Source organism: Haliotis rubra, unplaced genomic scaffold, assembly GCF_003918875.1.
Source record: "Haliotis rubra isolate DU_JTF1 unplaced genomic scaffold, ASM391887v1 Scf231, whole genome shotgun sequence".
NCBI classification, from domain to species: Eukaryota; Metazoa; Mollusca; class Gastropoda; order Lepetellida; family Haliotidae; genus Haliotis; species Haliotis rubra.
The window spans coordinates 1-107130 of NW_025766348.1; the positions used below are offsets into that span (position 1 = coordinate 1).

Genomic DNA, 107130 nt, shown 5'->3' on the forward strand with positions numbered 1-107130 from the left:
GTGGAAGCGACGTTATAGGGCGTACGTGATAATGAATGTGTTGTTTTTCAGATAATGGATTTGAAACAAGAACTTTAAGTATGCAGACAATAGATACAGAATCCTCCGATAGAAAGGTATGTTGTCTGACCTCTTACCTATCCTTACCATCTCTTTATCAACCCTCGCTGGGAATATCTCGCTTGTCTGCATGAAGTCTTAGTAACCAGTGATTGGGACGATGTACCGAGATACTGTTGAACTTTTGTGCGCTGAATCTTTATCCCTAGTGAATTTTCGCCATGAGTTAGCTATAATCTCAAGGTTACGGGCAATCACTGCTCACTACTTCATTGAATTCATGTAAAATCTGTGCAAATGGTTACCATCTACCATGTATGCACATATGTTACCGAAATTGGTAACTGACAGAGGGTGTGCATAGAATATCTTAGTTTCAGATGAGATATGAAGATATCGTATGCATTTTAAAGCAAACGGAGCATTGGACGCTCAACGTTGGAGCTGAGGAAACAGTTCACTTTACAGACTTGTAACTCAGATTTGACAGTGGAATGCGCAGTCAAGAGACCGTTTTCGCTGGTACATTCCTGTTTCGGACGGTACCGCCCTGTACGTAGTATGCGCTGTACACCCCAGTATCTTGTTGATTGCACCACCCTGGTTTTATTTTGACTTTTAGCCAGCGCACTCGAAATAAAGGTCATTCCGTTTGAAAATACGATCACGTCGCTGATGATGATGTCAATTAGATTCATGGGCACTACATTGGTTTCAACAAAAACAAACTCAGTTGGGTTCTTTTCAAAAGGGCTGTGGAACTAGAATGAAAGACACAGTGTCAAACAAGCAAACTGATGACTCCGGCAGCAGCAAAAACTTGGAGTACAAAAGCGTCCAAATCCAAATTAATCTGATTGATAATGCTTTTGAGAGCTTTACTAATCACTAGCTTGGACAATGGCTCAAAACTGGAATACGATATCTATTTCAGAGTTCCTGAGCCAATGACCTTGACCCTGTGACTTCCAGACCACTTACGATCAGAAAGCCAATGCGCAACTGCCTCTTAATACTTTCCAGTATGCATTAGCGGATATAGATTAAAGGTCAAGGAGACAAATGACCTTTGCTCAGGAAGTCAGCTAATCATCCAAGTTTGTTTGCTGCCAGAGTCTTGTTTGAACATATTTTGACATTTAATACATTTTCACGACGAAGTAGCATTATTTAATAAAACCATATGTTTCTATTTACAAACCGTTATTAAATTGTATATCAAATGTTCACCGGGTTGTACAGATTGAAGAGATATTTCATGTGCCACAACCGGAAGTTGCAAGGAATATCAAGCCAAGAACGGCCGGAACATACAGACATTAAGGTGGTCACTTTTACGGCGCGTGATATACGAAGGCAGGTGTAGCCTGTCATCCCAATCAAATCTTCCACTTGAGAAACAATGGAACATTCACAACTCTACCCGACAGGAAGCAGAAATATAAATATGGGTTAGACCAGATCACACTTATTGTCAAAGCTAGATAATAATGGGATGGACTATTGGATGAAAGTATAACTCACATGGATGGACTTTCAATCAGTGTTTGAAGTACCTTTATGCTCATAACTCCATTGGTGGAGTATAACCGTTAACAAAGGAGGTAATACGGAGTATAAGCAGTTAACATGAGTATATCTTAGATATCACGGGATTAGCATAGTATATCACCAGGCGACCGTTAACATGGTATATCATGAGTATAACCGTTAACATGGTATATCTTGGTATAACCGTTAACATAGTATATCTTGAGTATAACCGTTATCATAGTATATCTTGGTATAACCGTTAACATAGTATATCTTGAGTATAACCATTTGGCAGTATATCTTGAGTATAACCGTTAACGTAGGCGCCAATAATGAGTATAACCGTTAACATGGTATATCTTGAGTTAACGGTTATACTCAAGACTCTCTATAATAACGGTTATACTCAAGATATCTATGATAACTTTCGATAACTATAATTATATCTTGAGTATAACCGTTAACATATGGTATATCGCAGGTATAACCGTTAACGAAGTGTATCTTAATTATAACGTTTAACGTATATCTTGAGTATAACCGTTAACCTTAATATATCTTGAGTATAACCGTTAGCACTTGGTTTATCATAGTATAACCATTAACATAGGTATATCTTAGACCGTTAACATGGTACTATCTTAATTATATTTAACATGGTATATCTTGAGTATGACCGTTAACAGAGTATCTTGGTATAACCGTTATCATAGTATATCTTGAGTATATTCGTTAACATAGTATATCTTGAGTGTAACGGTTAACATAGGTATATCTTGAATTATGGCTCGTTATCATGAGTATATCGCGGGTATAGCCGTTAACATAGTATATCTTGAGTATAACCGTTGTATCATGAGTATATCTTGAGGTACTAACCGTTAACATAATTATATCTTGAGTATAACCGTTAACATAGTATATCTTGAAGGTATAACCGTTAACATAGTATATCTTGAGTATGACCGTTAACATAGTATATCACCAGAAATTATAACCGTTAACATAGTATATCTTGAAGGTATAACCGTTAACATTCAGTTGGAATCCGTTACTTCTACAGCGATGTATTGTGGATCCCATGATAATCCCAGCTACGTTTAGGGCCCGAATCCATGGTAGGACTCTTATCGTGTCGGATTCCTCTCACATGTACATATTGACGTGTCTGAATGATATGGCAGATTCAACACGTAGCATCTGTGCTCGCAGATTCAAACCACGACACGTTCTGGTCGGGATATAAGTGGACTTATGACCGTATGATATAAATAATTGGCATATTCTTTAGAATATAGAACATTTTATGGATAACAACTTCTTTATTTATTTCATTGAGTTCGACGTTCCGATACAGATTCTTCTACCGTTGTCAAACGAGATGTTTCTTGCTTGACAACTGTACAAATCTGTATCAGCTTTAATCACACTCAGAAAAGAACTGTTATCCATAAAAATATTCTATATTAATACGATATCAACTTCTAAAATACCACTCAAAACAAGATATTCTTTAAGAGTTAAACCAAAACCATCCGAACTCATTATATGCTGGAAGCTGAGAAGGAGTTCATTGTGTACGATATGGCAATTGTGGGAGGAGCTTCATAGCGCATCGTCATCATCGGACAGTCAAACATACATGAATTTTTATATTCCACAAACATAAATTATCACACGATAGATGTAATAATGGTAACACTTTGTCATTTCTTTTTTGTATATGCACGACCTTCGCGTATTCTGCAGCAGCTTTCAAATTCAAAGTGCAGATAGTCTCGATTTCTTCCATTGTGCAGTCTCAGTCTGCTTTGTAAGAACAAATCTGTTTTTCTCCAACGATGCTAAACACAGCACTTCCTTTCTTCACTGCCGGACCAGGGCCTAAAACGCAACTGCTGCCACACCTCTCTTTAGAAAGCAATTCTTCTCCTGGATCAAGGTCGTCTGCCAGGATTGATCCTAGAAACTTCTTTAAAGCCTTGTCACGTGTGTGTCACCTAGGCCATGTATGTTAACGTGGCTGAAAATGGCGACTGCACAACCGTTTACAGACTAGCCGCATCCCTTACTAAAATGGCGGAAGGTATCCGGATTTAAACTGCTTTTCATCAATGTCGAATCTAGTAATAGCGTACACCTTCATGGATCCACAGGTGACGTCATTTTATCATATTCACCAAGACATTTCCAGCGGACTTATTTGTAGCATGCATGAGTATATTATTATGGTATTATTATATTATTGCCTATGATTTACCAAATATTATATTTGCAACCAAATCTATCCGACGTAACTGTATGTATTTATTTGGTAATTCATTTACAGTACATGTTACAGGTGTATCAGAGCCAAACCCACTTTGAACACGGGAATTCAATTACTATTGACGTCTATCATGTTCAGCATTCGCCGCTGATTCATACTATCATGCGTGCCATTATAATTATAATCCTCTACTTTGATAAAATATGCCACGCAGAGGGTACAAAAACAACGAATTACGCAATATATACATCCCTGTACGTCTGTGTCGCATTTTCTACATCTCAGGATCGTCCTGATACCCGTGTCTATTCGATGCTTTTTTACAACAGTTCGATTTTGATTTGCTCACGAAGGCGTGTTTTGCAAACGCGACGTCAACGAACAATAGAGAAACTGTCCGGTTGTTGGAGTCATCCGCACGTATGATTTATCATTGTAAACGCCCATAATACTCAAAGTTGGTCCATTAATCATGTGGGGTCCAACACGATGTTTTGATTCAGCCCTGGTTTAAGCCTCAGTCCACAGATTCCAGGATTATTTGCCGACATTGTGATAGGACCAATCCAATTTAACATTTTTCAAAGGAAGTCACAGTCAAAAGGATCCTGTTAATTCCGAGGCGGGGGAGGGAATTCCGCAAATTTATTTAAAAAACCCCATTTTATTTAATCACGACAGTAATCGAAGATATTGTTCAGAGAGCGTTCCGATTCTCCACGTTCTCAATCCAGATATGATCCGATTTGTACATCTTCCGCATGGTAAAAACGACCGAAATCTGTCCCCGACAGCGTCAAGAAGACATTTGGAAAGATCACGGACCTCAATCGGCAGAAACGGCAATAAAACATTTCTCCAAATCATGCCGTTCATTATTGACAGCGTCCAGGTTCCGCGGGACGCCGTTCAGACAAATCGTCAGACAACACAGGGCATTGTTAAGTTTTGATTCAGAGACAGCAGAATCTATTAAAACACAGTCACGATTTGTAATCCGACTGGACAAAGTCGGCTAGAGTTTCCCGAATGTTACAGGGACGACCCTACTGTCCGGAGTGCTTGGCCAACCTCTTTGGACCTTTCCCGATCCGTAGGTCTCTGTTACGAACATTATGCGACTGAGCCCAGACAATGATAGAACATTCCAGATAATTGAGGATAGTAATCCGACTTTTTTTCCTTTTCATGTCGTAGCGCTTTGTCGGATCTCAATCAGAACCATATTATAATCGTCACTGTGTGGACGCCGCATTACCTGTTACGGCATTCGTTGTCATCTGAACAAAATTGGCAAGAAGGTTTGAGCTACCTAGAGTTCATGTATTTATTATCAAAGTGCAACAGTGCTGTTGATAACACTAGGCTTTGCTACTTGTTTCCGCGATCGTATGTCACTAGCTGATTATCTGTGGAACATTAACTCTAAGAAACCGTCTCTCCATAAGTTGATAAGTTGATGAGTTCTTATCGCAAAAGCTAAACAAGTGAAATAATTTTCAAAAATCAGAAGGACGTGTGTTGTAATACCCAGCAACTTGGACAAACTACAGTCATATATAACAAAGGTGATTTTGTAACTTTTCTTCTCATTTTAGACGAAAAATGTATCAACATGGTCACAAAATCACCACTGTGTGTCAATACAAGAATGACGATATAAACTACCGGGCAAAAGAAAGATATTACTTTTAAAGTAATTGGCATAAAAACAAAAAAACTTGTACAGGTTTGAACCCAACCAGAAAACATTCGCCAGAACGCAACATGGTCCCCGATAACACCGCAGCTGTTCGAATCGTACGAATCGTGCACTTTTAAACCTTGAAAACGTAATTATGGGACATTGGTTCAAATGCGCGTGCATGATTGTGGCATAAATACCGATGTTGGACAGAACAAGCGTGGTAAACCATAAAACCATCACGAATATAGCAGACTACAACTGCAGCCAGGCCACCATCAGCAAACTGATAAAACCGCCACCAGCAAACAGGCCAGGTCCAAGATCAAGACCAAGAGTCACGACACAACCGAAGAGACCGCTACATCGGGCAGATTCACTCCCTTAACAGATTCGTGACGGCCACCTCAACGGCGGCGACAACACTGGGACACGCCACCAACAGATGAATAGTCCTTCGACGACATGGCTGTGTACCTGTGACTGGCAGAGTGGCTGGGAGAGAGTGCTGTGTACTGTGATTGGGAGAGAGTGCTGTGTACTGTGATTGTGAGAGAGTGCTGTGTACTGTGACTAGGAGAAAGTGCTGTGTACTGTGACTGGGAGAGAGTGCTGTGTACTGTGATTGGGGAGAGAGCGCTGTGTACTGCGACTAGGAGAGAGCGCTATGTACTGCTGTGACTGGGAGAGAGTGCCGTGTACAGTGATTGGGAGAGAGCGCTGTGTACTGTAACTGTGAGAGAGCGCTGTGTACTGTGACTGGGAGAGAGCGCTATGTACTGTAACTGGCAGAGAGTGCTGTGTACTGTGATTGGGAGAGCGCTGTGTACTGTGACTGGGGAGAGTGCTGTGTACTGTAACTGGCAGAGAGTGCTGTGTACTGTGATTGGAGAGAGTGCTGTGTACTGTGACTAGGAGAGAGTGCTGTGTACCGTGACTGGGAGAGAGTGCTGTGTACTGTGATTGGAGAGAGCGCTGTGTACTGCGACCAGGAGAGAGCGCTATGTACTGTGACTGGGAGAGAGTGCTGTGTACAGTGATTGGGAGAGAGCGCTGTGTACTGTAATTGTGAGAGAGCGCTGTGTACTGTGACTAGGAGAGAGTGCTGTGTACAGTGATTGTGAGAGAGTGCTGTGTACTGTGACTGGGAGAGAGTGCTGTGTACTGTGATTGGGAGAGCGCTGTGTACTGTAACTGGGAGAGAGCGCTGTGTACTGTGACTCAGGAGAGAGCGCTGTGTACTGTGACTGGGAGAGAGCGCTATGTACTGTGATTGTGAGAGAGTGCTGTGTACTGTGACTGGGAGAGAGTGCTGTGTACTGTGATTGGGAGAGAGTGCTGTGTACCGTGACTAGGAGAGAGTGCTGTGATTGGAGAGAGTGCTGTGTACTGTGACTGGGAGAGAGTGCTGTGTACTGTGACTGGGAGAAGTTGTTGTGTACTGTGACCACGACAAAGTGCTGTGTATTGTGACTGGGAGAGAGTGCTGTGTACTGGGACTGGGAGAGATGGTCGTGTGCAGTGATCAGGAGAGAGTGCTTTGTACTGTGACTGGGAGAGATGGTCATGCGTACTGTGACAGGGAGAAAGTGCTGTGCACTGTGACTAGGAGACGTTTTGTGTACCGTGATCACGGTAGAGACTGGGAGAGAGAGCTGTGTACTGTGACTGGGAGAGCTGTGCTGTGATTGGAGAGAGAGTGCTGTGTACTGTGACTGGGAGAGAGTGCTGTGTACTGTGATTGTGAGAGATTGCTGTGTACTGTGATTGTGAGAGAATGCTGTGTACTGTGACTGGGAGAGAGTGCTGTGATAGGAGAGAGTGCTGTGTACTGTGACTGGGAGAGAGTGCTGTGTACTGTGATTGGGAGAGAGAGTGCTGTGTACTGTTACTGGGAGAGAGTGCCGTGTACTGTGATTGGGAGAGAGGGTCGTGCACTCTGACTGGGAGAGAGTGCTGTGTACTGTGATTGTGAGAGAGCGCTGTGTACTGTGACCGGGAGAGAGTGCTGTGTACTGTGATTGTGAGAGAGTGCTGTGTACCGTGACTGGGCGAGAGTGCTGTGTACTGTGATTGTGAGAGAGTGCTGTGTACTGTGATTGTGAGAGAATGCTGTGTACTGTGACTGGGAGAGAAGGGCGTGTACTGTGACTGGGAGAGAGTGCTCTGTACTGTGACTGGGAGAAAGTGCTGTGTACTGTAACTGGAGGAGATGGTCGTGTACTGTCACCAGGAGAGAGTGCTGTGTACCTGACTGGGAGAGATGGTCGTTAATGTCACCTGAGGAGAGAGTGCTGTGCACTGTGACTAGGAGCAGTTGTTGTGTACTGTGACCACGACAAAGAGAGAGGTGCTGTGTATTGTGACTGGGAGAGAGTGCTGTGTACTGGGACTGGGAGAGATGGTCGTGTGCAGTGACCAGGAGAGAGTGCTCTGTACTGTGACTGGGAGAGAGTGCTGTGTACCGTGATTGTGAGAGAGTGCTGTGTACTGTGATTGTGAGAGAGTGCTGTGTACTGTGATTGTGAGAGAATGCTGTGTACTGTGACTGGGAGAGAGGGCCGTGTACTGTGACAAGGAGAGTGCTGTGTATTGTGACTGGGAGAGAGTGCTGTGTACTGTGACTATGAGGAGATGGTCGTGACTGTCATACCAGGAGAGAGTGCTGTGTACTGTGACTGGGAGAGATGGTCGTTAATGTCACCAGGAGAGAATGCTATGTACTGTGACTGGGAGAGAGTGCCTTGTACTGTGACTATGAGAGATAGATGTGTACTGTGACTGGGAGAGATGGTCATGTACTGTGACTGGGAGAAAGTGCTGTGCACTGTGACTAGGAGACGTTTTGTGTGTACTGTGATCACGATAGAGACTGGGAGAGAGAGCGCTGTGTACTGGGACTGGGAGAGCGTGATGTGTATTGTGACTGGGAGAGAGTGCTGTGTGCTGTGACTGGCAGAGAATGCCGTGAACTGTGACCACAGAGAGAGAGTGCTGTGTACTGTGACTGGCAGAGAGTGCTGTGTACTGTGACTGGGAGAGATGGTGTGTACTGTGACCACGAGAGAGTGCTGTGTACTGTGACTGGGAGAGAGGGTCGTGTACTGTGACTAGGAGACATTGTTGTAAGGTACTGTGACTGGGAGAGAATGCTGTGTATTGTCTGGAGAGACTGGGAGAGAGAGCGCTGTGTACTGTTACTGGGGGAGACAGGGTCGTGTACTCTGTGACCTGGAGAGAGAATGCTGTGTACTGTGACTGGGAGAGAGTGCTGTGTACTGTAACTGGCAGAGAGGGTCGTGAACTGTGACTGGGAGTGCGTCGTGAGACTTGGAGAGCCGTGTACTGTGACTGGGAGAGTGTGCCGTGGTACTGTGACTGTGACTGGAGAGCGCCGTGTACTGTGACTAGGAGAGAGTGCTGTGTACTGTGACTGGGAGAGAGTGCGTGTACTGTGTGTAGATGTACTGTGACTGGGGGAGAGACTTGGAGAGAATCGTGTACTGCAGGACTGGGAGAGTGCTGTGCACTGTGACCATGAGAGAGTGCTGATGTGCCGTGTACTGTGACTGGGAGAGAGTGCCGTGTACTGTGACTGGGAGAGAATGCTGTGTACTGTGACTGGGAGAGAGTGCCTTGACTAGGAAGAATGCTGTGTACTGTGACTATGCCGTGAGAGATAGATGTGTACTGTGACTGGGAGAGAATGCTGTGTACTGTGACTGGTAGAGGGCGTGTACTGTGACTAGGAGAGTACTGTGTACTGTGACTGTGAGAGTGCCGTACTGTGACTAGGAGAGAATGCTGTGTACTGTGACTGGACAGAGAGTGCCGTGTACTGTGACTAGGAGAGAGAATGCTGTGTACTGTGACTGGGAGAGAGTGCCGTGTACTGTGACTATGAGAGAAGGCTGTGTACTGTGACTGGGAGAGAGAATGCTGTGTACTGTGACTGGGAGAGAATGCTGTGTACTGTGACTGGGAGAGAGTGCTGTGTACTCTAACTGGCAGAGAGTGCCGTGTACTGTGACTATGAGAGATAGATGTGTACTGTGACAGGGAGAGAGAGATGCTGTGTACTGTGACTATGAGAGTGCCGTGTAGATGAGATGATGTGTACTGTGACTGGGAGAGAATGCTGTGTACTGTGACTTGGGAGAGAGTGCTGTGTACTGTGTACTGTGACTGACTGGGAGAGATAGATGTGTACTGACTTGGAGACTGGCGAGAGAATGCTGTGTACTGGGCATTGACTGGACTAGGAGAATGCTGTGTACTGTGACTGGGAGAGAGTGCCGTGTAAGTGCTGTGTACTGTGACTGGCAGAGAGTGTGTACTGTGTACTGTGACTGGGAGAGAGTGCTGTGTACTGTAACTGGCAGAGAGAGGGTCACGTGTACTGTTACTGGGAGAGAGAGTGCACTGTGTACTGTGACTGGGATAGTGTGCTGTGTACTGTGACTGGGAGAGAATGCTGTGTACTGGGACTAGGAGAAAGTGCTGTGTACTGGGACTGGGGGAAAGTGCTTTGCACTGTGACTAGGACAGAGTGCTGTGTAGTGTGACTGGTAGAGAGTACTGTGAAGCGTGACTGGGAGAGAATGCTGTATACTGTGACTGTCAGAGAGTTTTACATATGAAAGTCAGGACTGGTTACCATCCGATGAAATCTGAATGCCCAGCGATGCAGGGATGAAATATTGAGACCTTTTATGGTGCCCATTATTCAACAATAGCCAAGAGGAGTCGTTTTTCAGCACGACAACGCAACGCCTCACACCTCCAGAATTAAAAGATTCCTGTATAACGTTAACGTGTTGCCTTGATCAGTACATTCTCCAGACATCAACCGGATATAACATCTCTGGGATGAACTGGATCGTCAGCTGAGACAGCGTGTACCACCTCCAGTGAGGTTCTGGAACGTGAACTCTTGGACTAGTCTGTCATCATTACACAGACAAATATATCCAAGAAAGGCCAAGCAAGTCTAGAAAATGTGGCAAGTGTAGATTCCTCAGCTTCAGGCTGAAAATGAAGAACGTCTCAGGGCTCCTTTTCTTTATATATATTTTTTTTACTATGAACTTTTTCAGTAAAATATATTCATTTCAGAGACTAGTTGTTAGTCTACTCTTGGACTTACGGAACAGGATTCCTGTCCCGCTATTGCATGTATGGACGTGATGGCCCACTATTGATTATGGCTGACTCTTTGTGCACTTTTAAATGAACTCTGATTATGTCATTTATGATTTTGACCCCTTGACTCTATCTTAATTAATTGCGGCAAATGCAAGACCAGCATTACAATGAATTGTGAGTCAAATTATTGGAAAATGATTTCTCTTTGTAAAATAATTATCATGAATCTCACATACGCATTTGTTTCTATTTTTTTTGTCAAGTGATAACTTTATTTTGCCCGGTAGTTAAGACTCCCTGCTTTGTGTAAACCGACAGAGACTTTTAGTTTAGGTAATTTATAAATCTTTATGTATTTTAAGTCAGATGATGAAACGAAAACAACGCAATTTAGTTACTAAAGGAAAGGACTCGTTTGTCAGCCTTAGTAGTGTAACATTTTGAGACTTACAATGTAATATTCTGTCAGCAATGACCCAATGACTGCCGTTACACGATGACCACCTATCGCACTGATAAATTATATATGTGCGGAGAGAAGTGACTTTGTTTTATTTATATATTATGTTAATAAATTACATAATGAAAATATTTAGGAGATAAACATTCTGTGCTGGAAAATGAGAGGTATATAACGAAATTGTAATCACAATCCAGGATTTACTGAAGTCATGGTAGAGTCTACAGTATTTGTATTTTGCATAGGCACACATGGCAGTTCCACCGTTTGTTGAAAATTAATCTCTCTACGCCGTGGGTATGCTGCAGACAGGAATGGCTCAAAAGGAATTTGCCAGATATTCCAATATTTATGAAAAGACATTACATTATACTTAACCATATGCGGAATCGATACAAAGATGCAACGTTAACAGCTCGCCCAGTTAATTGTCGGAGACTAATTAGAGGTGAACCGTGCACAACTGGTTGAGGGAACACAACATCTGGCTCGGGGCAGCATAACATTGCTGCACTGTCATCGCCGCCTGCATTCCAAACAACATGTCTGGGAATGAGAACGACGCCAACAAATAGATCAGGAGCAGCCAGTAAGGTTTGCTGTCAGACCAATGTTTGGTTGACATTTGGAACAGCACCCCCATGATGCCTCCTGCATCAATGAAAATGGTCGTTGACATTGTTGAGTTGTTACATCAGGGCCCACTTCCACAGAACAATCTTAGTTACAATCGATCTTAGGCACCTACAATCAACTTTACAATCACCATACAATTACGCTAATCCACTTGCACACAGACGATCTCAGTGCGATTGTAAGACGGCAAGATCGCGATCTTAGCTAAGATTGAACTCTTCAACGGTGGAGGTACGAATGTCTTAAACTCGACCCCTGTCTACAGTTGTCTGCAAGTGCGCATAGCATGCTGCGCAAATAGATACTGGTCCCTGCACACAATACATACTAGTACCTCCCTCAGTTGCACCTTGCAGAATTTTCATGAAAAACATTTCCAGAAATCTTTGAAGGAAACGATTACGTGGACGATAGCATATATTTTAACTATCTTCATTTATGAATTAAGAATGTGATATTGCAACCACAGAAATACCTACCCATGTTTTAAGAAAATATTGAACTGCGAAAAAATACATTCATCAATTTGGGTCTAGTTTTAGTGACTTAATAATTATTAAAATTAAAATATCAAACATAGACAGTACTTCCTTATGATGTAACACCTAAATGTATGATTTGCCAATGGTTGTCAAAGAGACATTGTTTAATGCACAGCTGTTTGGGCTTTTTGCATTTTTGGGGGGGTTGTAAAATCCTAAATATATCCTAGAAGTATTGGTTTTCTCACAATATAATAAGAAAATGTGATATGTCTACAGACGTGTTGTAAAGATTGCATGACAGGGAAATACGAATATCAAATAATATTTCGAGAGAGCAGTTGTTAAATAATTACTCACAGTATATTAATGATATAACCCTACTGCGTTGATAAATATTTTTCTAAAAGTGAAATTAAAATTGAATCTTGATTTTGCACGTTAACTTGTATCTAAGTTTTGATTACTTTAATGATTAACTAAGACAAAATCACTCCATGACCGAAAAGAAATATATGCTGAGCTCTGCGATTGGGCATGACAGACTCTACGGCAACGGCATAGGCCAAGGGAAACCATTCCCATCTTGCGCCTAAACTAAAATTATCTGCTCTTGAGTTAATGAAAAGGTCACGGCCATTGTTAATCGCACACCATTCGCTATTCTACCATGGCTACGTAAAATGCTCGAATTTAATTGGTCAGTCAATAAAATCAGACGGTATCAAGTTTGGATCGAAATTGCGTCTGATTTCACGGCGCACGTATACATCACTGCCGCACTACTTCAGCTTGACCACCAACGTGACTACTATCAACACAACAGACGTGATGTAAATGCTTACAAAACATTTATTAAAACTCAAAAATATAATTATATGATTTTTCCTCCACAATTATTAGGGAAACTCACTATCATATTACCTTCTATTATAAAACTATTCAAACTCAATTACAATACACAGCTCCAAACATAAACAAACAATATCTACAAGCGAGTCCGGTAATTCCGTGCGTCCGGTAATTCTGCGCAGCTGCAATAGCATACTTCCGTATCGAAGGTAAACATCGTCTGCTACCACATTTACGCTTGAAATCGGGACATTTCTACAAGGGACTGGCTTTTAATCACTAAAGGTAAGTAAATAACAGTAATTGACAGATAAATGGCCAGTTTTATAAAAATTCGTTTTCTTCAGACTTTTGAACCTTTTTCTTCATTATTCATAATTGGATTTAATATGAAACACTCTTCCTTACATTGATGAGGTGATTTTTGAAAATAATCTGGCCCTAATACGCTTCCATACTTCGGATCTCCAGCTGGATGTTTTGCGCATCAGTTGATGCGCAGAGTTACCGGACAGCAAGCGATGTCGTCAGAACGCCGGTTAGGTCAACCGTATGGCATAATGCAACGTTAGAATCTTATAGTCGTCAATAAAACTTATATTTCTACGTAAACAGCATGTTTAGTCACGTAAACCACAAAAAATAAGAGACGTTAGTTGCCATGTTGCGATCGATGTGCTTAGGTGCGCGGAATTACCGGACGGCATTGTAACATATAAATCCGAAAGCCTTGTAAAAATATATCCCTATCTATACAAAATTTGCAGCAAAACGTTAGTAAACATTTGCCTACCTGGTAAATGGTATATTTGTTTCCGTTTAGAATGGGAAATTCACAAGAACGGTCAGGCGAAACACCAAATTTATGCCACTCATACTCCATCATGTCCTGTTGCATCGTTAAAAAAATAGATGTCAAAACTTGAACCACCAGAAATTTGCTCTCTGCTAGCTTCCCCGCAAGGCTGTCACTGCTGGAGATCTATGTTCGTACACTTTGAAAACAGCTTGGCCATAATCCAGTCCCAAGTGATCAAAACGATGTTCCAAGGAATCCCAAGTTAGTGGCATGTACACAAAGCAGCACTGTCACACTTTCGTCGCATGAGGGGTGCAGGCACGTACGTGAAATCATGATCGACACTCGCCGGTCATAAACATCAACAGTCTTTTCCAAAACCATTCAATTAAATGCGTATGTGCAATTATTGTGGTCACAATCATGGCATGATATGCAAGTGCATTATTATCTGGATAAAACGTTTTCCAACGGCGCCCCAAACTGTGTACAAACCCCTATTACGCTTCTTATTCAAATGACGTGCAGAGAATAATACCATGCAAACACACGTGGGTGTCGTGCACGCAGATGACATACACAGCAGCGTCTAGACATGTACTCTCACACCAGATGCCTTTTGCAACCGGTTCCTTATCCGAGTGGCAGTTTGCAACCGATTTCTTAAAGCCGTTGGAGTGACTAATCTGTCCTGGGCTTGAGTTGTTGCTCTCGGGCGTCGATCATCGTGTTTTTTGGTATCGGGCCACAATCTGCTGATGACAGACTGAAGCGACATCATTTTGACTTTGCCGTTTGCACTCACAACTCACAACCGGCCACGTTCTGTCCACGGTCATGTGCTTCATGACGGCGCACAGTGTTACCACAGGGAGCTTGATTTCTTCAGAAAGGTTCTTGTGTTTCGTATAGTATATACATAGTGGTAGCGCCACTCAGATGTCCTGTCAAAGACTATGCTATCAATATAAGTCGAAATTAACTATTTGAGAGGCATTCTAGAACTTGTAAGCAATAGGAATGACGAACCTTTATAATGGATGATGAACTTCTTTATTGTAAAATAGCGACGCTTCGGTATAGGTACTTATACTGTTTTCAAGAATGATGTAGTACTAGTGTACAGGCCGTCATCATCTGTACTGGCTGTACTAGTGTGAGGCCGCCACCATCTGTACTGACTGTACTACTGGGCAGGCCGTAACCATCTGTAATGGTTGTACTACTGGACAGGCCGTCACCATCTGTACTGGCTGTACTAGTGTTATGCCCTCACCATCTGTACTGGCTGTACTAGTGTTATGCCGTCACCGTCTGTACTGGCTGTACTAGTGGACACGCGTCATCATCTGTACTAGTGTAAGGCCGTCACCATCTGTGTACTGTCTGTACTAATGTAAGGCCGCAACCATATGTACTGGCTGTACAAGTGGACAGGCCGCCACCATATGTACTGGCTGTACTAGTGGACAGGCCGCCACCATCTGTACTGGCTGTACTAGTGGACAGGCCGCCACCATCTGTACTGGCTGTACTAGTGGACAGGCCGCCACCATCTGTACTGGCTGTACTACTGGGCAGGCCGGTACTGGCTGTACTAGTGGACAGGCCGCCACCATATGTACTGGCTGTACTAGTGGACAGGCCGCCACCATCTGTACTGGCTGTACTACTGGGCAGGCCGTCGCCATCTGTACTGGTTGTACTAGTGGACAGGCCGCCACCATATGTACTGGCTGTACTAGTGGACAGGCCGCCACCATCTGTACTGGCTGTACTACTGGGCAGGCCGTCACCATCTGTACTGGTTGTACTAGTGGGCAGACCGCAACCATATGTACTGGCTGTACTAGTGGACAGGCCGCCACCATCTGTACTGGCTGTACTAGTGGACACGCGTCATCATCTGTATTGGCTGTACTAGTGGACAGGCCACCACCATCTGTACTGGCTGTACTAGTGGGCAGGCCGTCACCATCTGTATTGGCTGTACTAGTGGACAGGCCGCCACCATATGGACTGGCTGTACTACTGGGCAGACCGTCATCATCTGGACTGGCTGTACTACTGGGCAGGCCGTCACCATCTGTACTGGCTGTACTAGTGGACAGGCCGCCACCATCTGTGCTGGTTGGACTAGTGTAAGGCCGCCACCATCTGTGCTGGCTGTACTATTGTAAGTCCCACCATCTGTACTGGCTGTACTATTGTAAGTCCCACCATCTATACTGGCTGTACTAGTGTAAGGCCGCCACCGTCTGTACTGGCTGTACTAGTGGACACGCGTCATCATCTGTACTGGCTGTACTAGTGTAAGGCCGCCACCATCTGTACTGGCTGTACTAGTGGAAAGGCCGTCACCATCTGTACTGGCTGTACTAGTGGGCAGGCCGCCACCGTATGTACTGGCTTTACTTGAAGACAGGCCGTCACCATCTGTACTGGCCGTACTACTGGGCAGGCCGTCACCATCTATACTGGCTGGACTAGTGTAAGGCCGCCACCATCTATACTGGTTGTGCTAGTGGACAGGCCGCCACCGTCAGTACTGGCTGTACTACTGGACAGGCAGTCACCATCTGTACTGGCTGGACTAGTGTAAGGCCGTCACCATCTATACTGGCTGTACTAGTGGACAGGCCGTCACCATCTGTACTCGCTGGACTAGTGTAAGGCCGTCACCATCTGTACTGGCTGTACTAGTGGGCAGGCCGTCCCCATCTGTGCTGGTTGGACTAGTGTAAGGCCGCCACCGTCTGTACTGGCTGTACTAGTGGACACGCGTCATCATCTGTACTGGCTGTACTAGTGTAAGGCCGCCACCATCTGTACTGGCTGTATTATTGTAAGTCCCACCATCTATACTGGCTGTACTAGTGTAAGGCCGCCACCATCTATACTGGTTGTACTAGTGGACAGGCCGCTACCGTCTGTACTGGCTGGACTAGTGAAAGGCCGTCACCATCTGTACTGGCTGTACTAGTGGGCAGGCCGTCCCCATCTGTGCTGGTTGGACTAGTGTAAGGCCGCCACCATATGTACTGGCTGTACTACTGGACAGGCCGTCACCATCTGTACTGGCTGTACTAATGTAAGGCCGCTACCGTCTGTACTGGCTAGACTAGTGAAAGGCCGTCACCATCTGTACTGGCTGTACTACTGGGCAGGCCGTAACCATCTGTACTGGCTGTACTACTGGACAGGCCGCCACCATCTGTGCTGGTTGGACTAGTGTAAGGCCGCCACCATCTGTACTGGCTGTACTATTGTAAGTCCCACCATCTATACTGGCTGTACTACTGGACAGGCCGCCACCATCTGTACTGGCTGTACTAGTGTAAGGCCGCCACCGTCTGTACTGGCTGTACTAGTGGACACGCGTCATCATCTGTACTGGCTGTACTAGTGTAAGGCCGCCACCATCTGTACTGGCTGTACTATTGTAAGTCCCACCATCTAAACTGGCTGTACTAGTGTAAGGCCGCCACCGTCTGTACTGGTTGTACTAGTGGACACGCGTCATCATCTGTACTGGCTGTACTAGTGTAAGGCCGCCACCATCTGTACTGGCTGTACTAGTTGAAAGGCCGTCACCATCTGTACTGGCTGTACTAGTGGGCAGGCCGCCACCGTATGTACTGGCTTTACTTGAAGACAGGCCGTCACCATCTGTACTGGCCGTACTACTGGGCAGGCCGTCACCATCTATACTGGCTGGACTAGTGTAAGGCCGCCACCATCTATACTGGTTGTGCTAGTGGACAGGCCGCCACCGTCAGTACTGGCTGTACTACTGGACAGGCAGTCACCATCTGTACTGGCTGGACTAGTGTAAGGCCGTCACCATCTATACTGGCTGTGGCTGTACTAGTGGACAGGCCGTCACCATCTGTACTCGCTGGACTAGTGTAAGGCCGTCACCATCTGTACTGGCTGTACTAGTGGGCAGGCCGTCCCCATCTGTGCTGGTTGGACTAGTGTAAGGCCGCCACCGTCTGTACTGGCTGTACTAGTGGACACGCGTCATCATCTGTACTGGCTGTACTAGTGTAAGGCCGCCACCATCTGTACTGGCTGTATTATTGTAAGTCCCACCATCTATACTGGCTGTACTAGTGTAAGGCCGCCACCATCTATACTGGTTGTACTAGTGGACAGGCCGCTACCGTCTGTACTGGCTGGACTAGTGAAAGGCCGTCACCATCTGTACTGGCTGTACTAGTGGGCAGGCCGTCCCCATCTGTGCTGGTTGGACTAGTGTAAGGCCGCCACCATATGTACTGGCTGTACTACTGGACAGGCCGTCACCATCTGTACTGGCTGTACTAATGTAAGGCCGCTACCGTCTGTACTGGCTGGACTAGTGAAAGGCCGTCACCATCTGTACTGGCTGTACTACTGGGCAGGCCGTAACCATCTGTACTGGCTGTACTACTGGACAGGCCGCCACCATCTGTGCTGGTTGGACTAGTGTAAGGCCGCCACCATCTGTACTGGCTGTACTATTGTAAGTCCCACCATCTATACTGGCTGTACTACTGGACAGGCCGCCACCATCTGTACTGGCTGTACTAGTGTAAGGCCGCCACCGTCTGTACTGGCTGTACTAGTGGACACGCGTCATCATCTGTACTGGCTGTACTAGTGTAAGGCCGCCACCATCTGTACTGGCTGTACTAGTGTAAGGCCGCCACCATCTGTACTGGCTGTACTATTGTAAGTCCCACCATCTAAACTGGCTGTACTAGTGTAAGGCCGCCACCGTCTGTACTGGTTGTACTAGTGGACACGCGTCATCATCTGTACTGGCTGTACTAGTGTAAGGCCGCCACCATCTGTACTGGCTGTACTATTGTAAGTCCCACCATCTATACTGGCTGTACTAGTGTAAGGCCGCCACCGTCTATACTGGTTGTACTAGTGGACACGCGTCATCATCTGTACTTGCTGTACTAGTGTAAGGCCGCCACCATCTGTACTGGCTGTATTATTGTAAGTCCCACCATCTATACTGGCTGTACTAGTGTAAGGCCGCCACCGTCTGTACTGGCTGTACTAGTGGACACGCGTCACCATCTGTACTGGCTGTACTAGTGGGCAGGCCGCCACCGTATGTACTGGCTTTCCTTAAAGACAGGCCGTCACCATCTGAACTGGCTGTACTACTGGGCAGGTCGTCACCATCTATACTGGCTGAACTAGTGTTAGGCCGTCACCATCTGTACTGGTTGTACTAGTGGACAGGCCGCCACCATCTGTACTGGCTGGACTAGTGTAAGGCCGTCACCATCTATACTGGTTGTACTAGTGGACAGGCCGTCACCATCTGTACTCGCTGGACTAGTGTAAGGCCGTCACCATCTATACTGGTTGTACTAGTGGACAGGCCGCCACCGTCTGTACTGGCTGTACTTGTGGACAGGCCGTCACCATCTATACTGGTTGTACTAGTGGACAGGCCGCCACCGTCTGTAATGGTTGTACTTCTGGGCAGGCCGCCACCATCTATACTGGTTGTACTAGTGGACAGGCCGCCACCATCTGTAATGGTTGTACTATTGGGCAGGTCGTCACCATCTATACTGGTTGTACTAGTGGACAGGCCGCCACCGTCTGTAATGGTTGTACTACTGGGCAGGCCGTCACCATCTGTACTGGTTGTACTAGTGGACAGGCCGCCACCGTCTGTACTGGCTGTACTACTGGGCAGGCCGTCCCCATCTGTACTGGCTGTACTACTGGGCAGGCCGTCCCCATCTGTACTGGCTGTACTAGTGGACAGCGTAACCATCTGTACTGGCTGTACTACTGGGCAGGCGGTCACCATCTAAATCAAATGGATCAAGTGTATTCAAGTTATTTTACACTGTTACTTAAATGTTTCTTTTTAAAGAAGGGTCCATTGCTACTTTTCGTTGATTTGAAAGCCCACTTGGGAGAGTGGCGAAACCGGATGTTGAAGCATGCATAAAAGCCCTATATATAAAATGATGTCTTGCAACATGTGAAAAGTGCTACACATAGAAAGAAACATACGATTGCTTGGATTATTACTATGGAGTCTCTTATTATTATTAAGTGAATTAAAGGTCCAAGAACCGCCGAATGAGCTTGATCTTAAGAAACCACAACCAGCCAAGAAAACTGTTGTTTGCCGAGAAATCAAAGGTATCACACTGGGAGATTTCAGGGATGATTTCAGACGGATCCGCCATCAAACAAAGATGAGTTTGTTTATCTATACGACTCGGCGATAAACAAGCTCCCTTGGTGAGGCGGAACATTACGATCAAGACCAATGCACCTTGGTATAATTGTGACATACAAAATGCGAAAATACATCGACGGAGAGCAGAAAAGAACTGTAACAAATCTTGCTTGTAAGTTCACAGGCAAGGTTATGAACAAGCAATAGTCGATTTGAAGAAGCTTTTTCTGAACTTAAGCCAAAGTATTGTCGTGATACAATTGTCTCTAACGTGCACAATGCAAAAAGTTCTTTGGTCTCAACTTTCTTAACTTTTGGAAAAGCAGAACAAATGTTAACTCCAATAGACCGACCCAGTCCCGGCTGTTAAGCCCCGCCCACAAGCTCTCGGCTTCGTTTTTTACGCCAGGAGGACAACTGTTAACATGATTTAGTTCCGAGTAGTAAATGTTCCGTTTCGGAATAAATGCCGTGAAATAGAGAATGGATGACACGAATAAAAATTCCGCACATACGGCAAATATTCCATCGAACAGGAACAAATACCGTAGGCCTAACTTCTTCCAGTCATTGTTGAATGCAAAATGGATTCGTCCAACTTGTCAACATCCAGGATTTCTCTAGCCCGAAATACACGTGAATTATGTTAGATCTAGGTGAAAATCAAATTAATGAGTGGCCATTTGCCACACACTGCAGGAAAGTGCAAAGACCGATTTTGGAGGCAGAGGAATATACTGCTCCAGTAGGTCAAATTAAAACGATATTTGAACAATTCTTCAGTATTGTCCGGATTTCGATCAGGACCCTTATCACCTGATACATGCTGTACTTTTGACATGTTTACAGATTATTTCATCGTAAGCTATTGCAATGACGACATGAAGATATTATCCATACATCCTTGAAATAATAATTGCACATATTTTTCAAGAAAGGTGAACCATATCTAATGCTGGTTTAACCCTATTACACAACCACCGATTTATATGGTGTTAAACAAATTTAAGGTTTAGCTTGCGATTAAGTCGGGCCTAAATGCCACTAAGTGAATGCATATTATCAAATATTTTTAACAAGACATTACTGTGTGCTATTGTGTATAGCCATGTGGTAACTTTACAACTTGACTCAGTGTAGCAGTGTAACGACTAATACTGAGCCTAAGTTTCCTTACACTGCTTTACAAGTAAACTTTACAAATGTTATGTAGATACATGGAGTGGTTTATAACGCTGTAGGCTGTACAAGGCAACACAGGTTGTATGATCCTCGGGGAGCTGAAATGGAAAAAAAAAAATTAAAAAAATTATTCTTTTCCATTTTTTTGCCATTGTTTTGTTTTGGAATCCTAATTCAGATACAAATTTATGATCCCATTTCCAGAATACTGGACTTTATTAACTGCCATTAATTGGGTAAAGGCATATAACAAAACTAGAAAACACTAAGAAAATCCAAGATGAAGTCAACACCAGTGTACCGACCTATCTTCCAGATATACGAAACCTGTGTTGGCAAGATGTTTGAACAGAGGATTATCCAATCAGTTAATAGGTATTGAAATAGAATGGCACACAAAATATCTATAGATTAGTTTTTATCCAAAGGAATAGTGAGTGAGTGAGTTTAGTTTTAAGCCGCACTCAGCAATATTCCAGCTATATGGCGGCGGTCTGTAAATAATCGAGTCTGGACCAGACAATCCAGTGATCAACAGCATGAGCATCGTACTGCGCAATTGGGATACGATGACATGTGTCAACCAAGTCAGCGAGCCTGACCACCCGATCCCGTTAGTCGCCTCTTACGACAAGCATAGTCGCCTATTGTGGCAAGCATGGGTTGCTGAAGACCTATTCTACCCCGGATCTTCACGGGTCTCCAAAGGAATAGACTTTAGTTAAAGATGTTTTACTGTTAACTACTAAAGTACAAAGAATATCTCCAAAGTTTTGTTTTTTTGTCAATAAAATTACCTACTGACAAAATTATTGTTACTAAATCAGTAATAATCTTTGTTTTATTGGATATGAGACCATATCCCTATGGGACATAACACAAATTAGAATATATTTCATTTTCTAAGATACCCACCAATGGATATAAGTAGTTTCAATATTTGGTGAAGTCATTAAAAAAGGTTGAAAGACACACTCATGAAACTGTCCCGAAGCCTTTTACTTCCTGCAAACTAGTGTGCAAGTAAATATGAAACTTATTTTCCAAATTGCTATAATCAAATCTTGAGAGATTTGTCACAAACCAACATATAAATACTAGCTAATAAATACTAGCTTTTCCTCAATCATCAAATAACAGATGGCAACCTCTCAAAATCTGATGATTTCTAAGAAGAATTACATCAAATCAGCTTCCATTTCCAGGAAGATACTTGTATATTTTAATGTTCATCCCAGTTATATGAAAAATCACCACAATCCTTGGCATATCAGTGCTGCTGGATTTTGCCGCTGCTTTTGATACGACCGACCACGCGCTATTGGAGTGTTGGCTTGGGATGCAGCCTTGTTGGAAGTGTCCATGATTGGTTTTCATCATACTTGTCAGATTGACACCAAGCTGTAATCATCAAATACACACAGTCATCTTGTACTGCTGCGTGTCCCAGGGTTCTGTACTGGAACCAGTGTTGTTTGTGCAATATACACAGTGAACTGCTGAACAGCTATGAAGTCTGTACCATTTGTATGCTTAAGACTCACAACCGATGGACACTATCCCTACTGGTGTCTTGTATCATATGACACTATCATTGAGACTATCCCTACTGTGGAGACTTGTACAACGGACGTCAAGACATGGATGACAACCAACATGGTTTGAACGAAAAGAAAGTGGATGTTTCTAACATTTCAGTCTTGGCATCAAAATCCCGTGCTCAAAATCTGAGGAGTGTATTTACAGTCAGACATCGCCCAACGGCAGGCAAGTATCTGAACGTTGTAGTCTCTGTAACTACCATCTGCAAAACATAAGCAGAATCCATCTACCTCCTACTCGCGACACTGCGGCTACTTTCGTCAGATCCTCCGTTCTATCAAGCCTGATTTATCGGAATAGACTCCTTGTCGAAACAACACAAGCGAGCATTAAACGCCTACAGAGAAGCGAGAACAAAGCTGCCCGTCATTTCAAGAATGTGTGTAGATGGACATATTATCATCATTAAGGATACTATGTGTCCCTCACTGTTACACAAGCATACACTCCTCTTTGTGTTACCAAATGACCACTATTGACCACTGTTAAGATGTCAAATCAACCCTTTTATCTTGTCTTTGCACAAAATGTATCTCGTGAGGATATTTCGTCACACCCGTCTTTACCGTTCAGTTGTATCAGAGTTGATTCTACTGTTATAGTATGCCCCGTGTACGATTTTGATGTGATATTCTAATGGACTAAAGTGACTTTCATGTTTTGACGGTTTTCGAGTACTGAACATCTTCCAAAGTAAGAAACAGAACACTTTCATTTTTGTCACTCAAGGCATAACTTGTAAACGATGTTGTAAATTTATGTCTTTCGACAATACAAGTATCTTCCTGGAAATGGAAGCTGTTTTGTTTTAAGAACAGCCAATGTTGGTTTGTTGCGTTACTTCTGCTTGTCAGTTCAGGCTATTGCGATAAAATATTCGTATACATATGTTTGTGCTGGGGTTTTTGGTTTTGTTTTCTGTGTATTGCGGAACAGTCAACACCTGTTTCGGTCAGCGGGACACGTGGAGTTATTATGTCTTCTTGAAATGGAATATCTTACAGGATTATTACCGATTAAGAAAATATGTTACAGGTATATTATCATGTCCTTCATGTCAAATGCACAGTATGTGATCTGATGCATAGTTTGTAATCTGATACACAGTTTGTAATCTGATGCACAGTATGTAATCCGATGCACAGTATGTAATCCGATGCACAGTATGTAATCTGATGCACAGTATGTGATCTGATACACAGTATGTGATCTGATACACAGTTTGTAATCTGATACACAGTTTGTAATCTGATGCACAGTATGTAATCCGATGCACAGTATGTAATCTGATACACAGTATGTAATCTGATGCACAGTATGTAATCTGGTGCACAGTATGTTATCTGATACACAGTATGTGATCTGATACACAGTATGTAATCTGATACACAGTATGTAATCTGATACACAGTACGTTATCTGATGCACAGTATGTAATCTGATGCACAGTATGTAATCTGATACACAGTATGTAATCTGATACACAGTATGTAATCTGATACACAGTATGTAATCTGGTGCACAGTATGTAATCTGATACACAGTATGTAATCTGGTGCACAGTATGTAATCCGATGCACAGTATGTGATCTGATACACAGTATGTAATCTGATGCACAGTATGTAATCTGGTGCACAGTATGTAATCCGATGCACAGTATGTGATCTGATACAAAGTATGTAATCTGATGCACAGTATGTAAACTGGTGCACAGTATGTAATCTGGTGCACTGTATGTAATCTGATGCACAGTATGTAATCTGATACACAGTATGTAATCTGATGCACAGTATGTAATCTGATACACAGTTTGTAATCTGATACACAGTATGTAATCTGATACACAGTATGTATTCTGGTGCACAGTATGTAATCTGATACACAGTATGTAATCTGATACACAGTATGTAGTCTGGTGCACAGTGTGTAATCTGATGCACAGTGTGTAATCTGATACACAGTATGTAATCTGATACACAGTATGTAATCTGATACACAGTATGTAATCTGATGCACAGTATGTAATCTGATGCACAGTATGTAATCTGATACACAGTATGTAATCTGATGCATAGTATGTGATCTGATGCACAGTATGTAATCTGATGCACTGTATGTAATTTGATACACAGTATGTAATCTGCTGCACATTATGTAATCTGCTGCACTGTATGTAATCTGCTGCACAGTATGTAAGCTGATGCACTGTATGTAATCTGATGCATTGTAAATAATATGGATCTATGGCAAAGTGTATGGTCGGTTCTGAGGCATGATGTACAGGCTGTATCGCAAAGTGTATGGTCCGTTCTGAGACACGAAGTACGGGCTGTATCGCAAAGCGTATGGTCCGTTCTGAGACATGATGTACAGGGTGTATCGCAAAGCGTATGGTCCGTTCTGAGACACGAAGTACGGGCTGTATCGCAAAGCGTATGGTCAGTTCTGAGACACGATCTACAGGGTGTATTGCAAAGTGTATGGTCCGTTCTGAGACACGATGTATAGGGTGTATTGCAAAGCTTATGGTCCGTTCTGAGACACGATGTACAGGGTGTATTGCAAAGCTTATGGTCCGTTCTGAGACACGATGTACAGGCTGTATTGCAAAGCGTATGGTCCGTTCTGAGACATGATGTACAGGGTGTATTGCAAAGTGTATGGTCCGTTCTGAGACATGATGTACAGGGTGTATTGCAAAGTGTATGGTCCGTTCTGAGACATGATGTACTGGCTGTATTGCAAAGTGTATGGTCCGTTCTGAGACATGATGTACTGGCTGTATTGCAAAGCGTATGGTCGGTTCTGAACCATGATGTACTGGCTGTATCCCAAAGCGTATGGTCGGTCCTGAGACATGATGTACTGGCTGTTATACTGTAACTTATGCCAAGAACTGTGTGCAGGAACATATGAAGCAGTGACGTCTCGCGTTGTATTTTGTTTTATTTCAGAAGTTATGCAAAAACATTTCTTCTTTGTGTTATATCGTTTTGTGGACAACAGTATTATTCATGATATTCTCTTTGCCTGTTATTTGTGTAGGTCAGGTTAATGAATATGCATATCAAATGCATTTCATGTTAGTGGCAATATTTGTTATGATATTGAGGATTGTGACTCGCTAATTGGATCATCTGCTACAATAAGATTATATTTCGTGGTGACATGCGGTTTCCATTGCATTTTGAGAACTGGTCATGTCAGGTCCGACAAGGGTAGGCACCAGGTTCATAGGCGGATCCAGAAATGTTCAAGGGGGGCGGGGGGTCAGGGGGTTCGAACCCCCTGAACCGGCAGTGAACCCCATCTTGGCTCCTCCATTGCAAAACATTAACTTCAATGCGGTCTTTGGTCATTTTCAAAAGGGGGGTCGACATTCCCCCTCCCCCCCCCCTTCCCCTCTCTTTCTCTCTCTCTGGATCCGCCACTGAGGTTAGTTTGCATTTGTTTGTATAAACTGGTTTATAATGTTGTTAGGTAATAGAATCTCAGTAATGTATATAAACCAAAGTTCTTGGCTAGAAACATCTGTTTAAATATATCATGTTAGCATCTTAGAGACGTAAACATATCGCCATGTTTTACTTCACTGATTCAGGTTTGTAAGTTCATACATTAATGTTCAGCTCAGTGTGAACTTCTGATAATAATTAATTCTTAGCAATTTATGAAGTGTGTTAAATGTGCTCTGTGATAAAATGAAAACGGCGTGAACGTTTATTGGGCCCGTGAAGGTTGTGAATGTCCTCGTGTCAATTCGGGTTAGTCTTCCTGAGATCCGTCTTGTGAAAAATAACGGAGTCTTATAGACGGATGAGTTAATTTTGAATATGAAATGTTAAACACGTACTTCTCATCCTCATGTGGGAATATATCTATTGTATACAAATTCCTACTACATGCCCAGTATTATTATCTAAGTGAAACTTTTGAAAGGGAAAATTGTTCATCATTAATTTTTCTTTTTGTTGTTTATTGTGACAATGTGGAACATGTGTCTCAGTTGTCTCCCTTTTCCTTTTCTTTTCGCTGTGATGATGTGTATGCTTTGAAAACCAAATTCCGCTTTAAAATGGTAACTGTAGCATATTTTACTCGGATTAAAACAAAAACAAACCTGATATTGAAATTTAGTAACAATTTACTTGTAATATGATAGGAATATCCACAAACCGTGTTATATCAACAATGCCGGAAAGCATGATCACCATGACATGCGGACCATCGGAATGTTTCGATGGTTTTGTTCTGCAAATGACGGCGCGAGAACGATGATGTCTAGTGATGTCATCCATGAATATCGGACACGACGGCTGTATTAGGTGCCTCCTGTTGATAACGTTGACCACTGAGTGTCCCCGGTACTGTAATGAGATCGAGTTTGCAGTCATGCGAAATGTAACCCCACGCCATGACTGCTCCAAGCTGCATGGTGCATCTCTTGGTGATATTCTTCGTTAAGACACCTCCATATGCCACAACAGCAGTCAGTGACCAGTTGAAGAACGCTAAATTCATCAGAACCCTATGCAGCTGTGGCATTCTCAGGCCCTCCTATCTATGTGACGAAATTCTCGGAGCCTGCCGGACGTTCTGTGATGAAGGGGAGTGTGATCGGAGGACGTGACCTTACACTAGCATCCCTCCTCCTGATGGTACTTCTGGAGTCGGACTCCCACTCTCTATTGCCGGCCAAGTTCTTTGGCATGGGTCATGGGATTGACCGTCTTGTCAGACGAATTAGAGCTTGGTCATTACGGTCACTGATCTTCCTCGGTTTTTCAGGTCTTGGACGGTCGTTTACGTCACCGGCTGACCCGTGCTGCCTCACAAATGGACTATTAACCACGTGGTTAATGTTAGCTTAGCACCGATGTTGCGACAAGACGTCCCTGCGTCATGCATGTCATAAAACTTGTCATCGTGTATTTTCCGAAAGTCTTCGTCTTACCATATCAAGAAGTTTAGTATTTAAAACTGTCGTCTTTTAAATCTGTTCAGGAAACTGTAGTGCACATTCTGCAATTATTAAATATCAACGTGCCTTCGAAGTATGAAGCACTCGCTGTATTTTAAACGATTTTTAAAACTGACCTTGGATTCAGGTGTTGATTAATTGCTCATGTGCATACATGTATTTGCTAAACAGGGTTGCTTTAATGAACCCGCTGATTTTCTGACGACATTTATCATTACATATAACGCAGCTAGGGGTTACCAGGTTGCTGAGAATATCTACCACTTTGCTCTGTGACAGTCATGTAACTACCAACGCTCTGTTGTACAAAGGTGAAACTATTTGCCAGCAACTCGCCCCTTGCATTCACCCTGTCATTAATTATTACGTTCCACGTCGTACTATTAAATAAATATCACGGAATTGCCCATCAGAAACTCTAATTGATTTGACTTAACATTTTGTTCTATGGGGAAATGTGAGGTGCATAAAGATATAGCGAGAGTTACGTAAGTACTAGTGTCTATGGTAACGAGAGCAGCTGGTGTTACGTAGTTGGCAGCCATTCACAAACTTGGCATTAGACCAATGTGTACTGAAGCCATTATGACATGACGTCGCGCGTGTTCAATTCTGTGTGATTTTACAACTTAAGAATTTACATCAGCGAAGAAGCGTCTACATTTAACTGCATACGATCCCTAACTGATCTGATTCATAGATACAAACGTATCCCAGGCAACAACCAGCACATTGTCGGCAAAAAATAAAGCAAATCACTTTGTGTTATCCTGCGTGGCTATGGCAACTGGCGATTACTTGAGCACGCCTAATCATAACAAACGTCAGCCTTGAGGGGTTCCCGAAAGGTACGTCTGAAAATAAGGAGGCAGAGTCAGATGCAGCTAGGATCAAGTACTAGTAACTTTGTGGGGGATATAGAACGACATCATAAGCCAATTAGCGTTGGTAAAACGGTTTCTCTGCTGGATTTTAACAATAAATGTTGGTGTACAAATTATTATTATTTTACAGATTAAAATAGATAAGTACAGCGGGATTCGGGTGATCGTGTCACAGCCAGGCTGGTTATGTTCACCATTAGGTCTGGGCCCTTGCCCCCTCTACGCGCAGTCAAAACAGCGAAAAGAACTTCTCCCAGCATATCGAAATCGAAGTTAATATGGAGATGTATGGCTGGTTGGAAGTAAACTAGGCGGAGTCACTTCCACGTTTGCCCAGAGACGGTCATTTAAGGAAAGGTCTTCTGGTGAACCACTGAATCGTGTATATATGCAGCGTCTGGAACAGAATATAAATCCAACCGATACTTTCGCCTGAACAGAGGGGTTTTGTTTTGCTGTTCAGAACCATACCATTCGCACTCACAATCGCTAAGATTTGATTCTTAAAGAAAATATTGACATGAAATGTCGTCTGTTCAATGAATTCACTGAGACTGTTCAACACCCTCTTATTGGATGTCCTTCTGCACCTATTACCATCTTCGCCATGAATGTGGGTTTGACCCCGAGGTCCATCCACGGTACCATCATGGTTCTTCATGGAAAATCATGCTTTTAAACCTCTTTGGTATAGGCTCATACACAGCCAAGCAAAAAAAGCATGCCAACAGCCCTGATCTTGTTCATTTGATAAAGCCAGTGAATTTATTATGTATTACAGTGGACATATTTTGGGGGTCCCGGCAGCGTTCTTCTATATTATCATCATTTAAACATTGAATTATCCGACATCTGTACATTCCGAATTCCGACACCATTTTCTGGTCCCAATGACACTATTAATCTCTACAATCCGACATCCTCTCCCCATATTGGACTAAAATAGCCAATCAACCTGTCAATGGCCAGTTGACAACTAACATCCTGTTACTGGTAATCTCTTTGGTCCCAGCACTTGCTACCTGGGAGGTAATTAGCAGTGTGAGAACGCCTGTACCTTTGTTTTCACAAGCTGAGTGGCCAATGGGAGGACCTAGGTATGTTTTGTCAAGCACTGGATGAATGGGCAGAGAAAAGGGATCAATTACTTTGCTGAGATCAATTACCATTACTCATTGAAGATTCTAAAGCCCGTCCTCGACCTACCCAGAAGCAGCTTGCCGAGAAATATGACTGTGGCCGAACAACTGTATGTGATATCATCAGGAGACAAGATGAATATGTCAAGTTGTACGAGTCAAACATTGGCAGTGATAAGAAACGTTCTCATCTAGGACATAAAGTTGGCTAAGTGTAACATCCCCCTTTATTTACCAAGAAAATAGCTATTAAGCAATAAGTTCATGATATAATCCAGTTACAATGTATGGTACTGTTTGAAAAGTATTGAAGCAAGGAGACATTGAATTATCCGACACTCTGTATAATCCGACATTTTTTCCCTGTCCCAGTGAGCGTCGGATTATACAGAGTCCACTGTATAAATATATTGATTTTTCTGTTCCTTAGCAGTATTCGGGAAAAACATGATAAACACGCGGACCTCGCATGTGAAAAGTCTCGCTTTTATCCCAAATACGCTGTCGTTAGACTCCCCAGTCGTTGACCCTGGTTTGGTACCTCCTGATCAGGTGAGTGCCCGGGTTGTCCATCGGGAGTATAGCCCTTCTGACCCTCTAGATAATGCAGAAGGCTGCAGTGTTGTGGAGTCTCTATATAAAGCCAAATGTTCTTGGTGGGTTCGACTTGGCAGCGCTTCCTAATCACATGTAGAAGAGGCAAAGGGCCTGCACTGGTGATAAACTTAACCAGCCTGACTGTGCCAGGATCACCCAAACCCGCTTTCCCGCATTTTCCCTTAATCTTCTTCTCTAACACACTCTTATATTATCCAAAGCTTGGCTTTTCATCACGGCGGTACCTGCTCCTCATAACCTCCAATTTTGGGAAACAACACACTGCTAAGAGTACACTGTAGCTGTTGACATAGCGCTAGTTGACGTAGTGTGTCTTTGGCTGTGCTAACTTAATATAACTCCCGTCAATCCCATATTACAAAACGTGTGAACATCATTATCGTTGAGTATATTGTGTCAGATATGTTGAAAACAATTTTTTTACTTTTTATTGCAGAACGCGATTTTCTGACTCAGTGGGAAAAACCAATCGTAATCGAGGAAAATATCCTTATGTTTTATTTATATTTACGGTGTGCAGATCCGTAAAACAATTAATTTAAAAAAGGCCTGACTTTTTTAAAGCAAAAGCTGAAAGCGTGTTGTCACGCATTAAGAAATATTGCTTGTGCGAATTGGTTCGGAGCCAATTCTGTATGTGGTGCAAACACGTCACCACTCGACCAGGGCCAGCAACCTCGTCAATAGTGAATTTATTAACCTTGTCATTATTATGATCTTTATCCTCGGTATAGGACTTCGGGGCTAGCATCCCTTGTGTCTTGTGTGCAGCTTGTAAATCTTCCAAAAGCATAAACGTGCTTTATCCTGGACAAAACATGTTTCGAGTAGGATTGCTCTGGATGTGCGGTTACGTCACAATCTGCGAGGTCGTATATCGCCCAGCGCGCACACCAGTCTCTTCCCCTCACCTTCAAGGGAGCTCGTACTGCTATCGGGTTCTCAAGACTTGCCCCAATTAACAACATTCCAAGAAAGAAAAAAAACATTTCCCAGATTTTGATTCTTCATTTCCACTTGTTCGTGTGATGATGACGCCGCTGCTGCAACATGCTGCTCGTGCTCAATATATACAAATAGCTTATTTACCCTCCAATCTTCTCTCGTGGATAATTTGTTGGGTTATAACAGGACATAAATGTAACTCATTCTATGCTTGCGGTGCTATGTGTGAAACAATGTTAATCAGGATATAAATGGTGGTATGAAATCTACTGTTCCCCGACAGTCGCCCCCGTAGTCTGTTTCACAGTCTATCAATCGCAGTACATGTGCCGACAGTCGCCCCCGTAGTCTGTTTCACAGTCTATCAACCGCAGTACATGTGCCGACAATCGCCCCCGTAGTCTGTTTCACAGTCTATCAACCGCAGTACATGTGCCGACAGTCGCCCCCGTAGTCTGTTTCACAGTCTATCAACCGCAGTACATGTGCCGACAGTCGCCCCCGTAGTCTGTTTCACAGTCTATCAACCGCAGTACATGTGCCGACAGTCGCCCCCGTAGTCTGTTTCACAGTCTATCAACCGCAGTACATGTGCCGACAGTCGCCCCGTAGTCTGTTTCACAGTCTATCAACCGCAGTACATCACAGTCTATGCCATGTGCCGACAGTCGCCCCCGTAGTCTGTTTCACAGTCTATCAACAGCAGTACATGTGCCGACAGTCGCCCCCGTAGTCTGTTTCACAGTCTATCAACCGCAGTACATGTGCCGACAGTCGCCCCGTAGTCTGTTTCACAGTCTATCAACCGCAGTACATGTGCCGACAGTCGCCCCCGTAGTCTGTTTCACAGTCTATCAACCGCAGTACATGTGCCGACAATCGCCCCCGTAGTCTGTTTCACAGTCTATCAACCGCAGTACATGTGCCGACAGTCGCCCCCGTAGTCTGTTTCACAGTCTATCAACCGCAGTACATGTGCCGACAGTCGCCCCCGTAGTCTGTTTCACAGTCTATCAACCGCAGTACATGTGCCGACAGTCGCCCCCGTAGTCTGTTTCACAGTCTATCAACCGCAGTACATGTGCCGACAATCGACCCCGTAGTCTGTTTCACAGTCTATCAACCGCAGTACATGTGCCGACAATCGACCCTAAAGCAGCTCATTTCTGGTTCTTGTAGCCGTCAAAAAACGGTTACGGAGGTGACGTATCACAAAATGACGGTCCTCCTCCGCCTATGACGTCACACGTCGTACCTGGCCTAGGGAGAACAGCAGTGGTGCCAGTTTGTTGCAGTCGAGTCTGTAAATCGTAAACAGCCCAACGGCTGCACCCCATTGTCCTTGCACCCCACGTCACTTACTGACGTTCCCGCTTCCAGTATGGCAACGGCACGTTCACGCTGCACATTTGAGAGGCGCGGCATAAGAATTGGCTGTTCTAAATTGTGCTTTAAAGTGTTTTCTTCACTTTGTATATATATTCAGATAGTATATTTTAGGCGTTAGTCTAGCACCCCCGTGCCGGTTTGACCTGTAGTTAAACACAAACCCTGTCTGACTGGATTAACCATTCATTTTACATTTGCTATGGGATCTCACAGGAGTAGTGTTGCTAAGACGTTGGTTGTGACATAAGTTGAAAGAGAAAAGTTCCACATTATTTTCTATAACTGATCTGAGAGCATGAGGTAAATAATAATAATAATAATAATAATAATCATAATGCCAGGATCACCCGAACCCTCTCTGCTGCATACTATTTTTAATCTGTAAAATAATAATAATAATAAAAGTGCCTATTTATAGTGCGCACAAATCCACGCTCGTAAGCATGCTCATGGCGCTACAGTTAAAACAATATGTACATTAAGAGTGAGCTGTTTATGAGTCATAGAACTGAATGAAAAGGTGCGTTTTGAGATGGTTTTAAAGGTGTCCAGAGTTGGTGCAAGCTTCAGGTCAAAGGGTAAAGAGTTCCACAAGACCGCGGCAGTGTGTGAGAAGGATCTGTGACCGAAGGTCTTAAGCTTGTAGGGAGGTACTGTCAGGAGATTCTGCTGTTGTGACCGCAGTTCACGGGCTGGAACATACGGAGTTATGAGGTCAGATATGTAAGGAGGAGACTGACCATGAAGTGATTTATAGTGAGACAAAGTATCTTGAACTGTATTCTGGCCCTCACTGGTAACCAGTGCAGTTGTTTAAGCACCGGCGTGATGTGAGTCTGTTTAGAAGAACGGTTTATTATCCGTGCGGCAGTATTTTGGACCTTCTGTAGCTTGTCCAGTAGATCGCTGAGGCCAGAGTAGAGACTGTTGCAGTAGTCCAGTCTACTGAGAATAAGGGATCGGACAAGTGAGTGGGCAGCCTCGGTGGTGATGAGAGGACGGATATTACCAATGGACCTAAGGTGGAGGTAGCACGTCTTACATAGGTTGTTGACTTGGGCTTCCATAGAAAGACTTGAATCAAGTAATACTCCCAGATCTTTCACGGTATGAGAAGGCTGAATAAGAGAGTCTGCGACAGTAATAGATTGAATATCCGATTTGAGAAGTTGTTGCTTAGTGCCTACCACAAGGGCTTCATTCTTGTCATTCAGTTTTAGTTTATTGATAGTCATCCAAGACTTCAATTCTTTAGTACACTCTGACAGTGTGTCCAAAGCTTCTGATAAATAGCAGCAGCATATCAACTTCCGAAGGTATGTGGGACTACCCTATACGAGATAGGCACCACGAAGGTATGTGGGACTACCCTATACGAGATAGGCACCACGAAGGTGTGTGGGACTACCCTATACGAGATAGGCACCACGAAGGTGTGTGGGACTACCCTATACGAGATAGGCACCACGAAGGTATGTGGGACTACCCTATACGAGATAGGCACCACGAAGGTATGTGGGACTACCCTATACGAGATAGGCACCACGAAGGTATGTGGGACTACCCTATACGAGATAGGCACCACGAAGGTGTGTGGGACTACCCTATACGAGATAGGCACCACGAAGGTGTGTGGGACTACCCTATACGAGATAGGCACCACGAAGGTGTGTGGGACTACCCTATACGAGATAGGCACCACGAAGGTGTGTGGGACTACCCTATACGAGATAGGCACCACGAAGGTGTGTGGGACTACCCTATACGAGATAGGCACCACGAAGGTATGTGGGACTACCCTATACGAGATAGGCACCACGAAGGTGTGTGGGACTACCCTATACGAGATAGGCACCACGAAGGTGTGTGGGACTACCCTATACGAGATAGGCACCACGAAGGTATGTGGGACTACCCTATACGAGATAGGCACCACGAAGGTATGTGGGACTACCCTATACGAGATAGGCACCACGAAGGTGTGTGGGACTACCCTATACGAGATAGGCACCACGAAGGTGTGTGGGACTACCCTATACGAGATAGGCACCACGAAGGTATGTGGGACTACCCTATACGAGATAGGCACCACGAAGGTATGTGGGACTACCCTATACGAGATAGGCACCACGAAGGTGTGTGGGACTACCCTATACGAGATAGGCACCACGAAGGTGTGTGGGACTACCCTATACGAGATAGGCACCACGAAGGTATGTGGGACTACCCTATACGAGATAGGCACCACGAAGGTGTGTGTGGGACTACCCTATACGAGATAGGCACCACGAAGGTGTGTGGGACTACCCTATACGAGATAGGCACCACGAAGGTGTGTGGGACTATACGAGATAGGCACCCTGTGGGACTACCCTATACGAGATAGGCACCACGAAGGTGTGTGGGACTACCCTATACGAGATAGGCACCACGAAGGTATGTGGGACTACCCTATACGAGATAGGCACCACGAAGGTATGTGGGACTACCCTATACGAGATAGGCACCACGAAGGACTACCCTATACGAGATAGGCACCACGAAGGTGTGTGGGACTACCCTATACGAGATAGGCACCACGAAGGTATGTGGGACTACCCTATACGAGATAGGCACCACGAAGGATGTGGGCACGAGATAGGCACGAAGGTATGTGGGACTACCCTATACGAGATAGGCACCACGAAGGTGTGGGACTACCCTATACGAGATAGGCACCACGAAGGTATGTGGGACTACCCTATACGAGATAGGCACCACGAAGGTATGTGGGACTACCCTATACGAGATAGGCACCACGAAGGTGTGTGGGACTACCCTATACGAGATAGGCACCACGAAGGTATGTGGGACTACCCTATACGAGATAGGCACCACGAAGGTGTGTGGGACTACCCTATACGAGATAGGCACCACGAAGGTGTGTGGGACTACCCTATACGAGATAGGCACCACGAAGGTGTGTGGGACTACCCTATACGAGATACGAGATAGGCACCACGAAGGTGTGTGGGACTACCCTATACGAGATAGGCACCACGAAGGTGTGTGGGACTACCCATACGAGATAGGCACCACGAAGGTGTGTGGGACTACCCTATACGAGATAGGCACCACGAAGGTATGTGGGACTACCCTATACGAGATAGGCACCACGAAGGTGTGTGGGACTACCCTATACGAGATAGGCACCACGAAGGTATGTGGGACTACCCTATACGAGATAGGCACCACGAAGGTGTGTGGGACTACCCTATACGAGATAGGCACCACGAAGGTATGTGGGACTACCCTATACGAGATAGGCACCACGAAGGTATGTGGGACTACCCTATACGAGATAGGCACCACGAAGGTGTGTGGGACTACCCTATACGAGATAGGCACCACGAAGGTGTGTGGGACTACCCTATACGAGATAGGCACCACGAAGGTGTGTGGGACTACCCTATACGAGATAGGCACCACGAAGGTGTGTGGGACTACCCTATACGAGATAGGCACCACGAAGGTATGTGGGACTACCCTATACGAGATAGGCACCACGAAGGTGTGTGGGACTACCCTATACGAGATAGGCACCACGAAGGTGTGTGGGACTACCCTATACGAGATAGGCACCACGAAGGTATGTGGGACTACCCTATACGAGATAGGCACCACGAAGGTATGTGGGACTACCCATAATGAGATAGGCACCACGAAGGTATGTGGGACTACCCTATACGAGATAGGCACCACGAAGGTATGTGGGACTACCCTATACGAGATAGGCACCACGAAGGTATGTGGGACTACCCTATACGAGATAGGCACCACGAAGGTATGTGGGACTACCCTATACGAGATAGGCACCACGAAGGTATGTGGGACTACCCTATACGAGATAGGCACCACGAAGGTATGTGGGACTACCCTATACGAGATAGGCACCACGAAGGTGTGTGGGACTACACCTATACGAGATAGGCACCACGAAGGTATGTGGGACTACCCTATACGAGATAGGCACCACGAAGGTATGTGGGACTACCCTATACGAGATAGGCACCACGAAGGTATGTGGGACTACCCTATACGAGATAGGCACCACGAAGGTGTGTGGGACTACCCTATACGAGATAGGCACCACGAAGGTATGTGGGACTACCCTATACGAGATAGGCACCACGAGGTATGTGGGACTACCCTATACGAGATAGGCACCACGAAGGTATGTGGGACTACCCTATAACGAGATAGGCACCACGAAGGTATGTGGGACTACCCTATACGAGATAGGCACCACGAAGGTATGTGGGACTACCCTATACGAGATAGGACGAAGGTGTGTGGACTACCCTATACGAGATAGGCACCACGAAGGTGGGACTACCCTATACGAGATAGGCACCACGAAGGTATGTGGGACTACCCTATACGAGATAGGCAACGAAGGGATTGGGACTACCCTATACGAGATAGGCACCACGAAGGTATGTGGGACTACCCTATACGAGATAGGTGGGAAGGTATGTGGGACCCTATACGAGATAGGCACCACGAAGGTATGTGGACTACCCTATACGAGATAGGCACCACGAAGGTATGTGGGACTACCCTATACGAGATAGGCACCACGAAGGTATGTGGGACTACCCTATACGAGATAGGCACCACGAAGGTATGTGTGGACTACCCCTATACGAGATAGGCACCACGAAGGTATGTGGGACTACCCTATACGAGATAGGCACCACGAAGGTATGTGGGACTACCCTATACGAGATAGGCACCACGAAGGTGTGTGGGACTACCCTATACGAGATAGGCAACCACGAAGGTATGTGGGACTACCCTATACGAGATAGGCACCACGAAGGTATGTGGGACTACCCTATACGAGATAGGCACCACGAAGGTGTGGACTACCCTATACGAGATAGGCTACCCCACGAGATAGGAATGTGGGACTACCCTATACGAGATAGGCACCACGAAGGTATGTGGGACTACCCTATACGAGATAGGCACCACGAAGGTATGTGGGACTACCCTATACGAGATAGGCACCACGAAGGTATGTGGGACTACCCTATACGAGATAGGCACCACGAAGGTGTGTGGGACTACCCTATACGAGATAGGCACCACGAAGGTATGTGGGACTACCCTATACGAGATAGGCACCACGAAGGTATGTGGGACTACCCTATACGAGATAGGCACCACGAAGGTATGTGGGACTACCCTATACGAGATAGGCACCACGAAGGTGTGTGGGACTACCCTATACGAGATAGGCACCACGAAGGTGTGTGGGACTACCCTATACGAGATAGGCACCACGAAGGTGTGTGGGACTACCCTATACGAGATAGGCACCACGAAGGACTACCCTATACGAGATGTGGGACTACCCTATACGAGATAGGCACCACGAAGGTATGTGGGACTACCCTATACGAGATAGGCACCACGAAGGTGTGTGGGACTACCCTATACGAGATAGGCACCACGAAGGTATGTGGGACTACCCTATACGAGATAGGCACCACGAAGGTGTGTGGGACTACCCTATACGAGATAGGCACCACGAAGGTGTGTGGGACTACCCTATACGAGATAGGCACCACGAAGGTATGTGGGACTACCCTATACGAGATAGGCACCACGAAGGTATGTGGGACTACCCTATACGAGATAGGCACCACGAAGGTGTGTGGGACTACCCTATACGAGATAGGCACCACGAAGGTATGTGGGACTACCCTATACGAGATAGGCACCACGAAGTGAATGGCACAGATGTATGGTTATGATCATTATCTATTTTAATCTCCCGAGCAGTGATTTCAAACCAACTATGAAAAGTTATACACGGGATCTTAATGAAAAAAGGGTGAGACACCCAGGTAGAAATCAATAAACTTCATTACTTTTAACCAGGAATTGTCATACCTACTTAACAGTCGGTTAGTCCCTTGTGAAGAAAGGTTTACCATCAAACATATTGTGAACTTATCAATAGCAAGGTATTCACAATATCAAGCAGTAAGAATACATGATCTTGTGAATGAACCTGATGAAGGAGCAAAGAATTATCTCTAAAAAGTCGTGCTAAAGAATAAAAAGAAGATAAAATGCATGTATTTATGTTCTTGGAAACTCAAGGACATCCAGCAGTAAATCTGAAATACATGTATCTGCTTACACGTGTGGGTGGGCATCTGTATTGATCTGTATCATACATTGTAAACATGGGTGTGCATAACTAATTATTTATTTGTTTTTACATTCGGTGTGATGGTTTTATCAACGGAGATTATTGAAGGCATTGTCAAGGAAGCTGAAGTGCTGAAACATTATTGTCCATCTGTGTGACATGTAATTGATGTATCATCAACGAGTGTCTAAGGGCGTACCAGAGCGTTTAATGTGTACTACGTACAGTCGCCTGTTGTTGTGACGTAGATCCTGCAGTCTATTATGCAGGAGGTTGAGGTGACCAAGCTTTGGTGACTTATAGCCCGTGCTTTAAACTGAAATGTTCTTACATGGGAAGTTGTGTGACAATATCCTTTCGAATATGACATCACACACTTGATTACATGTACAAACCTGGTCTCGTCGTCAAAAGGACTGAAATAACGTCAAGGCGACGTTGAATTTTAATTCACACTTTTCTAACGTTAATATTTTCACAAGGAAACACAAACCTGACTATCAGTAGGTGTATACTTATTTTCGGGCTGTTCGATTCAGTATTGTAAGAAATCGAAAAACATGATACTATGCCAAGACACCATAGCATTCCCATGCTCTTAAACGAGAATACGAACGAAAACAAAACTTTTGATATATTGTAAAGGATATTCTAAAAGTCACCTTCCGTGATTAAAATTGAACAAAAAGTTTGTAAAATAGCAATAAAAAACACAAAAAACGTACCCGTATTCCGCCTATTACGGAAACCCCCGACAGTTAATGAGCAGAGGGGGTATCATGTGACATGACGTCATATGTGCCTGTTGCTGATGGCTTCCTCTTTGATAATAATAATACTATTCAGGACAATGTATGCTTCCCCAGTGTTTGGTTATGGAAATAGTTATGGTACTCGGTCATAGCCTTAGAATGACATCTTTTCAGCCAATGAGAATACAGAACAACTTTCACGGCACACACTACTGACAAATAGCGAGGATGATGCCAACGTGTGTAATTGGAGAAATTGGAAAATAATGAAAGCAACAAGTACTTCATAATTTGCTGTTGTGTTTGGCAATGTTTCGGGTAGACTGCAGCATTTAGGGCTCCAAACCGAAAAGAACTTTGTAGCGAAACATTTTCAAGTTCATGTGTAATCTCTTACTGATTTTGATAATATATATCGCATGGGTACCAGTCGAACTGCCCAAGCTACAAAATGCCCCAGCAAATTTGGTCATTCATTCTAATTTGGTCAAATTTATTTAAAATGATTAAATATATGCCGTAAATGCATAGTTTTTTGTCAACTTTGATATTATGATTTTCATATAAATGTTATTAGGAAGTAATATTTCTGATAAATGTTCCATGAGTAAACTCACAACTATGTATATACTTTTATATGAAGAACATAATATCAAAGTTCAGATAACAGAAACTGTTTTCGCGATAAAAACACATAATACACCATATTTTTGAAATACAAATTGGGGTACATGTTTCTGATGACTTTATCTTTCACCCAGCAAATTATTGCAATTGTCTAGTATTCTCCTTTAAGCATTTCCATTGAATATATTATTTACCATTAAACTGTAATAAATGATCTAGCTATTCCTGGTGACATAGCAAATACGTATGTAGGAGATAGTCATGTATTTTGTTTATAAACCTCGTAAACAATTGTGCATCAAGCTCTAAGCATAACTATGAATAAATGTTTTGTAATTATTATCATATTTATCGTGTTTTTGTTTGTTTGCTATCTCAGTATATTCTAATATATACTGACTCCAACAGGTTCAATAAGAAGTTTTAATGACACTTGTAATATGATTTGATATTTCAAGTTGGGAATGTATATGGCGTTATGCTTTCCATACTGCTAATATGTTTTATTATATGTACATTAAATCCATTTTTGTTTTAATATTAGACGATGCTGGGAACGGTGGGCAAGCAGAGTAGTAGCGAGTACGACGTTTCGCAATTGATGCGGGATCTGTATGACAGCATCGAACGAGAGAATGACTTAAAGGAACAACTTAGATTCACAGAAGAAGAGACAAAAATGATGAGGAAGAAGCTTGCGGAGATGGAGGAAGAAAATGAGGGCCTCAACATGCAGATCAGGAAGATGTCCCGGAACAACAAGAGACGCGAGCTGAAAGAGAAGGAGAGGTTTATGAAGGAGAGTGAGGACAATGACTCGGATACTGACAGTAGCAACGACATTGATCTCAAAATACAATGTGAACTACTGGAGCAGGAAATTTCGGTTTCTAGGAAGAAGATTTCAGATGTGGAACAGGACAACGAGAATATCCGCGAAGAGGTGAAATTCTTGCAAGAAAGACTTGAGGAACAGACTCAGTTACTTAATGTCAAACCGGAACCCTCTTCCCCAAACGCTTATTACGAAGATAAGATTAAACAAATGACCATAGAAACCGATGATCTAAAATGGAAGATTATCGAAAAGGAACGTGAAATTGAGCGCCTGTGTGCCCAAATGAATTTTATTCAACATTCACATCGCCAGCAGCAGGGCAAACTAAAGAAGAGTAAGAGCCTTGATAGTGACTACCAGGAGGTCGTCGATCTCAGGAGACAACTTGAACACTCGGCCCTAGAGGCCGGGGCCACTAAAGAACGGTTAGCTCAAGTAGTGATGCAAAACGAAAGTGTTTCCTCCGAAAACGAACGTTTGAAATTGCTGCTTAGCAGACAAATTCCGTCTATCCAAGCAGATGATGCTGCAGTTGAGAATATAGAACTCAAAGACAAAGTGAAAAAGTTAGAAGACGACAATCATTCATTTCAAGATAGAATCAAAACCTTGACCGAGAGTTTACAAACACTCACCAAAGAACCTCGCTCGCTGTCGGCAGAACCGCCATACATTCCTAAAAGTGGGAGCCCCCCGTTGCCACGTGACCTGACGAAACATTTGGAGAGCTTACAAGAAGAAAACAGCGAGCTCCGGCGGAAAATGGCGGAACTTGAGTCGACCAGTTCGCGGCGGATTTCGGAAGAAACCATTCAGAAGACAGACGACCAGAAGGCGGTAGCAGACGACAGCAGCACAACCATGGACCCAGAGGATATGTCACGGCTTCAACTCGTAGAAAAGGTTCTAGATCTCGAGGATGAAATATGTAAGTTGAATTAAGTTTTCGCTGTTTTCGTCAAGTTGTATCTGTGTCTTGGTAACCTGATCCCCGATATCGTGTGGCTCGCAGGCACGTGCGTTATTGCCAGCTACTGATATGCGGTTGGGAGGGAGGGGAGGAAGGCAAGTACCAGTCGGCGAATGTAGGAGTAGACTAACAGCTTCTCCAGGCATTGTGATATCGCTGCATTGCTGTAACGTTATGAAATTGTGCGCATCCCAACTATCTTACCCTCTTTATCTTACAACGTTTACCGACACTGTAGCGACGTAGACCTGGCTAGAATGTTGGGAGTAAGTTTGTCACGTAGGTCTGTTCTTAAAATAACAAATAATAATGCATATACTTATATGGATGAGAAGGTGGGGGCGGGGGGACAGGGGATGAGGCTGATTTGGTGCATTTAATACTGGGAGTTAAAACTAATATGCAGCTGCAATTCGTGTGCAAGTGATATGGCGATGATAACAGGTTAATCCTGTGAAGGTTTATAAAAACAGAGATGTTTACAACCAATCAAAGTGCGGCTATGCCCGGGATATGTTTTAATGCGAAGCCATTATGAAATGCCTCGCTGTACAGAGAAATGCTTTCTAAATCAAATTTGTTTCTGTAAAGTAATGTAAAGGGACAGTGGGAATCTCGTTAATCCATTCATGCGTGTCACCAATTAGATGATAGATGCCTGGCTATCTTAAGAGAGTGAAATTCGATGACTGGAAAGCTAGGTATAGTTAGCTATATTACAGCAGAAACACACTGTGTTCACGGGTAAGAGTAGCTATTCATACCGTTGCGACTTCCAAGGACCGATTCGTAGCAACGTCGTTAATTATTGTTCACATGAAATTAATGATAACAATAATATTTAGGAGATTATTCCACTCTGGCGGTGGCGAAACATAAAGATATATACATGATGTTCTGAATTGTTAAACGAACTGCACATGCATTGTAGGTTCATTGAAGCATACAGCCACTCAGAATATATAATCTGTAATTCATTACAAGGTATTTGAACTACTAGAGGTTTGAAAAGTATTTGTTTACCCTTCTGCGTGCTGCTACACAGAAAAGAGCTCGAAATGACGCCATTTTGGAGTAGAACGTTTCAGTTCCATCCAGTCGTACAGTCCATCCAGTGCGCCCAGATCTCTGACATTCAATAACTGTAATGACTGCCTAGATCTATCACCTTCGGTAACTGCAATGACCGCGAAATCTACCATATTCCATCTTTGTAATGACTGTATAGGTCTACCACCTTCGGTAACTGCAGTGATCGCCTATATCTGTAACCTATAATAACGATAATGACCGCCTAATTCTACACCCTTCAATAACTTTACTGACAGCCAAGATATATCACCTTCAATAACTGTAATGACGAGCTTGATCGACAATTTTCCATGACTGTAACAACAGCCGAGATCTAATATATTTTTTACCTATAATGACCGCCTAGATCTACCATCATTTTTCGTCACTGTAATGACTGCCTAAATCTACCACCTCACACCACTATGACCTACCAGCACTGTTAATGACTACCTGAACAATCACAGCTAAATCTACTACCTCACACCACTATGATCTACCAGCACTGTTAATGACTACCTGAACAATCACAGCTAAATCTACCACCTCACACCACTATGACCTACCAGCACTGTTAATGACTACCTGAACAATCACAGCTAAATCTACCACCTCACACCAATATGATCTACCAGCACTGTTAATGACTACCTGAACAATACCAGCTAAATCTACCACCTCACACCACTATGATCTACCAGCACTGTTAATGACTACCTGAACAATCACAGCTAAATCTACCACCTCACACCACTATGATCTACCAGCACTGTTAATGACTACCTGAACAATACCAGCTAAATCTACCACCTCACACCACTATGACCTACCAGCACTGTTAATGACTACCTGAACAATACCATCTAAATCTACCACCTCACACCACTATGACCTACCAGCACTGTTAATGACTACCTGAACAATCACAGCTAAATCTACCACCTCACACCACTATGACCTACCAGCACTGTTAATGACTACCTGAACAATACCAGCTAAATCTACCACCTCACACCACTATGACCTACCAGCACTGTTAATGACTACCTGAACAATCACAGCTAAATCTACCACCTCACACCACTATGACCTACCAGCACTGTTAATGACTACCTGAACAATCACAGCTAAATCTACCACCTCACACCACTATGACCTACCAGCACTGTTAATGACTACCTGAACAATCACAGCTAAATCTACCACCTCACACCACTATGACCTACCAGCACTGTTAATGACTACCTGAACAATCACAGCTAAATCTACCACCTCACACCACTATGACCTACCAGCACTGTTAATGACTACCTGAACAATCACAGCTAAATCTACCACCTCACACCACTATGACCTACCAGCACTGTTAATGACTACCTGAACAATCACAGCTAAATCTACCACCTCACACCACTATGACCTACCAGCACTGTTAATGACTACCTGAACAATCACAGCTAAATCTACCACCTCACACCACTATGACCTACCAGCACTGTTAATGACTACCTGAACAATCACAGCTAAATCTACCACCTCACACCACTATGACCTACCAGCACTGTTAATGACTACCTGAACAATCACAGCTAAATCTACCACCTCACACCACTATGACCTACCAGCACTGTTAATGACTACCTGAACAATCACAGCTAAATCTACCACCTCACACCAATATGATCTACCAGCACTGTTAATGACTACCTGAACAATCTACCACCTTCTTCAATGTTCGCATGGGTGTTTTACCTCCATCATTGAAATGACTAAATCTACCACTTCCCATATAACTGTTATGGTTACTTTCCACCAACCATCACTGTAATGACAGCCTAGATCCTCCACGTTCTATTAATGTAATGGTTGCCGACCACATTCCTTCACAGTAAAGACCGCCTACAACTTCACACAACTGCAATAAGCTCTAGATCTGCCACCTTCCACCATTGTAGTGACCGTCTTGATCTACCACCATTCAACACTGTAATAACTGGCTACATCTACCACCTTCCATCACAGTAATGGTCGCACGAAACTGAACTGTGAATGGCATTCTTTTGATCACTGGTGAACTTTTACCAACCCTGCGAATTCTTCCACTCTATCTTGGAACGGTTCCAGTTGGCAGACAAGCCTGTGCTAAATTAATTGACAAGAATGCGCCACACCGGTGTGTTTCTATCCTAGCACACTCGGCCTCAGCCTGTACACCAATCGAGGCACGGCGCAGCAAGCCAAGTCTAACTCTCCCTTGCAATGACGAAGCATGTATTTACAATCTCTCTACCATGTAACTTTAAGATGCCGAATGTCACGCTGAATATTGTTTTATACAGTATCCATATCTGTTCCAAAATTTTAAACGGTCAGAGTATCAACTCGTGCCATATTTTGGATGTGTGTCCATTCTATATGATCTGTAACTGTATCTTCAACACACCGAGAGGCAGAATAGGTGGTACACACACCCTGAGCCTTCGAAATACAATATACACATATGTATGCACCACTGATATATACTTGATACCATATGCATGGGTAATATAGCATGGCATGTCCAAGAAATAGAACTGAAACAGAAATGGACAAGGTCAAAGCTGAAGCATACCACCGATTACCGTCTCCGAAACAATGTCGGTGATAAATTGTGCTTCTATTACACCCTCAGGGTAACAGGTATCATTGGGGGCAGCATTTATCTCAGTAACGCTTATATCGGCTCGTGAGGGAAGAAAAACATTTAAGAAGTTTAAGAAACACGTGCAAGATGTTTCCACAGGTATTGCCTCTCCCTGGGTCCCAACCGCAACCCCTGCTCGTAACTGTGTGTAGCAGAATTCCATTTACCATTCCCACACAAACACAATATGCTTCAAACCCTCACCGGGGAGTTGGGGTAGCCTTGTGGTTAAAGCGTTCGCTCGCCACGCCGAAGTCCCGGGTTCGATTCCCCACATGGCTACAATGTGTGAAGCCCATTTGTGTTGTCCCCCGCCGTGATTGTGGATGCAAGACACAAAAATTCTTTACTCGCACCAATAATTTATTCTGGTATACGTTCAATTTCACTTTGACTTCTTTCTTTGGCTTGGTGAGGTTCAGAAAACTACAAAGCAGAAATACAGACTTGCTAAGTAAATTATTCCTAACAGTCAAACTACATGACAAGTCAAAGTAAATTACTTCAAATTAACAGTTACAAGATAAATGAATAAAATGTACAATTAACAAAAACCTCAAATAATATTACCTTATTATGCCTTGAAATATATTACAATAGCAAACAATGCTACTCACATTTGTGTTCATGCCAACTACAACAGCTGATGTCTCCAACATGGAGGCAGTGACAAGCCATGTGCTCTGATGAGGAGCAACACTCACAATAAGAGGAATGTGTTAATGTGTTATGACAATCATGATAATACTTTTTGGAAAACTAATAACAGTTATAGCCAAGCTAGACTTTTTGAACCTCATCTGAACTAAATTTTACAATGGAAATTACTACACTATTTTAGAACTTTGTACTTTGCAACATAAAAATATAACCTTTTGACAACAAATATCGTTAGTGCATGAAATTATAAACTAATTGAAGTGAACATTTTTTCTGCATCAACAGTGATATTGCTGGAATATTGCTAAAAGCGGCGTAAAACCAAACCCACTCACTCACTCAAACCCTCGCCCTTGCCAAGGAGTAAACTGGTCTCGTAGATGACGCGAAAAGTGGAAGGTGCTGGCCAGCTATTCATTATTGACTTTCTGTGACTCTCCTTTGAACTTCGTCTATAACATAATGACCTTCATCAGCATTACATTCTATCATGTTATATGAATGTTCCCCTGGTGAATCTCCCACAACAACGGCCAGGATATTGCTGAAATACTGCACATGTAGAAAAGTATAATACTTTATGGATAACAACTTTTTTATTTGTTATGATGGGACGTTTCGGTATAGCTTCTTATACCGTTGAGTAAAGTAATACAGCACAGAACCGACTTATATACATGTAACAGGGATTAAGTAAGACAACATGAGGGGATGTATTCATGTTGTCTTACTTAATCCCTGTTACATAACAAATAAAGAAGTTGTTATCCATAAAGTATTATACTTTTCTTCTATCCATCAACTTCTAAAATGCCAATCAAACAGATTACTGTAGATGTGAATACAATTCAACTTGACAACAATGTGTCCTAGCCATCTGTAACACAGGTGTCTATCTCAGATTTCTTTACATTGTTTTCTGTAACATACGTGTCTCAACTCGCCATTTACAAACATGTTTCTACCTTGGTTACCCGCAGTTACCACAGAAAACTGCATCATGCAATTCTACTGTGTTTATCTCAGTAAGATGCAGTGATAAGCTTACTTTCCTAGGTAGGATAGATAGATAGATAGATAGATAGATAGTTAGTTCTGTATGTAAAATGAAATGATACTATCCAGTGTATTTCAGTGGACCTGAAATCAGTAATAAAGCACAAAGAGTTGGAGCGTGAGGATGTAGAGCGCGAGGTGACGTCACTAAAAGAACACATTGATGAGACGAGCGACATGTGGAAGAAGAAGGAGGCGGAGCTTGAACAAGACCTGGCTATGTTGCACGACAAGAATAGCGTGCTGAGCAATCTACTTGAAATCGTCACTGAGCGGGCCGATAAGGCGGAGCAGGAATTGGAAGCTGTAATAAAGGAGGCGTCTGCGCAGTCAGACCGAAGTGCCAGCCAGGTTAGCGCCCTTAGCAACGCCAGTGTCGGCAGTGACGACGTCTTCCTCTCTCCTCCGCCTCATTCAGACAAGGGCACCGTTATACACAGAGACTGGGATGTGAGTAGTCGGGTTAATTCGCATAATTATTTTCTGTGACATAAACGGCAAAACGGCATTTTCAGTTGTTTAAGGGAGGTTACTCTTTTTCACTACATCGTACGTGGGAATTCAAGGCCAACATTAAAAGCATTGTCAACATGAAATCACAGATACCTGCCAAAATAGATACTTATAAACAAAATACGTATGGCTATAAAATGCCTGAAATAGTTGTTATGTGATAAAGCAATAGCAAACGTTTCTTGGATACGTGTTACGCGAAATTTGGCCATGGTCTGATTAATATCCATGAGTGTATTCCTTTTGTGCGACGGAATCTATGATGCCATTTATAGTTGAGATTGGGCCTTTAAAGTCATAGATAGGTGTCATATGCTAATCGCCAAATTTCTGCTTTGGAGAGTCGCACGGCTACATTATCACTTCGTAATAATGGGACATGGAATGGTTTCTGGACTGTTGCGTGAAGAGTCTTGTCAGCTTCAGTGTGAAAGTTAACATCAATATAATCAAGGCATTAGGGAAAATAGAATGGTTCAGGGACTGTGAGACAGACTACATTGCAGGGAGGACTAGGCATTAGGGAAAATAATGTGGTTCAGGGACTGTGAGACAGACTACATTGCAGGGAGGACTAGGCATTAGGGAAAATAATGTGGTTCAGGGACTGTGAGACAGACTACATTGCAGGGAGGGCTAGGCATTAGGGAAAATAATGTGGTTCAGGGACTGTGAGGCAGACTACATTGCAGGGAGGGCTAGGCATTAGGGAAAATAACGTGGTTCAGGGACTGTGAGGCAGACTACATTGCAGGGAGGGCTAGACATTAGGGAAAATAATGTGGTTCGGGGACTGAGACAGACTACATTGCAGGGAGGACTAGGCATTAGGGAAAATAATGTGGTTCAGGGACTGTGAGACAGACTACATTGCAGGGAGGGCTAGGCATTAGGGAAAATAATGTGGTTCAGGGACTGTGAGGCAGACTACATTGCAGGGACTGTAGGCAGAAAACAACGTGGTTCAGGGACTGTGAGGCAGACTACATTGCAGGGAGGGGGCATTAGGGAAAATAACGTGGTTCAGGGACTGTGAGACAGACTACATTGCAGGGAGGGCTAGGCAGGGGGGAAAATAACGCGTGGTTCAGGGACTGTGAGACAGACTACATTAACAGGGAGGACTAGACATTAGGACGTGGTTCAGGGACTGTGAGACAGACTACATTGCAGGGAGGGCTAGGCATTAGGGAAAATAATGTGGTTGGGGGACTGTGAGACAGACTACATTGCAGGGAGGGCTAGGCATTAGGGAAAATAATGTGGTTCGGGGACTGAGACAGACTACACTGCAGGGAGTGCTTGGCAGTAGGGAAAATAATGTGGTTCAGGGACTGTGAGGCAGACTACATTGCAGGGAGGGCTGGGCATTAGGGAAAATAACGTGGTTCAGGGACTGTGAGACAGACTACATTGCAGGGAGGGCTAGGCAGTGGGGAAAATAGTGTGGTTCAGGGACTGTGAGACAGACTACATTGCAGGGAGGACTAGACATTAGAGAAAATAACGTGGTTCAGGGACTGTGAGACAGACTACATTGCAGGGAGGACTAGGCATTAGGGAAATAACGTGGTTCAGGGACTGTGAGGCAGACTACATTGCAGGGAGGGCTAGGCAGTAGGGAAAATAATGTGGTTCGGGGACTGAGACAGACTACACTGCAGGGAGTGCTTGGCAGTAGGGAAAATAATGTGGTTCAGGGACTGTGAGGCAGACTACACTGCAGGGAGTGCTTGGCAGTAGGGAAAATAATGTGGTTGGGGGACTGTGAGACAGACTACATTGCAGGGAGGGCTAGGCATTAGGGAAAATAATGTGGTTCGGGGACTGAGACAGACTACACTGCAGGGAGTGCTTGGCAGTAGGGAAAATAATGTGGTTCAGGGACTGTGAGGCAGACTACATTGCAGGGAGGGCTAGGCATTGGGAAAATAACGTGGTTCAGGGACTGTGAGGCAGACTACATTGCAGGGAGGGCTAGGCATTAGGGAAAATAACGTGGTTCAGGGACTGTGAGACAGACTACATTGCAGGGAGGACTAGGCATTAGGAAAATAACGTGGTTCAGGGACTGTGAGGCAGACTACATTGCAGGGAGGGCTAGGCAGTAGGGAAAATAATGTGGTTCAGGGACTGTGAGGCAGACTACATTGCAGGGAGGGCTAGGCATTAGGGAAAATAACGTGGTTCAGGGACTGTGAGGCAGACAACATTGCAGGGAGGGCTAGGCATTAGGAAAATTAGAGTGGTTCAGGGACTGTGAGACAGACTACATTGCAGGGAGGGCTAAGCATTAGGGAAAATAACGTGGTTCAGGGACTGTGAGACAGACTATGCGCAGCCACAATATTTAACAGAATAACTTGTGCAGTTTTAATGATGAATCAAGTAACGGTTTCCGCATACGAAACAAAACAGCATACCTACAGTCTGTATTTAGAGTTAGTTCCCTTCGAAACTCGAACCACTGATAACGCGGTTTTGCCACATAAACAACAGGGAAAGATAAGTAAGACACAATTTCCACCTGCACAGTATTTCAATACTATATTCCCAAGTGTGTTAATGTTATTTATTGTATACCACTGGTCATGAGTACGTCTAAATATGGCGGATATCTGTCTGCAAACCAACCTTCTCCAGAGACAGATGAAAAAGCGGGTCGAGTCCTTGGAGCGACTGCTGGCTGAAGAACGACTGAAAGTGATGACGGCAGAGAAAAAGTTGTTGCTTGTCACGCAGGAAACAGTCTCCACCGCCATGTCAGACGACTCGAAACTACACCTGAGAGAGAAAGAGCTACTACAACAAGAGGTAGGATACATACAATCGACTGGTGTAGCTGTAGTGTTTCTATATAATCTATTTGTAGAGGCAATGTTAGTGGGTGGTAAATGGGAAGACATTTACTTGATTTCTACTAACCTACATACGAACAATGTATGGGAAATAACTTCCATGTATTGCTGTACAGCCCTATCTAACGTTGTAGCCACACCTCCCATCTGACCACCACAATGTAGCCAAACCTCCCATCTGACCACCACAATGTAGCCAAACCTCCCATCTGACCACCACAATGTAGCCAAACCTCCCATCTGACCACCACAATGTAGCCAAACCTCCCATCTGACCACCACAATGTAGCCAAACCTCCCATCTGACCACCACAATGTAGCCAAACCTCCCATCTGACCACCACAATGTAGCCAAACCTCCCATCTAAGCACTGTAATGTAGCCAAACCTCTAAACATCTGACCACAATGTAGCCAACCTCCCATCTTGTAGCCAGACCTCCCATCTGACCACCACAATGTAGCCAAACCTCCCATCTGACCACCACAATGTAGCCAGACCTCCCATCTGACCACCACAATGTAGCCAAACCTCCCATCTGACCACCACAATGTAGCCAAACCTCCCATCTGACCACCACAATGTAGCCAAACCTCCCATCTGACCACAATGTAGCCAAATGTCCCAGCCAAACCCACAATGTCCCATCTGACCTCCCATCTGACCACCACAATGTAGCCAAACCTCCCATCTGACCACCACAATGTAGCCAAACCTCCCAATGTACCCAAACCTCCCTTCTGACCACCACAATGTAGCCAAACCTCCCATCTAAGCACTGTAATGTAGACAAACCTCCCATCTGACAATCACAATGTAGCCAGACCTCCCATCTGACCACCACAATGTAGCCAAACCTCCCATCTGACCACCACAATGCAGCCAAACCTCCCATCTGACCACCACAATGTAGCCAAACCTCCCAATGTAGCCAAACCTCCCTTCTGACCACCACAATGTACCCAAACCTCCCATCTAAGCACTGTAATGCCCTAAGTTAAGCTCTCAGTTGATAATGCTGTATTCTTACCTCATATCAGAGAATTATAAGTGAGAATCATATCCAGTCAAACTGGTTTTGTGTCACCTCGCTTCCTGTTACTTCTTATTGTGCCTGTTAGTATCTGTTATCCCATCGTGCTGCGTTGTCATCTAACCTTCCATCATGCTTCGTTGTCATCTATCCTCCCTTCAAGCTGTGTTGTTGTCTTTCCTCCAATTATTCTGTGTTATCATCTATCCACCTATCGTGCCGCGTTGTCGTCTTTCCTCTGTTTATGCTTCTTTATCATATATCCTATGATGCTGCATTATCATCTATCCTATCATGCTGCATTATCATCTATCCTATGATGCTGCGTTATCATCTATCCTATCATGCTGCATTATCATCTATCCTATCATGCTGCATTATCATCTATCCTATCATGCTGCATTATCATCTATCCTATTATCATCTATCCTATCATGCTGCATTTATCATCTATCCTATCATGCTGCATTATCATCTATCCTATCATGCTGCATTATCATCTATCCTATCATGCTGCATTATCATCTATCCTATCATGCTGCATTATCATCTATCCTATCATGCTGCATTATCATCTATCCTATCATGCTGCGTTATCATCTATCCTATCATGCTGCATTATCATCTATCCTCCTATCATACTGCGTTATCATCTATCTATCATGCTGCTCATCTATCTATCATGCTGCGTTATCATCTATCCTATCATGCTGCGTTATGCATTATCATCTATCCTATCATGCTGCGTTATCATTATCCTATCTATCATCCTATCATCATGCTGTTATCATCTATCCTATCATGCTGCAATATCATCTATCCTATCATGCTGCATTATCATCTATCCTATCATGCTGCGTTATCATCTATCCTATCATGCTGCAATATCATCTATCCTCCTATCATGTTGCATTATCATCTATCCTCCTATCATACTGCGTTATCATCTATCCTATCATGCTGCATTATCATCTATCCTCCTATCATGCTGCGTTATCATCTATCCTCCTATCATGCTGCGTTATCATCTATCCTATCATGCTGCGTTATCATCTATCCTATCATGCTGCATTATCATCTATCCTCCTATCATGCTGCGTTATCATCTATCCTATCATGCTGCGTTATCATCTATCCTATCATGCTGCGTTATCATCTATCTTATCATGCTGCGTTATCATCTATCCTATCATACTGCATTGCCAGATTCTATTCTTCCAACCTGCTGCATTGTCCTCTCGCCTTTCTGAGTGTTTCCTTGTGGTGCTATGCGTGCTAGTCTCAGGTCAGTTACTGCTCTTCCATGTGGCAATCAGATTTCCAACAATATTGCGTCTGCCTGTAAATATTCGTTTCCTGACCAGATATCCCATTGGTTGACCTCATCATGACCGATCCGACCGATACAATGACACTCAGTCAGGTTAAGCATTGAACCCATCCAGTTATAATTAGAACAGTTTACCTAATGTAATAGCGAACAAGTCTGCTGGAGATGAGGGGGGTATGTCATTCCGACCTATCTGTGTTGTTTCAGTTAATTGAGAGCCAGAAACATTTGAAGATTGCTACAGATCAGATAAAAGGATTGAAAGAAAGACTTCACATAATGGAGGAGGAGCACATCAGACTGAAGATAGACTACAGCAGCATCTGTGAACAGGTATGTGCTGTGTAGGAGTAATGTCGATATTTATGAGCAAACATTCCATGCAGTATTTTATCATCAACCACCAACTCATACTCAGTATATCCACGTCAAGCCGACCAGTCTTTGTTTGATGCCAAACAAGTAACGTGTTTAGCTGGTGCTGCCAGGGGATCAAACCAACGACCTTGGTTCATTTAACACAGGAACACCCAGGCGGTCTTGTGACAGACAATTTCTCTTTTTCTACGGTCTGACGCATAATGGTTAATTTCAATATATATCTATTATCATTGTATCATAGGGAGTACCCCAAACCAATACCTCCAATCCAAACCTGAATATGACATGGTCAATCAGAAACCTAGTGGCAGCGATACAAAAACTCATAGAGTAATCAAATGCTTTTTTGGTTTCCTTGAAGCTTGACTTGCTGGAACACAGTGCCTATGAATCGGACAAAACTCCAGAAGGGAACATCGAACCCGACAGCATCACACCGAAACGTCTTCCTCCATTAAAGGTATGTACATGCAGTACAAATATGTGTCTATACCCTATTTTACTATAAAGTAGTGTTAAGCCATATTCTCTAACGCTCTCGTATGTTTTGTATTCTGCATACTAAATGTTTTAAGCTTATTACGTAACATTAGTGAAGAAAATTAATTCAGAAGTTATTGTTTCACACTTTCTGGACAGTTTTTTGATAATGTGTGATCACATGATAACTAGATTCCACATCGCCAGAGCAGCCTTGAAGCCATGTCCCTGGACCAGAAGTGCGCCATGTACAAACTGAAGGCCGAGGAACTGCAGTACAAGGTGGAAGAGGTAGGCCAGCTCCCACTTAGTCGGGCACCTGTACACAAACACAGCATATACAACCATGTATCACATACACGCAACACTTACTTTATACTTTCACATTTACAGACATCTTTCACGTGCTCAACTTCCAACATACCTCTGGCGTCATGACACTTTCATGAAACATGATTCTACAGCCTACAACTCTGCCTTTCCCTTCATCATGAAACATGATTCTACAGTCTACAACTCTGCCTTTCCCGTCTATGCATGTGTGAGAACGTTGTTCATTGGCATCTCGTTTGGAATGAGTTTGAGTTATTAGGTACCGACGTTGATTTGTCTCACGGCTACTTGATTTAACAAAGGAATGCGAATATCGTTAACTGTGTTGCGTGTTACTAATGATGTCTGGTGCGTACGCTGGCGCTTTGTTTCAGGGTCACAAGACAAGGATATCGTTTTCTTCCGAGAGGTCACAACCCCATATAAATATTACCAAGCTCTCCAAGCTGTGTGTAGACCTGTGTCTTACAATGAGAAGCTATAATAGAGTTTGGGATAACAGGGATATCATTTGAATCGTGACAACTTCCAATAGATTTGTCTTTGTGTTGTTTGTTTTGACGTCACAACCATAATTGCTATCTAATCATGCAGGGTCGTAAATGACAGAATTTTGTTTTTTTATATGAAATATGCCTTAACTTTTATACTGTGTCTCTTGAAATCTAAAACCTGATTGATGAAAATCTATTTCTAACACTATACAACATGTGAAGTATTTCTGTTCCAAAGATCTGCAGCACACATTGTCCTAAACGTATTTTGACTTTATGCTTCACTGCTTTGTACTATTGTTTTATTATCATTTCGTTGACACGTTCTCGCCACTGCTACATTCACCGTTACCCCTGCATTGTAGTCCACTGGATACCGGCCTCGACACACAGGTCTGCTGGATTCAACATTCAAAACCACAAAATGATATGAGTACTGACAAGCATAACTGTTTTGAATATGATTGCTGTTTCATGTGACTACTTACTATTGTCTCCTCCACAGATGGCCCTCCCCGACCCTCAGCGGCCCGCCTCTGCCTGTATACAACAGTGTTGACATACACAGCCCGTACACTTCCATGGTACACCACACAGTAACACCAGCACTTCTCCCTCCATCCTTCGAACAATCCTCCATACATGCTGCTGTTCCCGTCTTAAGCCTGAATCCTAACATGGATACGAACGTTTTATACATCGAGCTAGATTGTTAACTGAAGGTTAAGCTACAGTGCTTCGAATGGAGAACTATATTGGTCTGTGGTGTGTGTATGTTCGTGGCCTGCATGGGGCTGTGTCCCTGCCATGGTTCATCACTTCGACGAAATCGGAATAAATTTGAAGCCATTCAAGTGGAATATACTAGAACACACGCATACACACGTAGAAAACTTGACGATGGACTCTAGATATTTGGAGGTACTGACTGCGACCCTCTCAGAGGTAGATCCAGTGGATACACCCCATTTACAAAATGCATTCACTAAGGACTCATTAGCCTACCAATGGTTGGATCGCTCGAGACACGAGGGTCGTTACTTACGCCGACCAAACAGCGGGCTGTACATAGACGTTACTGGGGACGAGTTTTGAAGTGTTACGGGCTGTATGATTACCTGTCTGTGATCCGATCCATTCCAATACCTGTCAATTGTTTTACTAATAGTATGATTTGCAATACGTCTTGTTTGCATTGTAAATAACGCAAATATATAGTGTGGAGTTCATTATCGGACAAAGTGCTCAAGAACTGTGGACCTTTGAACTTGTGGCGACAATCGTGTTATTATTGTGCGAATTTCGCATGTGTGTAGATAAATAGGAATGTACACCTGAATATGATCATCATAAAATAAATTGTGATCCTACAGCAACATAAGTTTTATCGGTTTGTGCATGAATAATTAATACTGCACGCATTTCAAAAGCTGGCTGATACCCCGGATTAACATTGCATAAACAAAGTCACAGTAGGAGTACACAAACATTAACGAACAATCCGAGTCGAATTCTATGCCTACAACAGTCACAGTTGGAATACAACTCATACTTGCAAAATCCCAATCGAGGTACACAAACATACTGACAATCACAGTTGACACACACAATGTAACACAAAGCAGTCGTGATAGCTTTCACTCAGTCAATATCCACAATGGTACACAGACATCCGGACGCACAAATCTGCTTACACACATTTACAGAATACCACAACCCGACACACACAATCCGGCACAGTCGGCACACACAATTAGACACATAGTCCGAGATACACACAATTAGACACATAATCCGAGATACACACAATTAGACACATAATCCGAGATACACACGATTAGACACATAATCCGAGATACACACAATGGCGACACAGAATCTACACAAACAATCACACTATTTTAGAAGACAAATTTGTGGATAGCATGCTTATTGTATTTAGCGACCTTTCTATGAAGATTCATCGACAGAACATTACTCTACCACCATTCCAGCATCACGATTGTGTACGGATCTCCATCGAAAGCTGTATGTTGACACACAATCACAGTCGGGATATTCACTTCAAGATCAGAGGCACTTTCTTAAACACTCATGATATTATCTGTAGAAGGCTTCATAATTTAGAAAATGTATGTAATGAATCAATATTGATTCAATTATTTTACCTAAGAAGATAAGTGATCCTAAAGACACTTGTTGAAAATGGACTTATCTATCAACAAACGTATCTCCAAAGAGAGTAATCCGGTATTAAGAATAGGCCGACTTAGATAAACTTCAGTTACTTATGTGAACGATAACATATATCAGATATTTTTACTTCCTGTTGTTACGTTAATCAACCATGTAAACTGTTTTATAAGATATGCAATACTTATGTCCAAAAATGCGTTCCATTCAAGAGTGTTGCATTACATCTGAGTGATAAACCGTAGTGAGATCCAAACTTGAGAAGAGAAATAAGGCGTTAGGTTAAGTAAAAAGGCAAGGAGTGGGAAAGAATAACATAATAATAAGAAAGGGTGAAATAAAGTAAAAATATGAAACATTACCCTAAAGAAAATATCAGTGCTATTGAAAATACAAACCTCCGTACTGGAAACTATTACGAACTGAAGTTAAAAAAAAAATTCAGAAACATCAAATTGCGTTTTGCTTTTGACAATCCTACTATCATCTCTGATATGGACAAACCTTGAAAAGTAAATGAATATTTATATCCCGTGACACACATGAAAAATGAGGATAAGATTTTGATAGATTTTCCATTTCGTACTGAATTTATATCACAATTATGATTGCATTCATTAATGCTTACCTATCATTAAAGCTTCGGGACCTGACAGAATTAGTCATACGTTAGATGCTTGATTTGCATTTTAGAAGATGCTACTTGATGAACATAGAGACTTTTCTGGGTTACATCTTTTTATTCTTGAGTACAAGAATAAAAATAAGATGTAACCCCCCAAAAATCTCTATGTTCATGTTAGTCATACGTTACCTGAGAAAACTATAAACTGCATTGATATAACATTACTTTCAGTGTTCAATTTATCATTAGTGTGTTACGTGTTTAGTTGAAAAGACAAATATAATCATGCTGTTCAAGAAAAGTGACCATAATATTGTCTCGAACTGTAGGCGATACATACTTTTGTATGTGATCCGGGAAAGAATTGGTCTTCAGTAACCCATGCTTTTCGTAAGAAGCGACTAACGGAATCCGGTGGTCAGGCTCGCTGACTTGGTTGACGCATGTCATTGTATTCCAGTTGTGTAGAACGATGATGTTGACCACTGGATTGTCTGGTCCAGACTCGATTATTTACAGACCGCCACCATATTGCTGGAATATTGGTGAGTTAAACAACCAAGCAACCAACCAACCTTTGTACGAATAACTTTTGAACGGCTTCCAAGCGGGCCACTCTACTGCCCACCAACTGATTGAAGTATATCACCAAATATGTTCACAATGTGCGTGTGTGAGTGCAGCTCAATCACAGCTAACGAAACTCTTGGGGCCCTCATTTTATAGCTTGCATTGATGACACAGCAGTTAAATTAATATGTATTACCAGACTCTTTGCTGGTGACTCAAAGTTTGAAATTTTAGTTAAACCGTGACACCATCAAGAAGATACAATAGATAAGGTTGATCATCTGCCTTCGTAATTTCAAATACCGTTTATCTACGATAGGGCTCGAATCAATTTACAAATCATTCATTCTCTAAACTTCGATTTTGTGCTTTTATTGGGATAATTGTATTACTGAGCAAATGCTTGTGTACGGTGTATGAATCATAATATGTTACATAATGAAAGCAAATTTTAATCACTGTCTGAGAGAAGAAACTTTTGCGCAGCTTGACACCAAATTACCTATTCCTGTAGACATCCTCTTATAATATGAGAAATCGAAACACTTTCATGTTTTAAAAAACACATACTCAAACTACTAAGTCTGAACAAAGCTTCTACTTTGATATTAAGTATGGAATCTTTTACCCACAATCACAGTCGGCAAACTATACCAAAATAACAGTTGGTATACACGATCCTACACCAAAATAACAGTCGGTACACACGATCTTAAACCCAAATCACAGTCGGCATACACGATCCTACACCAAAATAACAGTCGGCATACACGATCTTAAACCCAAATCATAGTTGGCATACACGATCCTACACCAAAATAACAGTCGGTATACACGATCTTAAACGCAAATCACAGTTGGCATACACGATCCTACACCAAAATAACAGTCGGTATACACGATCTTAAACCCAAATCACAGTCGGAATACACGATCCTACACCAAAATAACAGTCGGCATACACGATCCTACACCAAAATAACAGTCGGTATACACGATCCTACACCAAAATAACAGTCGGTATACACGATCCTATACCAAAACAACAGACGGTATACGCGATCCTACACCAAAATAACAATCGATATACACGATCTTAAACCCAAATAAGAGTCGGCATACACGATCCTACAACAAAATAACAGTCGGTATACACGATCTTACACCAAAATAACAGTCGGCATACACGATCCTACACCAAAATAACAGTCGGTATACACGATCCTACACCAAAATAACAGTTCGTATACACGTTCTTACACCAAAATAACAGTCGGCATACACGATCCTACACCAAAAAAACCCAGTCGGTATACACGATCCTACACCAAAATAACAGTCGGTATACACGATCTTACACCAAAATAACAGTCGGTATACACGATCTTAAACCCAAATCACAGTCGGTATACACGATCCTACACCAAAATAACAGTCGGTATACACGATCTTAAACCCAAATCACAGTCGGCATACACGATCCTACACCAAAATAACAGTCGGCATACACGATCCTACACCAAAATAACAGTCGGCATACACGATCCTACACCAAAATAACAGTCGGTATACACGATCCTACACCAAAATAACAGTCGGTATACACGATCCTATACCAAAACAACAGACGGTATACGCGATCCTACACCAAAATAACAATCGATATACACGATCTTAAACCCAAATAACAGTCGGCATACACGATCCTACAACAAAATAACAGTCGGTATACACGATCTTACACCAAAATAACAGTCGGCATACACGATCCTACACCAAAATAACAGTCGGTATACACGATCCTACACCAAAATAACAGTTCGTATACACGTTCTTACACCAAAATAACAGTCGGCATACACGATCCTACCCAACCAACAGTCGGTATATACACGATCCTACACCAAAATAACAGTCGGTATCCGATCTTACACCAAAATAACAGTCTTAAACCCAAATACACGATCCTACACCAAAATAACAGTCGGTATAAACCACGATCTTACACCAAAATAACAGTCGGCATACACGATCCTATCCACCAAAATAACAGTCGGTATACACGATCCTACACCCAAAATAACAGTCTACACCAAAATATACACGATCCTACACCAAAATAACAGTCGGTATACACGATCTTAAATCCAAATCACAGTCGGAATACACGATCCTACACCAAAATAACAGTCGGCATACACGATCCTACACCAAAATAACAGTCGGTATACACGATCCTACACCAAAATAACAGTCGGCATACACGATCCTACACCAAAATAACAGTCGGTATACACGATCCTACACCAAAATAACAGTTCGTATACACGTTCTTACACCAAAATAACAGTCGGCATACACGATCCTACACCAAAAAAACCCAGTCGGTATACACGATCCTACACCAAAATAACAGTCTGTATACACGATCTTACACCAAAATAACAGTCGGTATACACGATCTTAAACCCAAATCACAGTCGGTATACACGATCCTACACCAAAATAACAGTCGGTATACACGATCTTAAACCCAAATCACAGTTGCCATACACGATCCTACACCAAAATAACAGTCGGCATACACGATCCTACACCAAAACAACAGTCGGCATGCACAATCCTACACCAAAATAACAGTCGGTATACACGATCCTATACCAAAATAACAGTCGGTATACACGATCTTACACCAAAATAACAGTCGGTATACACGATCTTACACCAAAATAACAGTCGGCATACACGATCCTATACCAAAATAACAGTTGGTATACACGATCCTACACCAAAATAACAGTCGGTATACACGATCTTACACCAAAATAACGGTATAGTACGGTATACACAGTCGGATACACGATCCTATACCAAAATAACAGTCGGTATACATGATCAAACACCAAAATAACAGTCGGCACACACGATCCTACACCAAAATAACACTCGGTATACACGATCTTACACCAAAATAACAGTCGGCATACACGATCCTACACCAAAATAACAGTCGGTATACACGATCCTACACCAAAATAACAGTCGGCATACACGATCTTACACCAAAATAACAGTCGGCATACACGATCCTACACCAAAATAACAGTCGGCATACACGATCCTACACCAAAATAACAGTCGGTATACACGATCTTACACCAAAATAACAGTCGGCATACACGATCCTACACCAAAATAACAGTCGGTATACACGATCTTACACCAAAATAACAGTCGGCATACACGATCCTACACCAAAATAACAGTCGGTATACACGATCTTACACCAAAATAACAGTCGGCATACACGATCCTACACCAAAATAACAGTCGGTATACACGATCCTACACCAAAATAACAGTCGGTATACACGATCCTACACCAAAATAACAGTCGGCATTCTTACACCACGATCCTACACCAAACGAACAGTCGGTATACACGATCCTACACCAAAATAACAGTCGGTATACACGATCTTACACCAAAATAACAGTCGGTATACACGATCTTAAACCAAAATAACAGTCGGTATACACGATCCTACACCAAAATAACAGTCGGTATACACGATCTTAAACCCAAATCACAGTCGCCATACACGATCCTACACCAAAATAACAGTCGGCATACACGATCCTACACCAAAATAACAGTCGGCATGCACACACGATCCTACACCAAAATAACAGTCGGTATACACGATCCTACACCAAAATAACAGTCGGTATACACGATCTTACACCAAAATAACAGTCGGTATACACGATCTTACACCAAAATAACAGTCGGCATACACGATCCTACACCAAAATAACAGTTGGTATACACGATCCTACACCAAAATAACAGTCGGTATACACGATCTTACACCAAAATAACAGTCGGTCCTACACCAAAATAATCAATACACCAAAATAACAGTCGGCATACACGATCCTACACCAAAATAACAGTCGGTATACACGATCTTACACCAAAATAACAGTCGGCATACACGATCCTACACCAAAATAACAGTCGGTATACACGATCCTACACCAAAATAACAGTCGGCATACAAAATAACACGATCCTACACCAAAATAACAGTCGGTATACACGATCTTACACCAAAATAACAGTCGGCATACACGATCCTACACCAAAATAACAGTCGGTATACACGATCCTACACCAAAATAACAGTCGGCATACACGATCCTACACCAAAATAACAGTCGGCATACACGATCCTATACCAAAATAACAGTCGGTATACACGATCTTACACCAAAATAACAGTCGGTATACACGATCCTACACCAAAATAACAGTCGGTATACACGATCTTAAACCCAAATCACAGTCGGAATACACGATCCTACACCAAAATAACAGTCGGTATACACGATCCTACACCAAAATAACAGTCGGTATACACGATCCTACACCAAAATAACAGTCGGCATACACGATCCTACACCAAAATAACAGTCGGTATACACGATCCTACACCAAAATAACAGTTCGTATACACGTTCTTACACCAAAATAACAGTCGGCATACACGATCCTACACCAAAATAACAGTAGGTATACACGATCCTACACCAAAATAACAGTCTGTATACACGATCTTAAACCCAAATCACAGTCGGTATACACGATCCTACACCAAAATAACAGTCGGTATACACGATCTTAAACCCAAATCACAGTCGGCATACACGATCCTACACCAAAATAACAGTCGGCATACACGATCATACACCAAAACAACAGTCGGCATGCACAATCCTACACCAAAATAACAGTCGGTATACACGGTCCTACACCAAAATAACAGTCGGCATACACGATCCTACACCAAAATAACAGTCGGTATACACGATCCTACACCAAAATAACAGTCGGTATACACGATCTTACACCAAAATAACAGTCGGTATACACGATCCTACACCAAAATAACAGTCGGTATACACGGTCCTACACCAAAATAACAGTCGGCATACACGATCCTACACCAAAATAACAGTCGGTATACACGATCCTACACCAAAATAACAGTCGGCATACACGATCCTACACCAAAATAACAGTCGGTATACACGATCCTTTACCAAAATAACAGTCGGTATACATGATCAAACACCAAAATAACAGTCGGCACACACGATCCTACACCAAAATAACACTCGGTACACACGATCTTACACCAAAATAACAGTCGGCATACACGATCCTACACCAAAATAACAGTCGGTATACACGATCCTACACCAAAATAACAGTCGGCATACACGATCCTACACCAAAATAACAGTCGGCATACACGATCCTACACCAAAACAACAGTCGGTATACACGATCCTACACCAAAATAACAGTCGGTATACACGATCTTACACCAAAATAACAGTCGGTATACACGATCTTAAACCCAAATCACAGTCGGCATACACGATCCTACACCGAAATAACAGTCAGCATACACAATCCTACACCAAAACAACAGTCGGCATGCACGATCCTACATCAAAATAACAGTCGGCATACACGATCCTACACGAAAACAACAGTCGGTATACACGATCCTACACCAAAATAACAGTTGGTATACACGATCTTACACCAAAATAACAGTCGGTATACACGATCTTAAACCCAAATCACAGTCGGTATACACGATCCTACACCACAATAACAGTCGGTATACACGATCTTAAACCCAAATCACAGTCGGCATACCCAATCCTACACCAAAATAACAGTCAGCATACACAATCCTACACCAAAACAACAGTCGGCATGCACGATCCTACACCAAAATAACAGTCGGTATACACGATCTTACACCAAAATAACAGTCGGTAAACACGATCTTACACCAAAATAACAGTCGGTATACACGATCCTACACCAAAATAACAGTCGGCATACACGATCCTACACCAAAATAACAGTCGGCATACACGATCCTACACCAAAATAACAGTCGGTATACACGATCTTACACCAAAATAACAGTCGGCATACACGATCCTACACCAAAATAACAGTCGGTATACATGATCTTACACCAAAATAACAGTCGGTATACACGATGTTAAACCCAAATCACAGTCGGTATACACGATCCTACACCAAAATAACAGTCGGCATACACGATCCTACACCAAAATAACAGTCGGCATACACGATCCTACACCAAAATAACAGTCAGCATACACGATCCTACACCAAAACAACAGTCGGCATACACGATCCTACACCAAAATAACAGTCGGCATACACGATCCTACACCAAAATAACAGTCAGCATACACGATCCTACACCAAAATAACAGTCGGTATACACGATCCTACACCAAAATAACAGTCGGTATACACGATCCTACACCAAAATAACAGTCGGTATACACGATCTTACACCAAAATAACAGTCGGCATACACGATCCTATACCAAAATAACAGTCGGTATACACGATCCTACACCAAAATAACAGTCGGTAAACACGATCTTACACCAAAATAACAGTCGGTATACACGATCTTACACCAAAATAACAGTCGGTATACACGATCCTACACCAAAATAACAGTCGGCATACACGATCCTATACCAAAATAACAGTCGGTATACACGATCCTACACCACAATAACACCAAAATAAAGTCGTATACACGATCTTACACCAAAATAACAGTCGGCATACACGATCCTACACCAAAATAACAGTCGGTATACATGATCTTACACCAAAATAACAGTCGGCATACACGATCCTATACCAAAATAACAGTCGGCATACACGATCTTACACCAAAATAAAAACGATCTAACACCAAAATAACAGCAAACACGATCCTACACCAAAATAACAGTCGGTATACACGATCCTACACCAAAATAACAGTCGGTATACACGATCTTACACCAAAATAACAGTCGGTATACACGATCTTAAACCCAAATCACAGTCGGTATACACAATCCTACACCAAAATAACAGTCGGCATACACGATCCTACACCAAAATAACAGTCGGCATACACGATCCTACACCAAAATAACAGTCAGCATACACAATCCTACACCAAAACAACAGTCGGCATGCACGATCCTACACCAAAATAACAGTCGGTATACACGATCCTATACCAAAATAACAGTCGGTATACACGATCTTACACCAAAATAACAGTCGGTATACACGATCTTACACCAAAATAACAGTCGGCATACACGATCCTATACCAAAATAACAGTCGGTATACACGATCCTACACCAAAATAACAGTCGGTAAACACGATCTTACACCAAAATAACAGTCGGTATACACGATCCTTCACCAAAATAACAGTCGGTATACATGATCAAACACCAAAATAACAGTCGGCACACTCGCTCCTACACCAAAATAACACTCGGTATACACGATCTTACACCAAAATAACAGTCGGCAAACACGATCCTTCACCAAAATAACAGTCGGTATACACGATCTTACACCAAAATAACAGTCGGCATAGACGATCCTATACCAAAATAACAGTCGGCATACACGATCTTACACCAAAACAACAGTCGGTATACAGGATCCTACACCAAAATAACAGTGGACATGCACGATCTTACACCAAAATAACAGTCGGCATACACGATCCTACACCAAAATAACAGTCGGTATACACGATCTTAAACGCAAATCACAGTTGGCAAACACGATCCTACACCAAAATAACAGTCGGTATACATGATCAAACACCAAAACAACAGACGGTATACACGATCCTACACCAAAATAACAGTCGGCATACGCGATCCTACACCAAAATAACAGTCGGCACACACGATCCTACACCAAAATAACACTCGGCATACACGATCTTACACCAAAATAAACAGTCTACACCATATAACGATCGATCCTACACCAAAATAACAGTCGCACACGCGATCCTATACCAAAATAACAGTCGGCAAAATAACAGTCTTACACTTACACCAAAATAACAGTCGGCATACACGATCCTACACCAAAATAACACTCGGCATACACGATCTTACACCAAAATAACAGTCGGCATACACGATCCTACACCAAAATAACAGTCGGTATACACGATCCTACACCAAAATAACAGTGGACATGCACGACCTTACACCAAAATAACAGTCGGCATACACGATCCTACACCAAAATAACAGTCGGTATACACCATCCTACACCAAAATAACAGTCCGTATACACGTTCTTACACCAAAATAACAGTGGACATGCACGATCTTACATAAAAACAGTCGGCATACACGATCCTACACCAAAATAACAGTCGGTATACACGATCCTACACCAAAATAACAGTCGGTATACATGATCCTACACTAAAATAACAGTCGGTATACACGATCTTAAACCCAAATCACAGTCGGAATACACGATCCTACACCAAAATAACAGTCGGCATACACGATCCTACACCAAAATAACAGTCGGTATACACGATCCTACACCAAAATAACAGTCGGCATACACGATCCTACACCAAAATAACAGTTCGTATACACGTTCTTACACCAAAATAACAGTCGGCATACACGATCCTACACCAAAATAACAGTCGGTTTACACGATCCTATACAAAAACAACAGACGGTATACACGATCCTACACCAAAATAACAATCAGTATACACGATCTTAAACCCAAATCACAGTCGGTATACACAATCCTACACCAAAATAACAGTCGGCAGACACGATCCTACACCAAAATAACAGTCGGCATACACGATCCTACACCAAAATAACAGTCGGCATACACGATCCTACACCAAAATAACAGTCAGCATACACAATCCTACACCAAAATAACAGTCGGTATACACGATCCTACACCAAAATAACAGTCGGTATACACGATCCTATACCAAAATAACAGTCGGTATACACGATCTTACACCAAAATAACAGTCGGTATACACGATCCTACACCAAAATAACAGTCGGTATACACGATCCTACACCAAAATAACAGTCGGTATACATGATCAAACACCAAAATAACAGTCGTCACACTCGCTCCTACACCAAAATAACACTGGGTATACACGATCTTACACCAAAATAACAGTCGGCAAATCGATCCTTCACCAAAATAACAGTCGGTATACACGATCTTACACCAAAATAACAGTCGGCATAGACGATCCTATACCAAAATAACAGTCGGCATACACGATCTTACACCAAAACAACAGTCGGTATACAGGATCCTACACCAAAATAACAGTGGACATGCACGATCTTACACCAAAATAACAGTCGGCATACACGATCCTACACCAAAATAACAGTCGGTATACACGATCTTAAACGCAAATCACAGTTGGCAAACACGATCCTACACCAAAATAACAGTCGGTATACATGATCAAACACCAAAACAACAGACGGTATACACGATCCTACACCAAAATAACAGTCGGCATACGCGATCCTACACCAAAATAACAGTCGGCACACACGATCCTACACCAAAATAACACTCGGCATACACGATCTTACACCAAAATAACAGTCGGCATACGCGATCCTACACCAAAATAACAGTCGGCATACACGATCCTACACCAAAATAACAGTCAGTATACAGGATCAAACACCAAAACAACAGACGGTATACACGATCCTATACCAAAATAACAGTCGGCATACGCGATCTTACACCAAAATAACAGTCGGCATACACGATCCTACACCAAAATAACACTCGATATACACGATCTTACACCAAAATAACAGTCGGCATACACGATCCTACACCAAAATAACAGTCGGTATACACGATCCTACACCAAAATAACAGTCCGTATACACGTTCTTACACCAAAATAACAGTGGACATGCACGATCAAACACCAAAACAACAGACGGTATACACGATCCTACACCAAAATAACAGTGGACATGCACGACCTTACACCAAAATAACAGTCGGCATACACGATCCTACACCAAAATAACAGTCGGTATACACGATCCTACACCAAAATAACAGTCCGTATACACGTTCTTACACCAAAATAACAGTGGACATGCACGATCTTACATCAAAAACAGTCGGCATACACGATCTTACACCAAAATAACAGTCGGTATACACGATCCTACACCAAAATAACAGTCGGTATACACGATCCTACACTAAAAGAACAGTCGGTATACACGATCTTAAACCCAAATCACAGTCGGAATACACGATCCTACACCAAAATAACAGTCGGCATACACGATCCTACACCAAAATAACAGTCGGTATACACGATCCTACACCAAAATAACAGTCGGCATACACGATCCTACACCAAAATAACAGTTCGTATACACGATCTTACACCAAAATAACAGTCGGCATACACGATCCTACACCAAAATAACAGTCGGTTTACACGATCCTATACAAAAACAACAGACGGTATACACGATCGTACACCAAAATAACAATCGGTATACACGATCTTAAACCCAAATAACAGTCGGCATACACGATCCTACACCAAAATAACAGTCGGTATACACGATCCTACACCAAAATAACAGTCGGTATACACGATCCTATACAAAAACAACAGACGGTATACACGATCGTACACCAAAATAACAATCGGTATACACGATCTTAAACCCAAATAACAGTTGGCATAACAAAGCTTCTACACCAAATAACATTCGCATAACAAAGCTCTACTTTGATATTAAGTATGGAATCTTTCACCCTAAATCACAGTCGGTATATACGATCTTACACCCAAAACAACAGTCGGCATACACGATCTTAAACCCAAACTAACAGTCGTCATACACGATCTTACGCTCGAAATATCAGTCGGCCGACTATTAGCGTACACCCTTTCAAAACATAGTGTTTTTATTACCCTTAAGATCTCTTTATTTAGCTTATCTTTTAAAAAAAGCAACATTCAATCTTCGTCACAATGTACGGAAGCGTAGTAGGGCCACGGTGAAAAATGTTTTGGGGGTCACTATCTCCTACGTAGGACTTAATATCTCCAACGTAGGACTTAGCATCTCCTACGTAGGACTTAATATCTCCTACGTAGGACTTAGCATCTCCTACGTAGGACTTACTATCTCCTACGTAGGACATACTATCTCCTACGTAGGACTCAAACAGTAAATGAAACACATAACTGTAGACTCTAATAGTGAATGAAACGAATGACTGTAGACTCTTACAGTGACTAAAACAGTGAAACAGGAGATTGTGTGCGTGGCTGGGGCTTTAAGTCGACCGTTTCAGATTAATCCATATAAACGTATATCGATCATCTCCTACAGGAAATATTAAGTACTACGTAGGAGATAGTAAGACCAAAAAACATTTTCACCGTGGCCCTACTACGCTTCCGTAAGAATGAGACGCAAAACGTTTCGCGATGATTTTTCCTGAACAGTCATAAAGGGAGATAACTCGTTCGGGCTTAGTTTATGATATAAATGATCGAATTTGAGGTTTTGTTAAACGACAAGTGAAATGCAGAAACATTTTACTTGTTTGACATTTGTATTGACACAAACAAATAAGAAATGATAGCAACAATTTTATTACTCTGTTTATATGCATAATTGTATAACTCGAATTTCGAAGCGATCAGCAGTTTGGCAGCCACATTCCATCTAAGGTCAACGTCATTTGTACAACCAGTACAGTGTGTCACGTGACAGATTTGACGGGGTGTTCGGTTCGTACACCCTGGCAAATCCTCCTACATGGTTTCGTATGCTTTGGCTATTGACCAATCAAAATTCGACAAATTTATCTTTAGGGTAATAAACGATCTTCCACCAAAATAATTGTCGGCATACACGCTCTTAAACCAAATAACAGTGGGCAAACACGATCCTACTCGGAAAAATGACATCGGCTCTGTTAGTATACTATGTGAGGCTTGCACGCTTTGCTGCAGGACAGTAATTGATATGGAGTGACAATATATAACCGGTACGTTCTGTTCCAAAAAATAAAAGCATAAATAAAGAAATCATGACTCTCACTTCAACAGATTTCAACACAATTAAACTATGTTTTATCATTATCAAAACTTTGGTCCAATTGCATGACAACACGTTTTCCTTTATTCAAAAGTAGTTTCCTGGTTTTCAAGAAACACAAATGTGTGTACTTTTTATCAGAGGAAGTTCAACTTTTCAAATTACAATCAAGTGTTATTGGTTAATCGTTTGTTACATTTTCCATTTTTGCCCTGCTGAGCTGCCACGTATGTTATTAAATAACATATAATTCCTTCACAACACCTGACGTGGATTTATAAGCCAATCTGGGATTGAATGATTACCCCCAGACAAGAGGAACATGGAAACCACTGATTGCTGTATGTCAATAACACACTAAGAGGCAGGACTGAACGTTAGTCACGCCAATAACCACCAAGACACACGTGTAAGGTGTATAATAGACCTTAACAGAAGGGAGTAATAATTAGTGTACTATATGAGTACACGATATAAGTAAGCTTCGCCTGTGTTTTAAGTATATGAACCCATGTTTATTGATTCAAAAATACGTACACGTATTTTCTATATACTGAACTGCATATACACGTTTACACACGCAGAAGATTTGCAGGGTGAAAAGGTTTAGAGTCAAGCATATAATCACCATCACACAAAGTTAGCGTTCTAACCCACTCAGCCACCATTTGAACAAAATGGAAGTCGGATAACTGGAAGTCTAGATCACATACTTTGTGTACCCCTCTGACAAATGTAAATTGACACGGCTCCCACGGCCGAATGCTGTGAGTTCATAATGCCACTTAAAAAGTGGTCAAATGTAACACATTTTCTATTTGGGATTACACTTTCTCAGTTTAGTTCAGATTCTAGTACTTTTGTTAATCTGAGTCCCTAAACCACTTACAACGCATTCCCAATCTGATTACAAATGATGCATGGAGACGTTTTAGTTTACTGTGGAGGATCCACAATACGAAAGGCTCAGAGTAATTTCACGACCTTTCACTGAAGTTTCAAATAAAGAATGACCCCCAACTAAGTACCCAGAAGAACTAGATAGATGTCTCTGTTGGGGCTTCGGGTTTGGGTTCTGAAACCCTTCTATCGCTGGCAATCACTTGACAAAGTTGATCGTTCTACTGACGCATGTATAACATGTATTGTTCATGGTTCCCAGCTCACAGTCACGCTTACACTCACACTCACTCACTAACATTCACACTCACTCACTAACATTCACACTCACTCACTAACATTCACACTCACTCACTAACATTCACACTCACCCTCACTCACTCACTAACATTCACACTCACTCTCACTAACATTCACACTCACTCACTAACATTCACACTCACTCTCACTAACATTCACACTCACTCACTAACATTCACACTCACTAACATTCACATTCACACTCACTCCCTAACATTCACACTCACTCTCACTAACATTCACACTCACTCACTAACATTCACACTCACTCACTATCATTCACACTCACTCTAACATTCACACTCACTCACTAACATTCACGCTCTATAACATTCACATTCACTCTCACTAACATTCACACTCACTCACTAACATTCACACTCACTCACTAACATTCACACTCACACTCACTAACATTCACACTCACTCACTAACATTCACACTCACTCTCACTAACATTCACACTCACTAACATTCACACTCGCTCACTAACATTCACACTCACTCTCACTAACATTCACACTCACTCTCACTAACATTCACACTCACTCTCACTAACATTCACACTCGCTCACTAACATTCACACTCACTCTCACTAACATTCACACTCACTCTCACTCACTAACATTCACACTCACTAACATTCACACTCACTCTCACTCACTAACATTCACACTCACACTCACAATCACAATAAATGTTCACTTTCCTTAAAATTGTATCACTGATTTCATATTCATGGCCCACGTTTTGCTCTGACTATTTATATCCACCAATGAGATTATTACTGCTTGTCCAATACAGTGATTGGTGGTGATGTTTGGTTATGTTGTAGATGAACGATATCTGGCGGTCCAAGAGTGCTGCATCGGAGGAAGAGAAACTAGTTCTTGAAGCTGAACTGAAACAAACGAAAGAAGACATGAGGGTCATGAGTATCATGCTAGAAAAGGTCAAGGACGAACTTTGTGAGAAGGAGAAGGTCATCGCCATATCAGAGACAAATATTAACGAAAACCTACGAGCTATCACAAGACGTGACGAAATTGTTCAGGAGCAGGACATGCTTCTGAAACAGCGCGACCAGGATTTCCGCATAATACTGGAACAAATTTCGAACAGGGACGAGGGTATACGAGAGTTAAGAGAAGCTGTAAGGAACCGTGACGAACGTTTGAAAGAAAAAGATGACATTTTGTGCAAACTTAATAACAGTTTAGATTGCAAGCAGCGAGATGTGAAAATGTTGAGTGATAAAGTTAAGGACTGCGGCGCTCAACTGAATGAAAAAGAGGCTGTCATATCTGTTTTGCAACAACAGATCTCCCACAATACCAGGAGAGATACTGGTAGTGAAACAGATATAGAAAAGGAAAACCGTAGACTTAAAGAAACTCTGAGGATACAGCAAAGTGACTTCGAGGAAATAACGCAAGAAAAATTGAAGGTTGCGAAGGATTTAGAAACATCAAGGAGAGCCTTAGATGAGGCTATGTTATTATGGACAAAAGATAAGGCTTACTTCGATAGGACAATAAACGTTGCTGATGAGAAAGTTAAACTATACGAAACGCTTCCTTCAATGAATAAGGATGAAATCGAAAAAGCTATGAAATCCGATGCTCATCAGTATTTTCAAGAGAAAGAAAAACTTGTATGTGAGATAAATAATCTTAGATTGGAACAGGAACTAGCCCTCAAATGTGTGCAGGAAGAGAATAGCAGTCTTCAGGCCGAGGTGGTGGATAAAGGAAGACAGCTGCGTCAAGAAACAGAAACACGCAGCAAACTTCAGCAGGATGTGGAAAGACTTTCGGCACAGGTAAAACTGCACAGATATCAGGGTTACACTGTGTCTTAGTTCAGGATATGTGTGGCTTATGGTAATATCCAAGGCTAAACTAGGGTTTTGTCGTAACAGTTTCAAAGTACTATTGTATTTGAGTAAAGTGCAGGTTTCAGCCGCCGTTCACACAGTTTACATTGTGAGGGCAGTATGTGAACAAACCAGACAATAAAGTCTCCGAGTGGCCAGAAAATCTGGTGACATGAAAGTGTGTTTACTGATTGTGTTGAAACAGAAAATGATGTGTTAATTGTGAATTGTCTGATGTGTACACCTGCAAAGAGTTCGGAGTGTTGCCATGTATCGTGGTGTGAATACCATTTACGTACACACCATTGGTCTATTTCATACAAATCAGACAGGACAGTCTGTAGCTTATATATCCAAAAGCTAAAATGACGTTCTATTTCCTGTATGAGAATGTACTTGGTGTATGCAATGCTCATCGAATGCAATAACGTGTCATTCATTACAATCACTGTAAGTGATGTCCCAAGTAAGGGATGAAATATTATTACATTTACTGAAACTGACTGGCTGTAAGTGATGTTCCAAGTTGGGGATGAACTATTATAAAACTTACAGAAACAGACAGGTAATATGCGATGTCCCCAGGCTGGAATGATCTTGTATTACCAGACGAGTAGCCTACCCTATTTTGATGTATTTCTATGCAATCTATTTTTAAGTTGCCTAAATGTTTTGTTTTCCAGGCTGATATGGCCTACAAAATACAACAGGAAGAAAGAGTTATTCGGGCAGAATACTTAGCCATGAAAGTGCGTTACGAAACCCGCTTTGAGAAGATGTCAAAGGACTACTCGAAGATGCTGTTGACGATTGAAAAACTCCAGAAAGAGCGGGATCTCGATAAAGCTATCATTCAGGGAATCCAAAAGGGCATGGCAGGCCTGAAGGATAAATACAGTTCAGAACTCATTAAGTGGGAGGATGAGAAAGCAAGACTGGAAAGACAAATTAAGGAGGTGGGAGATTTCTAAACTACCTTTACTGTTACAGACACAAACATATAGTATGACGCGTTTGTGAGAGAGAAGGGTGTAAAGTCACGTTTAACAGTACTGTCATCGTATAACAGTGTGCCAGTTTGATGATGAAGGAAAGCCAGAAGGGATGCTACTTTGGTTGACACTGCAAAAATGTTTAAATTTACAAGCTTGAAAAAGTCTTATAAAGATGAGATTTACAAGACATTTACAGTTTTGTAAAGATGACATTGACAAGACATTTACAATTATGTAATGATGAGAGATAAAAAAAAAATATTCTCTGTAAATATTTGTTAAGGGAGATAACTGGTATGCAATGTTATATGAATTCTCTGTATCGGTTAAATAGCAGTTTTACGTCCTGCTGTAGAGGCGTGTAACATTGCTGAAATCTGGCCATGTATACTACTTTGCGTAAGCGAGCTGACAAACCCTTCCAGTGATATTGACAGATAGGCTGATGAGGTGTCAGGTACTTCTCCTCGCGCGTTGCAAAGCATGTGATCAGACATTTATGGCCTAATACACATAGCAGATTAGAACACAAGGGTGGTTGCATTGGCGATGGCATATTTATTACAATCATTCGAAAGTGTTGAAATTGGTTTGATCAGTAAATGTGATTACTAACGTGTTCGGTTGGCTTTTAAAACTTGTACATGCCAATGCTTCTTCATACCAAAACTGCTACAGAAAAAACAGGGAGGAAAATTAGATTACCTATTTTGATAATGGAGCAGTCGAGACGGTGATTTTGTGAGGAGACATTCATTAGTAACTAAAGTGTTCACATAAGTAACTGTTAATGCATGTTATATAAAGACTAGTGAATTCTTTTGTGATATAGTGAGAATAACATGAACATGGTTTTAACTCAATTATTCATGTAAGAAGCCGCGGTGGCTGAATGGGTTGATGTTGTGTGCTGGCGATGGTTCATGGCCGGGAAGGCTAAACTTCCCTACTCCCTTTGGAAGTAGCTCTCCCGGGAAATCCGAAATATGAATTTTAGCCTTCCCGGGACATCTGAAAAATAAATTTTAGCCTTCCCGGCACGACACCCTGGCGGTTCGGTGACTTACTCTAAAAGTGTGGGTTCGAATACCGGATGGTATTCAACCCCCAAAATGTAATTGTTTGACCGGCATTCTATTATTTGGTGAGTCAGTAATGAAGCATACGTGTTTTTATTGCATAGAGCGACTTCTCGGTGTACATTCCGAAACTGTACTAGAGTCTGTACTTTACTAAATATAACACGTGTTCCATCTGACCTCTCTCTGAAATGGCATTGTGTTTTCAATGGCATTGTATATTTAAGTAAGAAAGTGGTTGATGAAAAAATAGGTTTAAATAGTAAGGATGGATATGCCATGGGTTTTCCATCTATATTGAAAATTGACACTCAAAGTCATTCATTGAATTTGTTATTTAACATCGAATACTAACTGGAACAAATGAGTGGCGAACCTTGTTTGATCAAAAAGTCGGCATTCGCAGCCTGCGTCCAGAAGGTAGTGATGGATATTCCGAGAAACGTATGTGAGTAGGATCACTTAAAATTTTGTTTGTTTGTTTGTTTAGAAATTTGCTGCTCATAATAACTGCCGATACTTTCGAAGCCCAATAATTTTAGACGTTGTGTTTACGATTTTTTAGAGTTTGTTTTTATTCTAAACAGGCAGGTTTCCGTACCAACTCAAGAAATTAAATGTTATGACACTTTGAATAAAATGTTTTAACTTCCACAAAAAATGCGACCATTGCTGTCCCATCTTATATATTTTCTCAGTGTTTTCATTCCAGGAGAGTTTTGAATCTAAGACAGTACCCAAATATTTGTATTCAGTTACTCTATCTATTTCATTATCTTCAATACTTACAGCATTTATTGTTCACTTATTTTTTCTAAATCTATGATCATATCTTTGGCGTTTTTGCACATTCAAAAATATAAAGTTCGATTTACACCATTGTACAAATTTTGAAATTTCAGCCCTGTACCTGAGTTCTGATTCTCTAATAAGGCCTACCAATGCATCAGCATCAGCGAATGTAACTGTAACACATGTTTCTGCGTTGGCTACATAGTCATTGGTGTACAATATATACAAAATTGGTGAAAATGAACTGGAACAGTAAGATTGTTCGTGCTCTCATATGTAGCTTCAAGATATTGAATGAAATATATGCTGTGTGATGAAACAGATCAGATATATAATATTGAAACGAAACTTCAACTTGGTACAGGTAGATTTCAATCAGCTACTCTACGAGGCTATTGTCTCACTTAATGTATTAGATCTCCAGTCAGGAATTTCCCATGATTGCTCACTCTCTGATGTATTTCACTGTGGTAATATGCGCATACTTTATTATGTAATTGTATGTTAAGTACATCTTGAAGAACAATAATTATGTGGGAAATTTGCCTGAGCATGTAACACCAATGTCATAAGCATTTTAGACGGAAGACACGCTCAACATCGAGGGAATATGGTATTTACATAGATTTTATATTTCTAACATGTTTTCTATTCATAGCTGCTGTCAAAAGATACCAGCCTCTGTACACATGTAAATACAAATTAAAACAAAAGTGGTGGTTCAGGAGTATATATTCAATGTCATGCAATAAAGAAAAAGTCAAGATGGCAGTTTCTATGTAAAGATTGGGTTCTTCTAAGTAAGTAACTTAAAGAGAAGTACAATAAATCTTTATAAACGTTTTAAATCCGAGATCGTTTTGGAAGATAGCAGTTTTCTCAAGTTTTGGAAATACCAGAACGTAGACCGAATTAACTTGGGAAACCTGATGTATTTCACATCAATAAGTAGATAGAAGAAATACCTACCCAATTATACCATCTCCCAAACTGAAACAAAAGAACATTCTCAAGCAGATCTCACTTGTTGCCTTTTATGACATGCAGTAAGCAGTATAGGGGACACATAACCAAGCGTATGATAACTACTTCTTGTTTATTGTATAGAGCGACGTTTCCACGTACCTCGTCAAGGATAAACAAGCAGATTGGATGATGATTTGAATATTTCATTGAAAGAGTCCATAGCTTGGACGATGGAGTGGATTTCAACTCTATCAATCAAGTGTTCATTTGTTCATTTAGCATCCAATCACACTGTTCTTTCTTTGAAAGGCATTTTAGAAGTTGTAAAGATGAAGGAAAACCAGGTTCTATGGATAATCAACTTCTTTAATGTGTCGCACTGATTGCAATAAAGAAGTTGACTATCCATAGAACCTGGCTTTCCTTCTGTTTACAATTTATTCAGTCTGTATATATACATCAAAAGACTGGTTTCAGTCCGTTATGCATACAGCAGAGAGTTATTTGAGTGCTTTAAACGCCCGGATTCTGCTTCTTGGATTGTCAGCACCACAGATCGTAGGCAGCGTCAATGTGGTAAATGTCTAAGAACTCCATCACGTAAGGCTTACACCGGGATAAAACAAGAAAACTGCCGAAAGCATTAAACACAACTCACCACTCGGCACGTTACCCTTTCATAAATACACTGTTTTAGTACGTTGTACATACAGCAACAGACTGGCACACATAAACTTTAGGTATTGGTCGATATCATACTGACAAGTCTTGTCCCCCTGTTGAGCAGATTGACGAGATGCGAGAACTGACAGAGACCCTGAGGAAGAAGGTACAGGACCTGAAAGAAGATCTGTCTGCGCAGGACAGGATGAGGACAGAAATAATCAACAAATTTGCAACGGAGAGATCCAGCTGGGATATTCAGAGAGCAAACCTAAGGAGCAAAATTAATCAGGTATGTATATACGCTCGCAACATATTTTCATATAAGATACTAAGATAAAGGAGTTTATGGAATCACATGGTGGAGATGTGTTCAACCATGTTTGGCAAGGGAGACATGTATGTAACACCTTTTGTGATCTGCGTAGATGGAGGAAAAGCTGTCTTTGACATCAAGGGCTCAAACAAAAGCCAAAGACATTCACAGCCACATGGAACTGGCGTGGGAGAAAGAGAGAGGGGAACAAAAACGGCTGCTCGAGGATGCCCACAACCTTGCCCTTGATCTTCAACAGCAACTCAAGTCACGTGACGAGGAATACAGTCAGGAACGCCGTGACCTGCTGCAGCAATTGGAGGTGGAAAGACAAGCATTCAACAAAGAGAAGAGAGAAAGAGACATTGCCATGGCGGAGGTAATCTCTTACGAAAGGTCACCTTTAGTTAATTGTTTAATATTAGTATCACGATCACATGCAATATATAATATTCCCGGAAATTATTGAGAAAGTTGTTTCGGCAAATATCTAAGACGTGTATAAACACTATAGAAGTTTACTTATATGAATATGTTGAGATGTGATTATCTTTCAGTCTAAGTGTCTTTTCAGTACTTTGTGAGACCTCGTTGTCCTGCAATACACGACTAAATGCGCCTAGGTACACTACCGATCAAAGTTTGTAGGAAATCGTGTGACAGCGTATCCCACTATTCGACTACTTCTTTCTTCATATCCTCAATATTCTAAGTCCTTTTTGATTATTCTGTCCTTCATTACTCCCTACACATTCTCAATAGGGTTAAGATCTGGGCTATAGATGGGCCAGTCTAAAGCTTAAACATTTTCGTCCGACAACCACTGTTTTGTGTAGCCCGCAGTGTGTTTTGGGTCATTATCATGCGGTATCTTCATACAGTGTTCGGGCCGTTGAAAGGAGGTGATCATTTCAGATGTCAACATGTCCTTCCTTCGTCCAATTTCCAGTGAAAATACACAACGGCGTCACTCCACGTGATGATATCCATATATGAAATTTCGGGCTATGTTTGGGGCGTTTGTAGAAAGGTTTCACGGTTTCTTTTGTCCAAATTTCACACATTTCGGAAAAAAAGCCAGAGAGAACTTTCATCAGAAAAGAAAACATTGTACCAATCTTGATTTTCGTGAAGCCTACACAAGTTTAAACGTCTTTCTTTTTGTGCATCTTTCATCAATGGTGAGGGAATTCCTCGCTTTTTCACCCAGTTAAATCTTTGTAATTCTTGTCTACTGGTTTCATTACATACCTGATGACTTCCTCTATTAAACATCTCATTTCTGATATTCTCAACGCTTTTACATTTTTCCCTACTCACAATCTGACCAAGTCGCCGGCGATCCGTAGTACTGAACTTCCTTGGCCTCCCTGCCCCTGTCTTGTGCTCAGTCCCAACTCCTGACTGAATATTCTTTAAAGTTCTGTATACTGTAGACAGAGGAATGTCATGTCTACCAGCTAACTCTTTTGCATTAGTCACACCCCTGTTAAAATCATCTAGAACCAGCTTTCTTTACTCTTCTGTTGTCAAATCTGCCATGTCAACAAAGGAAACCGTCTGCTACACAAGAGGAGATAACTCTTGATATAGTAATGTTCATTCTTAAGCCTACATGAGTTGCCTCCCATATTGAGTACCGTTCTACCTAAGTACATAATGTAACACCAGTTTTTGAAATTCTATTATCAGGAAACAAAGATGTTCTCAATAATGTCTGGGAAAACTGTACAGTATATCAAATGAAAGATACTGTTATATTAGATTCATTATGGCGAGCTATAACTAAATGTACAAACTATCCATTCATACTCGGGATAAATATCCTGGGAAAAACATAACTTTTACGACTAAAAAATAACAATGCCTTTTTAGTACTGTTTGTTATTTCAGTACGAATCTTGTGGGAAGAGACTAGTGTCGTTACAGAAACGCAGCACAGAGCTTGCACTGACACACGAGGAAGAACGAGAGGCTTCCTTGAGGGAGAGAAACGATCTACTCCGACGTCTTACTGAGAGTAGACACGCACATTCAACGGATACGAAGCGTGTATCTGATATACTTAGCAACGTACGTGTACATGTATTGGGTAATGCAATCAGATAGAAGTGATATTAAAATAATCAGGACTAAAGTGTCAACAAAAACTATATGTAATAGGAAAATGGATCTACTGTTACTTTTTCTGTGGTTAGGGTAGAATAGAAAATGCAGGGGTTGGGAGTAGAGCTTGTATGGAATTTTTTATGTAAAAACTTTTTGTTAAACCAAGACCTAAACGTAAGACTTTATCATTTCATTGTTGTATTTGGGATTCATAAATGTCCAGCGTAAATTCATACATTTTAGCGTGTTTTATATTTCTTCAGTTGATCAGACTGAGGGAACTAGGAAAACTAATTTCTAAAGAGAAGCATGAGATCACTCTCGGAACCCGAGCCCCACTGGACCCAGAAGCGGTCAATCTCGATGAGGTGATAACAATTTTGGAATTTGAAAATATTGCTCTAATTATTTAAACTAAGTCATCTTGATCATAAAATATTCCCTCTTGCATCCTCTCGATATTCTACATTTTCTGAACAGTGATCTGATTTGGTGTCCATCGTTGTATTTTCAGGCTGTTTTAAAGTACATCAAGGAGGTAAGAGAAGTTAAAATAGATTTAGTAAAATGTGTACACCTTCCTACAATGGAATTCGTATGCATTGTATGTGTTGTGGCAGATGCTTTGTGCAGCACCATCACAGCCATCTTCGAGTATCATCTTCACCCATAAGGGGATCATTATTCACGTACCACTGGATAATTCATAAAAGGGTGACATATCAATTTAAATGAAATACATGATTGATCTATCTAAACCCTAGTTACTTTGAACTGGAATACCTGATAATATCCTTCATTTAAAAACAAAACAAATGTATTCGTCGCAGTATCAATATCACAGATCTGTCTCGTTAACCTAAACCTTGATCCTTAAAAATGACCTATATGTCCGTTATCACTTATCTTTCTTCAGCATAATATCTCTTGATATCACTTAGTGATTTCATTGCTATACACACATGTGTACTAGTTATCTGAATGATATAATGTTAAAGTAGATGCATAATGAGAACAGCTGTGTTTGATGTAGCAGGATGTATGATACTGTTGTCTGTGATGATGTTGCAGGCTGTTGCTGACATCGCAGGATCTGCTGATAAATTGTCAAAACACACAAGCTCCCTCTCAGATGACCGGTCACAAATACGCAGGTAACTACGGGGGGTATACATGGTCCAAGGAAAACACTTTTAAATATAATAACAATACAATAAAACAACGGCATTTGCTGTTGGTAACGTGATGGCCGCAATCAAAACAATGTTCACTGACGCGCGTAAAATAGAAATCATCAATGAAATGTTAATGGACATTTTAGACATGTACGAGGAAACATGAATCTCAGGACATTGACAATAATTGTTGATCATGATTGTAATCCTTGTTCATGACTAGAAAAAATCATTTGGGTAGTTAAGAAGGAAACGTGTTATACCTAACTCATACATTCATGCGTCTTCCGCTCATTCGTTTCTTTCATTTTCAGAAGTCTGTCGAGTTCCGAGATAGATTTGATAAAAGAAGAACTTTCAGATCTACAAAGGGAAGGTGGTGGTGTATTCGTGGCGCACAGTAGGGAGAGTTTAACTATGCCTAAGGCAACGTCCAGATTACAAAAGAGCTGCACATTCGACAGTTCGACAGTGTGTCCTATGCGGGATGCTGCGTCACCTACAAAGCACACGTTGTCCCGGATGACCCACAGTCCCCCTTTCTATTCATCTGGCAGCAAAAGTGCACAGGCATCCCGAACATCCTCCCCGAGTCCGTCTGCGTCCCGGCATGAATCGTTGTCGCCATCTCCCTCTGTCATTCCCTCCTCCTCATCATCCAGTAGAGGCGCTACGCGACCTAAAACACTAAAGAAAAGCATATCTATGGATTCTGCTCCTGTCAGCCATCTCCTGATTTCGAGCGAACATCACACGACTGCCCAAACAGTGTCTGCAGGCACAACACCAACAGAACATTATGTTTCATCACAATTTCCTACTACTGTGCCGCCACCGGCAGACGATTCTTCGCTTTCACCGCCGAAGGTCGGAAGTCTAGACAGGTTATCTCCGCGTTCGGCTAGACGCAAGTTTTTCGAGGAGAGACCCGCATCTGAAATTGGCTTCCTGTCCTGGCCTGAGAGGAAAAAACATTACGTAGTTCACCACCAGAAGCAGTCGAGTCTTCCAGATCCTTCCGAAGTGAGGAAGGAAGCTGAGGAGGACTACTCATTGCTAGCCAGGTCTGACGGCACACGTACATTTAATATGAAATCGTCTGCGTCTTGGGATGAAAAGATGCACCATCGAGTTGTTCAGCCTGAATCGTCAAAGATAAGTCAAGAACACAGCCTTGACCAATCGAGTTCGCAGCCAGCACAGCACCTGTCTGCTAAAGAGAAGAGACGTTTTTTTAAGAAATCAAGCAGTATGGAGAGCCACATAGGGAGTTCACTGGCCAAGATAGGTACTCAGGCTATGCCTGTTGCTGCACCTACGGGTTTCATGCCCACAGGTAACTTTCCTAGAGACACACGATATTTTTGTGTTGGGGCTGATAGACTGTGTGCAAATAAAGTGTGTAAAGGAAAGTGTTTAATCGGTAATTGCTCATAACGTTATCAGTGAACGTTTACAACACATGAATTCTTATTTTCAAAGTGTGAATGGTTTTTTCGATTATAGAGTATGTGAACAGCATACTTATTGAAATATGTTAGGTTCATCTGGTTTCCTCCATATTTCACTTCAATTTCAGACATTCTAGCCAGCGTGAGGAGTAAATTCAAACTGCCTTTCAAAAAGTCCAGCAAGACCTCTGAATCGGTTTCCTCTATCCCACCGATACAGGATGTTCCCACCGACACGTCAGAAGCCCCCACTCCGTTCCAAGACGAACAGAGGTCTTCAACGGTTCCCACATCGACCACGACGATGTCAAGTCTAAATCAGCAACAAGGGGTACATCATACCATACATTGAATAGTACTTACATTGACGTATATTATCGAACAGTATTGCACAGTCATGTGCATGGTTGTCGAAACATATTCATTACGCACACGCAAGCGAACTCTTTACAGACCCTTACTCTTTACGCGTTCACCGTAAGATCCTGCTTTTCAGTTTGAACAGTAGAGCAGTAAGATGTCAGTCACCCAACTGATTGTCAAGCCCGTATCAGCATACTTTTGTAATTGTGATGGATTTCTTGTGAATGCATGAAAAGTGAATGATACCATTTTTTTCTGATACTAGGATAACAGGGGCAGATCACGTGATACAGGTACATTTAGCCGAGGGCCAATACAGCGGTCCCAGTCAGCAGAGCGACCATTTGCCTCCTCCAGGAAGATAGCAAGACTCCATTCTGAGGTGATCACACCAAGTCAGGTGTGGCAGTTCAGTGAGACAGCAGTGTAACACTCACAACGATTTGTACACTCGTTAGGACAGGCCTTACATGGCTGGGGACGAGAGCATGTTCATCCCGGCGCTGTCAGGATAGAGGCTCCACAACCGACAACAACACCCCGCCCTTACTTATCCTAAAGTACCGATAGACGGACTGATATTGAAAAAGTCGTACTTACATTCGTACCTTTTTGTAAACATCTGAACATGTCGACAGATAATTATTCATGGATTTCAGTATGATCGAGGTACACTAACCGTCTAAAACGACCTTATATTTGTGAAGAGGCTGCTGTGTTGCTGATGGTATTGCATTTATGTTCTCTCGCGCAATGAGCACGTGGGAACTGTAGGTATGTCTGGAACAAGTTCCGAGAAAGTGTAATCTAATTAGGTTCGTTCCACTCAGTTGTAAACGAATTGAATTTGTATTTCTTGTTATATTTCCATCAGTCTAACAGCTACCACACTAGCTTCTAATGCACCACGAAACTCGCATATAGCGTCGAGCCATGACGAAATGATTCAGTAGATTGCATGCTCACGGGTGATGTTTATATGCATACGTGTGTGTGTCCTTGAAGGTGTGTGTGTCCTTGAAGTAGATTTACAGTGCACGACCATGGTCACACCATGCCGCAGGATTACTGTAGGTTCCCCACTCAGACCTAACTAGTGTTTATTATCGTTCCATGTATTTTGTTAATTCTGAGCTCCAGGTAATGACCATCTGTTGGCGTCTTTGGGGAATGGACCGCCGATTGTCCTGTCTCAGGTCAGACGCTCTAGCCACTAAACCGGTTGTTCAAGAATAAACTTTTGACCACAGGGGCGTGTCACGCTTAGAAACAGCGTTAGAAAGACATATAAGTAAATAGACCCTACCCTAGTACTATATAAAAGGAAAGGGATGTAACGACGGAACCACCCCCTCCTCAATGTAAGTTAGATTTCACCACGTAAACTATTTTTAAGGCCCCGTCGAGGCCTACGGATCAAAAGCGAGATGATTTCCCTACAAAATGAGCTATAAATGGTCACAATCGGATCATCATTTCAAAAGTTATACGCCACGACTCACCGAAAACAGCTACCTCCGCAATTCCAAGCCAAAATCATGGATCACCCAAGACAGCGAAAACTCACCTTATAAAATCGTTTATTAATTCCAGCCACGTTGACAGCACCTATGTTGGGCTAGATTCGATCGGCAGCGGCATTCCACGGGTCTAAAAACTTATTGCAACATCTACAAATCATTTCCTCGACAGTAAGCAGGCATTTTCTCCAAAACCATCGGCAATCATACTCACTTGTCGGCCATAGATGGCCTTGACATTTAAATGACCTGAGCAGTAAATTTGTAAGAATTATTTTAGAGGTTAAATATTTATAAATATAATTTCCTAAAAAATGAATCAATATCGAATGCATTTTTACAACCTCTAAAACTATTCTTAACAATTTACTGTTCCGTACACCATCCAAAATGAAGGATTATTGCAAAGTTCATATTTCGCGCCCATTAGCAAACCGTCAAAATCTTACAGTATATTATATTTTCCACCAATCGGATGGCCAAATTTCGTTTCTGCGGATCTGCTCAGATCACTTGAATGTCAAGGCCATCTATGGCCGACAAGTGAGTATGATTGCCGATGGTTTTGGAGAAAATGCCTGCTTACTGTCGAGGAAATGATTTGTAGATGTTGCAATAAGTTTTTAGACCCGTGGAATGCCGCTGCCGATCGAATCTAGCCCAACATAGGTGCTGTCAACGTGGCTGGAATTAATAAACGATTTTATAAGGTGAGTTTTCGCTGTCTTGGGTGATCCATGATTTTGGCTTGGAATTGCGGAGGTAGCTGTTTTCGGTGAGTCGTGGCGTATAACTTTTGAAATGATGATCCGATTGTGACCATTTATAGCTCATTTTGTAGGGAAATCATCTCGCTTTTGATCCGTAGGCCTCGACGGGCGGGGCCTTAAAATAGTTTACGTGGTGAAATCTAACTTACATTGAGGAGGGGTGGTTCCGTCGTTACATCCCTTTCCTTTTTATATAGTACTAGGGTAGGGTCTATATCCTTATATGTCTTTCTAACGCTGTTTCTAAGCGTGACACGCCCCTGTGCTTTTGACCCCATACTGTGCTGTTTTATCTGAAATGTAGACTAATGCTCACACACTGATAACGGTTAGTTTTGATAGAAACAAATAATTTGTTTTAAATTGAAAAACGAGCCCCAGTGTGATGGGAGATTCAGAAATCTAGTCTTCCTTAATTTTGGGCTTTAGTATTGGAGACAGGGCTGGGCGGAAGGGAAAATAATGTGGTTCTGGGACTGTGAGGCAGATCTGAAATACGGTGTCAACTCAATCGTCTATCACCCATGTTATCTGCGACGCTAATGTCCGGACAGACGCAGAGAAAGGCAAGACGCACTCGCTCTTCACTCATTGTATGGACATACAAAGCTATATTCATACAAATTTAGGGCGTGAGCAATCCATGTACACTCTCTCCCCGCTTGTGTACTGGGACGGTTGGTAACGAAACCGTTATTTCTGTCACATTAATTTTTCGAAATCTATCTTTACTCTTGTGAGGTCATATTATTTATATTTCATGATCCCCTAGCTTTCTTGGAGTTTTCTTTCTCTGTTTTACAGAAGTACAGTTGTAGTGACAGTGCGCAAAAAAGTGACTATGATAATATTTGGAACGTTTGACAGTTGTTTGGGAGAGCCTTCCTAAATAGGTGTGATTATATAGACGTTTACCATATACACTGCATCCAGATGTATGATCATAGGGAATAATATCATAATAGATAGTTAACAAGCCTAGCCATCCTATCAACCGTGTGTCACGATACGGCCATTATATCGGTCGTGAGTGAGGACTGTACACTAGCCTCATATCACGTTACAGGAAAACTAACAAGGATGGGTGCAAGTCGGATCTACATTGCTTCAGAAGCTGAAACAAGGATTACAAGGATATGACGAATATTTCCCGAAAGAATGGCATGCTGACTCAGCTCAAACCACTGTCCATGTTGAATTATGTTTGTGTAAATTATGTAACCGATGTGTCACTGCAATGTAACACAGTTATTCAAAATAATAAACTGGAGTGTTGATAGCAATATATGTGTTTGCTTTTCTCAGTGATTTATTATTTATTAAGTTGTGGCGGTATCACGAGTGGCAGGTTGGGGTGTAATGATGTTTCCTGTGTCAGGATTATGCCACGAGCCAGAGGGACGCACGAAACTTCATATTCCCCTCGTCATACTGCTGCCCACATGTTTCAGCCTACTATTGGTAGAAGAATAACTACCCTACCCCTGTTAACTAACCTTGAGGATCGTGAGGTAAATCTAGCGCTAGCTCATTTTCAGTAATGATCACACATCCAATAAGAAATAGTCATGTATGGTAGTCATGCTACCAATTGCTCATGCTTCTGCAGTGAAAATAGAACTGTCATTAGTAAATGGCAATTGTGTAATCATGCCATAAGTAAGTCTAAGCGGAAATGCATCATCACTTGCAACGACAGCGGCTGGTACTTTTTCCCGTCCCTTGAGCTGTTGGCATAATTACAGGTGTACGACGGGTAGTTGTTTTCAAATTCAAGAAAGATTGTTGATATAGCAAAGAGGTTGCTTTGGCATTTTCAACCTTGTCAATTCGTGACTGACTATAGGCTCTAGGCATTGCCATGGAGGTATATCCTGCATTTTGGCTATCCTTGAGAGATTTAAATTAGCATCTTCTATATGAGGTTTCATGCGATTAACAAGTGCCGGTACTACATTTGATTTCTTTAGATGCAGATCCACATAAGGAGATTTCAAAACACTGTCAAAGGCTGGAAATATCCGGTAGTGTCCCATTTTTGACAGCGTCTTGGTCACTGATCCGTGAAGGTGTAAAGTTTCGCTGTGAAAACTGGGACTAACAGAATGACCACTGTCAAAACTGGGATAACTAGCTGTACCAATTAAGGGTAATTATGTGAATGCAATCAAATGAGAGAAGTACAGAACAAGTAACATTCCTGAACACTAATACCGCTTGGGGATGAGAATAGTTCTTGGTTTTTTACCCTATTAAAGACTCGGGCAGCCAAACACTATCTGACATTTGAACCTGCTACTTGAACGACGGTAAGCTGACTGTCAAAATTGGGACAACTGGCTATATCAATTACAGAAGTGTGAAATTTCACTGTCAAAATGGGGACTGTCAAAATCGGGACTAAACCAAATATCCGACTTGAGGTATTTGGTCATTGCAGAGCAGGCTTTACCCTTCTTAAATGGAGGCATGGTTCTTTAGCCCCAACATGTAAACTTTCGACTGGCCAAGTTCTGAATGCTCCTTAACACAAGCTCAGACCCTGATGATGAACACTATCACGCATGCTTAGGTATGATTTACGAGTTGAACCATAAATAAAACATCCATAGTCCAGTGTGTCTTTGTCCCCACCACAGTGAGTATTTGACACACAACCTTAAGAATATCAAGCGCCTGTAAACAGTTTGTTTTAAAACATTTGACCTGATGTATAAAAGACAGTTTGGCCCCTACAAAAACTTTGTTTCCTCAACCACCTTGACGGGTGTATAATGCAAGAACAGTTCAGGGTCGTTATGCATTTTTCTCTTTTTAAAAAATGGAGACAACATGTTTTGGCCTATGAAAACTTGAAACCTTTTTCCTGAGATCACTTATGAATTTTATTTAGACACAGCTGAAGTTTGTAGGAATTGGGATGATAATTGCCGTGTGCTAGAAATGTTGGCATGGATCATGTTCCCAAGTTGTCAAGTGCTGAAGAGAGAAGGATCCGTTATAATCCTCTGAATTATCGGAGGCAAAATTTACATGTTTCGTCTCCTGCTGAGTTTTATACTTTTGAAATTTGGGAGTGTAATTAGAGCTAGAACCTCTTGCTATTGCTTCCCATAATTTATTTGCGATGTCTAGTTTACTTGTCAGAATATTATCACGAACCTTGAGATGACACTTTGCTAAGAGGTATTTGACAGTTTATTTTAGAAACAAATGCACCACATGGGGAATATTTTGTCTTTTTCATACTTCTCGGGGCCGTAGCTCTGATTTTTTAAAGGCTGGTTAGAAGTGAGGATGAAGGGTTAGCATTAAAAGGTTTTACTGCCATTCCCCTTGTTTTCTGGCTATCTGCAATCGTTAATTGAACCATGGTTCCATAACATAGGGAATTTTAGAGGATCTAGGAATAGTTTTTCATTGCAATGTCAACGGATTCTTTGAAATTGATTCTATAGGACCATCTACATTATGCTATGACTCAGATAATGGGTTATCAGTACATAACTTCTGGACTATGATCCAGTTATCTTTATTGATATTCCATGGAGAAATAGGAATTTCTTCATTGGGTGTAATATTTTTCCGAATCGTTGGAAAGTAATCACTCCCACAAAAATCACCATGTAGTATCCATTCAAAATCTTTGAAAAATGGAGGATCTGCAATGGTAAAATCGCGAGCCAAATATGTCCCAGTAGCTGTATGTAGGTATGTATTGGAATCATACTTAAAAATACACAGGTCATTGTTGAAAAGAAATTGTTCGAATATTTTACCCTTGTTGTTCAAGTCAGAGCTGCCCAAAAGCGTACTGTGTCAATTAAAATCGCCCATAATCATGAAGGGTCCTGGAAGCTAATCAATCCAATTCTGAATCATGACGAGTTGTAGAGAAGTGGAAGGTGGGATATATAACGGGCATAGTGCAATTGCAACATGTAATGTTAGTCGCACTGCTACAGCTTGAGGATTCATTTTGAGTTCTATTGGACTGTGAAATATGTTTTGTCTTTTCATCATGGACACACCACCTGACGTTTTCCAGTGTTTGATGAGCACTTGTGATAGGCATCTACTTTATCACTTGTATTTAGTATTATTTCCTGAAGACAAAAAGCTACGTGATGAAAGTGTTGTTGGAGAAGTGCAAGCTCAATACAATTATCCCTGAGACCTCTACAATTCCACTGTATTATATTTTGTCAATGGTTCATCATTTGGGTGCATTTATTGGTGATCTACCGCGCCTAGACTTTGAAGGCGATAAGCTCCCTGGGCCTAGATTTTCGAAGCTCTCTTAGCGCTAAGATAGTCGTAAGTGCCATACATTAACATTAACTTACGACTATCTTAGCGCTAAGAGAGCTTCGAAAATCTAGTCCCTGTCCGATAACGGATGTGTTCAGAAACATCCATATCTTCGAGGGATCAAAACGTATTGTAAAGCTGGATTTGATCGTTTGAACCTTTAGCATGTCTATCGCTTTAGTTGAATTTTGTCCATCTCAATTCTGTTTGACATTGAACAGAAGCGGTTATTACAGAGAGTATTTTGGTTACAGAGGCATAGGACCCATTTGGACCCAGGATGGTTCACGTTTCTTAGCATCAAAGTAGCTAGAGTACATTTAACCATATTAATTTGCATATCCTCTTCTATATTTGACAGTCTTTGGATGAGCATGAATGCTGACCAGAACAGTGGACTCATTTCTTTAGAATGCTACCACAACCTTTAGTCACATGTAATTGTTCACTACAGTCAGCACAAGTTACATGACTTTAGAATTTACATGAATTTTCTCTATGACCTTTGGCATTTATAACACATCAGAAGATTTTGGATACATTGTTCAACTGGAACGCTGCAATAACCTGCTTTTGTCAAAGATTTCTTATGAATGTGGAAAAGGTTTGCCGCTTCTATTCTACTGATAGTGTTGGGTACAGGCGGAGTGACAAAATTAAACAAGTATGTGTTGGTTTGAATCATTTCTGAGTTTTGACGCCTAGAAAATAGTTTCACATGTCTCACGTCTTGATCTCCCAACTCACGCACTATGTCAAGATAGGACATATCCTCTAAGAGATGATCACGGTCCTTTACAAAGCCTTTGCTTGAATTGAGTGACCTAGGGACAGATACTGAAACAGGCGATACAGCCACTGTATCAATAAATAATAGGTTAGTTGCTTGCTGTCTTTTGGAATATTTTTCAATGAGACGTTACCATATCACAAACGCATGATATTCTGAAGATCTCCCGCTATACCATACACTCCTTTTGAAATAGCCATGATTCGGTTTAATAGGTTGCTCGTCTGGAGATTCCGATTCCAGAAATCACGACTAGTATTCAACTTGTTTGGGAGGTCTTCAGCTTTCTTTGGCAATATGTTGACGGGGATTTTTACAAGGAGGGTTCAAGATCCATGATGAAAGAACGTTTCATAGTCTCAGCTCCCTATCCACCATCGAGTATCATAAACACAATGCTATACACAAGTGGTTCTCCGACTTGCAGCACCAAGGATACTGGAATGACATACTCAAGCAGAAGAGCTAATCACTCCACAAGATTGGCCCATGATCTACCACTTTCTGGCCATTGAGACTCTAGGCAAATTATATACTACTGACAGTCCAAAATCATTTAGTGTGTTACAAATAAAACGCGCCAAGACTTGATGAAAAAGGACAATTTTGAAATAAAATTTGTGACCAGACGATTGATAGAACCGATCCCATTCCACCCTTCTAGGTCAAGTAGGGATCGAAATGGTGTATTGGGCAAGGAAACACTATCCCTTGAACCAGTGCACAACTATCAGAACCTCATCCTCCACCGACACAGGGGCGTAGCCCACGGCAAACAGGTTGCATCATTCTACCCCGGTTCCACACGAGGGAAGAGCTATTAGCGTTACTCAGCACTCACTACGAGTGCCACCCAAACTCGAATGTATTGCAGCTCCTCGCTCGCTCAAATTCATGAAGCAAGATTTGGCAATGGTCAACATTAGTGCCCACTTCTCCTTACACAAACACACTGACCTTACCAGAAGTATTTCAGCAAATGTTTGGTCGAGCTGAGGAATGAACGAACGCTCACTTAAGGGGCACTCATCCAGAGCGATTAATGCTTCTAGCCAACAGTCTAATTACGAAACCGAGCTGCAAGCTGGCCAGTACCTGCTCCCTCGACTGTGCCGGACATGGGGACTGGGCTACTGTCCACCTTGGCAGAATTTCTTCAACCTAAACGGTGGGACATTAGGAAAGGTGGATGCCCATCAGATGCCGTTATTTGAAAATATCCCCGGTACTTCTTGTCTGACTGTAATAAAGTATCAAAGCAGTGTAGGCTTTTTCAGATTTTCTAATGCTTGGATGGTATAATGACTGATCCAATTTGATCCTATTTTTTTTACCTCGATATTTAATCATGTAAAAATATTATGTCTATTATCTAACTCTAGTATCATGGATAACTTTCAAGAACTCACAGAGATGGAAGTACTTAAGCTCATCAAGAAGTCAAAACCCACCACATGCGTGCTTGACCCTGTCCCTACCTCTCTGCTCTTGGAAAATTTTGACATCCTTCCTCCCATACTCACGTCCCTTATCAACACATGTCTGCGCTCTGGTACGATGCCATCGACATTTAAATCTGCAATTGTGAAACCTACGCTGAAGAAGCCATCTCTAGATCCGGATGTATTGGGCAATTATTGGCCAGTGTCCAATCTACCTTTCATTTCCAAGGTCATTGAACGAGCTGTGTGTGACAGGCTGTTGGAACACATCTCAAACAATGATCTTCATGATGTATATCAGTCTGCCTACCGAAGCAACCACAGCACAGAAACTGCTCTAATTAAAGTCATCAACGATTTAAGATCTGGATTAGACAAGGAGAAAGTTTGACTCTTGTATTGCTAGGCTTGAGCACGGCATTTGATACGATCGGCCACAAGCTTCTTCTGAATCGCCTCAAAAGTGACTTCTTTGTTGACGGAAGTGCATTGAACTGGTTTCGGTCATATCTCAGTTCTCGCTATCAAACTGTCATAGTCGCCCAGGAGTCCTCTGATAAACAACTTCTTGAATATGGAGTTCCACAAGGTTCCGTCTTGGGGCCAGTCCTTTTTACTTTATATATTAAAGAACTTGGATCCATTATAGACAGCTACTCCATTGGCCGGCAACAATATGCCGATGACTCCCAGTTAAACAAGTTATTCCAACCTACCCCTACTAGCGCTCGTGAAGCAGTCCTGCATCTGGCTGAGTGCTGCAAAGACATCAATCCTGGATGCTTCAGAACAGACTGAAGTACAGATTCTAGTACTTTTGGGGGTTGAGTCCCATCCGGGATTCGAACCCACACCCTCAGAGTCAGGCACCTAATCGCCAGCGTGGAAGCCGCGGTGGCTGAGCGGTCTAGGCGTCTGACTTTGTGTGCTGGCGATTAGGTGCCTGACTCTGAAGGTGTGGGTTCGAATCCCGCATGGGACTCAGCCCAAACAAAATACTAGAATCTGTACTTTACTGAGAAAGTGTAATCCCAAATATAACATATGTTACATTTGACCACTTTCTAAAATGGCATTGTGTATTTCATTATAAATTAAGGTCTGATATGGCAAATGTATTACATGTTTTATAATATGTGCATGGAAGTGCAGCGAGAGGAATTATCAGCTGAGTTACAAAAAGAAACATCAATCAAAGGATTAACCGATAACACGCTGATTGATTAATTACTTTTATCTTCCACAGCGGATTTGTCAAAGGTAGTGTTTATGTATGTAGATTTACTATTCTATATTGAATACACCCTGTCGTAAAGTGCCTGTGTGAAAACAACGTCCTTCCTTCAAAGGATTAACCGCCAATACGTTGATTGATTGCTCATTATTGGCTAACTAAATTACTTTTTTAAAGAATGGCGGACATTATGCAATTAGTTGCCAGGTGTGCTATCCTGGGTGACCAATGAGACTATACACCAGTGTGAAAAACCTGAAACAGTCACGTAACCAGTTGAGAAACTACCACTAGTTATAACGTTATATCACTATTAGACTGTTAAATGACACGACATGGAGCAGGATTCTTTGTCAGCTGCAGATGAATGGCTTATCTTTCTTTTATGTGGATATTGATGGATAATAGCCTGACATTGTTGCTATAACCAGGGATAATCTACTATTCTCCCTGCTTTAACTTTAGTCTGTTTTAATTTTAATATTTGTATTTTGTTTTTATTCATTTGGTGTAGCATTCAGCAGAATCTGTAAGACAGACAATATACACTCGGTCGCACTGACGGCGTGTGTGAGAAATATGATTCAAGTTGGCAATCTATAAAATGTTTAGATCTGATATTACAGTCATGTTATAAATTCACCATAAGTATAAGCAGATCGTGTGCTTTTTTATTAAGTTTCAAAATGCATACAAATAAGATAATAAACTAATTAGGATAATAAGACAAAATATAAAGACGCACATTGACTTCGTTATTTTTCAGTCCTAACAATTTTTACCACTGGCAGATGGTTAAAGTTCCAAGTATTTCCATTTGTTATCATAATAATGAAGTAAAAAATATTTCATCTGTGTCGATCAGTCTATACTTATACTATCAATGCGTGTGGCGCAGCAGAGGTCACGAACAAGTCAAGAAGACTGGGATATCATCCGGGTACTCACGGGAGAAAAACGATAACAAAAGCAACAACCGATCCATGGAAATTGCTCTGGATCAGTGTCCCTTTAATAGGCCCTGGTCCATTATAGCATGTGCTAAATAATCAGCGCTCAGATCTCCGTGAACCATATATTGTTGGAAAAAAACATTTTTACATTCCAAGTCAAGCAGTCGCTGAAAGTAAAAGTTCCCGCGAATTTATAAAGAATGTGCAGATTTACAAGCGTTGACCAATCACAGGGCTTGCTTCGGCCACAGACCCGTTGTCTGCATGATTTTATCAAATATGTCTACAAGGAAAACGCAACTTGCGGAATTGAAATCTTATCTGCAATCCCGTGGATATCCATTTCTTTTTTAAGAAGATGGAATAAATACAGCAACAGCCACAAACAGAAGGACACTGTTGAAAGTGCATCATCAATCTAGCCCATGTATCTAACCCCAAGAATCCGGAACTTTTCCACAGCATTAGACAAATGTTCCAATTTTAAATGCTGATGTTAAAATGAATTGAATTATGGATATTGTAACAATGATAAAAAGTATACGAGTCTTTTACTGACGCACAGACGCGCATTTGTACAAGTGGGTGAAAAGTGAACGTTGTGCGAGAACGTTGTGGGCGCTGCGCTGGATCTACATAACTATTACACAGATATGTAGCATATTAAATTAACTATCCGATGGTGTAAATCAAACAATTACTAGAGCGATCAAAGCGATGAATAAAAACATACATTGAATAACACATACTGATCGGTTTGGCTTTCACAAACTGAAGGGTACGATCGCTGGTTCGATAAGAAACATACACGGATCTGACCGCAACTGGTGATCACAACCACACATATATTCCGAGCGGACTATTTTATGTACGCTTCGACATAGAGTTGTGTAGAGTTACATCCCCTAGCTCACAAAGCTTGCATTGACATTTAACTTTACAGACAACATGGTCAGAACAAGTATGCATTGATGCAGGGCATAAAATGTTCCTCGGCCAATACTCTCTGGTACAAAATAAGTAAAACCAAAGAAATGTAACCATTTTGTAAAGTTGTAACTGGTTGACCGGTCATATGAAATATTTACGCCGCGTTTAGCGATATTCCCGCAATAACAGCAAGGGACACCAGAAATGGGCTTCTCACATTTAACCCATGTACGGAAACGAAAACTGGCCTTAGTATAAGAGAATGTATTGTTGAAAACAATAGCAAGTTACAGAAATATATGGAAGGTAATATAAAAATACAAAATGTATATTGGCAGCAACTTCAAGTGGTTATAACTGTTTGCAGTAAGTGTGATTTTCATTTTTAAATGCATGCTCATCGACGAGTGAGCGAGAAAGAGTGATGGAAATGATATTATAAGAAGTGCGGCGAGGTTTTGACGAGTCAGCTGAGGGCGTCTAAATATAAACGATGTCACTTGAAAGCTTGACCTTAATACCTCGGTAACTGCTTGAACAATGTTTACACGATGCAGTGTAATTGTAAAGGCAGGGGAGATAATCGCCAGACAGCGTCACATAACGGCGAGAATATGTAACGACGCTCAGCATTTGTATTAGTGTTGTATATCTAGGGCCCTCGGCTTCCTAATGAAGATAATCAGTCAATGCCAAATACATGTACTTTATTCATTCACAATATAGACATAAAAATAGCGAAAGTAGGTATATCCCCCTAAACATTTGAATTCCAGAAAATAAAACTAAATTACGAAACATGTGTTAGTCCTGGATCACATTTGCCACGGGCGCCGTACGATAAAGTAGTCTACGATTTTCCGTACGATTTTTAGACATCGTGGGTGACCGCGGGCTACGACGTTTGTGTCCACATTGCCTACGGCATCGTGTGGTTTCCTTGGGGACAGGCCGAGGCAAACCTAGCTGCATGGAGGCTGCACAGAAATCGTACAGAGATCGTGCGGTGTCTGTGCGGTCTCCGCAGCTACTGCTTGGACATCGTACGGAGTCCGTGCGCAGATCGTACGGTGATCATGCAGTTGCCGTGCGCTTTACAACACACTCACACACACACACACACACACACACAATATATTGAAGAGCACTGTGTGCAAACTCACATTTCTTTGTATAGCCCAAGATGGGACCTATAGGTGAAGGTAAGAAATCTGAAAAGGCCCAACAGCCTGCTGAAATTGAACCTGTTGAAACTGAATTCGAGAAGACCGACAATGATCACGAGCTAGACGATGAAGCTGCTGCCGTCAACGACAGATTGGTGCAGATTTTTTAGGAGATTTTTTAGGACATTAGACATGGAAACTGGAAAAATAAGAAATTAAAAGATGCAGAACTGAGACAAATGACAGAACTGCCAGAGATTGCCAATGTATATACCGATGGTAAAAATGATTGATCCATCGCAAGGCACAATGTCCGTGCGATTTCACGGGCTCCGCACGGTGATCGTGTGCATGGTAGCCGTGCGAATATCCCACGATCCTATACGATTGCCGTACGTATTTTTGGAACTAAACATGGAGCGGCTACACGGAAATGGAGCGGCCGTAGACCTATCGCAGGCCACATGTGAACCAGGCATAAGTGTCAGTGAGTCACAAAATGCGAATGACAGTCGGCTTAAAACGTGCAGATGAATGGGTATCACTTCATTTTGTACACGCCAAGTTTTAGACAAACCAAAATGGCGTTAACCTTTAGTGAAAACTATCCAAATACCTCACGTGAATTAAAGAATGAGTGATGTTGACGTTGATGACATGTACAATCGTGCTCTCTTTGTAACAAACTCCTGTACAATCTAGGGGTATTATTGGTCAGTTAACAGACAGTACATGAATTTCTAGTAATTGTTTACAAGTCAAATTTAGTGTGCTAGTTATCAAAATATGTTGTGAACTGTTCAGATATTTGTAGTTATATTTGAACCATGAAATGCAAGATATTTTTGAGAATGTTTACTGTAATAATGAGAGGGCGCCACACATTGTCTGGCTATGAGACAGATCAAGATTAACAAACACATCCTGTTTTGTGGTGGTTTTGACTAGTGTAGAGGGGGGACATATGGGTAATTGGCAATAAGTCAAATGAGGTCTAGATCTTCTTAAAACAACTATACATATTTGTACTAACGCTTGCAATAAGTGACATTAGGTTGAGGTTGCTTGGTAAATGTTCATTCATTCATTCTTGTATTTCGGTTTGTAGGCCATCAGCCCATGTACAATACGTGCAAAAAGAATACATTTTCGTTGGATAGGAATAACTGTACAAAGTAAATCAATTAAATGGCTACTGTTGTGACATTTTCTATAAGCAAGTGCTTCTTTGATGTAATTAGAACCATTTACAAGGGTATTACTACTTAATATATTATGATAATTAGCGGCTAAATTTAACTGACTATTTACAGGAACATACCTATCTCTAATTACATTGTAAGCATTACATTCAAACAAACAAATGTATAATATTTTCATTCACCCCCCTCTTCACACATTCTACAATACGTATCTACGTTGTGTGTTGTGGAGGTAAATGTTGTGTGTGAAGGAGGTAATCGCACTGTGTAATAAAATAAATGGTGATCGGTGTCAAACAAGGATTGACTTTGTTCTTGTCAGAGAGGTACACAAAGTCCGTTATCCAGACAACCAGTTGTCCAACTTCCATGTTTCCATGTGCGTAGGTTAGATCGCTTCCTTCGTTGGCGATTCGGTGCATCACTCTCACACTCGAGAATCCCAGGTAAGACCAACACAGTTACTGAACTCTGTACTTTACGTAGAGTGTAATCCCAAATATAGCATGTTACATTTGACTGACTGACTGACTGAGTTTGGTTTTACGCCGCTTTTAGCAATATTCCAGCAACATCACGACGGGGGACACCAGAAATGGGCTTCACACATTGTGCCCATGTGGGGATTCGAACCCGGGTCTTCGGCGTGACGAGCCAACGCTTTAACCATTAGGCTACCCCACCGCCCCTACATTTGACCAATTTCCAAGTGGCATTGTGTATACCCAAGGACTGAATTGAAACTAGTATATTTTAAAATATGCCTGGATAAACAAAGTTAACTCATCATTAGTTTGATACAAAATGCAGCTATTTCTGCATGAGTCAATAATCACTTTATTTGGTGGTTCTATTTCAGGTGGCGAGGACTATAAATGTGTAAACAAAATAACCAGCTTCATGGCAACTCAGTAATTCTTTCCACGGCATTTTGGTTTGGTCAATTTAAGATTTAAGCACGAGGAACCTGCATGAGGTTTTGTCGCTGGAGAATGTTACTTTTCATGGCTGCCTTTGCTTTTGACAATTTACCTCATCATCTGGCGGATAAAGATGGAAAACCTGAAAACTCACTTCGTATCACTCCGTTTGAATTCAAACCTACAACACGTAATACATCGACAATTTCAATTTACAGTCTAATCTAACATGAAGATCAAAGGCCCATGGTTAACACGGCTGTCACTATTGTTTACGACATTATTTCAGTAAATATCAATGTATTGTGATGTACGGTGGAGTACACTTAATTCTTTTTGAAATAAGAGGATTTCAGCAAAGTGAATGAGATCAGAATGCATTTCATTGAGGGGTTGCAGCTATTAAACGCATAAGATATCTGGATTAAAAAAGGCTTGATGATAATAAAACCACGTGGCATTTGTAATTACAAGTTATACCCGTGAACCGAAAGTTTTCAAAACTGAATTCATGTCATAATGAATATATTAAGTTTAACTGCAATCCTTATGTAAGTTTTAGCAGTAGTTCTAAAGAGTTGAGATCGGTGCAAACAAAGAAAAAAGTCCTATCCTAAAACATATATTCGTGTATTTTGGTCAAAATTCGTTAACTTTGGTCAACGCTGGAGGGATACGTAGCCACAACATTAACTAAGGTTCAAATCTTCTGTGCAGGAGACTCAATCATGTCCGTAGTTACGGTTGTTAGTTATCTCCCCCGAATAGATATACAATTGACGGTTTCAATGTGTATCTTAATGTAGACATCAAATTAACGTAAATGAAAAATAATCTTTCAAAATACACGAACATATGTTTTAGGATAGGACTTTTTTCTTTGTTTATGATAATGTGGCTATTTCTCTCCATAAGCATACAATGAAAGATGCAAAAAGATAGCCCTTTTTGTATAGAACTATAAGAATAATGATGTAAAGTTTGTCCAAAAAAAGACATGGCATAGTTTATTTTATGTTTTACAATCCTTGTAGAAATATAGTTACAGTCATCGCAAGAACAACAATGAGAGTGAATCGTAAAACGTTTGTGACAAACATGCACCTGGACAATCATTATAAAGCATTGTTTGCCCATAAAACGGCATTAACAAGTTCAATAAACAAAACTTCTTTTTTTTTAAAGTGTGCATATTCAGTTCATAAAATATATCAATCATTTTACTGAGAAGGTTAAATCAAATCACTGTTCATTAACCCATTCATATGAAATTATATTGAATATTGCACATCGTAAGGACTAAAGTATATGTTGCAGCTGTGCCTACGTTTCATCTTCTAACACCCGTGTAAAGGTTAAAACTGTCGAGTACTACGCTAAATGTGGTAATTTCTTGTGTAAATGCTGTTCAAAGAAACAAAAACTGTATTGTCTATGTCCTTGTATGATATGATATTGAACAAAGCCTGAAAATTTAAGAAAATGCTACACTGTGCTACAACGGGCGTACCTCTTTCTTAGGTTGCTTACGGTTAACCTTAGTTGCTAAGTTCAACCTTAGTAAAGGTTGTTTAGTACAACGGCACCCAGAAAAACAAACATCACGAAACATTTTATGAGGTGTTTACAACAAAGGATACATTTTCCTTTGCCTGGTATTCAGGTAACTAACACCATAAATGGATTTAATACATATCATCAATATAAGAACATACCAGAAAAAAAAGAAATTCAACACAAATATCCTATTATTGGTCCGGCCAAACCTTCAACTGACACTTCATCACCCATGAGATGTATTAAATCTCTTGAACGCGCCTCACATGAGTGTCTCCCGTTAAGCTATTCATTCATGTCACCCGGGGCCTGCGGTGTGCCTGTCACGCTCGCGTGGCTATACTGGCACGCGCATACCCTCGATAGTCGCGCGAGTTGCTATTGTCTTGAGTTGAACACACCCCGGTACTCGTGTGCCAGATGAATAGCCTTGCAGGTGGCTGAGGAAATATTGCAAATGCCACGTGACGGCGGTTCTTTAAATAGCGAATATCGATTGGTTGGTGACATACCGGCGCGTGCCGCCCCAGTATGACACGAGCTGTAAACCAATGAAACTGGAGTATTCTGTTTGACATATCGCGTCTCCCAATAAAGGATGCCTACAGGTATTATCGAGTCACATTGACAATATTCTTAACAATAGAATATGGGGATGGTGTTTACAGTTATAACTGCCTGATGTGGGTCAGGTATGGCACTAGCGTCAAGCGATAACGGCAGCCGGGTTGATCAGTCGAAGATAAATGATTAACGGGAAGTTATCGCACATGGGACTCCTTCGGACAATAGACAGGGAATTACGGAGGACCAACCACATGTGTTGTGTATATCTCCTGTTAATTATGACAGGGCATAAACAGAGCACTTTCAGTTTTCCCGTGTCAACGCCACTGACACGTAGCGTCGTGGAGATTTGGAAACTGTTCCCATTCATTACACTGAGTGACGGGAGGAGTTTAAAGGTGCACTTCATTTTTTTTTGGTATTAAAGTTTGTGGAACAGTTATTTAAAATCTGCATGATTATTAACTAGGAAAAGGATGAATACGAGTTGCAAAGCAGGTGGCACAGCTTGAGTTAGTGTATTTGCAAAACGGTGGAATGTATTTTCGAACTTTTTCTTTGTCCCTGATCTTTGGAAGAAAACATGAGCAAAGTCTTTTATTATTATTTAATCACAAGGGCTATACGAACACACGCAAAACGCTTAGAAGCGGATGTTTTGTTATATTTTTTTGGACAGTTTCACCTCAATGATGTATGTTGCATTTGTTTCTTCTCACCCATGTTCTCGTTTCTTTTAGTGAATGGTGGGTACAGGTCGAATTCAGTCCGATGACACAAAGTTTAACGACAGTACTTATTGACATTTCTGACTATTTCTCATGACTACAATAAGAGCCACACATAACAATACGCAGATTGTCTGAATGTCTCTGATTATTTACAATCACTGGGGACAATCACTGGATTGTGTGGTCCAGACTCGATTGTTTACAAACAACATCATACAGCTTTAATACTACTGAAACAAATACATACTCATGATATAGTCACAATTGTACAATAGACTCTGCTTTTAGCAGAGATTTCTTATGAATGTGGAAAGCATTTTGTCGCTTCTATTAACATATTTCTCCAACCTTCCGACAAGAAAATGCTGGAAGATGAAATGAACCTGCAACATTCACGTAATTCCTGTGGAGTTTAATATTCCATATTTATTCTATTTTAAAACTGACACCAAACATATCGCTTTAACAAAATGGATTATAGGTTTGTTAAATTATATTTGCACACATGTTAGAAGAATGATAACCTCCTTAAGATGGTGAACACTTTATGTAGTCCTTTTGCCTTTCATTTTCTAAACCATATTCCATACCTTAGAACTAGGTTTTCGAGAATATATTTCAGAAATAGTTTTGCCACGACTGTCGCTCATTTTGTCTAAACATGCGATGAGCACTGGTATGTGAAATTTTATTGTTTTAACCTAAGTTATGAACTGTTGGTATCGATATTTTTCTTTTAATATCATTTGCATAACTGAAACGTGGTTGCATAAAGACATTCCGAACGATGATATTCTTATACCGGGATTTCAACCTCCATTCCGCAAAGATCGAGGGAGTCGCGGGGGCGGTGTGGCTATATATGTTAAAGACAATTTGTATGCGGAGCATATGCACCAGCTGGACATTGCTGGACTTGAAGCTGTATGGGTTCGTGTCAAATGTAAACATCGTACCTACCTCATAAGTACCTTCGCTGACCGGAGCATTGCGTACTGGGAACTAACTGATCAGTCAATTGGAAACGCTGTCGATCTTAACTTATTTACCGTTATTACTGGCGACTTTAATGAAGATATTTTAAATGAAAGCAAACGTAAAATTCAATTATTGGAATCCTTAGACGGACTAACCCAAATTATTGACAAACCGACTCGAATCACCCCGCAATCCAGTACTTTAATTGACCTCATATTTATATCCTCTATGCAAAATGTGCAGGATCGCGGGGTGTTAGACCCTATTTGCAGTGACCATTGTCCGATATATGTTGATATCAAATCTGTTAGACCCAGGTGTTATACATTTAAACGTAAAATATATGATTATCAACATATGGACGTTAATGGTATGATTTCTGACATCAATAATCTTGACACTAATGACTTATTCTTAAACAACCACGTGGATGACGTAGCAAATAAATTAACGACTATAATAAGGAATACTTGTGACAAGAATATCCCAAATAAAATTGTTACTATTCGACCATCTGATCCACTTTGGATGGACAACGAAATTCGATCGCTAATACGTAAGCGCAATAGACATCATCAGCTCGCTAAGAGGAAAAATTCTGTTACCCGTTGGGCTCGATTCAGACAAAGTAGAAATAGAGTAATCTCGGCTATCCGACAAGCGAAAAGAGCGTATGCAAATAAACTAGATGAAACGATAAATCGGTCCACTACGGACAAATGTTGGTGGAAATTAGTCAATAATTACGTGAAGAGAAATAAAAACAACTCTAACTTTCCTCCGTTGATTTTGAAAGATGTCGTAAGCGATGATTTACAAGATAAAACTGATTCTCTAAATGAGTATTTCACTCGGCAATCGCGAGTAGAAAATCCGGATTCAACACCCCCCAATATCAATATAAAGACAATCAATAGTCTATCAGAAATTAATGTTATTAACAGTGAAGTATATGATATCTTAATGAGTGTTAATACTACGAAAGCAACCGAACCCGACGGAATTGGAAATAGAATTCTTAAATTAATCGCTGTCAGTATTTCACCCCTTTTAACGGGACTTTTTAATCTATCACTTCAACAACGCGTATTCCCGGCAGTTTGGAAAGAAGCAAGCGTTATACCGATTCACAAAAAGAGAAGTGTAAATGATTGTACAAATTACAGACCAGTAGCCTTAACTAGTTGTGTATCTAAAATATTTGAGCGATGTATATTAAAACATGCTTTCAATTATCTCAGAGGCAATAACATCTTAACCAATATACAGTCAGATTTCATCCCAGGGGACTCTTGCGTGAATCAGGTGACATATTTGTATAATTTCATAGCCAAGGCAATGGATGAAGGTAAGGAAATACGTGCAGTATTTTGCGATATCAGCAAAGCTTTTGATCGAGTATGGCACAAAGGTCTCGTGCATTAGTAAAAATCTTTGCGAATTGATGGTTCACTATTACAATAGTTTAAAAGTTATTTAGAATATCGATCCCAGCTTGTAGTCATAAATGGTTATAGTTCTAATATTAAACCGGTAAAAGCAGGCGTCCCGCAGGGTTCTGTTCTAGGACCACTTCTGTTTTTGGTCTACATAAATTATATTGTTGAAGGCATTGACAGTAATATACGATTATATGCCGATGATACTTCTATCTATGTAATAATAGATTACCCTTACGTAGCGGCGTTTAGTCTGAATAATTATCTACTAAAAATAGCAAACTGGGCAAAAACCTGGAAAATCGATTTCAACCCATCAAAAACTAAACCAGTCTTATTCAGTAGGAAATCAAATTCATATCCTCACCCAAGCTTGTTTTTCAACCACGTTCGAATTGAAGAAACTTCGAGCCATAAACATTTAGGTAAAACTCTTCAAAACGATTGTACATGGGATATTCATATAAACGATATCTCTTACATAAATAAATAAATCTCTTACAGACATCAATGATTTTAATACTGCCTTAAGTCCCAGAGCTAAAGACATTCATTTCGATCCAAATATAGGTTCAAGAGTTTGTCAAATCGTCCACGGTCGCTTACGGTTAGGATGTAGCTACCTCAACGCTGACAAACACAACAGACATATATCAGAGAGAGCAGATTGTTTGTGGGGCACCCTACTGAAGATGCGTCATTATTTCTTTGTATGTCCCAGATTTGATGCTGTAAGAGTAAAAAAATTTATTATACCAATGTCTTTTCATTAGAAACAATCTTATACGGGACGTCTTCCATGAACCCACAAATTCAATCACATATCTTAAGACCAGTCCATCTATTTATAATTGAAACCAGGCGCTTTAACTGAGCAAATCATATATTAAAACCTATAATTCTCAAAGCTACTAAATTCTCTCAATACTATGGATCCCGACTGCAAATGCCATAAATGTATACAACCATCATGATTTTAATTTTCCGACTACATGTCATACCATCTACTTTCATTTTAGATATCATCTTTTCTTGTCATGATACTGTTTCATATATCTATGTATATTGGAGCGGTTTTCATATAAGTTCTTTTGAGCTTGTTGACCAATCCAGTTCATGAAAATTCTGTCGTTCCTTTTTTATGAAAGAAATATGTTTAAACCATATTTTCCGCCTTCTTTCTATCATTTCTGGATTGCTTGTAGTCAACGCTAGACCATGGCTTAAGAATATGGGGAACCGTACTGGAGTTTGAAATCATATTTACTTCATCAAGAAAAGACTTGAATAGGATCAGAAACATTCAGACATAGTTCAGGTGCTAATCTGTTAGCGCATAATATCTTGAATAAAGACCAGTCGGCCTATTCAAACTTCCAACTTGATGATGATGGGGCATCATTCGGTGTTTACAGCTGAGAGAATAGTGGGAAGTGGGTCACTTCCACAAAGGTCACCGAGGACTGACCAGTCAAATTCATTATATTAACTGGAGTTCACAACCAATACATCCAGACAGGGGTATGAACCAGTTGCAGGATGAAGATAGGTGTTAGAACCATCACTGAAAGTACATCAATCGTTATTTGAGAAGAGGTCCTTGATTATCGTTCCTTTTGCACTAGTGTTATTACTACCCCAAAGCATGCAATGCTTTGTACATACTGCCCGGTGATCATCTGTTGCCTAGAGCTATAATTTATTGTGTTCTGTTGAATGTTTCAAATATTATTGAACTTTGTATTTTTTCACAAATATGTGTTTTGTTCTAAAATATATACATAACTGGATGTATAACTCTCCAAACCATTGGTGGAAATAAAGAACATTCATTCATTCATTTATATACTGGACAAAATAAGTTAGGGATATTGGTATTTTTATGATTGATATTTTATCAGAGTGTCAATGAATAAATAGATCATTATTCATAATTTCAAAATTTACATATATCCCTAACTATTTTTGTCTAGTATATTATAGTCTCCCATAACCCTTAAAGGGAGGCTCACTTTTATGTTATATTTTATGAGTATGTTTATATAATGTATTTTTTGCGAGGGGAGACTGAAATAAAATATCTGCCTGTCCGTGTGTCATCCCCAACCTCATTGACTGCGTCCAACGAATCAACAGTCTACCGCGGAGGTGAAACTGGCTAAGCACAGACTGAACCCTGTTGACGCAGATAGTATGTGACAGCGGATCTGGAAAAAAACAAGAACACTCACCGACGACTACTGTTTGCACATCTTCTGGAGGAGTGATCTTGACTTTAATTAAACTTCTGCTTATCGTAAACAAGGTGTCTGTGTTAGATCAGGGATTTACAACAACGTTATATAGTCTCCCTGGTTAGATTGATAAATAAATATGCAATAAAAATGCCTTTGTGTTTAAAGTTTGGGCACCCCGGTTAGCAGTAAAATAGATTAATCAGAATGCATACTTTGTCTGACCAGCAAAGTCACTCATCCCTGACCATGCTTGCTCTACCAAACTGCGACTGTTTACCTGTTTTTCAAAACTACAATAAACGATGGGTTCGTGTGTTTACATGCGATTTCGCCGAAATAGTGTGTATTTGACACTATTATTTACTGTAAATCACTGTCCGGATCCAGTACTCGGATATCCGGATAACTGAAGCATTTAATGTGGCATATATTTTGTTTGTAACGGCTTGTACAACGCAAAAAAACCCAACTGCCATCAAGGTATGTAGTGTCACTGACGGGGCCTAAGCACGGATCCCTTTATGTAGTGCTATATACCTTGACGGCAGTATTTTGCGTTACAAGCCCCTGTGAACGAGCACTCGGAAGCCCAGACACTTTCTTCATCTTTATGATGAATTATTGGCCATGGATACCTGCTGTTCCAGTCATCAAGTGTTTTTTAATGCTTTGTTTCCGTCATGTTTTTTCATCACCTCCAGCTCAACGGGGTGAATAGCAGTTCAGACTAAATCTTCTTCGTCTACAATTTGATTGACAATATAATCCGAGATGCAACAGTGCTGGATA

The 107130-nt window shown here is 41.6% G+C and overlaps 1 protein-coding gene and 1 long non-coding RNA gene across 3 annotated transcripts; one reads left to right on the forward strand and one right to left on the reverse strand.

Annotated features, from left to right (window-relative positions):
* The first annotated feature begins 53 nt into the window (after positions 1–53).
* LOC124278102 (COP1-interactive protein 1-like) lies at positions 54–84837 on the forward strand. Of its 2 annotated transcripts, none has more exons than XM_046713847.1 (18): positions 54–116; positions 40998–42219; positions 47811–48181; positions 50888–51058; positions 53673–53798; positions 54208–54306; positions 54519–54617; positions 72645–73631; positions 74369–74641; positions 78305–78472; positions 78609–78875; positions 80390–80569; positions 80869–80973; positions 81120–81143; positions 81677–81759; positions 82095–83116; positions 83360–83562; positions 83860–84837. In XM_046713847.1, exons 1-18 carry the CDS (start codon positions 81–83, stop codon positions 84022–84024), a joined length of 5601 nt encoding a protein of 1866 aa, XP_046569803.1. In that variant the 5' UTR covers positions 54–80; the 3' UTR covers positions 84025–84837. The 2 variants fall into 2 exon arrangements, with proteins under 2 accessions (XP_046569803.1, XP_046569804.1); XM_046713848.1 differs by having other exon boundaries at positions 50894–51058.
* LOC124278103 lies at positions 46361–46793 on the reverse strand. The gene is made up of 2 exons (XR_006898978.1): positions 46633–46793; positions 46361–46441 (listed from the first exon to the last, which is right to left on the reverse strand). It is a non-coding gene; the product is annotated as an uncharacterized LOC124278103 (long non-coding RNA).
* Positions 84838–107130: the final 22293 nt, after the last annotated feature.

Bases quoted from the DNA above. Each gene is read 5' to 3' on its own strand.
- LOC124278102 (XM_046713847.1), top strand. From the start codon at position 81: ATGCAGACAATAGATACAGAATCCTCCGATAGAAAG. The intron at 42,220-47,810 runs GTAAGTTGAATT...AGTGTATTTCAG, and splicing joins AGATCTCGAGGATGAAATAT to TGGACCTGAAATCAGTAATA. The intron at 78,473-78,608 runs GTATGTATATAC...TGATCTGCGTAG, and splicing joins TAAGGAGCAAAATTAATCAG to ATGGAGGAAAAGCTGTCTTT.